This window comes from Lynx canadensis, chromosome D4 (genome assembly GCF_007474595.2).
Source record: "Lynx canadensis isolate LIC74 chromosome D4, mLynCan4.pri.v2, whole genome shotgun sequence".
In the NCBI taxonomy this organism is placed as follows: Eukaryota; Metazoa; Chordata; class Mammalia; order Carnivora; family Felidae; genus Lynx; species Lynx canadensis.
The window spans coordinates 72,483,357-72,627,535 of NC_044315.2; the positions used below are offsets into that span (position 1 = coordinate 72,483,357).

Below are 144,179 nucleotides of genomic sequence, written 5' to 3' on the forward strand. Positions count from 1 at the left end.
TTTTAATTTTTTTTTTTTCAACGTTTATTTATTTTTGGGACAGAGACAGACAGAGCATGAACGGGGGAGGGGCAGAGAGAGAGGGAGACACAGAATCGGAAACAGGCTCCAGGCTCTGAGCCATCAGCCCGGAGCCCGACGCGGGGCTCGAACTCACGGACCGCGAGATCGTGACCTGGCTGAAGTCGGACGCTTAACCGACTGCGCCACCCAGGCGCCCCTAAATTTTTTTTTTTAACGTTTATTTATTTTTGAGACAGAGAGAGACAGAGCATGAACGGGGGGAGGGGCAGAGAGAGAGGGAGACACAGAATCAGAAACAGGCTCCAGGCTCTGAGCCATCAGCCCAGAGCCTGACGCGGGGCTCGAACTCACGGACCGCGAGATCGTGACCTGGCTGAAGTCTGACGCTTAACCAACTGCGCCACCCAGGCGCCCCAAGAATTGACTATATTAGCACAGCCTTGCTAAATGGTGTTATGTATATCCATTGAACAGTCTTGATTTTTGTATTCTAAGGAAAAATGAGCAGTACACAATGATGCATGCACAGAAGCTTTTATTGCAAGACTGTTTATAACAGGGATGATGTTGAGACAAAATGTCCATCACAAATGAGAATGGTAAAATTAATTTCAGTATATTTATATAAAAGAAAACTATGTACCTCTTTTTAAAAAGTCAAGGTAAACCGTTAGTTGTAAGCTTGTAAAGATGTCTATGATATATTAAGTAAAACAAAAACAGGTTCCAAAACAATCTCCCCTATGATTTACAAATGATCAAAACCTATATAAAAATTTCAAAGTCTTAAAGGAAACATGCCAAACTGTTAATGATTATCTCTGAAGGATGGTATTAGAGGGAAATTTTCACATTCTCTAGATTGGTGTAGTCATCAGAAAGATAAAGACATTAAAATACAGCATTGAGGTTAATATCCAACAGTTACTAATAAAATAGTGACTAGTAATAATTCTTTGAGGAACAGAAGTTACCGCTACCGGTCCAATGGGGGAAGATTTGGTACATTGTCAGAGGAGCTGCCATACCCTCAAAATCCCAGGGACTTCCCCTGTTTAACCTGGACCAGGGTGAGCTGTCCTGTGGGTGAAGGAAATGGAAAGTTTCAAGAACCCTGACTGTTCCAAAGCCATTGAAAGCATCTGCATTGTGTTCTTGGCCTCTGACCATTAATTAGTAATTTTATATTTGACTGGAGAAGGCTAAATATCTTAAAAGGCAAATTGAAAAATCACAATGGTAAATTATAACACACTGAAACAGTGTTTTCCAAACAGTAGGTTATGATCCATTGGAGTCATCAACATAATTAAGTAAGTTATGATCTACTTAATATGATAGAATATAATAGATTCAATAAAATAGAAAATTGTGTTTACTGGATCTGGATGAAAATATCTTTCTTTATGTGGATGTGGCCAACAAACAGAATGTAATGCAGAATGTTACTGCATTACACACTTAAAAATATATATTCTTATGCAACATAGGGTTAGAAGAGTCCTTATTCAATAACTTAAGATTAAAGTTGTTCTCAGTGTCATGTCTTTTAGTATTTCAATTTAAGTATACATTTTCAACTTCCCATGTGTTTGAAAATTACTTCTTAATGTTGGTAAAAGTAATTAATTAGTAATTAACTTAAATAATAATATAAGATGAATTAGGATATCACATCCTGTTTATTTTTTATTAAAAAAATTTTTTTTTATGTTTATTTTTGAGACAGAGAGAGACAGAGCATGAGTGGGGGAGCAGCAGAGAGAGCGAGACACAGAATCCTTAGCAGGCTCCAGGCTCTGAGCTGTCAGCACAGAGCCCAACGCAGGGCTCAAACTCATGAACTGTGAGACTGTGATCTGAGCCGAAGTCGGATGCTTAACCAACTGAGCCACCCAGGAGCCCCTAGAATATCACATCCTGTTTTTTAATTATACAAAGTATTTTCTTTAAGGAATTTAAAATTTATACATCCTATTTCCCCTTTATGGGAGTCCTGTAGCTCTTCATGCTATTTTTGCCTTAATGAAAGTCAGATTATATTATACCATAATATTGTTAATAAATTAACATTTTGCTTTATAGAATTCTGATTTTTAAAAAAACAGTGCCATCTGGTGGTTCTTTCTCTTTGGGTATAAATCTCAAAGTGGAACTGCTCTTTTTTTTTTTTTTTTTTTTTTTAGAGAGAGAGTGAGAGAGCACAAGCAAGGGAGGGGCAGAGAGAGGGAGACAGAAAGAATCCCAAGCAGGCTCTGCACTGTTTGAACAGACCCCGATGTGGGGCTTGAACTCAGGAAGATCACGACCTGAGCTGAAACCAGGAACTGTGAGATCATAACCTGAGATGAAACCAAGAGTCTGATGCTTAACCCACTGAGCCACCCAGGTACCCAAAAAGTGTAACTGCTCTTTTGCATGTGGATATCCAGTAGGTGGTAACTTAAGGAGCTGCAAAACAGTTTCCCAAAGTGGTTTGTGCCTTTTCACATTCTCACCAACCATGTGTGAGAGTTCCACTTTATTTATTTATTTTTATTTGTTTATTTTGAGGGGGTGGGGGAGAGAGAGAGAATTCCAAGCGGGCTACACCCTATCAGTGCACAGCTGATGCAGGGCTCAAACTCCCAAACCGTGAGATCATGACCTGAGCTTAAGTCAGACGCTTAACCAACTGAGCCACCCAGGAGCCCAGAGAGTTCCATTTTCTCCACATCCTGGCTAACATTTGTTATTTTCCATATTTTCTATTATAGCTAGCCTAGTGTATGTAAAATGGAGTCTCAGTGTAGTTTGGATTTGCATTTCCCTAGTAATGATTGTTGTTGGACATCTTTTCATATGCTTGCTGACCACTAGCATATTTTTTTTGAAGAAATGTCTATTCAGATCCTTTGTTCACTTTTTAGTTGTGTTTTTCATGTTTTTGTTGCTGAGTTGTAAGAGTTCTTTATATATTCTGGTTACCAGACTTTATTGGATATATGAATTGAAAATATTTTCTCCCATTCCGCAGGTTGTCTTTTCACTTCCTTGAGTGGAGAGTAAGCTTTTCATCTAACAGTCCCTATCAACTCTTTTTGAAACACCTAATGTTTACAACATTCTAAACAACACACTGGCCACTCCTCATTCCTCCCACGCAGGCTGACCTTGTCTTTTTTGTCCTGCTGCATCTCGACAGTGACCAGCATGCACTAGATGCTGATATTTATTGAATAAAGAAATTCTTCTGTTGTCTCTAAGGACAATATCATAGATCGTCAATTCAAATACCTATAGGAGGCAGGCAAGAGATATACATGAATAGAGCCGTTTAGGGTTTGCAGTAAATGGTAGAGTACATACCCCATCTCCAAGCTAGTTTAACTAGTCCTCAGATAACAACCTCATCGCCCTGTTGTATCATTTCAAAATAAAATTTCTTCATGTCTCCCTAAAAATATGTTGGTCTTTAGTTCATTAGGGTAGCTAACTAATGTCCAAAGATACTACCAAAAGCAATACTGCAGTGCACCTGCTGTGATGAGCACTGGGAGTTGTATGGAAGTGTTGAATCACCATACTGTACACTTGAAGCTAATATTACATACACTGTATGTTAACTGGAATTTAAATTAAAACTTTATATGTAAAAAAAGGCAATACAAGATCCCAGAATTCACCTTCTTCCAGCACTGAGTTTGGATGTTCCTTCTACGAGACCAGAGCTAACTATGCATTCTTCCGCGAGACTCCTGCAGAGTTCTGACCCAGAAGCTGCTGCTCATCACAGGGCTATGTAGAGCTGGGTGAGGTCGGCAGGCTTTAGTCCAGATTCCATGGGAGAGTCTAAATGCGACGCTGGCCGGCTTCTGGCAGAAAAGTACCTGCCGAGGAAAACTGGTTCCTACTAGGGGAAATTCGACGGAGCGCAAGCAGCTGGACAGGCTCCCAGGTTCGGGTCATAGAGGGAGAGAAGAGGGAGAGCCAAGTACTCGCAGCTCAGTGTCTGCAGAGGAGAAGCCGCACCCTAGCCTTCAAGGTCCCTAGTGCACGACTCAAAACGGCCACCCCACCGGCGCAGGAACGAAGCGCTGCGCCTAGGAGGCCTTCACAGAGCCGGAAAAAGCGTGCGTAGCGGCTGACGCCGACGGGAGACCGATTGTCACCGCAGAGCCCCGCGAGTGAGGTGGGGTGGAGTTGCCTTTCCCGACGCTTGCGCAGAGAGCTAGTTTCCAGGGGCCAGGCCGGGGAAGGAGGAAACTAGCTCCGAGAGCCAGGAGGCCCACTGCGTGCGCAGGCGCACTCAGAGATCTGCGAGTGCTTGAAGGGCCCGTTCCCCGCAGGCCTCGGGGTGGGGCCTCGGGGGACTGGCGTAAATGAGGAGGGAAGGCCCGCCCCTCGCACGCCGCTCTCTGCCGCTGCTGCCATTGCTGTCGCCACCACTTTTGCCCTAGGAAAGTCATGTTACCCAACACCGGGTAAGGGGATGGGGGCGCCGCGGGAGGAGACCGGGTAAGGGGCGTGGTGCGCGGCTAGGCTGGAGTGGATGGCTGGGGTCCCTGGGGTGGGAGGGCGCTCCTTGGAGTGCTGGTCTGCGCTGGACGCGGTGTTCATGGAATCTGCGGTGACGAGCGTGAAAGTAACCCGGAGTTATGTACTTCGGGGTGGCAGCCACGTGCAAATCTCTCTCAAACGTAAAGGATCCAGAGTGGGTTACCCCACCACTCGCGGGGCGGGCCCTTCCGTGGGTTTCTCCGTGGCTTGTGAAGTCTTTCAAGTTCTAGGTGAAGGGTCACTGGAACGCTGCACCGCCAGTGAGTCTTCACTTTTCCTGAACGCTCAATTCTGGAATAATGAAATAATAATGGGGTGTTTAAAAAGTGATTTTCAAATGAGTAACAAATTAAACCAATCTTAAAGTATGGGTATCTTTTGGGGGGGGACGGTTCACTTAAGTTTTTTAAACATTGTAAAATACACATAGCAGTATCTACCATCTTAACCGTTTTTTTTTTAATTTTTTTTTTCAACGTTTATTTATTTTTGGGACAGAGACAGACAGAGTATGAACGGGGGAGGGGCAGAGAGAGAGGGAGACACAGAATCAGAAGCAGGCTCCAGGCTCCGAGCCATCAGCCCAGAGCCTGACGCGGGGCTCGAACTCACGGACCACGAGATCGTGACCTGGCTGAAGTCGGACGCTTAACCGACTGCGCCACCCAGGCGCCCCATTAACCGTTTTTTAAAAATGGTTATTTTTGAGAGAGAGAGAGAGAGAGAGAGAAAACGCAAGTGGGGGAGGGGCAGAGAGAGAGGGAGGCACCGAACATGAAACAGGCTCCAGGTTCGGAGCTGTTTGCACAAACCCCAAGGTGGGGTTTGGACTCACAAACTGTGAGATCATGACCCGAGCTGAAGTCGGAGGCTTAATGGACTGAGCCACGCAGCCACAATTTTAAGTGTGCAGTAGTGTTAGGTAGATTCACATTATCTGCAGCCAATCTCCAGAACTTTTTCAACTTGCAAAACAAACTCTATACCCATTAAAAACTCCTTCTTTCTCTCCAGACCCTGGCAACCACCATTCTGTTGTCTGTTTTTGTTAAGTGTAGGTGTCTTGAGCTGAGTGACATGTCTGTTTTGTAATTTGCTTGAAAGATACAGGCGCATGGCAAAAAGACTTAAACAGCTCTAATGGTTAAGGTAAAAAGTGTGTTTTCTCATCCTTAACATTCAGCCCCCCAGTTACTCTGGTTTGTTTCCAGAGATAGTCTATGCATTTATAAACATTTGCACACCACCTTAAACACACACACACACACACACACACACACACACACACCACTTTTAAAAATAGTAACAAACTCCCTTCTGGGCCTTGCCATTTTTACATACTATGTATTGGGACACACATTTCAGGTATGTATATGTGGATTTTTTCTTTTGGTAGTTAACACGGTATCCTATTGATGTACCATAATTTATTTACCCAGTCCCCTGTCATTGAATACCAGATCATTTCTAGGTTTTTGTTGCTGCATATTTGCTGCAATGATTATCCTTGTATCCACTGTTTGCACATATTTGAGTGTGTCTATATAATAAATTCCTGGAAGTGAAGTTCCTGAATGAAAAAGTATATGGCTGATATACTTTGATGGCTGATACCCTTAGCACTCCAAAGAAGTAAAAAGGATGAATGAAATTTTCTAATCCAACATGTTGGCAAACAACAAAATGTTTGATCATAAAAACCTAATTGAAAAAAAAAAATGGCACTTCGTTACAGTTAAATTTTGCATCACGAGCGAGGATGAGGATCTTTTTACCAATTTGACCCTCATAGGACATTTGGCAATATCTGGGAACATTTTGGTTGTCCTAATTGTGTATGCGTGGGGGTGCACGCTGTTGGATCTTTAGAGTCCTGGAATGCTGGTAAATATCCTGCAATGCACAGGATGGATAGCCCTGTACAACAAAGACTTAACCTTGTCCAAAATGTTAGCAGTGCAGATGAGAAATTCTGATTTAAAGCCACCTGTGTGTCTTTTCTTTTTCTGGCTTACACAGTTAGGTTTGTTTGTTTGTAGTTTTTATTATTTTTTTTAGTAATCTCTACACCCAACACGTGGCTCAAACTCACCACCATGAGATTGAGAATTGCAGGCTCTTCTGACTAAGCCAGCCAGGTGCCCCCACACTTAGGTTTTATTGATCTCTGAGAGTGCTATTTGAAAAAAAATTATCATATGTGGTACAAATATTTTTGGATTTTTTTCCACTGTGTCTTGATTTTGATTATACTATTTGTTTATCATGAAAAAACATGTTTTTACTAAGTCAGAGTTAATCTTTTAAGGCTTTGTGGTTTTGTGACAACCTATAAGGCCATCTTAAACTAGGATTTTCTTTTGAATTGGTAAGTATTCTTCTAGTATTTTTATTTGTATTACTTTCGTTTTTACTCAGATTTTTCATCCACCCGAGGTGAAATACTATTTTGCTTACTATTTTGACATAGGAAGTGGGTTAGAAAGTCCACTTCAGGGGCGCCTGGGTGTTTCAGTCGGTTGAGCGTCCAACTTCGGCTCAGGTCATGATCTCACAGTTTGTGAATTCGAGCCCCGCATCAGGCTCTGTGCTGACCGCTTGCTCAGAGCCTGGAGCCTGCTTCAGATTCTGTGTCTCCTTCTCTCTCTGCCCCTCCCCCGCTCACGCTTTGTCTCACTCTGTTTCTCAAAAATAAATCAATGTAAAAAAAAATTAAAAAAAAAAAAGTCCACTTCATTTTGGTTCGGATGGCTGGCTGCACAGTTGTATTAGTACCATTGACTGACTAATCTTTTTTTCTGTTAGAAACTCCACATCTATCATATATTGAATTCTTGTATGTATAAGGATCTGTTTCTAGATTTTCTATTTTATTACATTAATGTGTCTATTCATGCACTATTACCCAACTATTTTAATTACTCTAGTTTTATAAAATGTTTAAATATTTGGGAAGGGTGGTTTCTGTCTCATTTGAATTTTTTTCTTTTTTCAGAATTTTCCTGGTTATTCTTGGATGTTTATTTTTCTAAATGAACTTTAGAGTAACTTGTATAGTTTTTTTTTTAAGTTATTGTTTTTCTTTTTTTTTTTTTTTAATTTTTTTTTTCAACGTTTATTTATTTTTGGGACAGAGAGAGACAGAGCATGAACGGGGAGGGGCAGAGAGAGAGGGAGACACAGAATCGGAAACAGGCTCCAGGCTCTGAGCCATCAGCCCAGAGCCTGACGCGGGGCTCGAACTCCCAGACCGTGAGATCGTGACCTGGCTGAAGTCGGACGTTTAACCGACTGCGCCACCCAGGCGCCCCAGTTATTGTTTTTCTTTTTAAAAATTGTTAATAAAAATTTCATCACATTGACTCTGATTTTGAGATACCAGAGAAGTTTTGTAAACTGTGGTGTAGATTAATTCTACATTAGCAAGTTTTAGCCATTCACAAGTTTAGATTCAGTGTGAGGAGAAAAATGTCCTTTATCCTACTGGGAATCAGTCCAGCTAGACCAAAGGCAAAGGGATGGAGCTTTTAAAGCAACAGTTAAGACATTTTCATGTTAATACTTAGACTAAAAAAAATCACTTTAATAGTCTGTGCCCCTGCACTTGGGTGGGTCAGTTGGTTAAGCATCTGATTCTTGATTTCGGGTCAGATCGTGATCTTAGGTTTGTGAGTTCCAGCCCTGAGCCCTGCTTTGGGCTCCCTGCTGAGAGTGCAGAGCCTGCTTAGCATTCTCTTCCTCTAACCCTTTCTCTGCCCCTCCCCCACTAGCATGCACAAGCTCTCTCTCTCAAAAAAAAAAAAAAAAAAAAAGTCTATGGTGGGAGCCTGGGTGGCTCAGTCAGTTAAGCATCTGACTTTAGCTCAGGTGGTGATCTCACAGTTTGTGAGTTCAAGCCCCACATTGTGCTCTGTGCTGACAGCTCAGAGCCTGGAGCCTGCTTCGGATTCTGTGTCTCCCTTTCTTTCTGCCCCTCCCCCAGCTCATGCTCTCTCTCTCTCTCTCTCAAAAATAAATAAGCATTTAAAAAATTAAAAAAAAAAGTCTATGTATATGCTACCTTTTGTATAAAAAGGGAAAATTACACACACATACACACAATGTTTTTTTTTTTTTTTTTTTTTAATTTTTTTTTTTTTCAACATTTATTTATTTTCGGGACAGAGAGAGACAGAGCATGAACAGGGGAGGGGCAGAGAGAGAGGGAGACACAGAATCGGAAACAGGCTCCAGGCTCTGAGCCATCAGCCCAGAGCCCGACGCGGGGCTCGAACTCACGGACCGCGAGATCGTGACCTGGCTGAAGTCGGACGCTTAACCGACTGCGCCACCCAGGCGCCCCCACACAATGTGTTTTTATACATACATGTGTGTAGTTGCATATTTTGAAAAAAGAACTACGAGGATAAGAAGCCAGAAGTAATTGAAGCTGGTTACCTACAGGTAAGAGATTTGAGTGTACATATTTATAAGGTTGTAACTTTTAAACCATGTCTGTGTTTTACCACATCCTTCACTAAAGATGAGGGAAAATAAGCTGAAATGGAATGCAAACATTCACAAAGGAAGTTAACTATTTATCAAATTTATCCCAAATATGCAGAGAAAAAGAAATAATTTTTAACATAGTAATTTGTATACCTTGTGAGGGATTTGGTCTAACAAAAGAAAGAAATATAAAGAGAACTTGAACTTAGTAGATTATTGGAGGAGAGAGATATTAGTACAATAATTCAAGTACTGTTGTAACTTATAGTATATACCTTCCTCTAGTTGGTCTGCTTCCTTAAGAGAACAGATGAAGATCCTTACTCTCCCCCTTTGCCTTGGGCAAGAGTGTGTTACTGGGGTTTTTTTCATATCCCCTAAGCTGGCTCCTGGCGCTCTTGTCCTTTTTCTTGTAGAAAGCCATACCTGTGTCAGCATCCCATCCTTGTCTCCCAAAACTGTCAAGGTCTGGAATTTCTTTTTTCTTTTTTATACTTTTTTAAAGTTTATTTCTTTTGAGAGAGACAGAGTATGAGCAGGGGAGGGGCAAAGAGAGAGAAAGAGAGAGAATCCCAAGCAAGCTCCGCAGGATCAGTGCAGAGCCCGACGTGGGCCTAGATCCCACGAAACTGTGAGATGATGACCTGAGCTAAAATCAAGAGATGGATACTTTTTTTTTTTTTTTCAACGTTTATTTATTTTTGGGACAGAGAGAGACAGAGCATGAACAGGGGAGGGGCAGAGAGAGAGGGAGACACAGAATCGGAAACAGGCTCCAGGCTCTGAGCCATCAGCCCAGAGCCCGACGCGGGGCTCGAACTCACGGACCGCGAGATCGTGACCTGGCTGAAGTCGGACGCTTAACCGACTGCGCCACCCAGGCGCCCCAAGAGATGGATACTTTTAACTGACTGAGCCACCCAGGTGCCCCAAGGTCTGGGATTTCTGTTTATCACATTTAATGTATAAATTTTTTAATGTTTTTTAAAAAAAATTTTAATGTTTATTTGTTTTTGAGAGAGAGAAAGAGAGCACGAGTAGGGGAGGGTCGGAGAGGGAGACACAGAATCTGAAGCAGGCTCCAGGCTCCTTACTGTCAGCACAGAACCCAACCTGGGGCTCGAACCCACAAACTGCAAGATTATGACCTGAGCTGAAGTTGGATGCTTAACCGACTGAGCCACCCAGGCACCGCTAATGTTTTTTTAAATTTATTATTTTTGAGAAAGAGAGAGTGTGAGCAGGGGAGGAGCGGAGGAAGAAGGGGACAGAGGATCCAAAGCAGGCTCTGTGCTGACAGCAGAGAGCCAATGTGGGGGTTTGAACTCATGAATGGTGAAATGACCTGAGCCAAAGTCAGATGCTCAACCAGTCGAGCCACCCAGGTGCCACTTATTTTTTTTTTTTTTTTTAAATGAAATGTCATGGGTCTAGGGATTTTTATTTTTATTTATTTATTTATTTTTTCAACGTTTATTTATTTTTGGGACAGAGACAGACAGAGCATGAACGGGGGAGGGGCAGAGAGAGAGGGAGACACAGAATCCGAAACAGGCTCCAGGCTCTGAGCCATCAGCCCGGAGCCCGACGCGGGGCTCGAACTCACGGACCGCGAGATCGTGACCTGGCTGAAGTCGGACGCTTAACCGACTGCGCCACCCAGGCGCCCCCAGGTGCCACTTAATGTAGAAATTTTAACGTGTAAATAACTTAAAATCTCTAAAGTAAATAAAATTTTACCACTCCCTCAAACAGTGTAAGGATCTACAAAACTTAAACTCTAATCACTCTGTTTTAAACTTACGTTATTGTAACAATACATTTTAATTCTTTAACCATACAAGTATTATTTATTATTTATGTTATTACTAATTATTATAAATACATTAATTGATTTCTGTTCTTAATTTACCAGTGTTTTTGTGGGTTTTTTTTGTGTGTGTGTTTTCTTTGTTTTATTCTTTTTGGTTTTAATGTCTTCTTGCATTTCTGACCTTCCATCTGGGAACAGTTCTTCCAATAAATAAGGCATGAGGGGTGCCTGGATGGCTCAGTCAGTTAAGTGTCCGACTTTGGCTCAGGTTATGAACTCTCCTGAGTTCTAGCCCTGCATCGGGCTCTGGGCTGACAGTGCAGAGCCTGCTTGGATCCTCTGTCTCCCTTTATCTCTTCCCCCTTCCTCTGCTTGTGTGTGTGCTCTCCCTCTCCTCAAAAATGAGTAAGCATTTTTAAAAAATTTTTATTAGGGGCGCCTGGGTGGCTCGGTCGGTTGGGCGTCTGACTTCGGCTCAGGTCATGATCTCGCGGTCTGTGAGTTCAAGCCCCGCATCGTGCTCTGTGCTGACAGCTCAGAGCCTGGAGCCTGTTTCGGATTCTGTGTCTCCCTCTCTCTCTGACCTTACCCCGTTCATGCTCTGTCTCTCTCTGTCTCTCAATAATAAATGTTAAAAAAAATTTTTATTTATTTATTGAAACAATCACTTTAACTAAATTTAATTAATTTAATTAACTAAAAGAGTTAATCTTTTAAGGCTTTGTGGTTTTGTGACAACCTATAAGGCCATCTTAAACTAGGATTTTCTTTTGAATTGGTAAGTATTCTTCTAGTATTTTTATTTGTATTACTTTCGTTTTTACTCAGATTTTTAGGCTCCAGGCTCTGAGCTGTCAGCACAGAGCACGACGCAGACCTTGAACTCACAAACTGCAAGATCATGACCTGAGCCGAAGTTGGTCACTTAACCAACTGAGCCACTCAGGCGCCCCCAAAATGAGTAAACATTAAAAAAAGTAATAATAAGGCATGAAAAAGAAATAAAAGTCTCTGGATTGGAGAGAAAGAAACAATGCTGTCATTATTTGCAGTTGATATTATATAGAAAACCAAAAAGATATATAACTAAGTTATTAGATTTAATAAGAGTTTAACAAATTTTCAGGATACAAGTCAGTGAAAAAAATCACATATCTACATAAAGCAAAAACTGCAAGTAATACAGTACATTAGCAGTAAAAATCAGAAGTCCCAAATCTAAGATATGGGCTGTATACCACAGGACAAATAATCTATATTCTTGAGCAAATAAATGTCATAAATAAAATGGAAGGAGAGCTGTTACAGACTAAAAGAAACTTATAGCAACTAAATGCAGTGTGAGGTCCTTAGAAGATCCTGATTTGATCAAACCAACTGTAAAAAGACATTTTTGAGATAGTTATGGCTTTGAAAATGGATAAGTAGTAGATGATGGTGAGGAATTACTGTTAATTTTCTTAGTCGTGATAATGGGGGCACCTGGGTGGCTCAGTTAAGTGTCTGACTCTTGATTTCAGCTCAGGTCGTGATCTCACAGTCATGAGATCAAGCCCCGCATTGGGCTCCATGCTGGGTGTAGAACCTGCTTAAGATTCTCTTCCAAGGGGCGCCTGGATGGTTCAGTCAGTTAAACATCTGACTTCAGATCAGGTCATGATCTCATGGTTTGTGGGTTCGAGCCCCACGTCTGGATCTGTGCTGACAGCTCAGAGCTTGGAGCCTGCTTCGGATTCTGTGTCTCCCTCTCTTTTTCTGCCCCTCACCCACTCGCACTCTGTCTGTCTCAAAAAAATAGAAATGAAAAAATTATTAAAAAAAAAAGATTCTCTCTTCCTCTCCCCCTTTTTCTGGCATGTGAGTGTGTGTGCACTATATCTCTCAAAAAAATAAATATACAAATTTTCTTAGTCATAATGATATCACGTTAAAAGAGATACACTATAAAGCATTTATAGGTGAAATTATGACCTCTGAGATTTGCTTCCTGATAATCACTTTCAAAATTTTAATAATTGATGCATTGTTAAACATGAGATCTTACAGTATTTCTTTAAGACTTACTTGAAAATTTCATAATAAAAATTTTATAGTGGTCTTTAAGTGTTTTTGCCTGGATTGTTTATTAGTTGCAAGGGAAAGAATAGTAATTAATAATGGAGATATCTAGTAACACAATGATTGGATGATCAAAATTAATATTACCAGTAAGTATCGATAAGCATTGTGTGAAGTAGAGAACAATATCATGTTCATTGATTGGAGCACTCAGGGTCATCTAGTTCTTTCCAATTGAATTATAGGTTCAATAAAATTTCTTATCAAAATCCCAACTGATTTGCTTACACAGTTAGATAAGCTGATTCTAAAACAATTTGTAGGAAAGCAAAGATCCAAAGATAGCCAGGAAACTCTTGAGGAAGAACAAACTGAAAATATTTGCCTTATCAGTTATCAAGACCGATAAAGCTATTGCAATTAAGACAGTGCTGTCCGGGCACCTGGGTGGCTCAGTCCATTAAGCATCCTACTCTTGGTTGCAGCTCAGGCCATGATCTAACAGTTTGTGAGATTAAGCCCTTAGTCTGCCTCCATGCTGATAGTGGGAAGCCTACCTGGGATTCTCTCTCTCTGCCCCTCCCCTGCTTATGCTGTCCCTCCCTGCCTCTCTTTTGCTCTCTCAAAATAAATAAACATTTAAAAACAAAACAAAACACTGAGAGGGGGTGCCTGGGTGGCTCAGTCAGTTGAATGTCTTGATTTCAGCTTGATCCATGATCTCACAGTCCTGAGAGCAAGCCCTGCATAGAGCTCTGCACTGGGCATGGAGCCTGCTTGGGATTCTCTCTCTCCCTCTCTCTGTGCCCCTCCCCTGCTTGTGTGCTCTCTCTCAAAAATAAATAAACATTTAAAAACAATAGCAACAACAAAAATAAAGAAAAAATAAAACAACACCACAGTGAGGGGTGCATGGATGGCTCAGTTGGTTGAGCATTTGACTTGATTTTGGCTCAGATCATGTTCCCAGTGTCCTGGAATCAAGCCCTGTGTCAGGCTCCATGCTTCAGTTAAGTGGAGCCCACTTCAGAGTCTCTCTTTCTCCCTCTGCCCTTCTTCCCCACTCACATGTTCTCTTTCTCTAAAAATAAATAAGTAAATTAAATAAATAAATAAATAAATAAATAAATAAATAAAATAAATAAAAACACTGAGGTACCATTTCATGTCTACCAAATTGGCAGAAATTTTGAATGTCTGACATTAAGGCTTGGAAGATATGGGAACTTTTATGGGAACTTTCATACATTGCTGCATATATTGCTGCTAGTAGGAGTATTAACCTCTTTGGAAAGATGTTTAGCATTATTTGGGAAAGCTGAACTTCAATGTGGATTTCAGTTACCCATTGCTATATAACCAGTGACTCTAAAACATAATGGTTTAAAACAACAGTGATTTTTTTTTTTTTTTTTTTTTTTAATCCACAGTTCTTGGGTTAACTGGGTTCTTCTGTTCTCCATAGTATAAGTTGAGGTCATTTATTTGGTTGTATGTAGCTGAGTCCTTGGCTGGGCCTGAAACATCATAGATGGCCTCTCACCCTCCAGGATTTGGCCTGTCATCGTTTGGTAATCTGTCCCTCTGCATCATGGCATCTGGCTACCAAGAGAGAGACAGTGAAAGCTGCCAGCTATCTTACAATGTGGGGTTGGGAATCTCAGAATATCACTTCCATCATATTCTGTTGCTCAGAAAAAGCCATAAAGCTAATCCAGACTCAAAGGGAGGGAAAAAATACATTCCTCTTCTTTTTTTTTTTTTTTAAGTTTATTTATTTTGAGAGAAAGAGAGCACAAGCAGGGCAAGGGCTGAGACAGAGAGAGAGAGAATATCCCAAGCAGGCTCTGCACTGTCCTTGTGGAGCCTGATTTGAGTCTGGAACCCACAAACGGCAAGATTGTAACCTGATTAAGGGCCCACCCTACTCCAATATGACCTCATCTTTTTTTGTTTTTTTTAAGTTTACTTATTTTGAGATAGAACCAGTGGGGAAAGGGCGGGGGGGGGGGGAGACAGAGGATCCAAAGTGGGCTCTTCTGACAGCAGAGATCCTGATGCAGGGCTCAAACCCACAAACCATGAGATCATGACCTGAGCTGAGATGCTCAACCGACTGAGCCACCTAGATGCCCCCAATATGACCTCATCTTAACTAATTACATCTGCAACAATCCTGTTTCCAAATAAATTCACATTCTGGGGTACTAGAGGTTAGGACTTTAACATACACTTAGGTAGATACAATTCAATCCACAGCAGGGAGGTAATGTTTGGCTTCATTGAGGTTTAAAGGTAGTGTTCGCTATCATCAAATTGATCGTAGAACGTTCGGCTGTAAAAACTGTTTTTAGCTTTAGGACTATGCACAAACAGGTGGGGGGTTGGATTTGGCTCATGGCTTGGACACATTTATGTTGGTATTAGAAATCATAAAAAACAGGAATAAGTAATCCTATGTAAAGTAGTTGTTACTTTGTGGGGTAGGAAAGAAAGGAGGAGGATAGAATTAGAGGAGTAGACCAATGGCTTCTGGAGTATTGGTAATATTCTATCTCTTTCTTGCAATTCATATTATTTTGTTCTTTATATACATTAGTTTATGTGCTTTTTGTATGTTTGCTGTATTTCACTAAAAATAGTCACCACCTCTCTGTCTCTTCCCCTCTTCTCCACCCCGTTTTTCTTACCAAACTGGTTATTCATGATATTAAAACCCTTCCCATGTTCAAAACATGTTAACATTGTTAACAAACATGCTAATCTTTGGGTACTGTCCCCTTTTCTCTTTGTCATTGTCACTTCCACTGTATTCTCTTCATCCTTCTCCTTAGGCAAGCTTTTCATATGCATTTAGAAAATAAACAGGGGAGTGGTTTTCCTCCCTATTCCCTGACTTTATTTCCTTTTATTTATTTTATTTTATTAAAATTTTTTTCAGAGATAAAGAGAGAGAGCATGAGTGGGGGAGAGGGGCAGAGGGCAAGAGAGAGAATTTTAGGCAAGCTGCACGCTCAGCATGGAGCCGAATATGGGGCTTGATCCCACGACCTGTGGATCATGACTTGAGCTGAAATCAAGAGTCAGACACTCGTGTCGCCTCTGTGGCTCAGTCGGTTAGGCGTCTGACTTCAGCTTGGGTCTCGATCTCACAGTTCATGAGTTGGAGGCCCGCGTCGGGCTCTGTGCTGACAGCTCAGAGCCTGGAGCCTGCTACAAATTCTGTGTCTCTCTCTCTCTCTGCCCCTCCCTCACTTGTTCTCTTTCTCTCAAAAATAATAAACATTAAAAGATTAAAAAAAAAAAAAAAAGAGACACTCAACAGACTGAGCTACCTAGACACGCCCTACCTGATTTTATTTTAGATGTTTCCTTCCCGCCTAACACCTAAGTAAATAGAAAGTTTAAAGTTAAGACAGATGGGGGTGCCTGGGTGGCTCAACCAGTTAAGTGTCTGACTCTTGATTTTGGCTCAGATCATGATCTCACAGTTCATGAGATCGAGCTCTGCACTGACAGCACGGAGCCTGCTTGGGATTCTCTCACTCCCTCTCTCTCTCTCTGCCCCTCCCCCACTCGTGTTCACATGCACCCGCGCTCTCTCTCAAAATAAATAAACTTAACAAAAAAAAGTCATGGTAGATGAATGTAAAGATGAATGGGCACAGAGAACTTTCCTCAGTACAGTTGGGTCAGAGAATTTCCATCAGTACTCTGAGCTCTTTGCCAGTCTTTTAGGTTTGTTTGTTTAACTTTATTGAGATGTGATTCACCTACCACACAATTCATCCTTTTAAAGTATACTATTCAATGTTTTTTAGTAAATTAACAGACTTGTGCAACCAACACCACAATTTTTAAAACCTTTTTATCATCTTCAGAAGAGACCCCACACCCCTCAGCTCTCAACTCCCAACTACTCCTGCCCCCAGCCCTAGGCAACCACTGTCCTCATGTCTCAATAGATTTGCCTGTTCTGGACATTTCATATAAATGGAATCATACAATGTGTGGTCCTTTGTGACTAGCTTCTTTCACTTGCATAATATTCTCAAGGTTCACCTATTTAGCACGGATCAGTACTTACTTCCTTTTTACTGTTGAATTTATTCCACTGTATGGATATGCTGCAGTTTATCCATTCATCAGTTGATGGATATTTACATTGTTTCCACTCTGGCTATTAGGAGCAATGATGAGCATCCATTATACAATTATTTGCTTCCAGGTAATTTCCTTTTTTTTTTTTTTTTTAATGTTTATTTATTTATTTTGAGAGAGCATGAGTAGGAGAGGGGCAGAGAGAGAGGGAGAGAGAGAGAATGCTGTCAGTGCAGACCCTGATGCGGGGCTTGAAGTCACAAACCCTGAGATCATGACCTGAGCCAAAATTAAGAGTTGGATGCTTAACCCAGACACCCCCAGATAATTTCTTTTAAGTGGGTTTGTATTCATTGTAGAAAATTTGAAAAATCCTGAAAAATATAAAAATATGATAAAATTTGTTCATAATACCACCACTCAAAAATAAGCTTTGTTAACACTTTTTCTGTGGGGGAAAAATACATGTCTATATAGGTTAATAATTCCTTATTTCTTAAGATTTACTTGTATCTGAGCAGATTTTGATTGCCAAATCATATCAAGACTGGCCAAAAGCCGTTATAATATTATAGCAGTGGCAATATCACAGAATTATTAGCTATCAGGGAGGGAAGGAGGAAGGTTCAGAGAAAGTTTCAGAAGGGGAAACATACGTATGTGAAATATGCAGAAGTTCCTGTTACTAATAAGTAATTAAAACATTGAGCTTCTTATAAGGTCATATTTGTTCTGTTGTAGGAAGCTAGCAGGATGTACAGTTTTTATCACAGGTGCCAGCCGTGGCATTGGCAAAGCTATTGCGTTGAAAGCAGCAAAGGATGGAGCAAACATTGTCATTGCTGCGAAGACTACCCAAGAACACCCCAAACTCCCAGGCACAATCTATACTGCTGCTGAAGAAAGTGAGTGAATGTGACAGTGCCATTTCATGAAATGTCCTAACCATGGTTTCAATACATAGAGAATTTACTGGAGAGTTTAATTGTAGCTATTGGAAAGGTACCCTAAAAATCATTTTATCTGGTTAAAGAAGTATCTTGTCAGCTGAGGGCAGTGATTCAGAAACTTTTTTTCCCATCACTTTTGAGCGATGTGAGAGACTCCCATTAAAAATCATGTCTCTTGAGGGCAGTTGTTCTTGGATCTACGCAGAAAATGGGGGAGTGGAAATGGAGAGGTGGATGATGTCAGCACTTCGAGAAAGCTCTCCATGTTATTTATTCTCTGTGCCATTTGAAAGTCATTATCTTAATACTTTCAGTTCACAGTTATCAAGTGCTTATATTCAAGGCATTGTGCTAGACACAGTACCGGGAGGGAGGGCTTAAAATTCAACTTTGGTTAATATTGCTAGTTTTGTTAGTCATGTTTATAGCATTGTGGTTATGTTAGGGGAACATATATGAGTGAAATGATGCCTGAGATTTGTTTTAAAATACATACCAGCCAAAAACAAAACAGGATCGGGGGTAGAAAAATTAAACAACTCAAACACCTGGCAAAGCATTAATAATCATTAATAAGTGATAGATTCATGGTAGTTTATTATACTCTTCTTTGTGTTGTATATTTTTTGTGAAATTTTTCATAATAAAGGTTTTTTAAATTACCTTCCCTTTTTTTCTTTTTAATAGGATATTTTTTACTTGCCCCCCCTTTTTTTTAAGAGAGAGAGCGAGCAGGGGGAGGAGACAGAGAAGGAGAGAGAGAAACCCAAGCAGGCTCCTCACTGTCAGTTCAGAGGGGCTCTAAATCAGGAACCGTGAGTTCATGACCTGAGCCGAAATCAAGAGGCAGATGCTTAACCGACTGAGCCATACAGGCGCCCCCTTTTTTTTGTTTTTTAATAGAGTTGGCTTTTCTAATCTGAAGCTGGATACGGGTTAGTCAGTCTGTCCGACTGTAGGGTAGAATCACTAGTAGTTCTAAGACATATTTATTTATATTGATTTTCTGAAAATAGGATACTTATTTCTTTTGATTCATATCAGAATGGAAAGTTTAGTATTTGAATGCCTCAATGCTTTGTTTTTGTTTGTTTATTCTTTACAGTCGAAGCAGCTGGAGGAAAGGCCTTGCCATGTGCTGTTGATGTGAGAGATGAACAGCAAATCAATAATGCTGTGGAGAAAGCAGTGGAGCAATTTGGAGGTAGTGCCTTAATTCTGAAATAATTATTGACTACTGTAACAATAATTTAAATTAAAAAAATTTTTTTTAAATTTCTAAGTCATTGAAGGATCACCAGGTAGGAGTATTTGGTTATGTAGAAATGCAGCTTAAAACCATCTGATGACTTTTATTATTGCTAAAAATTATTTTGAATAATATAACAAATCTACCATTCAATATAAAGTTAGGCCCTTGACAATACATATGTCTAATCAATGAGCTTCCCAGATCCCGTCTTCTTGCTTCTCCTCAATTAATGTAGCCTATCATTTGATGACTCTTTGGTATTTATTGGATAAAGTGTAGATAACTTACTGACATTCAAGGTATTTCGCATTCTGATCTCAACAGACTTTTTTTGGTTCCATTTTTTTTTTTTTTTATACCCCTGTGTAAATGCTTTACTCCTGCCCAGATAGTTTATTTCCATATCCTTGCCTTAAGATTTTGTCTCTTTTTCTCTTCCTCTTCCTGAGGCTTCTCTAGTGCCCACCTCTCCATCTCCAATCCTGCCTGAAATGCTCCCTTCTCTATCTTTTGAAATCCCACCTTTCTGTGGTTAAATCTTACCTTCTTCCTGACCTTGCCGACTTATCAGAAGTGTATTTTTCTTTCTCTGAATTCCTAAATCATTCCTTTGATCCTTCTCTTGTACTGCTTTAGATCTTAGTGGGTTTTTTCCTCCTCAGTTAGTTTACAAACTCCTAGAAGGCAGGTGTTGGGGATTGAGCTAAGGCTTTGAAGGTATTATAGCAAGGCACCTGCCCATGTCCAAATCCTGCCCAAACCATTATCACTCTTCCCCGTCCCCCATAGTATTTCAGAGACTGTATGTATATGTGAAAGATAATTGACAACAAGGTAATTGAAACAAGATAATATTTTATTGTTAGCATGGCTTGTGCTTATAACCTTCGGTGCAGAGCACTGTGTTATAAAGGATCGGAACACAGCTTTGGCTCAAGTGGGGCCTCTATCTTTAAATCCAAAGTCTTAACCCCTACCTGGCAAAGTAATGTCAATGCCTATGTGAGAAGCAGAAAGAGAATGCAAAATTATTGGTTTTATTTATTTATTTCTTACTGATAGGGACACATGTGGAAGAGAAAGGAGAGGAAGCCACGTTCATGTGCAGGACCTTTTATCTAAAATAACTTCACCTGGTAGTAAAAGTAGCCAATTAGTGCTAATTAAGATTTGGCCTGATTAGCTTAAACATTCCTTTTTAGGGAAGAATTAAGGGAGAAAGTAGATAGTAGAAAGAGAAAGGGGGTAGACAGGAGCTTTTCCTTTCCCTATGTTCTTTTTTTTTTTTTTTTATGTATGTATGTATATAGAGTACACACGTGCTTGAGTGGAAGAGAAGCAAAGAGACAGGGAGAGAGAATCCCAAGCAGGCTCCATGCTTGTTAGCACAAGGCCCAACATACGTAAGGCTGGATTTCACAAACCACGAGATCATGACCGGAGCTGAGATCAAGAGCCGGACGCTTAACTGGCCACCCAGGTGCCCCTCCTATATTTAGTTCAGTGTTAGTTTTTTCTGTTGTGTCTGTCAACTGAGGGTGAGTTTATCCTTCCTGGAGAATGAGATCATCAGAATATCAGAGAGAGCCACCACCACCTTTGTCTAAGCCCTTCCTGTCTTTATTTCTGTCTTTCTCCTGGAAAATGTCAGCAATTCAGCTTTTGTCAGTATGGTCCCAAGAAATGTAGAGACATTAGGTCAAGATAGGACATTAAAGGTGCTTAAAAGCCATACTGTACAGGCCCAGAATTCACCCCCTGTTTGACTTCCATCTTGAATTCTAGCTGTGCGATCTATCCTGATTCACCAGAAAGACTTACACATTCTATAGTACATGACAGCATAGCACATTAATTTATGCCTGTCAAAAATGGGATGCACCTCCACTGGGCAGTATTGGGCTCCTACAGAGAAATTGAATTCTCACAAATTAATTTCTTCTTGCCACAGAGAATTTAAGGACCCACATTGAAATCTCTTCAATTTTCATACTCTGTTTTGTCCCAGCCAAAGAATTTTCACTCAGAAACATGGATGGTCTGGATTTCTTATTTAGCCATTATAGATTGTCTTCCATTGGTTCTGGGATCATTCCTTCAGCATCTTCAATGTTGGATTAATCCAGTTCTGCCAATCATATGATCTCCTTTTCCAGGACAGAGGAAATGAAAGGAGCAAAAGGAAATCTTGGCTTCTGTGTTTTCAGATGCCAGTTGATCCATACTATTGATCTGGCATTTGTATCCCTGAACTTAAACTCTGTTGGTAGAAATTTTCACTTAAGAGGATGTGTTTTCCATACCTTTGAGGAAGAAAAAAATCTCCCAGTATATTTTGTTACTTTTTATTGAGAGAGGCGTCTGAAACACTTTTATCTTTTTGATAAATTTATAGATTGGCAGTGGAGTTATCTGTTTTGAAGTCTTAAGTTTTCCTTCCTTCCTCCTTAGTATCCACTTTGATGTATTTAAATTTTTTTGCTTTCCTTTTAACTATCAGCTTCTGCTTTCCTGCCATAACAATGCACAATTAAGAGGGAACCCGGTTGGGCCACCTGGTTGGCTCAGTTGGTTAAGCATCTGACTTCGGCTCAGGTCATGATCTCGGGTGAGCTCCAGCCCCGTCTCAGGTGAACACGAGCCCCACTTCTCTCTTGCTCTCTACCCCTCATGGGATTCTCTCTCTCTCCTTCTCTCTCTCTTAAAAAAAAAAAAAAAAAAAAAAAAAAGAGGGAGCTCTGTTCAACCACTCAGCTGCTCTCTCATAATTATGGTGGATGCCATATTTATAAGAGATGACCTCTAAGATGCTCCTTCCCCCCCTCCCCGTGTTTTGTTTTGTTTTTTTTCACAAAGATCCCACGCCTTTAGTTTTTATTTGTTTGGTTTTAGTTGCATACTGTGGTTGCTACTATTGTGGCCTTCTGTTTTGGAATTCTGTAGGCCTGTGAATTCTGCCTGTTGGGAAGACTTTACCTTTTCCTGATATTTCTCTGTGCTGGAGAGTTGTCTTTAACAAAGTCCTGAGCAGTTGATAATGCTTTCAAACCTGTGCCCTCAGGGTTCTCTACCACAGGGTGCTCCCTAACACCTTGCTTTCCCTCACCTAGAATTGTCCAAGCCTTGAGTAAATTATGCTATTTCATAAACCACAGAAACATTCTTTCCTGCTACTTTTTTTCTTCTGCAGCTGGCGTATATATGCTGTTTGTGTATTATTTTTCACTGTTCCCTAATCCATTTTAATTTGGGCCTTTGGAATTTAGAAATTTTAACCTACATCTTGATTGGAGCCATTTTTTTTTCTTTAGCATTGGCAAGTCAAATACAGCTTACCACATCAGTATATTTTTGTTCCTCATTTCCTTTCTTTGCCTGTGGGCCCAGATGTTTGTTCTGCTAACATACTTGTCATTTGTTGTCACATAGTGAGAGAGATGAAGTCAATAAAGTCTGGATTTGCTTAAGGAATCTATTGACTGGTTAACCCCTGCTACCTTCATCTCTCTGAAGAGGGTAATTCTATGCAAGTGGTGTATATACTCCTCAGTCCAGTGTTTCACTCCGATGTACACTCATTTTGCTTTGCTCCCACCTGGCTGCTTCTTTAGTGAGTATCATCTTTCTTGCCTCTTAGGCCCTAGCCTTATATAGAATAGCCACTCCATGATTATCTTTGATGTGGTTGAGTAGCTCATAGCTTTGTGGAATGAGAAGCATGTCCTATATTTAAAAATTCTCTTCATAGGGGAATGCCTGGGTGGCTCAGTTGGTTAAGCTTCTGTCGGCTCAGGTCATGATCTCATGGTCCATGAGTTCAAGCCCCGTGTCAGGCTCTGCCCTTACAGCTCAGAGCCTGGAGCCTGCTTCGGATTCTGTGTCTCCCTTTCTCTCTGCCCCTTCCCTGTTCGTGCTCTCTCTCTCTCAAAAATAAACATTAAAGAAAAAATTAAGGGTGCCTGGGTGCCTCAGTTAAGCGTTCTACTTCAGTTCAAGTCATGATCTCCTGGTTCATGGGTTCGAGGCCCATGTTGGACTCTGTGCTGACAGCTCAGAGCCTGGAGCCTATTTCAGATTCTGTGTCTCCCTCTCTCACTGCCCCTCACCTGCTGGTGCTGTCTCTCTCTTTCTCTCTCAAAAAAAAAAATAAATAAAACATTAATAAAAAAAAAGAAAAAACTTTTTTTCACAGGTCTTTACTCCTTGTGAAGGCAGCCATCATTATGTTCCTTCTAGAAAGTCGGTAGTCACAGGGCCTGGTACTTGTCTCAGATATCCAGGTGATTTACTTGAGTTTGAGTTTTGTTATAATGAAGGTATAAAATGTAATGTAGTTGAGTCTAAAGTTATTCTAAGGACACATTTTAAGAAAACATTAGCAACACAAACTGTATACAAAAAGATGTAGAAATTGGGGAATGAGGATGTGATCAAAATGTTATAGTGTTACTATATATGAAGAAAGGGTGCTTAAGACAAAAATGTTTTAGTGAGTATAATAGACTTATTTAAGCCATTATCCACATACTGTGAGAGAGGAGCATAGGAAAGTTAAGAGGATAACAAATAATGTTTATTGCAACAGTATAACCCCAGCAGTAGAAGTTATGATATTCTATTTGATGGAATATTAAGTGCCCTTTAAAAAGAACTATGAATCATGTAGAAACAGAGAAGTGTTTAAGATACTTCTGTATTTTACCATTTTCATTTAACATTATTTAACTAAAACTTGTAATTAAACTTGTAAACAAAATATGTTACATATAGAGGAACTGGACAGAATATACATGAATAATTGTTATTCTAAATTAATTTTATTTTGTGTATGAATTACTAAAACAAATTTGATATACTTTGATGATTTACCTAGAATTGAAAATTCACTCTAGGTCTTTTTTCTTTTCCCAGTTCTCAAGACCAGGAAGGACCTCTTTTATTTAAGTGAGGGTCTTAGGAGGGAGGTCAGTGAGCTTGGAAGGAGGACAGGCCTTGGAAAGATGCTAGAGAGAAGGGAGAACTTTAAGGAAGTTAACCTAAGGTTCTTGGAGGCAAGGAGGGAAGACCAGGAGGTAAGAGAACAAATAAGAATGGAAGCTACAAATCACTGAGGACTAAGCCTTCTTACAGTTTCATGCGAAGCTCTGGCTATTGGCTATCTCCATTGTGCCGGTGAAAATACTTGGGTGTTTTAACACAGCTATTGAGTCTTGCATTGGCGTATTGGTCAGTCATATTATCTAAAAGAAGTATTTGTGAACCAACTTAGGGTTCAACTATATAGTGTAAATGTTATTTCTTTTTGTTACAAAGTTTAAATTGCATTAATAGGAAGTTGATTATTTGAAAACAGGAATTGATATTTTGGTGAATAATGCCAGTGCCATTAGCTTGACCAACACATTGGAAACGCCTATGAAGAGAGTGGATTTGATGATGAATGTCAACACCAGAGGCACCTATCTGACGTAAGTTAGAGTTGTTGGGGAGAACATTGCAATGTTTTCTCAGAGAACTAGTTGTAAACAGATTTGAACCAGATCAGCAATACAATTTAAAACCTAGTCACTTGTTACAAAGGCCTAAAAGTGCTCCAAGCTGGTAGATGGGATTTTAAACAGTTTTATTCAGAGCTCCTTTTCTCTGTGAATCTAATAAAGTCTAAAGTATAGCCCAAGCATTTTCAAACATTTGCATGAATAAATATATACATGCATACCAAGTCTTCTGATTATTCAAGCTAGCAATCACCTTTCCTTCCTCTGAAAAACCCGAGGTTTTAGTTATATAAGTAAGAAGAAGCCTGTTAAGACTCACATTTTTTTTCATTTTTATTAAATTTTTAATTTTAATTCCAGTATAGTTAACATAGAGTGTTATATTTATTAGCTTCAGGTGTCTGTGAATCACATTTTATGTAACAAAGGCTAATGCTATCTTGGGGATTATCAGGGGCAATACAAAATACAGAATGAAAGCAAATGTCGTGATCTGTTCTGGATGGGTCAGACAGCCCACTCTTGTTTGTTCCTTTTTTTTCTGTTTATTTTCCCTCAGGTTCTACCATTTTTTTTTCATGTGGACACGAGGATAGATCAATATAGAACTTGTTGGTCTGCCTTCTAGGTGTCTCATATGTATCTGCCTTACATGTACACACAAAATAGGTTGTTAGGACCTTGGGCTTTGGCGTTAGACTCCCTTGAGTAGGATTCAAGTCCTACTTCCCACCCTTTCTGATGTGCTATCTCATAACTTTGTGCAAGCAACTTCTTGCAGATTCTGTTTCCTCGTTTGTAAGACGGGGATGATAAAATCACAGGATTCGTTGTGAGGGTTGAACGTAAAGTTTGTTAATAGTCTTGAACTTTTCTCTCAGATGTGTTTTGTTGGGTATGCAAAACTAGGCCTTGACCATTTTAAAAAGTTTGTTTTTACTAGCTACTTTGCTAGTTCAGAATTTTATTAGTTGCCTATATGAAAAAGATTAGATTTACACAAAGATCCAGATTTCTGGCTTTTTATTGAAACATTAGAAAATGTGGCCACAGCATACTCATGTGGCAACCTTGAGCTGCTGTAGCTGAGTGACAGTATTAGCTGCCTCAGTAGATGGCATGAGTCTGCTGTCTTTTGGATGCTGAGGACAGGCTTAAAGGTTGCCATTTTTATTGTTGTACTTGCCTTGCTGTTTTTCTTAAAGAGGGAAATAAAATATTTCTCATACCCATGTGTCTGTCTAAAGTGGGAAAATGAGACATATGCCAGGAGGACCATATGTTGAAAAAAAATGCATTAGAGTTTACTACTTTGTGGATGCGGCGCATATTTCTGTAAATTCAATATGTAAGATATTATCTCTCTTGAATGGAAAGTGTAGTGAATCAAATCCTAGTAAGAACTATGGCAAAGATATAGAAGAGATTGTGGTGAAAAACTTAATGAACTAGAAAAAGGACTACCATTTCAATAGGATTTGTGTTTATTTTCAGCTAAAATAAGCATTGCAGCTCTGTGATGTAGTCATATGTTACATGAAGAAATTATCTGGGCATCAAAATCTTTTACAGATGGTAACTTTGTGAAAGAATTTTGATTAAATATAAACATTCATTTAAAAAGCATTTAGAAAGTATAATCTAACCAGGAATACTGTTGCTCAGCATGTTGAATTAAGGCTTAGAAGGAAACGATTTGTGAAAAGTTAAATCATTTGTGGCAGTTTCAATTGTAGACGATGAAGCCACAGATATAAATACTCCACTCACCAAATTTTATTTATTTAAGGGATCAAGAGAATTTTGAGGTGATTAAGATTTTTTTAGACTAGTATCCATGACATGAGCATGGAAATGACTTGTTAAGTGTTGAGAAACGTCTTAGGAAGTTTAATATAGATTTGTCAAAATTTTAGTAACCATAACTATAGATAACGCTATTGTGATGGTCATTGTTAACTTTAAGCCCGAATGGTCAGTGTTAATTTTAGACTTACTAATGTAGAAATGTTTCACAGAGATGCAGAAGATAATTTTGTTCATTGTATTATTCATTAGGAATTGCTTTTGCTAAAAAGTTTTTTTTTTATATATATATGAAATTTATTGACAAATTGGTTTCCATACAACACCCAGTGCTCATCCCAAAAGGTGCCCTCCTCAATACCCATCACCCACCCTCTCCTCCCTCCCACCCCCCATCAACCCTCAGTTTGTTCTCAGTTTTTAACAGTCTCTTATGCTTTGGCTCTCTCCCACTCTAACTTCTTTTTTTTTTTTTTCCCTTCCCCTCCCCCATGGGTTCCTGTTAAGTTTCTCAGGATCCACATAAGAGTGAACACATATGGTATCTGTCTTTCTCTGTATGGCTTATTTCACTTAGCATCACACTCTCCAGTTCCATCCACGTTGGTACAAAAGGCCATATTTCATTTTTTCTCGTTGCCTCATAGTATTCCATTGTGTATATAAACCACAATTTCTTTATCCATTCATCAGTTGATGGACATTTAGGCTCTTTCCATAATTTGGCTATTGTTGAGAGTGCTGCTATGAACATTGGGGTACAAGTGCCCCTATGCATCAGTACTCCTGTATCCCTTGGATAAATTCCTAGCAGTGCTATTGCTGGGTCATAGGGTAGGTTCTATTTTTAATTTTCTGAGGAACCTCCACACTGCTTTCCAGAGCGGCTGCACCAATTTGCATTCCCACCAACAGTGCAAGAGGGTTCCCGTTTCTCCACATCCTCTCCAGCATCTGTAGTCTCCTGATTTGTTCATTTTGGCCACTCTGACTGGCGTGAGGTGATACCTGAGTGTGGTTTTGATTTGTATTTCCCTGATAAGGAGCGACGCTGAACATCTTTTCATGTGCCTGTTGGCCATCCGGATGTCTTCTTTAGAGAAGTGTCTATTCATGTTTTCTGCCCATTTCTTCACTGGGTTATTTGTTTTTCGGGTGTGGAGTTTGGTGAGCTCTTTATAGATTTTGGATACTAGCCCTTTGTCCGATATGTCATTTGCGAATATCTTTTCCCATTCCGTTGGTTGCCTTTTAGTTTTGTTGGTTGTTTCCTTTGCTGTGCAGAAGCTTTTTATCTTCATAAGGTCCCAGTAATTCACACTTGCCTTTGGGGATGTGTCGAGTAAGAGATTGCTACGGCTGAGGTCAGAGAGGTCTTTTCCTGCTTTCTCCTCTAAGGTTTTGATGGTTTCCTGTCTCACATTCAGGTCCTTTATCCATTTTGAGTTTATTTTTGTGAATGGTGTGAGAAAGTGGTCTAGTTTCAACCTTCTGCATGTTGCTGTCCAGTTCTCCCAGCACCATTTGTTAAAGAGGCTGTCTTTTGGGGCGCCTGGGTGGCGCAGTCGGTTAAGCGTCCGACTTCAGCCAGGTCACGATCTCGCGGTCCGTGAGTTCGAGCCCCGCGTCAGGCTCTGTGCTGACTGCTCAGAGCCTGGAGCCTGTTTCCGATTCTGTGTCTCCCTCTCTCTCTGCCCCTCCCCCGTTCATGCTCTGTCTCTCTCTGTCCCAAAAATAAATAAACGTTGAAAAAAAAAAATTAAAAAAAAAAAAAAAGAGGCTGTCTTTTTTCCATTGGATGTTCTTTCCTGCTTTGTCAAAGATGAGTTGGCCATACGTTTGTGGGTCTAGTTCTGGGGTTTCTATTCTATTCCATTGGTCTATGTGTCTGTTTTTGTGCCAGCTAAAAAGTTAAAAATGGACTATGAGTTTTAAGAACCACATACACTTCCACAGTTTCAACCACACAGTTAGTTAGATGCTTTACTCATGTGAGCTACAAACATGATTGTCTGCTCTGTGATGAGATTATGTGGCAATGGTGTATTGTTGAAGACATTTTGGCTTTAATTTGAAAGAAATCAACTCTTTTTTTATTTAAACGTTTTTTAATGTTTATTTTCGAGAGAGACACACACACACAGAAAGAGACAGAGCATGAGTGGGGGAGGGGCAGAAAGCGAGGGAGACACAGAATCAGAAGCAGGCTCCAGGCTCGGAGCTGTCAGCACAGAGGCTGATGCAGGGCTTGAACTCATGAACTGTGAGATCATGTCCTGAGCCAAAGTTGGATGCTTAACCAACTGAGCCACCCAGGCATCCCAGAAATCAACTTTTTACCACCCATGATAAAATTCCCAACTCAATTCCTATAGAAAGATTGGATCAAAGACAGTTTTTTCAGTTGATATTATGACTTATGTAAACACAAATGTTTGATTGTCATTGATCATTCCTTGTGAAATTACGTCTTTGGAAAACATTTGGCGAGAGCAATCTGGCCCCTTTCCTATATACCATGGTCATTTTCTAAACATGAAAATGATGGCCTAAACTACATTCTTGCAATTGTAGGTTTGAAGGTTCAGTTCGAAAGAAAACAAAAAAACCACTGTTTTCAGACTATAAGATAGTGAACTAACCTTGTTCAGCTACCTTTTTCAATGAATACTACTTGGGTAGTTGAAGAACTACAAATGGAACGTGTAAGCCATATGGCACTAAGGTACTCAAAACTAAATATGAGTACATTGAAATAGCAGATCTACAAATATCTCAGGAATAGATACCCTAAAATATAAACCCTTTTTTAAAACAAAGATTCTATTCATTGTTGAAAGTTCCTCCATTTAGGAACAGCTGTTTTTTTATTTAATTTTTAATTTTTATTTTTGTTTTAAGTAGGCTCCATGCCCAGCATGGGGCTTGAACTCACAACCCTGAGTTCAAGGGTCACATTCTCTACTGACTGAGCCAGACAGATGCCCCTGGAACAGCTATTTTTAAAATAAAACTAAATAGTTTTCCAGTTAAAGGCATATTGCAATGCTGAATGAAAGACTTGACATTGGCCTTTGGACCAGAGAAAAGGTGTCAGGTTTTTGGCTCTATGGAAGGTGAAAAAGAGAAATTTGATAATGAAATATTTCCATTTTATTTTGTTTTATTTTTTATTTTGTGACACCCATTTATTCATGGAGGGAAGGTATAGATTGTTTTCTCAGGCAAGCCTGAGAATCATTGTGAGGGAGAGAGTGGGGGCAAGGCCCAAGGAACTCACCTGTTTGGAAGTTTCAGCAAGGATCTAAAAGTGTTTCCTGATCCCTGGCACGCAGGACCCTGTGGCCTGTGACTTGTGTTGTAAAGGTTTAGAGAAACAGGGTTGGAAGGCAGAGAGGGGATAGAAGGCAGACCCTTAATTTATATTTTTAAGTTTCGATGAAATATTTAACCTCAGGTGTTATATGTGTTGGTATCATGTTAAATGCTTATAGAAATTCAGTAATAAAGTTTAATTGTAGTATTTCTGAACGGTTGATTTTTCCTGTACCCAGCTTACTTTATTCATTTATTCAAATACCCTATAGGCATTTGAGCTCATAACCCTAATTAGGTAAAATAATTCGTGTAAGAGTGGTAAGTGCAGTGCCTAGCACACAGTAAGTTTTCAGTAAGCTTAACTATTTTATTAAGCTGAAATATTAGTACCTAAGCATGGCACTAATAGTTTTTAATATGTAAGATAGGGCTTATTACTGTTAAAACTGCAGCTCATTTAGGGTCAGTAATGCTGAGGGCCAGGTAGGCAAAGTGCAGGTGGAAAGGTTTTGTCTAATAGATCAAAGGAGAAGCTCTTGTGTATAATGTAAATGAAATGAGTTCTTTACTTTTTGAGTGTACAATGTGGTCATGGTCTTATTGCCTAGAATAGATTGGAGTTTTTTTCCTCCTGAGATTTTTGAGGTGCATCTTCACTGTTTTAATGAGTATTAGCTGTAATATTGTTTGCCCCTCCCCAACTCACCCACACAAAAGTAAAGCACCTTTGGAAAGGGAAAACAATGTGTATAAAAAAACCCTTTGGTGATATGGATTGTATTTGGTTTCTAGGCTTGAAAAGATGTAGGCTTGAAAACAGGTAATGAGAATGTTGTACATGTTCATAAAACTAACGAGAAGAATGAACTAATTCAAAATCCTAGAGATTATTGAATGTGATACAAAACTAAAAGCTATACAACTATTAATCTACATATAGTATGTTATAGCTTAATAAATTTAAAATATTGGATCTTTTTGAACATTTTTTAAAAAATATATAAAAACTAAATTTTGCTCCCAGAAGTATATTGCATTGCATATTGGTGCAAATTAAATTTGGGAATGTATTGGGAGTTTTGTTATTAAACTACACTTCCAGTGTAGCAGGAATACCACACCTACTAGGATGAAATAAGTTAGCATATGTAATAGTAATAATAGTTGTTTATTTCATGGTTAGTTATGCACTGTTTTTTTTTTATGTTTTTTAATATTTATTTTTGAGAGAGAGAGCGTGAGTGGGGGAAGGGCAGAGAGAGAGGCAGACACAGAACCCGAAGCAACTCCAGGCTCTGAGCTGTCAGCACAGAGCCTGACGGGGGGGCTCGAACTCACGAACTGTGAGATCATGACCTGAGCTGAAGTCGGATACTCAACCGATTGAACCACCCAGGCGCCCCTGTGCACTGTTTTAAGTACCTCATATTTATCATCTCGTTTTAATCCTTTGGTCAGTCTTCGATGGTAGTAGGTGTTACCAGCATTTACAAATGAACTGAGAGAATGTATTTTGCCTAAGATCACACAATGAAGAGACAGAAAGAGGGTATGAACCCAGGTCTGTCTGACTTGCGTACCATGTTCTCTACTACAGTGCTGCCTGTGCTGACTGGCAAATACATTAACTTACCGAAAAGTGTGTGTGTGTGTGTGTGTGTGTGTGTGTGTGTGTGCGCGCGCGCGTGTGTTGGGGAGGGAGAATTGGAAGGATGTAGTTGAGGGTAGCCTCAGTTGGATTTAAGGCTAATGTACCAGGGTTTTGATTATTTTCATCAAGCAGATCATGTTAGGCTAGTAAGCAAAACTTCAAAGATTGAAAATTACTGCTTTTCCTGTCTTTGTTCTAGAAAAGTGAAAACAAACAAAAAGTACGCTACATTACTGAGCAAGTTTAGTTGCTTTGTAGAAGTAGTTTAAAATATAATTTTAGGGACACCTGGGTAGCTCAATTGGTTAAGCATCCAGCTTCAGCACAGGTCATGATCTTGTGGTCCGTGGGTTCAAGCCCCACATTGGGCTCTGTGCTAACAGCTCAGAGCCTGGAGCCTGCTTCCGATTCTGTCTTCCTCTCTCTCTGTCCTTCCCCTGCTCACGTTCTGTCTCTCTCTCTCTTTCTGTCTTAAGAATAAATTTAAAAAAAAATTTTAATATATAATTTTAAAAAGTGGGTAAGTTGTTAGAAAGCTGTTGACTTGTGTTTTCTTTTGCTTTCAGATCTAAAGCATGTATTCCTTATTTGAAAAAGAGTAAAATTGCCCATATCCTCAATCTCAGTCCACCGCTGAACCTAAATCCATTGTGGTTCAAACAGCACTGTGGTAGGTGGTTGGTTGAGGGGATGGTTTGTTTGGTTAATTTGCTTTGTATTAAGTCAGTGTATCTATGATGTGATCAAAATTTGTACATGGCATTCAACATTAAAGTTTCTGTGCAATATTGGTAGCACTTTGGAAAGTAGATTCTTCATCTTTTATCTGTAATTTAAAACGTTGAGGTATAGTTTACATTCAATAAAATGCACAGATCTTAATGGCTCAGTTTGATGAGTTTTGACAAATGTGTATACACCTGCATAACCAATAGCCAAATTGGGATATGGATTTCCATCATTCCAGAAAGCTCCCTCCAGTCTCAGTAGGTGTGTTTTTTGTATATAACTTATTCTTCAATGAAGTTGGTTAAAAGCTATGAAGTACTTTCACTTTCACAGCAAATTAATGATTTGAGGTGTGTATGCTAACCTATAAGAATTATGTATAGGTGCTTCCTTTAATATAGTTGCATCAGATACTTAGTCCTTTTTTGTACATAATTTACTAAAATTTGGACAGGCAATTGGAATAGAAACTCCCAGTAAAACTGAAAGAAGTTCAGTTTTAATTGACTAGACTAAACAAATTTGCAACTTTTTGTTCTTGTTTCACTGGCAGTATAGCCATAGAAAGAAATTGGTTATACTCACAAATTAGTCCATTAATTAAATCCTATTCTTTGTGGTTTCTTTCAGCTTACACCATTGCTAAGTATGGTATGTCTATGTGTGTGCTTGGAATGGCAGAAGAATTTAAGGGTGAAATTGCAGTCAATGCATTATGGCCTAAAACAGGTATGTACTTAAAAAAATATATCCATTTAATTAGTTTTTCATTTATTGTCCTTAACAGTTTTGAGATGCATCTTGCGTGGGTAGGTTGAGGTGGCAAACAAGTTAAACTTTTTATTATACATACAAGGCTCTTTTCAGTCACCTTCTACCTTTGACTTGGACTACATGACTGACTTTAAAGCCAATTACTATGCTAGAGACATCGAACATTGGGACACTTGAAGAGTTTCATTAAAGAGAGGGGCACCCGGGTGGCTCAGTCAGTTCAGTGTCCCAACTCTTGATTTTGGCTCAGGTCATGATCCCAAGGTCATGGCTCAATCAGTAGAGCATGTGACTCTTGATCTCAGGGTTCTTTTTTTTTTTTTTTCAGGGTTCTAAGTTCAAGATCCACTTTAGTCATAGTTTACTTAAAAAAAAAAAAAGAAACTAAATGCAACAGCTACTTAGGAGATTGAACTATAGCATAAAAATGCTTTCTGGATCTACACAGAGATTGTGTTTTTTTTGTTTTTTTTTTTTTTTATTTATTTTTGGGACAGAGAGAGACAGAGCATGAACGGGGGAGGGGCAGAGAGAGAGGGAGACACAGAATTGGAAACAGGCTCCAGGCTCTGAGCCATCAGCCCAGAGCCCGACGCGGGGCTCGAACTCACGGACCGCGAGGTCGTGACCTGGCTGAAGTCGGACGCTTAACCGACTGCGCCACCCAGGCGCCCCCAGAGATTGTGTTTTGAATTAAAAAAAAAAAAAACTGTAGTTGAGGGATTGAGTGGTCATTGTTAACACCTGAATAAGTAGCTTGGCCGTTGAAGTGTAAGAGCTATCTCAAAATGCAGAGCAAAAACACTCTGAAGAAAAAGAAAATAGACTCACGGGACTTCCCATGTAAATATCAGGAGCCCCAGAAAGAGAAAACAAATAGAGGAAAAACAGTAATTTAACTAAAAATAGAAAATGGGTGCCTGGCTGGCTCAGTCAGAAGAGCATCTGACTCCTGATCTCAGGGTCATGAGTTCAAGCCCCATGTTGGGTATAGAGATTAAATAAATAAAATAAATAAATACATACATACATACATACAATTTAAAAAAAAGAAAAAGAAAACAATTCCCTTTAGCCAAAGACTTAAATGTGTCAGTTGAAAGGTTTACCAAGTGGGAGGCTGAATTTATGGGGTGGCGGGGGGGTGGTATAGACATCTGGGAGACATCTCTGAATTTCAAGGATAAAAAGAAAATCTTGCAAGCTTTCAGGCAAAATATGTTACTTACAAAGGAAAAAGATTGCATCAATACTAGAAGGCAGTGGAATAACATCGTGGATTACTGATAGGAAGGGACCCATTCAAGATAACATTTATTGACAAGGGGAAGATATAGGAGCATGCAAGGATATCACATTTGAGAAAAATCTAGAAGTGCTGTTAACCAAACAGCAAATCAGTCATAGTCAAGACTTTTCAACATAGAGGGAAATGGAGTGGAGAGGAAATAATGGCAAGCAAAAAACCCTGTAATGTGTATGGTTAAATGTAAATGAGATGTGATAGAATGACCAAGAATATGAAATACAGGGTATCAAATAAGAACTCTTGGTATAGAAGACATGCATAAGAGAAAACTTTAAGATTAGTCTCTGGGCAAAAGCACTAAACAGTCTTTTTAAAGCTTAGAAGTCGGGAAAGGACGAAATATGAAAGTAATTGAATTCTGAAGGGCTATATAAGCATTGGAAGATTGGGGACGGAAAAGTATTCCGACAGTCTCATCTTGTGGCAGCCACAATACTAGATGGTATGCTTTTTAAAAATTGTATTTTCTTTTTGGGGCTAGGGTATGGAAATGCTTTAGGATCTTAAAGTTACAGATAACTACCTACCTTTTCTTTTAATTAATTTTTAATTTTAATTCCAGTACAGTTACATAGTTATATTAGTTTCAGGTGTACAATATAGTGATTCAGCAATTCCATACATTACTCAGTGTTCATTACCATAAGTGTACTCTTAATCCCCTTCCCCTGTTTCACCTGTCTCCCCACCTACCTCATTTCTGGTGACCATTAGTTCTCCATAGTTAAGAGTCTGTTTCTTGGTTTGTCTCTTCTCTTTTCTTTCTCCTTTGCTCATTTGTTTTGTTTCTTAAATTCCACATATGAGTGAGATCTTGTGGTATTTGTCTTTTCTCTGACTGACTTATATCACTTTAGTTTTATACTCTCTAGCTCTATCCAGGTGTCTCAGGTACTTTCTCTGCAGTTGGTTTATTCACATCAGGATGTAAACAGGTTTCACATAGGGGCACCCAGGTGGCTCAGTCAGTTGAGTGTCCGACTCTTAATGTCAGCTCAGAACATGATCCCATGATTGTGGGACCAAGCCCTGCATCAGGCTCTGCACTGAGCGTGGAGCCTGTTTAAGATTCTTTTTCTCTCCCTTTCCCCCTCTTTCCCTCTCTCCCTTTCTCCTTTTGCCCCTCTCCCCCTCTTGCCCTTTCTCTCTAAAAAAAAAAAAAAAAAAGTTAACACATTACATTTGTGTTATAGTTTTCATTTATAGTAGTTACACTTAATTTTTTTTCCTTGTCACTGATTTCTTGAAAAACCAGGTCATTTATAGAATTTCCAAAATCCTGTATTTTCCTGATTCTTCCCACTGTGTCTTTTTTTTTTTTTTTTAATTTAATTTTGAGAGAGAGAGAGAACGCATGCGAGCACGTGAGCTGGGGAGGGGCAGAGGTGGGGGGGACAGAGGATCCCAAGCCAACTTTGCCCTGATAGCACAGGAGTCCAACGCGGGGCCTGAACCCATGAACCGTGAAATCATGACCTGAGCTGATGTCAGATGTTCAACCGACTGAACCACCTAGGTACCCCTCCCATTGTGTCTTTTAACATGTTTCTTTATTCTCTAAGGACCTTTATATTGTTTATTCCTATTCTTCTTCCTTCTGAAATTATTTTGTGTATTCATTTATTGCTCAACAAATACCTGTTGGACAGTTACCATGTGGCAGACCTTGTGCCAGGGTACTGTGCCTACTTCTTTGACCTTTCACCTAATAGATGACTAGTTTGGTAAGAGTTGACCATGAAAAGCACATTTAATCCAGCATTTTTGCAAAGTATTGCAGCCCTAGCGGTACTTTTGAACTGAATTGCCACATGTAACCTATGAAACATACCCAGAGTTCTAGCTTAAGGACAATTGGGAGATTTCTTTTTATCTTTATTCCCATCTGCTGAGTGAAGGGATTTCCTCAGCATCAAGAAGTAGTGGAAGGGCCAATGGCCTGTGATGTTGAAGCTCAGGAAATGGGGCTGTAGGTGAGAATGTATGGGGCCCGAGGACGTGTTGCTGATACAATTTCTAGGAAAATTTAGCTGTTGCAAGCACCTCTATAGTTACCACCTTGCTTTTCTTCTGAGGGCTCCAAGAATCAATTTTTTAAAATTCCTTTCTTCTGTTTGACCGAGATTCCTTTCTTCCCTGGCCCACTGTGGGATCGGAACCGTGTTTCGTTGCTTCTTAATTTCCCTGATGTATCTGAAGCAGATACAGTTCTCTTAAGATTTTTCTGGAGAGTGATATTCTTTGCAGTGAGGCAAAAGGTGAGAGTGAAAGAATGCTTCTATAGCATTTTTCAAACTGCATGTCAGGACTCATTGGTGAATCATGAAATCAATTTCGTGGTTTGTAAAATTGAGTTAGAAGGTAGCAGCCAGAATTTCATTGTTTTGTTTTACTTCTAATGGAATAAAAAATAAAATATTGCAGGTGTTAGTCGGTACTGTTTCATATTTGAATGAATATGTGTGTGAGTGTGTGTATATGTATGTGTTATGTATTACTAGTCATGTAGGTAAAAAGTGTTACTTATTGTGGATCACACTGAAGAACTTTAAAAGCTCACACTTTGTGGTGCTTTTCTTTTTCACCTTCTTTTCCTTCTCTCATCCTTTCTCAGCCTCCCCCCACTTCATTCGTTGCTGTTATTGGTAGATAGTGAGGGTCAGGCAGTTAATTAGAAAGGGGTCTCTCTGATAACAAAGTCCTAACATCGTATTTTCCCTTTTTTGTACCTCTATTATGTTACTTGTCATTTTCTATTCATTCATCTTCTGAACATTTGTATATGCCAGGTACAATTCTCTGCACTCTTTATTCGTTATGCATCTGAAGATGATTTATGAAGTGTCCACTTGTGTACGAGGCATTAAGGGGAATGAAGATGCCTGTGATAACAGGCCTTACTCTTGGAGTTTACTGTTTAGGGTACCATTGTCTGCACTTTGTTCTTCCCTTCACCCCTCCACTCTGCTCACCTTTAGGTCTTTGGAACCATGGGGTAACAAAGTTAGAAAAAGCCTAGTTTGACTCTAAGAATTTTAGATTTTATTTGTACAACAGATAATTTTTGGATACCCGTTATGTCCAAGCTCTGTTTGAGTTGTTTAAGACACATCAGAGAACAAAACAGACAAGAAGCTCTGTCCTTTTGGAGCTTGCAGTTTAATTGGGAGAGATACAATAGACAGTTAACATAAAGAAGAGTCAAGTATATAGCATGCTAGAAGGTGATAATGCTATGTAAAAAAATAGAACAAAGTAAGGGGGATTGGGAGTCTCAGATGTTGGGAGGGTAGATTGCAATTTTAAATAGAGTAGAAGGGTTTATATTTTTCAAGAAGGTGACGTTTGAGCATAGACTTGAAGAGGGTGCTGGAGTTAGCCCCAGGAATGTGTTAGCTACAGGGTACCTGAGAGAAGCATTGAAGGCAGAGGAAATAGCCAGGGGAAAGGTCCTAAGAGGTGAGAATGCCTGGCATGATGAAAGAGCAGAGAGAAGGCCAGTGTGGCCAGAGTGAGGGGAGAGCAGTCGAAAATGAGATCGTGTCCATAAGGAAATGGGGATCAGATGTTGTAGGTCCTTGCCAAGACTTGGGTTTTTACTCTGAGTGAAATGGGCAGCTTTTGCAGGGCTTTGAGTAGAGAGGGACCTGATCATACCTGAATTTTTTAAAGGATCTAAAGAATAGATTCTTGGGTAAAGGGAGAAACAGGGAGACCAGTTCAGAGACTACTGCAGTATACACGTTGGTAGCTGTGACTGGGGTGATAGCAGTAAAGGTGATGGAGAGTGGTCACATCCTGCTGTATTTTTTTATTTTTATTTTTTAATGTTTATTTATTTTTGAGAGAGAAACAGAGCATGATTGGGATATGGGCAGAGAGAGGGAGACACAGAATCTGAAGCAGGTTCCAGGCTCTGACGCAGGGCTCGAATTCACAAACCGTGAGATCATGACCTGAGCCGAAGTCGGATGCTCAACCCACTGAGCCATCCAGGTGCCCCTATTTTGAAGGTGGAACCAACAGACAGGGAAAGCTGCAGATGGGGCAGGTTAGGGAGCAAGGTTAGGAATTCATCTGGGGGCATTGTGCTCATGCATCCATATGGAGATGGTCAGTAGATGGTTGGATTTGTAAGTGTGGGTGTCAGGAGAGAGGTCCAGCAATTGGAGATAGCAATTTGTGGGCTATCAAATGTAAATGCTACATAAGAAGAGAAAGGACCATTAGCCATTGCAGCATTCAGAGATTAGGAAGGAGAAGAACCATATAGGAGAGAAAGGTAGGAAGAAAACGAAGGAGTGTGATATCCTGGAAGCCAATTGAAAAAAGTGTTTTAAGGGAAGAAGGGGAGAGATTCATTATGTTAAATGCTGCTAGCAGTTGTTATAAGATGGGGACCGACCACTGGATTTAGTAGTCTGTACATCTCCTTCACATCACTTAACAACATTTGTAATTAAACTCTTGATGTTATTTTAAAAATTTTTTAAATATTTATTTATTTATTTTTGAGAGAGAGAGGGAGAGCACACGCAGCAGAGGTGCAGAGAGAGGGAGACACAGAATCTGAACAGGCTCCAAGCTCTGAGCTGTCAGCACAGAACCCGATGTGGGGTTTGAACTCACAAACTGCAAGATCATGACCTGAGCCAAAGTCGGACAGTTAATCAACTGAGCCACCCAGGCACCCCTAAACTCTTGATTTTATAACTTAGTTGTTTAATGTCTTTCTTGCTAGAATGAAAGTTTCTAGAAGGTAGAGACAGAATCTGCTTTGCTCATTTTACTGTAGTCATGGTAAACATTCAGCAAATATTTGATGAGTTAATGAATGTACAGTATGATTACCTTCTGCCTAGCTCCAAACAGAATACTGCATGACAGAGAATGTGGAGGTCGCCACCAGGATTGGCAAGAGAAATCAGCTCACTGCCAACATCTTTGTTTTAGGTCTGAGATGTTCATTTTAGAAGTTTTACCAGACAACTTAGAACCATTAGTATTATTTTTTTTAGCCTAGACTTGATGGCACAGTAAGTTGAATTTACAGTCATGTACCTTGTGATATGTGGCATGATGGGATTGTGTACAGGATACTTTTGAAAGAGAGCAGGAGGGCCACGTAGCTCACGTTTAAAGGTCAGGAAAAGAGGTGTTCTAATAGAAGTAATCGATCGAAATAGGACCTCAGGGGGATGTTGGAATTAGCAAGAAGGAACATTGGGCAAGGCATTCCTAGCAGAGGGAACAACCAAGGCCATGGTATGGGAAAATACCGTGTGTTTGGTGGAACTGTCAAGGAATTTGATAATGGTGTATATGTGATAGGCTCTGAGCTTTTTATTTCCCACTGGACTTGGGCAGTTGTCTTGATTATTGGGTAGGTGTGAGGTGGTGGGGGGAGGAGCTTGAGCTAAGCCCCAGGTCTTGATTGCCAAATTTAGGGGCTTGAATTCTAACTTGTATTCAATAGAGAGCCACTTTAGAATTTGAGAAGCAGGAGAGCAGAGGGAAAATAGGAGCAGTAGAGTGATGTGGTTGCTGATGAGGTTTAAGAAGTTTAATTTGGCATCTGAATGTAGGATGGCTTGTAAGATTATGGAGAGAGGAGCCTGGAAAGCTAGTTAGGATGTTGCATTATTCATAACTGAGGCAATAAAAATGGATTCGAGAGGGTGTCCAGGCTCCTGGCTGTTTGTGAGGCCTCTATTTCAAAAACATGGTTTCTCTTCCTAGACTGTGTAGAGCAGCTCTCTACGCTTGCTGGAACCAGAAGTAATTTCCCAGCATTATTCCCTTCAAGGAAAAGGAGATTTATGACACTTAATGGAAGAGATACAGTGTAACATACATTGTCTACAATGTATGTGTCCTGGTCCACTCTTTGTCCTCTCTGGCTCAGTGTTTCTTCTCTGAACCGGCTACAATCCCCTTCTGGGTTTAGAACTTTTCACCCCACTGAATTCAACACATCCAGAGAAGGGATCAGAGAATAGCCCTGAGTGGTTGAACAACATGAGGATCTCAAGCCCCAACTAGGTCACCTTCAGAAGTTTGTCTTTTTACAAGACTTAGTTCATAGTTTCTGTTGAAGTGGAGGGTGGGGAAGGCAGGAGGGAGAAGAGCTGCCATTCAAAATGCCTGCTGCCTCTGACCTCTTGGCTGGTCAGAACAAGTGTGGTGGAAGAGGGAGGTCCACTTCGGGAAGGATTGCATGTGGGCTGGGGTGAGGAGTCTGGGCATCCAGCCACCGATCTTGGTACTGGCAGCCGAGTGGAAGATAACAGATGTATCATAGAGCAGCTGCAGGCCTCTGCCACCTGGACCACGCTACGTACAGGTGTGGTAACTCCCCTAACCACGGAGGTCAGGGTAATGAAGTGGCAGCTGGCCTCTCTGGTCCTAGAAACCGAAACTAGTTTCCTTGTTTTTTAAGGGGCTTGCTTACCAACTTGTTTAAATAGCAGTTTATATATATTTCATTGATTCTGAGATGCCCGTGTTTTCATATTTTTACATCTTTGATATCAGGCTGCTCTTACTATTAATCATGTACAGTAGGTTATTGGCAGGTGGTTTGTTTCTTAGCGGAACACTTTATAATCAGTGGTATCTTTGGTTCAGTGAGTACCCAAAGAATATGTGTGTGTGTGTGGTGGCTAGCAGGTGTTTCAGAGGTGAGACAAACTTTCTTTCCAGAGAAGGAGTCAAAGGCAATGCTGATATTTTAAGTCTGATACGTACTCTGTATGTTTATGTGAAAGGAAATCTTTGGTTGATACGAAGACTTGTTACTGTGTGTTTTAAATGGAGCATCAATTGGAAGCTATTAGATATTTTTTTAATTATTCCTTAATAATACTTAAGTTTTAGGCTCACCTTTAGGATTCTTGTAATCCAAGGCATATCAGCTTTCGTTAAAACTTGTGCTTTTTTTCTTTCCCAGGAATCATCAGTGAATTTCATTTGTTGTATCCTATTGTTAACCTATTTCTATTGTTGTCAGTTTTATGACCTATTAGGTTAGCCTACGACGTTGCAAAACCTTTGCTGAGAATAACTCTGGCTTATTTCCTGATTGTGAGTTTATGTGCCTTTGTATCTTCCTTAGAAAGATTACTGAAGTAAAGATAGGTTGCTTGGAGAAATCATTCATTGTTCTTATGTGGTGTGTGTGTCTATACATATGAACACACACACGTATACATCCATGACATACTCTTAATTAAAGCTTTTAAGAATTCTTATACCATTCATATAGTCTACATTGAGACTAGAGTATATACATATGCATATAGACTTAAGGTGCACCGTATTGAAAAAAATTATTTATTTTTACATTATCTCTGCACCCAACATGAGGCTTGAACTCATGACCTAAAGATCAAAAGTCGTGTGGTTTCCAGATAGAGCCAGCCAGACACCCCTATATTGAAATATTTTTATTTTTATTTTTTTCTTAAAAAAATTTTTTTTAATGTTTTTTATTTATTTTTGAGACAGAGAGAGACAGAGCATGAACAGGGGAGGGGCACAGAGAGAGGGAGACACAGAATCCGAAGCAGGCTCCAGGCTCTGAGCTGTCAGCACAGAGCCCGACCCGGGGCTCGAACCCACGAATCGCGAGATCATGACCTGAGCCAAAGTCAGACGCTTAACCGACTGAGCCACCCAGGCGCCCTGAAATATTTTTAGAAAAATTCTACAGTTTGGGGCACATGGGTGGCTCAGTTGGTTGAGCATCTGACTCTTGATTTTAGCTCAGGTCATGATCCCAGGGTCGTGGGATTGAGCCTCACATCGGGCTCTGCACTGAGCATGGAGCGTGCTTGGGATTCTTTCTCTTTCTCTCTCTCCCTCTCTCTCTCTCCCTCTGTCCCTCTACCCTGCTTGCACACACTCACTCTCTCTCTAAAAAAATAAAATTCTGTGGTTTATGGGAGTGAGAATAGTGTAAATCAAATCTAAGAATGTTGGTTTACAAAGTATGACCCTTTAGTCTCTTGATGGTTAAGATCCTGGCTCTGAAATCAAGCTGTCAGATGTTTGAACTCTAGCTCCTGTAATCTTTTAACTCCTCTGTGCATGAGTGCTCTCATCTGTAAAATGGGAATAACAGTACTGACCTCACAGAATTCATTCAGATAATGTATGTGAAGTCTGTAGCAGCATGCCCAGCATAGGCCACATTTAATAAATATTAGCTGTTATTTTTTATTAATGAAGTGTCACACCAAGAGCAAGACCAGAGCCCTTGAGCTATTGGTTAAGTAAAAAATTCTTCCTAGTAAGAAACCATACTTACAAGATAGGAACAGGATGTATTTCCTAACTCTGTGCTTTTGGAAATTCCCCAAGTTGATTGTGTTGTCTTAGTAGTAGAGGTGTATGCTAAAAGGTAATCACCACGAAGGTAGGAACTTTTGTCTATTTGATCAACCCATTTGTCCCCAATCCCTACAATAATGCCTGACTTATTGCTCGATAACTATATGTTGAATGAATGTAAAGGGGTCAGTGGCTATTAAAAGCTACAAAGTTTTTATCTTGTGGACTGACTTATGTAAGTCTTCCAGTGTGTATTGATTTAAAATAATGGTTCGGCAATGGTATGGAGAGAACCTTATCTGAATTACTAGAAACCCTGAAACCTAAAGTACATTTAAATAAACTGACTTTCATTGCTTTAAATATAAGCTAAGATAATGTAAGTAAATTGAGATAAGTTACTGTTCACAATTTTGACAATGTATAATTAATAGTGTACTATTAATGGTAGTTTCAAGTTACTTCATAAACACAGAATTTAAAAATTATATGCAGCTAAAATAGTAAAAATTGTATGCAAATTTAAAAAAATTTTTTAAATGTTTATTTATTTTTGAGAGAGAGAGAGTACACACGTGGGGGAGGTACAGAGAGAGAGAGGGAGACACAGAATCTGAAGCAGGCTTCAGGCTCTGAGCTGTCAGCCTGACAGTGGGGCTTGAACCCACGAACCATGAGATCACGACCTGAGCCAAAGTCTGACACTTAACCTGTTGAGCCACCCAGGTGCCTCCGTATGCAAATATTAATAGTAATTATTTCTGGCTAGGGGAATTATAGATAATTTTTAAATTCTTCCTTTTGCTTCTCTATTTTCTAGTATTTCCTGTATTAAAGGAAGTATCTGAACTTAAAAGGGACCACCAAAAATCCAACTAGTATTTATTGGGTGCTAATAATGCATTTGTCATTGTTTTAGCCACGAGGAATACCCTGTTGAATGACAGAAACAAAATCTCTGTTATTTTAATAGAGGGGCGAGATAATAAACTTAGGACAGGAGCTTCTTATTGTAGAGTCAGGAAACAGGCCCAGAGATGTTAAAGTGACTTGCCAAAAATCCTGACATAGTTGGCCTAAAAATCCCACTCACCTGACTTACTGCTCAGTGCTTTTTCTGTTATACCCTCCTGGCTTTCTCAACTTTCAGGAATCCTGTGCAAATTCTTGAGCATTCTAAATCAGAAGTCCAATTGAATTTTGCTGAGTCTCAGGAACCCATTCTATTGTATGAGGCAGCATTGTGAAGAGTAAGGAACATGTGTTTTCTACCTGGTTATGTCAGTAGAACATTTGGCAAATCCGTTAAGCTCTCCGGACCTTATTTTCATCATCTGAGAAGTAAAGAGATCAGCTGTCTGGTTTGTTACTTCCAGAGCCCCATTATTTGATCTGGAGTTCTCTGTGTGTGTATTTGCTCTCTCCACAGCCATCCACACCGCTGCTATGGACATGTTGGGAGGATCCGGTATTGAAAGCCAGTGTAGAAAAGTTGATATTATTGCAGATGCTGCCTATTCCATTTTTAAAAAGCCAAAAAGTTTTACAGGAAACTTTATTATTGATGAAAACATCTTAAGAGAAGAAGGAGTAAAAAATTTTGACGTCTATGCAATTAAACCAGGTAATGCTTACAGTTTTTTTTTTAATTTTTTTTAACATTTATTTATTTATTTATTTATTTATTTATTTATATATATATATATATATGAAATTTATTGACAAATTGGTTTCCATACAACACCCAGTGCTCATCCCAAAAGGTGCCCTCCTCAATACCCATCACCCACCCTCCCCTCCCTCCCACCCCCCATCAACCCTCAGTTTGTTCTCAGTTTTCAACAGTCTCTTATGCTTTGACTCTCTCCCACTCTAACCTCTTTTTTTTTTTTTCCTTGCCCTCCCCCATGGGTTCCTGTTAAGTTTCTCAGGATCCACATAAGAGTGAACACATATGGTATCTGTCTTTCTCTGTATGGCTTATTTCACTTAGCATTACACTCTCCAGTTCCATCCACGTTGCTACAAAAGGCCATATTTCATTTTTTCTCATTGCCACATAGTATTCCATTGTGTATATATACCACAATTTCTTTATCCATTCATCAGTTGATGGACATTTAGGCTCTTTCCATAATTTGGCTATTGTTGAGAGTGCTGCTATGAACATTGGGGTACAAGTGCCCCTATGCATCAGTACTCCTGTATCCCTTGGATAAATTCCTAGCAGTGCTATTGCTGGGTCATAGGGTAGGTCTATTTTTAATTTTCTGAGGAACCTCCACACTGCTTTCCAGAGCGGCTGCACCAATTTGCATTCCCACCAACAGTGCAAGAGGGTTCCCGTTTCTCCACATCCTCTCCAGCATCTATAGTCTCCTGATTGGTTCATTTTGGCCACTCTGACTGGCGTGAGGTGATACCTGAGTGTGGTTTTGATTTGTATTTCCCTGATAAGGAGCGACGCTGAACATCTTTTCATGTGCCTGTTGGCCATCCGGATGTCTTCTTTAGAGAAGTGTCTATTCATGTTTTCTGCCCATTTCTTCACTGGGTTATTTGTTTTTCGGGTGTGGAGTTTGGTGAGCTCTTTATAGATTTTAGATACTAGCCCTTTGTCCGATATGTCATTTGCAAATATCTTTTCCCATTCCGTTGGTTGCCTTTTAGTTTTGTTGGTTGTTTCCTTTGCTGTGCAGAAGCTTTTTATCTTCATAAGGTCCCAGTAATTCACTTTTGCTTTTAATTCCCTTGCCTTTGGGGATGTGTCGAGTAAGAGATTGCTACGGTTGAGGTCAGAGAGGTCTTTTCCTGCTTTCTCCTCTAAGGTTCTGATGGTTTCCTGTCTCACATTTAGGTCCTTTATCCATTTGGAGTTTATTTTTGTAAATGGTGTGAGAAAGTGGTCTAGTTTCAACCTTCTGCATGTTGCTGTCCAGTTCTCCCAGCACCATTTGTTAAAGAGGCTGTCTTTTTTCCATTGGATGTTCTTTCCTGCTTTGTCAAAGATTAGTTGGCCATATGTTTGTGGGTCTAGTTCTGGGGTTTCTATTCTATTCCATTGGTCTGTGTGTCTGTTTTTGTGCCAATACCATGCTGTCTTGATGATGACAGCTTTGTAGTAGAGGCTAGAGTCTGGGATTGTGATGCCTCCTGCTTTGGTCTTCTTCTTCAAAATTCCTTTGGCTATTCGGGGCCTTTTGTGGTTCCATATGAATTTTAGGATTGCTTGTTCTAATTTCGAGAAGAATGCTGGTGCAATTTTGATTGGGATTGCATTGAATGTGTAGATAGCTTTGGGTAGTATTGACATTTTGACAATATTTATTTTTCCAATCCATGAGCAGGGAATGTCTTTCCATTTCTTTAAATCTTCTTCAATTACCTTCATAAGCTTTCTATAGTTTTCAGCATACAGATCCTTTACATCTTTGGTTAGATTTATTCCTAGGTATTTTATGCTTCTTGGTGCAATTGTGAATGGGATCATTTTCTTTATTTGTCTTTCTGTTGCTTCATTGTTAGTGTATAAGAATGCAACTGATTTCTGTACATTGATTTTGTATCCTGCAACTTTGCTGAATTCATGTATCAGTTCTAGCAGACTTTTGGTGGAGTCTATCGGATTTTCCATGTATAATATCATGTCATCTGCAAAAAGCGAAAGCTTGACTTCATCTTTGCCAATTTTGATGCCTTTGATTTCCTTTTGTTGTCTGATTGCTGATGCTAGAACTTCCAGCACTATGTTAAACAACAGCGGTGAGAGTGGGCATCCCTGTCGTGTTCCTGATCTCAGGGAAAAAGCTCTCAGTTTTTCCCCGTTGAGGATGATGTTAGCTGTGGGCTTTTCATAAATGGCTTTTATGATCTTTAAGTATGTTCCTTCTATCCCGACTTTCTCAAGGGTTTTTATTAAGAAAGGGTGCTGGATTTTGTCAAAGGCCTTTTCTGCATCGATTGACAGGATCATATGGTTCTTCTCTTTTTTTTTGTTAATGTGATGGATCACGTTGATTGATTTGCGAATGTTGAACCAGCCCTGCATCCCAGGAATGAATCCCACTTGATCATGGTGAATAATTCTTTTTATATGCTGTTGAATTCGATTTGCTAGTATCTTATTGAGAATTTTTGCATCCATATTCATCAGGGATATTGGCCTGTAGTTCTCTTTTTTTACTGGGTCTCTGTCTGGTTTAGGAATCAAAGTAATACTGGATTCATAGAATGAGTCTGGAAGTTTTTCTTCCCTTTCTATTTCTTGGAATAGCTTGAGAAGGATAGGTATTATCTCTGCTTTAAATGTCTGGTAGAACTCCCCTGGGAAGCCATCTGGTCCTGGACTCTTATTTGTTGGGAGTTTTTTTTTTTTTTTTTTTTTAAATTTTTTTTTTTCAACGTTTATTTATTTTTGGGACAGAGAGAGACAGAGCATGAACGGGGGAGGGGCAGAGAGAGAGGGAGACACAGAATCGGAAGCAGGCTCCAGGCTCTGAGCCATCAGCCCAGAGCCTGACGCGGGGCTCGAACTCACGGACCGCGAGATCGTGACCTGGCTGAAGTCGGACGCTTAACCGACTGCGCCACCCAGGCGCCCCTGTTGGGAGATTTTTGATAACCGATTCAATTTCTTCACTGGTTATGGGTCTGTTCAAGCTTTCTATTTCCTCCTGATTGAGTTTTGGAAGAGTGTGGGTGTTCAGGAATTTGTCCATTTCTTCCAGGTTGTCCAATTTGTTGGCATATAATTTTTCATAGTATTCCCTGATAATTGTTTGTATCTCTGAGGGATTGGTTGTAATAATTCCATTTTCATTCATGATTTTATCTATTTGGGTCATCTCCCTTTTCTTTTTGAGAAGCCTGGCTAGAGGTTTGTCAATTTTGTTTATTTTTTCAAAAAACCAACTCTTGGTTTCGTTGATCTGCTCTACAGTGTTTTTAGATTCTATATTGTTTATTTCTGCTCTGATCTTTATTATTTCTCTTCTTCTGCTGGGTTTAGGCTGCCTTTGCTGTTCTGCTTCTATTTCCTTTAGGTGTGCTGTTAGATTTTGTATTTGGGATTTTTCTTGTTTCTTGAGATAGGCCTGGATTGCAATGTATTTTCCTCTCAGGACTGCCTTCGCTGCGTCCCAAAGCGTTTGGATTGTTGTATTTTCATTTTCGTTTGTTTCCATATATTTTTTGATTTCTTCTCTAATTGCCTGGTTGACCCACTCATTCGTTAGTAGGGTGTTCTTTAACCTCCATGCTTTTGGAGGTTTTCCAGACTTTTTCCTGTGGTTGATTTCAAGCTTCATAGCATTGTGGTCTGAAAGTATGCATGGTATAATTTCAATTCTTGTAAACTTATGAAGGGCTGTTTTGTGACCCAGTATATGATCTATCTTGGAGAATGTTCCATGTGCACTCGAGAAGAAAGTATATTCTGTTGCTTTGGGATGCAGAGTTCTAAATATATCTGTCAAGTCCATCTGATCCAATGTCTCATTCAGGGCCCTTGTTTCTTTATTGACCGTGTGTCTAGATGATCTATCCATTTCTGTAAGTGGGGTGTTAAAGTCCCCAGCAATTACCACATTCTTATCAATAAGGTTGTTTATGTTTATGAGTAATTGTTTTATATATTTGGGGGCTCCGGTATTCGGCGCATAGACATTTATAATTGTTAGCTCTTCCTGATGGATAGACCCTGTAACTATTATATAATGTCCTTCTTCATCTCTTGTTACAGCCTTTAATTTAAAGTCTAGTTTGTCTGATATAAGTATGGCTACTCCAGCTTTCTTTTGGCTTCCAGTAGCATGATAAATAGTTCTCCATCCCCTCACTCTGAATCTAAAGGTGTCCTCAGGTCTAAAATGAGTCTCTTGTAGACAGCAAATAGATGGGTCTTGTTTTTTTATCCATTCTGATACCCTATGTCTTTTGGTTGGCGCATTTAATCCATTTACATTCAGTGTTATTATAGAAAGATACGGGTTTAGAGTCATTGTGATGTCTGTATGTTTTATGCTTGTAGTGATGTCTCTGGTACTTTGTCTCACAGGGTCCCCCTTAGGATCTCTTGTAGGGCTGGTTTAGTGGTGACAAATTCCTTCAGTTTTTGTTTGTTTGGGAAGACCTTTATCTCTCCTTCTATTCTAAATGACAGACTTGCTGGATAAAGGATTCTCGGCTGCATATTTTTTCTGTCTAGCACCCTGAAAATCTCATGCCAATTCTTTCTGGCCTGCCAAGTTTCAAAAGAGAGATCAGTCATGAGTCTTATAGGTCTCCCTTTATATGTGAGGGCACGTTTACCCCTTGCTGCTTTCAGAATTTTCTCTTTATCCTTGTATTTTGCCAGTTTCACTATGATATGTCGTGCAGAAGATCGATTCAAGTTACGTCTGAAGGGAGTTCTCTGTGCCTCTTGGATTTCAATGCCTTTTTCCTTCCCCAGTTCAGGGAAGTTCTCAGCTATTATTTCTTCAAGTACCCCTTCAGCACCTTTCCCTCTCTCTTCCTCCTCTGGGATACCAATTATGCGTATATTATTTCTTTTTAGTGTATCACTTAGTTCTCTAATTTTCCCCTCATACTCCTGGATTTTTTTATCTCTCTTTTTCTCAGCTTCCTCTTTTTCCATAACTTTATCTTCTAGTTCACCTATTCTCTCCTCTGCCTCTTCCATCCGAGCCGTGGTGGTTTGCATTTTGTTTTGCATTTCATTTAAAGCGTTTTTCAGCTCCTCGTGACTGTTCCTTAGTCCCTTGATCTCTGTAGCAAGAGATTCTCTGCTGTCCTGTATACTGTTTTCCAGCCCAGCGATTGATTTTATGACTATTATTCTAAATTCACTTTCTGTTATATTATTTAAATCCTTTTTGATCAGCTCATTAGCTGTTGTTATTTCCTGGAGATTCTTCTGAGGGGAATTCTTCCGCTTGGTCATTTTGGATAGTCCCTGGTGTGGTGAGGACCTGCAGGGCACTTCCCCTGTGCTGTGGTGTATAACTGGAGTTGGTGGGCGGGGCCGCAGTCAGTCCTGATGTCTGCCCCCAGCCCACCGCTGGGACCACAGTCAGACTGGTGTGTGCCTCCTCTTCCCCTCTCCTAGGGGCGGGATTCACTGTGGGGTGGCGTGGCCCGTCTGGGCTACTTGCACACTGCCAGGCTTGTGATGCTGGGGATCTGGCGTATTAGCTGGGGTGGGAAGGCAAGGTGCACGGCGGCAGGGGGGGCAGGCTTAGCTCGCTTCTCCTTAGGTGATCCACTTCAGGAGGGGCCCTGTGGCAGCCGGAGGGAGTCAGATCCGCTGCCGGAGGTTTGGCTCCGCAGAAGCACAGAGTTGGGTGTTTGCGCGGAGCGAGCAATTTCCCTGGCCGGAACCAGTTCCCTTTGGGATTTTGGCTGGGGGATGGGCGGGGGAGATGGCGCTGGCGAGTGCCTTTGTTCCCCGCCAAACTGAGCTCTGTCGTCCGGGGGCTCCGCAGCTCACCCTCCCTTTGTCCTCCAGCCTTCCCGCTTTCCGAGCAGAGCTGTTAACTTATGACCTCCCAGACGCTAAGTCGTGCTTGCTGTCGGAACACAGTCCGTCAGGCCCCTCCGCTTTTGCAAGCCGGATTCGGGGGCTCTGCTTGGCTGGCGAGCCGCCCCTCCGCCCCAGCTCCCTCCCGCCAGTCCGTGGAGCGCGCACCGCCTCGCCGCCCTTCCTACCCTCTTCCGTGGGCCTCTTGTCTGCACTTGGGTCCGGTGACTCCGTTCTGCTAATCCTCTGGCGGTTTTCTGGGTTATTTAGGCAGGTGTAGGTGGAATCTAAGTGATCAGCAGGACGCGCGGTGAGCCCAGCGTCCTCCTACGCTGCCATCTTCCTGTCGACTCCAACATTTATTTATTTTTGAGACAGAGAGAGAGCATGAACAGGGGAGGGTCAGAGAGAGGGAGACACAGAATCCGAAACAGGCTCCAGGCTCCGAGCTGTCAGCACAGAGCCCGACGCGGGGCTCGAACCCACGGAGCACGAGATCATGACCTGAGGTGAAGTCAGCCACCCAACCGACTGAGCCACCCAGGCGCCCCTACAGTTTTTAAAAGTAGTGATGTCTGTTTCTGCATTTCCTGCAAGGAACACACCTCTGTTTTGTGTGCACGTTTGTGTCATTATAAAATTAATACGTTCTTTTAAAAGCCATCCTCCTGATGAAGGGTAGGACTTAAAAGAGAGAAAGGAAAAATAGAAGTGAGTTGAGGGCTTTTAAAATGATATGCAGATATGGAAGGTATATCAGCTATTAGCCATTTCCAAATCTTGAAAGAAACCAAAAATGAAAATTGGTTTTTAAAGTTGGCCTTAAAATCAGAGGAAAGACTTTGTTCAAGGACGTGGAAACAGATGATACAGGAGTGAGTTTTTTACAAAACCTTGGGTGGCTCAGTCAGTTAAGTGTCAGACTTGATTTTGGCTCAGGTCATGGTCTCGCAGTTAGTGGGATTGAGCCCCGTGTCAGGCTCTGCGCTGACCACGTGGAGCCTGCTTGGGATTCTGTCTCTCCCTCTCTCTGCCCTTCCCCTGTTCTCTCTCTCAAATGCTTAAAAAAAAAATATGGACTCTTTCCAAATATTTGTCTCTCTCTCTCTCTCTCTCTCTAAATTAAAAAAGATACAGAGGGAGAGAGAGGAAGACAGAATCCCAAGCAGGCTTTGCACTGCCAGCACGGACAAGGGCCTGAAACCCATAAACCGTGAGATCATGACTTGAGCTGAAGTCAGACACTTAATCAGCTGAGCTCCCCAGACTCCCCCAAATGTTTGTCTCTTAAGTGCAGTCTCTTAGAGTAACTCACTGATAGATGGTGAAGATGAGTAAACACAATCTGTCCTTGGTACAAGGGTATGATTTGAGAAGTTCTCAAGGCCCCCTTGTTCAAAGATCATTCTTTCCAAAATTGTAGATGCTGGTGGTGAAAATGAATTCTGACTGTATGTATAAAATATCATATATAAATTCCTAGCAGTGCTATTGCTGGGTCATAGGGTAGGTCTATTTTTAATTTTCTGAGGAACCTCCACACTGCTTTCCAGAGCAGCTGCACCAATTTGCATTCCCACCAACAGTGCAAGAGGGTTCCCGTTTCTCCACATCCTCTCCAGCATCTATAGTCTCCTGATTTGTTCATTTTGGCCACTCTGACTGGCGTGAGGTGATACCTGAGTGTGGTTTTGATTTGTATTTCCCTGATAAGGAGCGACGCTGAACATCTTTTCATGTGCCTGTTGGCCATCCGGATGTCTTCTTTAGAGAAGTGTCTATTCATGTTTTCTGCCCATTTCTTCACTGGGTTATTTGTTTTTCGGGTGTGGAGTTTGGTGAGCTCTTTATAGATTTTAGATACTAGCCCTTTGTCCGATATGTCATTTGCAAATATCTTTTCCCATTCCGTTGGTTGCCTTTTAGCACTGCTAGGAATTTATCCAAGGGATACAGGAGTACTGATGCATAGGGGCACTTGTACCCCAATGTTCATAGCAGCACTCTCAACAATAGCCAAATTATGGAAAGAGCCTAAATGTCCATCAACTGATGAATGGATAAAGAAATTGTGGTATATATACACAATGGAATACTACGTGGCAATGAGAAAAAATGAAATATGGCCTTTTGTAGCAACGTGGATGGAACTGGAGAGTGTAATGCTAAGTGAAATAAGCCATACAGAGAAAGACAGATACCATATGGTTTCACTCTTATGTGGATCCTGAGAAACTTAACAGGAACCCATGGGGGAGGGCAAGGAAAAAAAAAAAAAAAGATGTTAGAGTGGGAGAGAGCCAAAGCATAAGAGACTGTTAAAAACTGAGAACAAACTGAGGGTTGATGGGGGGTGGGAGGGAGGGGAGGGTGAGTGATGGGTATTGAGGAGGGCACCTTTTGGGATGAGCACTGGGTGTTGTATGGAAACCAATTTGTCAATAAATTTCATATATAAAAAAAAAAACTGGCTAAACAGAAAAAAAAATATCATATATATGTTTTGATGTTTTATTTACTTTTGAGAGTGAGAGTACAAGTTGGGGAGGGACAGAGAGAGGGGAACAGAAGATCTGAAGCAGTCTGTGCACTGAGAGCTGCAACCCCAATGTGGGGCTCAAACTCACAATCTCTGAGATCATAACCTGAGCTGATACTGAATGTTCAACCAACTGAGCCACCCAGGTACCCCTAAAACATAATATATGTTAAATAATAGACAATATAGGGGTGACTAGGTAGCTCAGTCAGTTAAGCAGCTGACTTCGGCTCAGGTCATGGTCTTGTGGTTTGTGAGTTCAAGCCCCATGTCGGGCTCTGTGCTGCCAGCTCGGAGCCTGGAGCCTGCTTCCGATTCTGTGTCTCCTCTCTCTGCCCCTCCCCCGCTTGTGCTCTCTCAAAACTGAATAAACATTAAAAAAATTTAAATAATAGACAACATAGCCATAAGCGAGGGGTCTATTTACTTGTGCTAAAGTGTATTTTAAATAGGGGCACCTGGGTGGCTCAGTCTGTTAAGTGTCTGACTTCGGCTCAGGTCACGATCTCACGACTCCTGAGTTCGAGCCCTGCGTCGGGCTCTCTGCTGACAGCTCAGAGCCTGGAGTCTGCTTTGGATTCTGTGTCCCTCTCTCGCCATGCCTCTCCCTCGCTCATGCTCTGTCTCTCTCTCTCTCTCTCTCAAGAATAAATAAAACATTAAAAGATAAAAATAAAGTGTATTTTAAATATTATTCAGTAGGTTGAGCTTCCACGTCATCCCTGTCTCTTCGGTTTGAACTGAATTAAATAACTCTTTACAGTTTAACAAAACCATTTTTTAAAGTTTATTTATTTAGTTTTAATTTTTAAAAACAATTTTTTTAATGTTTATTTGTTTTTGAGAGAGACAGAGAACACAAGTGTGGGAGAGGTGGGGGTGGGGGGAGACAGAGAATCTGAGGCGGGCTCTGCACCGAAAGCAGAGAGGCCAACGTGGGTCTCAAACTCACAAACTGCAAGATCATGACCTGAGCCAAAGTCTGATGCTTAACCAACTGAGCCACTCAGGCACCCCTATTTATTTATTTTGAGAGAGAGAGTACCTGTGAGCAGCAGAGGGGCAGAGAGGGAGAGACTCCCCAGTGGGCTCCATGCTGTTAGCACAGAGCCCAATGTGGGGCTAAATCTCACAAGATCATGACCTGAACCAAAATCAAGACACTTAACTGACTGAGCCCCCCAAGTACCCTTACAAGGCAGTTTTATATACATTATCTATTTAATCTTCACAGCAATCCTGTGAGAGAAGCAGTATTGTTTAGGGATTAAAAGCATGGAGTTTGAGAGGAGAAACCCAGGTTCAGATTCCAGTTCAGCTGCTCACTAGCTGTGTGACTTTAGGCATATCACCCACTTTCTCTGAGCTTCACTTATTTTACCTTATTGGTAAAATTAGGGGAATAATAGCTTCCATGCAGGATTTTTGTAAGAACTAAGTGCAATAATGTGTATAATGTGTGTGTCACAGTGCCTGACATATGATACAATTGTAGTATTCAGTAGTTAATATTTACAGTAGGAAAACAGGCTTAAAGAGCTTAGTCTTTGCCTAGTAGCAGTCAGCTAATAAGTGGCAGAACCTGAACCAGATTGAGGTGTCCTGGGTCCTGGTACAATGTAATTATCACTTTAGGTTTGAAAGGCACAGTGTCATTGTGCACACAAAAAAATTTTTTAATGTACTCTTTTTTTTAATGTTTAGTTTTGAGAGAGAGAGAGAGCAGGGGAAGGGGCAGAGAGAGAGAAAGACACAGAATCTAAAGCAGGCTCCAGGATCTGAGCTGTCAGCACAGAGCCTGACGTTGGGCTCAAACTCATGAACTGTGAGATCATGACCTGAGCCGAAGTCGTACGCTTAACCGACTGAGCCGCCCAGGCGCCCCACTTGATACGATTTTTAATCTTAAATTTAAAATTTTGTACACAATCGGGGCACCTGGGTGGCTCAGTCAATTAAGCTTCTGACTTCAGCTCGGGTCATGATCTCATGGTTTGTGATTTCAAGCCCCACATCGGGCTGTCTGCTGTCAGCACAGAGCCTGCTTCGGATCCTCTGTCCCCCTCTCTCTCTGTCCCTACCCAACTCACGCTCCCTTTCTCAAAAATAAATAAACATTAAAAAAAATCCTATCAAGTGTTGAGAGCTTAAGATGAATACGTACTGTGATAAGTATTAGGATATAATAAAGACCAATGCCTTCCTGACCTCCAGTTTTCTTAATCTTCTGAGAGGGAGAGACAGAGACAGAGATGGGAAACAAGTTTCTTAATAAGGAACCCCCTTTTCTCAGGGGGCTAGGTAAGAAACGAGTCCTGAGTACTTCGGAGGGATGTAGGACAGAAGGGTTGCATGGATAGATGAGAAGGGGGCAGAGCCTCCTGGGAGGGCAGCTAGGAGCTTAATGTAACAGGTGACTCTGTTTGGATCTTAGTGATGAAATTTGCCATTGGAGAGGAGGATAACTGGGTTATGGGAAAAGTATTTTAGCTTTGTGAAAGTCAAGTAGTTTAACAGTTCTCATGGGAGTCTTTTCCATTGCACAAGAATGATTATTACAATAAAAACAGATATAATGTTCATTAAACAGGTGTTAGGAGTCTTAATATATTTAAGTTGTCTTAGTAACCTGATTATTTTTGGGGTCATTTTTCAGGCCATCCTTTGTTACCAGATTTCTTCTTAGATGAACACCCAGATACAATTATCAAGAAAGTGGAATCACGTGGTAAGATGTAGACCATACTTTATGTAGGAAAATAAAGATACTAACTTACATATTTCTTTCAGAATATAAAATTGGACATTGCTGCCTTCTGCTTTTGGTCCATTGTAATTTAAACTAGACAGTAATATGTGGTCTTGTTAATTCAAGAAGGTTGTCTTTTCCTTCCACCAGTAAGAAGTTCTTAATATATGCTTTTCATTTGACTCAAAAAAAAATCATAAAAAGAAAACAGACCCTTTTTTAAGATTTTTATTTCTTTTCCTTGGCACTGTGTTTAGGTATTTCATGTTGATGTGTTATTTTATTTTGAGGAAAAATGTGTCACATCAAAGTATACCTAACAGCATTCTCAGAGTTTGTGCTGTGTGACTGCTTTATTGGAGAAATTCACTTCAAAGGAGATTTTGGTTTTACTTTATTTTGGTTTTATAATTCAGAAACAATAGCCTCCCTTAATTGGTCCAGAGTTTACGTTTTAGTTTTTGTGTTCTGGCATTGTGTCACTAGCTTACTGAAAGATTTCAGAAGAAACACTGTTTAACAAATACCCATGAGAAGAATTTCTCTCATGGTTTATTAACAAGAATGGCTGTGCTTCTCCTGGGCCCTTACCTTATTTTATCTCACAGACAGTGTGAATCTCCTAAGTGATCACAGATTCTTTAGATGGCTGCTAGAAAATTTAAGAACAAATTTCCTCTATACCTTTATAGCAAATTTATAGAATCTTATACCGCAGTGCATTTTAGTGCCACCTTTTTTCTGGCTTAATCTTTTCTACCTTTATCTTATCTTTGTCTAAATTTTTGGAGATAGTTTTAAAAATTACTTAATAAAAATGGCAACTTTTCATTTGTAGCGTGGAAAACTTGAAAACACATCTTATCAAAGTCTGAAAAGAGTCTAGGCTTAAGGCCAGGCAAGAGCAAAATCCTGATTTTTGTGCAGCACCGTAACATTGGATCTGAGCTTCTCTAAATTCCAAGTTTAAATAATAAGAACCACTTATCGATCATGTATATTCATTTTGTTTTTCAGCACATATTTATTGGGCACTACTGTGCATCAAACACTAAGCCAGGTGCTTTGTATGCATTGTCACAGTTAACACGAGCCTGCAAGACAAGTATTATTATCTTCATTTTACATCTGAGATCATGGCAGGTGGCGGAGCCAGGATTTAAATTTGTATTTCTCTGATTGCTAAGCCTGTAACTTTAACCAGTAAATTTAAATTGCTTTTCTAACTCCTGAATACTTAAAGTCCTTTAAATTAGCATATTTTCCCCCCAGTAATCCAACTTATTAATTTATAATGAGTTGCCATCTCATGGACTAGGCATACAGTTGCTATGATCAGCCCATTCTCTCCCTTGGGTCCTAATTACATAGGGAACAGAATCACGATCAGAAGGTTGTTTCATGACCGTGGAATCAGAACAAGGGAGGTTAGATGAGTAAAATGTAAGATAAATGTTTGCTGGCATCAAATTTCGATAGGAATGATTTTGCCTATGGGATCAGAATGTGTCACGTGCATTGACTACAATCCATATATCATCTCCACATGAGGGATGCCCTCAGCCTTGAGGTCACAATACTCAAATTCCTTTGGCTGAAGCTTTTCTTCCCCATATGCTGCTGGAGAGAGCGTTTGCTACTGTAGCTCTCTTTTTTTATTCCCTCTTCTTCCTTGTTCAGTCTACTGCAATTGTACTCAACATTTGCTGTAGATACCTTAATATATTCATATAGTCCAGTATATCTGGCTTAGAATCTAACATCTTTCAGGTGATTGGTTAGTCCCTATCCACATCCTCTCTCTCAGAGGTCAGTGTGTATCCCTTATTTCCCAAGGGGAGCAGCTCACCTTTCTATCAACGTTTGATTGTACCTTTTCTGGTTATTTGTGCTATGTATATTTGTTTTATATAGTGTATTTGTAATTATGAAGTATATTGTAGATTATGTTCATAATTTTAAGTGTTTTTTCTCATATTAAAAGCAATACTGTCATTTCTTCATTGATCTCCCTCCTCCCATTACAACACAGGGAACCCATAGTCTTTTTTGTCAGTTCAGTTTATTTTTGTTTTTTTTTTCTTTAGTTACACTTTTTATTGCTTCTGTTCCAGTTGCTCTGGATTCTCCTCAGAAACACTTATTCTTAGCCTGCTGTCCTCTTCCTTTCCCCTGTAGTTGTCACCATCTTTTATTATTTCTATCTTACTGTTCTTTCCTTCTGCATTCTGGGATACCTGCTCAAGTTTGTACTGTAAATTACCGATAAGACTTTAGATGGGGCACCTGGCTGGCTTGGTTGGTAGAGCATGCGACTCTTCATCTTGGGGTTGGAGTTCAAGCCCCACATTGGGCGTGGAGCCTACTTTAAAAAACAAAGACTTTTGGGGCACTTGAGTGGCTTAGTTCATTAAGCATCCAACTCAATATTGGCTCAGGTGATGATCTCACAGTTGTGAGATGGAGCCCCACATTGGGCTCTGTGCTGACAGTACAGAGCCTGCTTGGGATTCTCGCTCTCGCTCTCTGCCCCTCCCCTGCTTGCACGCACACTTGCACTCTCGCTCTCTCTCAAAATAAACAAACATTAAAAAAAAAAAGACTTTTGACACTTTCATCTCTGTTCCCTTTGGCCTGTAATGTTTATTTTAATTTTATTATGTTTCATTTCTCATGTTCCCTCTTTCCTTGTCCATTTTATTCCATTGTCTTTTCATTCCAGCCAGTTACATATGACTTTGTGCCCTCATTTCATATAGTTTTCATGTGGAGGAATTCTTGTGGGTTTCATAGTAAATTATTTTTAGAGGTAGATTTTTTTTCTCTTCAGAATAATTTTCCATTACCTTTGTGGTATGTTGTTTCTCATAGGCACCAGGTTATTTTTCCCCACTACTAATTTATCTTCATATTAGGAAATATCTCTAGAGCTAGTAGAGTCAAATGACAGGGATGTATAGATTGCTTCTGGCTTCATTCCTTGTCCTTCTGGTAGAATTGCGTTCTCAGAGCTATAGTTTCTGTTGTGGTACCTGGTAGGCACATAGCTAGTGCCTGTGTGCAAGGCTGACATGGGAACTTCTTTTACCTCCTACTGTCCCCTTCATGCCCTGCTCCCAAGGTTCTTCCCTCCCCATTTTTATCAGTATTGCTTTGGGGCGTGTACTTCCCAGGGTGCCTCACTACAAGGGCTCCCCCTACTGTCTGCTCCTCTGATATTTGGGAGCTACAAGCTTTGAAATTGGATTTGAAAGATGGAGGCGTTCTTAAAAGGCAGCATTGTAGAACAGAGGTACAGATCCTAGTCTTCTAGTTGAAACAAGCCCAGAGTCTGGTCCAGTGGTTTAAAAATATGAAAACCTGTCTTCTTTGTTTAGGTTAGTAGAGCTATTCTTTCTCTGAGATCTTTCATGAGGCAAAGCACAGGCAGTTCCGTGTTTCTTAGGCTGACTCTGTCTACCTTAGAGTTATTGAACATTTGTACCTAGATTCTGACAGTGATTGTTTGTGAGTCTAGGTGATGTTTAGTAATTTTTTTACATGTTTATGTAAGTATGGAGTTAGGGTATGATGGGGCTGCTAGTCATTATCTTTTTTTTATTTTTTTTAAGGTTTTATTTTTAAAGTAATCTCCACACCCAGCATGGGACTTGAACTCACGACCTTGATATGAAGAGTCGCATGCTCCACCAACTGAGCCAGCTGGTCACCCCTCTTTTTTTTTTTTTATTTAATTTATCTTTTTAATTTACATCCAAATTAGTTAGCACATAACACAACAATGATCAGGAGTAGATTCCTTAATGTCCCTTACCCATTTAGCCCATTCCCCCCTCCCACAACCCCTCCAGTAACCCTCTGTTTGTTCTCCATATTTAAGAGTCTCTTATGTTTTTGTCCCCCTCCCTGTTTTTATATTATTTTTGCTTTGCTTCCCTTAGGTTCATCTGTTTTGTATCTTAAAGTCCACATATGAGTGAAGTCATATGATTTTTATCTTTCTCTGACTAATTTCACTTAGCATAATACCCTCCAGTTCCATCCACGTAGTTGCAAATGGCAAGATTTCATTCTTTTTGATTGACGAGTAATACTCCATCGTATATGTATACCACATCTTCTTTATCCATTCATCCATCGATGGGCATTTGGGCTCTTTCCATACTTTGGCTTTTGTTGATAGTGCTGCTATAAACATGGGGGTGCATGTGTCCCTTCAAAACAGCATACCTGTATCCCTTGTATAAATACCTAATAGTACAATTGCTGGGTCATAAGGTAGTTCTATGTTTAATTTTTTGAGGAACCTCTATAGTGTTTTCCAGAGTGGCTGCACCAGTTTGCATTCCTACCAGCAATGCAAAAGAGATCCTCTCTATCTGCATCTTTGCCAACATCTATTGTTCCCTGAGTTGTTGATATTAACCATTCTTTTTTTTTTTTTTTAACGTTTATTTATTTTTGAGACAGAGAGAGACAGAGCATGAACAGGGGAGGGTCAGAGAGAGAGAGGGACACAGAATCTGAAACAGGCTCCAGGCTCTGAGCTGTCAGCCCAGAGCCCGACGCGGGGCTTGAACTCACGAACCGTGAGATCATGACCTGAGCCGAAGTCGGACGCTTAACCAACTGAGCCACCCCGGCACCCCTATATTAGCCATTCTGACAGGGGTGAGGTGGTATCTCATTGTGGTTGTGATTTGTATTTCCCTTATGATGAGCAATGTAGAGCATTTTTTCATGTCTTGGTTGGCCATCTGGATATCTTCTTTGGAGAAGTGTCTATTCATGTCTTTCGTTCATGTCTTCACTGGATTATTTGTTTTTTGGGTGTTGAGTTTGAGAAGTTCTTTATAGATTTTGGATCTTAACCCTTTATCTGATATGTCATTTGCAAATACCTTCTCCCATTCTGTCGGTTGCCTTTTAGTTTTGCTGATTGTTTCCTTTGCTGTACAGAAGCTTTTTATTTTGATGAGGTCCCAGTAGTTTGCTTTTGTTTCCCTTGCCTCTGGAGACGTGTTGAGTAAGAAGTTGCCGTGGCCAAGGTCAAAGAGGTTTTTGCCTGCTTTCTTCTTGAGGATTTTGATGGCTTCCTGTCTTACATTTATGTCTTTCATCCATTTTGAGTTTATTTTTGTGTATGGTGTAAGAAAGTGGTCCAGGTTCATGTCGCTGTCCAGTTTTCCCATCACCACTTGCTAAAGAGACTGTCTTTATTCCATTGGATATTTTTCCCTGCTTTGTCAAAGATTAGTTGGCCATACGTTTGTGAGACCATTTCTGGGTTCTCTATTCTGTACCATTGATCTGAGTATCTGTTTTTGCACCACCCTCTTTTTTTTTAAGTAACCAAAATGTTGTTTCTCATTAAAGCTTACATATTTGTAGTCTACTGATTGTATCTTTCAAATATATTACTGATTTGTTTTTTGTCTCCTGAAGTTTTATTCTCATGTGCAAAGTCATCATGCCATGTCTAAATAGTCCAGATGATCAAATTATGCAATTTATCACTTGGCAAATGTCTTTTGGGGCTACACTAAAGTTTTTGCTACAGTCTGCCACCACAGGCTTCTGGGGGACTTGCCATATCTTCTTTCTTTTAAATTTTTTTTTTTTTACATTTATTTATTTTTGAGAAACAGTGAGACAAAGCGTGAGCGGGAAGGGGCAGAGAGAGAAGGAGACACAGAATCTGAAGCAGGCACCAGGCTCTGAGCGTCAGCACAGAGCCCGACACGGGGCTCGAACCCATGAACTGTGAGATCCTGACCTGAGCTGAAGTCGTATGCTTAACCGACTGAGCCACCCAGGCACCCCTATCTTCTTTCTTGACCTAGGTGATGATGACACAGTATATCCACTTATTGATAAGTTTTAAAAAATTATTGAAGTATAGTTGACACAGAATATTACATTTGTTTCCTAGTGATTCCACAGGTCTGTATCTTATGCTGTGCGTATCACAAGTGTAGCTACCATCTGTTACCATACAACGTTACTATAATACCACTGACTGTATTTCCTGTGCCATACCTTTTATCCCCATGACTTACTCATTCCATAACTGAAAGCCTATGCCTCTTACTCCCCTTCACCCCTTTTTACACATCCCCCAACCCCTCTGGTAACTTTTTGAGCTATATACTTACGATCATTATTCATGCATGTTATCCATGAATAAAAAGCAAGGGCAAGGCAGTCGGAGTTGTTTGCCATGGGTGTAGGCCATAAAGAGGTGCACTCTCTAATGAATTTAAAACTAGCAAGAAACTAAAAGTTTATTTAAAAGTGTGTATCTTTGCTCCATTGGATCTTGAGGATTTCATCTTTAATATCTGTTTGGATTTTAACTTGTAAGAAGAGAAGGATTTTCTTGTTTATTTGTTTGGGTGTTTTTGTCTCTGGAATCATTATAGTGGAGGGTAATCTATATCCAGCAAATTTGGGATACTTTTATATTGCTTCTGTTGTACTATGGAGTATTTTTGTGCTGCCAATTATATTTCATTTAATAACCTTTGGTGAGTTATATGGCTCGGTGTAATTTGAGTCGGGAAGTAGATGGAGAGTTCATTTTTAGCCTAGAGCACAGATTGGCCTTGGAATTAATTTAATTAATGAATTGTTTTCACCTGTTTCTGGGGGCAACTGCTAAACTGCCCACAAATGATTCCAGAAGGAAAAATAAAGGAATAGAAGTTGGTTTTGGAGGACAGCTTCATGCTATGGCAATTGAACAGTCCTATGGACTGCACATCTACTGGCTCGTTATACGCTGAATGGTTACGGCCAATGGGTTACATGGATACAAGTTTAAAAACACTATAACCTCCATTCCCCTGGCCTTATATTTCTAGGCAGGGGGGGCTTTCATGAGGCTTGTAGTCTGATCTCCATCTTTATCCAATGGGGGGGACCAGTCTGATGAAACTGGAAGAGGAACTAATTTTGTGTGGTTTAGACTCTTGTGAAGGTTCTTTCTGTCTGAGCAGGTTGTCCCCAGTTTTCACATGACCTATACTTTTAGAGGCATTTCTAAGCCCTGATGGGAGGAGGCAAGTTCAATCCAGGGGTGAAGGAACTAAGTCAAATTTAGAAGCAAAGTTACTAGGAAGTTCACTTGGCTGTTAATTCAAGCTACAATCTCCAGTTCAGCTCTGCTGTTTACATGGTTGATGTTCTGATCTCCATGGTACTTACTCTAGTGTCTTTTCTCATTTGGTTTTAGAACTCGGAGCGGATGATAAAGGAGTGATTATTACTCCTAAAACTCCCAAAAGTTTGTTTAGGTCCCTTAAAAAAAAACCAAAAAAACAAAAAACACTATTGTTTAGTAATGGTTTGTTTTTTTTTTTCAACGTCATCTGAGAGTCAGCCTTTTACCTGGAGAGTATAAACCAACTGATGTGTAACTGATGTATTTGGATATTATTTCATCAGGTTGACTTAACACTTTGTCACCAAATATATTTAAAGTCATTTTGGTCAAACAGGTCTAATTGGTGGCAAGTCTCTTTTGCTAATTAATTAATTCTGTGTGGGGCCTTACACTGCCTAGGCTTTAAAGACATTTATATCAATAATGTTTTATAGGTGCTGTTCCGGAACTCAAAGAAGAGAAGCCACAGCCACCACCAAAACCACGTTCTGGAGCTGTGGAAGAAACATTTAGAATTGTTAAGGACTCTCTCACTGATGACGTCGTTCAAGCCACTCAAGCAATCTATCAGTTTGAACTCTCAGGTAAAAATCGTATCTAGTAATTTGGCACTTTTGTGAAACAAAGTAGGGTATGTCCCTTGGCAGAAAATCAGCCTCCAGTAGTAATCACCTTGATAGTTGGCTGTATCCAGAACCCTTAACCCTAGAATGTAGACATTCAAGAATAGCAGGGTGCCTGGGTGGCTCAGTTGGTTAAGCGTCTGCCTTTGGCAAACCGTGAGTTCGAGCTCCGAGTCAGTCTCTGTGCTGCCACCTCAGAGCCTGGAGCCTGCTTCAGATTCTGTGTCTCCCTCTCTCTCTGCCCCTCCCCAACTGTACTCTTTCTCTCTCTCTCTCAAAAATAAATAAACATAAAATTTCATTACCTATACTGTCAGTGTTAAATACATTTTTGGCATATGTAATTGAGAGAAAATCCTGTTTAGGAGGGCATGTGGATCATGACAGGCAGTATAATACAGTAATTTATCATTAGCTGTAGCACCTTACCATTCTTATCTTTGGAATTATTTAGGTCAGTCTACATGTAGTCAGTTTTTTCAAACTTCTCAGTAGTTTTCTTCTCAACATAGTATTAACACATTAATGATAGTTTTGAGAACTAGCTACTTTAGTCCCATTGAATGCAAACTTTGACATTATCAGTTCTTTTATCCTTTGCCTCCCCTGTTTCATCTCTTCTTCCTTTTTACCCTTTAGAACCCATGGGCCATTGCTTTAATCACTCTCTTGCCTGTATCCTAAATTTCCTGAACTTTTTGTGCTTATGTCACCATCTGTCAAAAGCCTAATCCTGGATGAATCACGTTATGTGACTGCCCCACAGTTGCACCCAGGCTGCCAAGTCCTCCTGGAGAAATGGAAAAAACCCATCACACCACCCAGTGGATCTGTACCAGTAGAAATTCATCACTGGGGCACCTGGGTGGCTCAGTCAGTTAAGCATCTGACTCTTGATTTCAGCTCAGGTCATGATGTTACGGATGATGAGATCAAGCCCCTCATCAGGCTCTGCACTGTCAGAGCTTGGATTCTCTCTTTCCCTGTCTCTGTTCCCCTCCCCTACACGTGTGGGCTCTCTGTCTCTCCCTCAAAATTAATAAACATATAAAAGAAAAAGTTCTTTAAAAAAAAAGTAAAGAAATTCATCATTGCCCTTCTTCAGCTGGGGTCTAAGCAGTGCCTGAGAATTCTCTATTTCTGTAGTCAAGCTTACTGCCTCCTTTTTCACAGTAATTATTTTATTTTATTTTATTTTTATTTTATTTTTTTCTAACTTTTTAAAATACAATTTATTGTCAAGTTGGCTAACATACAGTGTATACAGTGTGCTGTTGGTGTTGGGGGTAGATTCCCGTGATTCATCACTTACATACAACACCCAGTGCTCATCCCAACAAGTGCCCTCCTCGGTGCCCATCACCCATTTTCCTCTCTCCCCTGCTCTGCTGCCATCAACCCTGTTTGTTCTCTTTATTTAAGAGTTTCTTATGGTTTGCTTCTCTCCCTCTCTGTAACTTTTTTTCCCTTCCCTTCCCCCATGGTCTTCTCTTAAAGTTTCTCCAGTTCCACATAGGAGTGAAAACATGGTATCTGTCTTTCTTTGGCTGACTTACTTCATTTAGCATAATACTCTCCAGTTCCATCCACGTTGCTGCAAATGGCATCACTTCATTCTTTCTCATTGCCAAGTAATATTCCATTGTATATGTAAACCACATCTTCTTTATCCATTGATAGATCCATCCAGTTGATAGATATATAGGCTTTTTCCATAATTTTGGCTATTGTTGAAAGCGCTACAGTAATTATTTTTAGCCTTCTCAGTGTTCCACAAATCTCCCAGCTCTCCCTTCACCACATCCCTGCCAGTGTCAGCAGATAATCCCACCTCCTCTTTCACAGAGATAATAGAAACTTGCAGACAAATTGCTTCAGCTTCCTGCCATCTGATATCAAATCAGCCATTATGAGCATCATTCTTTCTTCCTTCCCAGTAGAACAGAGTTCATCTCTAGATTCATGCATCTCAAGCTTTTATGTTCATATTGATCACCTGGGATCATGTTAACATGCAGAATCTGATTTAGCCTGTCTCCAGCGGAGTCTGAATTCTGCATTTCTTTTCTTCTTTTTTTTAATGTTTATTTATGAGAGGGAGAGAGTGTGCACAAGTGGGGGAAAGGGAGAGAGAGAGGGAGACACAGAATCTGAAGCAGGCTCTGAGCTGTCAGCACAGAGCCTGATACGGGGCTCGAACCCATGGACCGCGAGATCATGACCTGAGCCGAAGTCGGATGCTTAACCACTGAGCCATGTAGGCACCCCCACAGATCACACTTTGAGTAGCAAAGCTGTAGATCCCATGTCCTGTGGCCTCCTTAGGGACATTGTGCTGGTAATTATGCCCTCTCTCTGACCTGCTCATCCTACAGCCTACTCTCTGGTGGTATTTTAACATTCTCAAAGTCCATACCATCTTCAAATCAAAACACAACCCCCAGCCCCACTTCTGCCTCCACCATTCTTTGCCCTTTTAAGAGCCAAACATATTTCCATGTGCACTTCACTCTGCTCTGGTATATTTCTCCATTCCATTGAATTTGCTGTCACCAAAGTCCTCAGTGACTTCTATATCGTCAGTGGGCCTTTGTCATTCTTACCTTGTCACCACTCTACAGCATCTGAAACTGTTGACCACTCTTTCCTTCTGGAAATACTCCCTTCCTTGACTTCACTGATAGCCCCTTTCCTCGCTTCCTTCCTCTGTCTGTAATCATCGTTGTCAGTTACAGACTTGCCCTAGAAAACCTCAGTCACTCAAATGGCTTCAATGACCATAGGAAATGATTACTCAGGGGAGCCTGGGTGGCTCAGTCGGTTGGGCGTCTGACTTCGGCTCAGGTCATGATCTCACAGCTTGTGAGTTCGAGCCCCGCATCGGGCTCGGTGCTGGCAGCTTGGAGCTTGGAGCCTGCTTCAGATTCTGTGTCTCCCCCCCCCTCTGCCCCTCCCCCATACTCACTCACTCTCTCTGTCTCTCTCTCTCTCTCTCTCTCTCAAAAAATAAACATTAAAAAAAAAAAGAGGAAATGATTATTTATGTATCTATATTTCTAGGCTAGTCAGTCTTCATTTGACATTTTCCCTTGGCTGTCACAAAAATGCCTCAACAATCTGAAAATGCCTAAAACAGCACACCATTCCCAACACCTGCCTCAGACACTACCTATTCAATCTGTTTTTCTTCAGTAGTCGTCTCTCAGTAAAAAATACACCAGTTTTACCCAGTATCCTGAGCCAAAAATGAGCAAATCATTTTTATGCACTCTCCATACCTTTCCTCATCATATTCATTTACCCAGTCTTGTGTTTCTTATTTGAAATTCTCAAATAAGCCTACTTTCCCATATTCCCTTTGTCACAGTTCTGGTCCAGGCATACATCCTCAAGTTCCCAAACTACCCCAACACCATCCTAACTTGCCTTTTGCATCCTCTTTCATCCCTCTCCGGTATATTCTCTGCACTGCTTTTAGGGTGATTTATTGAAAATACCAGCCTTATGTCATTCTCCTTCCGTAGCCTATCCCTTTAGGGTGAAGTCAGTAAATCTTTTACATGGCTCACTGCCCCCCCTGCATCTGGACCACTTCATGAGCTCATCTGATGCCACTCTTCATTCTCTTTCTGCCTTCAGTCCCAGTATACGTTTTTCAGTTCCTCATCTAGCTAATTCTTACCTCTTACTCATTTTAAAGTGTTTACTTATTTACTTTGAGAGAGAGAAAGCATAACCAGGTGGAGGGGTGGAGAGAGAGGGAGAGAGAGAATCCCAAGCAGGCTCCACACTCAGCATGGAGCCTGACACAGGACTCGATCTCATGAACTGTGAGATCATGACCTGAGTGGATGCTTGACTGAGCCACCTAGGCACCCGCTTACCTGACTTTTAAATCTCACCTTCTGCTGGTCTTGCCTGACTCCACATTAACCTTCCACTTCTTCTTGTGTAAGAACCATGTTACTGCGGAGTATTCAGAGCCTAGCCTAGTGCCTGGCATGTGAGTACTTAATGGATATTTGCTGAATTTGATAAAGGCCTGAGGGTTTTAACCTGGAAAAGAGCGTTTATTTTAACTGTAGCAGTTATTAAGTTTAAGAAGAACAGGGCTACTTTGGCATTTATTTCTACATCTTTATATTTTGTGTAGGTGAAGATGGTGGAACATGGTTTCTTGATCTTAAAAGCAAAGGTGGGAACGTTGGATATGGAGAGCCCTCTCATCAGGCAGATGTGGTGATGAGTATGTCTACTGATGATTTTGTAAAAATGTTTTCAGGTGAGTTTTCAATTTTATGAATTTACTGAGTGTTTAAGGAGACTTTAGTTCCAACTTGATTCCTTTCCAAATAATCAAGACTTGTTTTTGTAGCTGCAGACCCTTAGCAACTATTGATGTTGAAGAGCACGTAGTCTGCAGAAGGTGATTCTTACTGTTTGGTACCTACTCTTACGACTAACCTCTCCTGCCCCTTCTACTTCAGCCAACAAGTGGGAAGTAGAAGTCAGAATTTCCTTTTTTCATGTCTGAGAAGCCCAAAGATAATATTAGGAACAGAGACGTAGTTCAAGAGGACTTGTAGGTGGGCTTTATTTGTACTAGTTGAACTAAGAAACCCTTTCCGAGAACACCTGGGACACCAAAGGTGCTGCACTCAGCTGCAGCCCATTTGTTGAGAGTAAGGTCATATTTCAATCTTGCCGTGACTGTAATAGGAAACAGTGGCCCTCTCCCATGGCCCCATGAGCCTGCTTTCTGTGGCATCCCTAGCCAGGAGAATCTTCTTCGTAGTTTTCTACTCTGCTCGTGTACCTCTTAACTGTGCCAGAAAACTTTAAGGGTATTTTTTCAATTTTCTACTCTTAGAACGCTACTCCAAACAGTAATTATCACATGTATTTTTTAGAAACAACACTTTAAACCGTTACAACATTCTAATCAAAAAGATTCACTTAATGATCTATAAGTGTTATTCATTCTTTGCTCTGTTTTAATCTTCATAAATTGAAGATCACAGTGCATACTCCGTGCCTTCTAGGTCTTGCTTTCCATCTCCAATCCAGGGTGCTGATGGCCTACATACTTTATGAGCCAATCTGTATGTGTTACTAATGGTTGAGGTCCCTTCAACTTTTCCTTTTTTTTTTTTTTTTTTTTACAGTAGTAGTAAATATCCATGGTACAAAAATCAGAAAATACACTTAAGAAAAAGCAAAATAAAAATACTTCTTTATCACACTACTAAGAAATGACCATCAGTTGATTTTGATTTAGAGTCATATATATTTCTGTGAGTGAGTATATAAATACTCACACATGGGTCCCCTGGGTGGCTCAGTTCGTTAAGCATCCAACTTCAGCTCAGGTCATGATGTCTCGGTTCGTGGGTTCAAGCCCTGCATCTGGCTCTGTGCTGACAGGTCAGAGCCTGAAGCATGCGTCACATTCTGTGTCTCTCTCTGCCTTCCCCCCCGCTTTGCACTTGCTGTCTCTCACTCTCTCAAAAATAAATAAATAAACATTTTTAAAAAATTGTGTTTTTCGGGGTGCCTGGCTGGCTCAGTCGGTTGAGCATCTGACTTTGGCTCAGGTCATGATCTCACAGCTCGTGAGTTAGAGCCCCGTGTTGGGTTCTGTGCTGACAGCTCAGAGCCTGGAGCCTGCTTCGGATTCTGTGTCTTCCTCTCTCTCTGCCCCTAACCCACTTGCATTCTGTCTCTGTCTCTCTCAAAAATAAATAAACATTTAAAGAAAAATTGTGTTTTTCAAAAATAAAAAATAAATACACATATGTGCTTATAAAAACAGGATTATAGCATTACTACTGTTTGGTAATATTTTTCACTAATATAACATCTTTCAGTGTTAATGAATAGTTATGACTTTAGTCATTTTCTTTTATTTATTTTTATTTTTTTAAATATTTATTTTTGAGAGAGAGTGCGAGTGGGGGAGGGGCAGAGAGAGAGGGAGATACAGAATCTGAATCAGACTCCAGGCTCTGAGATGTCAGCACAGAGCCTGCCATGGTGCTCGAACTGACAAACCGTGAGATCATGACCTGAGCCGAAGTCGGATGCTTAACCAACTGAGCCACCCAGGCACCCCTCTCTTTAGTCATTTTCTTTTTTTTTTTTTTTTTTTTTTAATTTTTTTTTTCAACGTTTATTTATTTTTGGGACAGAGAGAGACAGAGCATGAACGGGGGAGGGGCAGAGAGAGAGAGGGAGACACAGAATCGGAAACAGGCTCCAGGCTCTGAGCCATGAGCCCAGAGCCTGACGCGGGGCTCGAACTCACGGACCGCGAGATCGTGACCTGGCTGAAGTCGGACGCTTAACCGACTGCGCCACCCAGGCGCCCCTCTTTAGTCATTTTCAATAGTGTTTTTAGTGTTTTAGTATTCCAACAGCTATTTCCTTATAAAGCTTAAAGTGCTTTGTACATACTAGATGATCAGTAAATGTTGGCAAATTTGCACCTTATAAATAAGTAATATTTTGAACTTAAAGATTATTTAAAAATTTACTATTGGGGCCCCTGGGTGGCTCAGTCAGTTGGGCGTCCGACTTCGGCTCAGGTCATGATCTCACAGTCCATGAGTTCCAGCCCCGCATCGGGCTCTGGGCTGACAGCTCAGAGCCTGGAGCCTGTTTCGGATTCTGTGTCTCCCTCTCTCTCTGACCCTCCTCCATTCATGCTCTGTCTCTCTCTGTTTCAAAAATAAATAAATGTTAAAAAAAATTAAAAAAAATTTACTGTCGATTTCTAAATTTAAATAACAATAATTATATGCATTATATGCATTGTATGGTTACTATGAGATGAACAATACTCCGAAAAATGCTTTGAGATAAAATATTTTCTCCATTTTATAAAAATGGAGACTGAGGCATTGATGAATTAAATAATAAACCCAGGGGCGCCTGGGTGGCGCAGTCGGTTAAGCGTCCGACTTCAGCCAGGTCACGATCTCGCGGTCCGTGAGTTCGAGCCCCGCGTCAGGCTCTGGGCTGATGGCTCAGAGCCTGGAGCCTGTTTCCGATTCTGTGTCTCCCTCTCTCTCTGCCCCTCCCCCGTTCATGCTCTGTTTCTCTCTGTCCCAAAAATAAATAAACGTTGAAAAAAAAAAATTAAAAAAAAAAATAAATAAACCCAAAGTCACATAGTGAGGAAATGTTGAAGCCGAAATTTGAATCCAGGCTAACTCTTTACTCATGCTCTTTTAATCATCATATTACTCTGCCTTCCAAAGGTGAAAGAGTCAGGTGGCGACTTTAATTTACATTTTATTTATGTATCATAAACCTGTAATAATGGGCTTTCCGTTTATCTTTCTGTGAATGTGTCTTTGGATTGACTAGGGAAGATCAGTCAGATAAATACGTTAAAAAAAAAAGTATTCTTACAAGGTTTCTTTTATAGCAACAGTGAGTTTGCTTCTGCTTCTTATGTCCTTTCATTCCTACTCTATCCCATCTGCTTTCCTTTGGGCACAATTTAGACCTTATATCTTTGGTTTTTTAAGTTTATTTATTTATATATTTATTTTGAGGTGGGGGGAACAACAGGGGAGGGGCAGAGAGAGACAGACAGAGGATCCAAAGTGGGCTCTGTGTGACAGCAGAGAGCTGGAGGAGGGGCTTGAACTTGTGAACTGTGAGATCATGACCTGAGTTGAAGTTGGATGCTTAACCCACTGAGCCACCCAGGTGCCCCAGCCCTTATATCTTAATATGGTTTCTCTTTTAAGAAACCATAGCCATTCCTGACCTAATTTATATAGCAGATACATTATAAATATAAAAACTTTAAGCAACTAGTGATTTTTAAGCAACTAATCAAAATCTCTCCTTTTGGCCAGTAGAGGCCACTGTATGGTAAAACATTATAATAGAAAGGAAATAAATTGTACAAGATTACCTGATTAATATATGGGAAGAGAGATTCTATATAGGATATTGTGCTTACTAGCAATTTTTTAAAAGTTATTTTTATAAACAGTATTATTGAAATATAATTTATATATCATTAAGTCCACCCAGTATGAGTGTAGTACGTAGTTTTTAGTAGATTCATAGAGCTGTACAACCATCACTAACAATCCAGTTTGAGAACATTTTTATCACCCCAGAAAATTCTCTCATGTCTCTTTGTAGTCAGTCCCCATTTTTACTCCCAGCTAGCCAACCACTGATTTGCTTTCTGTCTCTACAGATTTGCTGTTTCTAGATATTAAATGAAATCAAACAGTATATATAGCTTTTTGTATCTGGCTTATTTCACTTACCATAAGGCTTTTGAGATTCATCCATTCATGTCATAGTATTTATCAATAGTTCAGTTCCTTTTTATTGCTGAATAACATTCTGCTGTATGACTGTACTACATATTATTTGTCTGCTCACCAGCTGGTGGACATTTGGGTTACTTCAAGTTTTTGCCTTTTGTGAATAATGCTGCTCCAAATATTGTCATACATGTATTTGGGTGGATATATATTTTCGTTTCTCTTAGATAGATTCCTAAGAGTGGAACTGTTAAAGTTTCTGTATATAAAACTTTTTCAAAAACTACCAGACTGTTTGCTAAAGTAGCTGCACCAATTTTACATCCTCATTAGCAATGTGTGAAGGCTCCAGTTTCTCCAAATCCTCACCAATACTTACTAGTGGCTTTTTTTTCTTTTACAGCTTTATTGAGGTATACTTGACAAAGACTATTTAAGGTATAAAACAGGATGATTTTTTATATATACACACACACACACACACATTGTTAAGTTACTATAATCAAGCTAATTAACACATTGATCATCTTACATGGTTAACTTCCTTGTGTGTGTAGTGAGAACACTTAAGATCTACTCTTAGTGGGGTGCCAGGGTGGCTTAGTTGGTTAAGCATCCAACTCTTTTTTTTCTTTTTTTTTTTTAATATGAAATTTCTTGTCAGATTGGTTTCCATACAACACCCAGTGCTCATCCCAACAGGTAAGCATCCAACTCTTGATCTTAGCTCAGGTCTTGATCTCAGGGTCGTGAGTTCAAGCCCTGCATTGGGCTCACACTGGGTGTGAAGCCTACTTAAAAAAAAAAAAAGATCTACTCTTAGATCTACTCTTAGCAAATTTCACATATACAATGCAGTTTTATTAACTGTAGTCATCATGCTCTACATTGGATCCCCAGGAATTATTCATCTTGTAACTGAAAGTTTGTACTCTTTGACCAACATCTCTCTATTTCTCTTACTCCCAACCCCTGCCAACCACCATTTTATTCTCTGCTTCTGGGTTCCACATATAAGTGAGATCCGTATTTGTCTTTCTATGTTTAGGTTTATCTGTGTTGTTACACATGGCCCTGTCTTTGGTACTATAGCCATTCTAGTAAGTGTGTGGTGGTACATCTTTGTGACTTTAATTTGTATTTTCTTAATGTTGAGCATCTTTCCATCTGCTTAATGGATATATACATTTGATGAACTTTTGCAGGGGCGCCTGGGTGGCTCAGTTGGTTAAGTGTCTGACTTTGGCTCAGGTCATGATCTCACGGTCCGTGAGTTTGAGCCCCACGTCGGGCTCTGTGCTGACAGCTCAGAGCCTGGAGCCTGCTTCAGATTCTGTGTCTCCCTCTCTCTGACCCTCCCCCATTCATGCTCTGTCTCTCTCTGTCTCAAAAATAAATAAAAATTAAAAAAACAAAACTTTTGCTCGTCTTTGAATTGACTTATCATTTTATTGTTAGATTGTTAAAATTTTTTTATAAATTCTAGATGCATGTGATTTGCCAATATTTTCTCTCAGTCTGAGTTTTCTTTTCATTTTCTTAATGGTGTCTTTTGAATTAAAAAAGTTTGTTAGTTTTGATAAAGTCTAATCCATCATTTCTTTCTTTTACGGTTCATGCTTTTTTTTCAAAGTATTTCATTCTTCTTTATGCTGTTGTGAATGGAATTATTGTCTTTAATTTTATTTTTGAATGATCTGTTCCTACTGTACATAAATATAATTAATTTTGTGTATTAATTTTATATCCTGTGAAAAACCAGTGCAGCCATTTAGCCCTGGGATTTTTTGTGGGAAAATTTTAAATTATTAATTCAATTTATTGTTTTATATATAACAATAGCTTTTATTTTTTAATAGCTTTATTGAGGAATAATGCACATACTGTGCAATTCATCCATTTAGAGTGTACAGTTAAATAGTTTTTAGCATAGTCACAGATATTTGCAACCATCACCACAGTTACTTTCAGAACATTTTCATCACCTCAAAAAGAAACCCCATACCCATTAGCTGTTAACCCCATATCCCCATCTACCTACCTTCACTCCTAAGCAACCACTAATCTACTTTTTGTCTCTATAGATTTCTAATCCGAACTTTCATATGAACAGAATAGTATAATGTTGATTTGCTTGTGACTGGCTTCTTTCAGCATGTTTTTCCTTTTAGCATGTGTTCGAGTTTAATTTAAAAAGAATTTTTTTTAATGTTTATTTATTTTTGAGAGAGACAGAGTGCAAGTCAGGGAGGGGCAGAGAGAGAGGGAGACACAGAATCCAAAACAGACTCCAGGCTCCAAGCTGTCGGCACAGAGCCCGACACAGGGCTCGAACTCACAAACCGTGAGATCATGACCTGAGCTGAAGTTGGATGCTTAACCGACTGAGCCACACAGGTGCCCCTCAAATTTCATTCTTGATGTAGCACGTATCAGTACTTTCTCTTTTCTTTAGTGGAGATGAAATTCATTTGACATACAGTTAACCATTTTAAAGTGTACAGTTCAGTGGCATTTAATTTAGTGAATACACAATGCTGTGCAACCAGCATTTCCCTTCAGTTTCAAAGCTTATTCATCACCCCAGAAGAACACTCCATACCATTTTTTTTGTTTGTTTTATTTATTTTTATTTATTTTTTATTTTTTATTTTTTTTCAATATATGAAATTTATTGTCAAATTGGTTTCCATACAACACCCAGTGCACTCCATACCATTTAAGTAACACTTTTCATTCCAGCCTTCTCCATCCCCTAGCGACCACTAATAATGCTTTCTCTCTTGCTCTCTATGGATTTGCCTATTCTGGATAGTTCACATAAGTGTGATCACGCAACAGGTAACCTTTGTGTGTAGCTTCTTTTACTTAGCATAATGTTTTCAAGGTTCATCTAAGTTGTAGCTTATATCAATACTTCATTGCTTTTTATGACTGAATAGTATTCCATCATAGAGATACGCCATAACTAGTTTATCCTTTCACTGTTAACAGACGTTTGGGTTGTTTCTACTGTTTGGCTGTTGTGAGTAATGCTGCTATAAACATATGTGTCCAAGTGTCTGAGTGGACTTACGTTTTCATTTCTCTTGTATTGCTGGGTCATGTGGTAATTCTATGTTTAACTCTCTGAAGAACTGCCAAACTGTTTTCCACAGCAGCTGTACCATTTACATTCCTACTAGCAGTGTTATGAAGGCTTCTGTTTCTTTGCATTCTTGCCCTTACCAGCACTTGTTGTTTTTGTTTTTGTTTTAATAGCCATCCTGGTGGGTGTGAAGTGATACCACGTTGTGGTTTTGATTTGCAGTTTCCTAATGACTAATGATGTTCAGCATTTTTTCATGTGCTTATTGGTTATATGTTCATCTTCCTTGAAGAAATGTCTCTTCAGGTCCTTTGCACATTTTAATTGGGTGTCTTTTTTTTTTTTTTTAGTTGGTTTTTATTATTATTTTTTTCCATCCTAGAGAGAGAGAGAACACAAGTGGGGGAGAGGGGTAGGGGGAGAGAGAAAGAGAACCTAAACGGGCTCCATGCTCAGCACAGAGCCTGATGTGGGACTCGATCCCATGACCCGGGGATCATGACCTGGGCCGAAATCAAGAGTCAGACATTCAACCCACTGAGCCACCCAGGCACCCCCCCCCTTTTTTTTTTTTTACTGTGTTTTAAGGATTCTTTATATATTCCAGGGGTACCTGGGTGGCTCATTCGGTTCAGCATCTGACTCTTGATTTTGGCTCAGGTCATAATCTCGTGGTTTGTGAGTTTGAGCCCTCATCAGGCTCTGCACTGACAGCATGGAGTCTGCTTGGGATTCTCTGTCTCTTTCTCTCTCTCTCTCCCCCCTGCTCAAGTGCTCTTTCACTCTGTCTCTCTCTCTGTCTCTCAAAATAAACATTAAAAAAAAGCAACAACAAAAAAAGACCTTCTCTATTAAACATAAGTATTCTCTGTACATTCCAGGTATAAAGAAGATATTGTTTTTGAAATACATTATTTGCATATATGTTCTCCCAATTTTGGGGAGTTATCTTTTCACTTTTTTTTTTAATGTTTATTTATTTTTGAGAGAGAGAGAGAGTATGAGCAGAGGATGGGCAGAGAGTGGGAGACAGAGAATCCCAAGCAGGCTCCATGCTGTCAGCACAGAGCCCAACACAGGGCCCAAACATAAAAACTGTGAGATCATGACTTGAGCTGAAACCATACGTTAGTCACTTAAATGCCTGAGGCCTGAGCCACGCAAGCATCCCTGAGGGTTTTTAGATTTAGCTCTCATATTTAAGCCTCCAATCCATTTTTTTAAATGTTTTATTCATTTGAGAGAGAGAGACAGACAGAACGCGAGCGGGGTAGGGGCAGAGAAACAGGGAGACACAGAATCCGAAGCAGGCTCCAGCTGTCAGGACTGAGCCTGAGGCGGGGCTTGAATTCACAGACCACGATATTGTGACCTGAGCCAAAGTAGGACGCTTAACCGACTGAGCCATGTAGGCTCCCCAAGGCCTCCAATCCATTTTGAATTAATATTTATGTATGGTGTGAAGTAGGAGCCCAACTTCATTTGCTTACGTGTGGATATCCAGTTTTCCCAGCACCATTTGTTAAATGGACTATTCTTTTCCCATTGAATGGTCTTGGCAACCTTGTTAAAGATTAGTTGACCATAGATATAAGGGTAAAATTAATACAGAATTACCATATGGGGTGCCTGGGTGGCTCAGTTGGTAGAGCGTCTGACTTCAGTTCAGGTCATGATCTCACGGTTGTGAGTTCCAGCCCCACGTTGCACTCTGTGCTGACAGCTCAGAACCTGGAGCCTGCTTCGGATTCTGTGTCTTCCTCTCTCTCTGTCCCTCCTCTCAAAACTCACGCTCTGTCTCTCTCTCTCAAAAATAAATAAACATTAAAAAAAAAAACTAAGAATTACCATATGACCCAGCATTTCCACGCCTATATTCAAAAGAAAGTAGACTGTCAAATATGTGTATACTCATGTTCATATCAGCTCTATTCACAGTAGCCAAAAGTTGGAAACTACCCAGATGTCCATTAACAGATGAATGGATAAACAAATATTATTCAGCCATAAAAAGAAATGAAGTACTGATTCATTGTAGAATGTGGATGAACCTTGAAAACTTAAATAAGTGAAAGAAGCCAGACACAAAAGATCACATATTACACGAATCCTTTTATATAATACACTGGAATAGGTAAATCCATGGAGACAGAAAGCTGATTGGTGGTTGCCAGGGCCGAGAAGGAAGGGGAACTGTGAATGCATAATGGATGTAGGTTTCCTTTTGGGGTGATAGAAATGTTCTGGGACTAGATAGAGGTGGTGGTTGTACAACACTGTGACTGTACTTAAATGCTGAATTGTTCACTTTATTTTTTTCTTTTTTTAATTTAAATTTCTGTTAAACATACAGTGCAATATTGGTTTCAGGAATAGAATTCAGTGATTCATCACTTACATAAAACACCCAGTGTTTGTCACAAGTGCCCTGCTTAGTACCCATCACCCATCTAGCCCATCTCCCACCCACCTCCCTTGAATTGTTCACTTTAAAAGGATTAATTTTGGGGTGCTTAGATGGCTCAGTTGGTTACTTGGCTGACTTCAGCTCAGATCATTATCTCGCTGTCCAGGAGTTTGAGCCCCGCAATGGGCTCTGTGCTGACAGCTTGGAGCCTGGAGCCGGCTTCTGATTCTGTGTCCCTCTTTCTCTTTGCCTCTCCCCCACTCACACTCTGTCTCTCTCTCTCTCTCAAAAATAAATAAACATTAAAAATTTTTTAAAAATAATAAAAGGGTTAATTTTATATCCTCTGAATTTCACCTCAGTTTTTAAAAGTATATATTTTTATTTTTTTAATTAAAAAATGTTTAATTAAAAAAAAAATTAACATGGGGCTTGAACTCATGACCCCAAGATCGAAAAGTTGCATGCTCCACCAACTGAGACAGGTGCCCCAAAGTGTATGTGTATTTTTTTTTTGAGAGAGAGAGAGACCATGTGAGAGTGGGGGAGAGGCAGAGAGAGAGGGAAAGAGAGGATCTGAAGCAGACTTTTTGCTGACAGCAGCAAGCCTGACATGGGGCTTGCCCAGGAACCTCGAGATCATGACCTGAGCCGAAGTTAGATGCTTAACCGACTAAGCCACCCAGGTGCCTCCAAAGTATATATTTTCAAAAAGTTTTCTTTGGCCTTTCCCCCTTTTTCTCCACAGAGGTGATCTCCTTCAGGTATTTTTAGTATTTCTTTCATTATCTAACTCCACATTTTTCAATGCGATCACATTTCTCAATGTTAGATGTATACTTAATGCTGTTTTGTTTAGATTCAGTAAAGACTGGCAGGTGGGATTTAAGTTCTCTTTATAGCACCTTGATTTTGCTTTACCTCCCCCTCTCCCATCCTCCCAATTAATTATATCACCATTTTTGCTTAAGTCAATAGTCTGTGTTTGTTGAAATAATTATGATTCTGATGTAGCTTCCTGCTGAGTCAAATAGTATACTATTATTATGTTTCCTCGCAGAACTTTTCTTTTTCCTGGACATAATAATTGCCCTATTTTTCCCCATTAGAATAGGTGTAAAGAAACTGAGCAAAATCTTCCTATGCTCTCTTCCCACAACCTTTTGATACACTTTTCCACTGTGTCAGTTGTGTCGGATTACCTGTCAGTCTACTTTTTTCCTGGAGCCCTTTGTCTTGTTATAATAGACAGATAGGCTCATTAAGCCTGCCACGCAGCTGTGATCCTAGAAATTTTTAACTCTCTCCAGCACTGAACCTCTTTTTTCCCGTGTCTCATGTTTTTTCTTGGCTTACATCCTCTTGGTGGCTGGCACACATTCTCCAGTAGCTTCACGAGAAAGGATAAGAAGAGGTAGTATTTTGTGAGTGTCTAAAACTACTTATATCCCACCAACACATTGTTTGGCTGGGTAGAGATTTCTGGGTTGAAATTCATTTTTCTTCAGAATTGTGAAGCCATTGCTCCATCTTCTAAGATTACCATTGAGAATTTGGTACTATTGTTGTTCTTAATCTTTTGCATCTACCCCCTCTTCTTTCTAAAAGCTTTGGAATCAGAATGCTCTCTTTCTCTGTAGTGGTTTGAAATTTCACAATGATGCAGGGTCATGTGGTCTTTTTTCTTTTTCTTTTTCTTTTTTTTTTTTTTTTCATTTTCCTGGGTATTTGGTGGGCCCCTGGGAATGTGTCTTATCTCTTTGATCTCTCAGTTCTCACTTTCTGGAGAAAACATTTGATCTTTCATCATCTCTTTCTTCGGTTGCACATCTCTTTGTATAACCTTTTTATTTTTTGGGAAATTGATTCACTTTCCTATTTTGAACTATTTTCTTTTTTTATATAGTAAGGAGAAACTTAATTTGGAAAGACTGTTTTTGGGGGTGGTGCATGGAGAGAGACTTTTGCAATGGGAGGGGGATGGTTGCAATAGAGAGTTGACTTCTGTGACCAGAGATCTGCAAGTGCCTCTTTCCTATTGTACTTTAGTATTATCTGTCAACTTTTTAATTTCCAGGCATTCACCTTTGTTGTCATTGTTTGTTTTTTTTTTTTAATTTCATTAATTTATTTTTTCTTTTCAAATTTTAATTTGAATTCTAGTTAGTTAACATACAGTGCAGTATTGGTTTCAGGAGTAGAATTCAGGAGTGATTCGTCACTCACATACAACACCCAGTGCTCATCCAACAAGTGCCCTTCTTAATGCCCATTACCAGTCTACCCCATCCCCTCCCCACCTCCCTCCATCAACGTCAGTTTGTTCTCTATCATTAAGAGTCTCTTATGGTTTGTTTCCCTCTCTTTTATTTTCCCCCCTTCTCATATGTTCACCTGTTTTGCTTCTTAAATTCCAGTCATTGTTTCTTCTCTTACCGTTCCCTTCCTACTCACTCAATCCCATTTTGTTCGCCTTCTGCTGCTGCTTCTCTCCCTTCCTTCTCATTTTCCTCCCCTACCCCTTTAAGTTGCTTCCTCTTTTTTTCCCTCTTTCCTGTGCTTTGTTCTTCCCCCTTTCTCTAACATTCTGTTCTTAATACATTGTTGTTATGTCTTCTCTTAACAATAAGGACATGAATTATAGAATTTTTTATTTTTCATTTACTTTGTTTGAGTTTTCTTCAGTGCCTCACTTTGTTTCCTCCAGATGGCTTTTACCTGTGTGTTTTGTTGTCTCCACTTGATGTCCATTCTTTTTTATTTAATTGTTTTTAATGTTTATTTATTTTTGAGAGAGAGAGATTAGACAGTGTGAGCTGGGGAGGGTCAGAGAGAGGGAGACACAGAATCCAAAGCAGGCTCCAGGCTCTGAGCGTCAGCACAGACCGTGAGATCATGACCTGAGCCGAAGTTGGACACCCAACTGACTGAGCCACCCAGACGCTCCTTTTTTTTTTTTTTAAATGTTTATTCATTTTTGAGAGAGAGAGAGAGAGAGAGAGCATGAGTGGGGGAGGGGCAGAGAGAGAGGGAGACACAGAATCTGAAGCAGGCTCCAGGCTCTGAGCTGTCAGCACAGAGCCTGATGCGGGGCTTGAACTCACAAGCCGTGAGATCATGACCTGAGTTGAAGTCGGATGCTCAACCAACTGAGCCACCCAGGTGCCCCTTTAATTTTTTTTTAATGATGTCTATTCATCTTTGTAGGCAAGTCTCCATAAAGCTGGTTGGAAGCTGCGTATGTGTGAGTAGGGCTTGAGGACTAGTAGGTTCCACTGGAGGGTGACAGAACAGGGAGCCAATTTTTTAGCTGAAGGGCACCTAGATGTCAGTGATTGTAGGTTTCCAGAGAGCTGTTCTGTTCATTTATTTATTTATTTATTTATTTATTTTTTAACGGTGTTTTGTTTTGTTTTGTTTTGTTTTTGAGACAGGGAGAGACAGAGCATGAACAGGGGAGGGTCAGAGAGAGGGAGACACAGAATCTGAAAGAGGCTCCAGGCTCTGAGCTGTCAGCACAGAGCCCAATGCGGGGCTCGAACTCACGGACCGCGAGATCATAACCTGAGCCGAAGTCGGCCGCTTAACTGACTGAGCCACCCAGGCGCCCCTGTTCTGTTCCTTTAAAGAACAAAGATCGGGGCGCCTCGGTGGCTCAGTCAGTTAAGCGTCTGACTTCAGGCTCAAGTCATGATCTCACAGTTTGTGAGTTCGAGCCGCACATTGGGCTCTCTGCTGTCAGCACAGAGCCTGCTTCGGATCCTCTGTCCTCCTCCCTTTTCCCTTCCCCTGCTTGAGCTCTCTCAAAAATAAATAAACATTAAAAAAAAACCCAGATTTTCCAGTATCCTCAATGTAAATAAAAATTACCCTTTATTTACTTATTTGTAAATGTTGGTATTTTAACATCACATTTCCATAGAAGGTTGCACGGCTCAGTTTATTCATTAAAGTAAAAGAATTAGACTTGATTCTTTCTATCCCTAAGCAATCTATAATATTGTGTTACAACCCCTACATAGAATAATTTAAAGGTGTTTTGGTATGCCTGTGGCTCTGTCAGTCGAGCATCTGACTCTTGATTTTGGCCAAAATCATGGGTCCCAGGGTTGTGGGATCTAGTGCCACATCAGGCTCTGCCCTGAGCATGGAGCCTGCTTAAGATTCTCTCTCTCCCTCTCTCCCCCTCTCCCCCTCTCCCTGTCTCCCCCTCTCCCTGTCTCCCCCTCTCTCCCCCTCTCCCCCTCACCCTCTCTCCTCCTCTCCCCCTCACCCTCTCTCACCCTCTCCCTCTCTCCCCCTCTCCCCCTCTCCCTGTCTCCCCCTCTCTCCCTCTCTCCCCCTCTCCCCCTCTCCCTGTCTCCCCCTCTCTCCCTCTCTCCCCCTCTCCCCCTCTCCCTGTCCCTCTTCCCCTGCCCTCCCTTCCTCCCTCTGACCCTCTTCCCAGCTTGTGCGTCCATGCTCTCTCTAAAATAAATATGTTTTCTAATTTTTAAAAAGAAGAATTTAAAGGTATTTAATATCTCAATATATATAAATACATCAACCCACACAAAGATCCTGTCTGTGTGTGGCCCAGTAGAAGTTTACTAATGTACCAGACATATATTGTGTCTGCTGGAGATGTGATCTATATATAAATTGGCATGCTATAGGTCAGAAAACTATAAATGAGAATCAGAAACACCTGGCTATGAATTACAATACCATTATATACATGCTATGTGACATTGGGGGAGTCAAAATCCTCTCAGAGCCTCAGTTTCCTCATTAACTCCACTATGTGCCAGACCCTGTACTAACACTGGAATAAGAGTAGCAAATAAAAAGTTTACTCCCTCTGTGGAGCTTCAGTTTATTTTATGTTATTATTAACTACAATTCCATTTTAATACTCAGGTTTTACATCCTGGCATTTCTGTGGTTAAAATATTGCTAACACTTTTGTTGTCCCTACCCTATATTTTTAAGGATAATTTCTTAAGAATATCATATGCATTTACAACATTTGATTTTTTTTTAATATAAACCTGAAATGCTAAAGTTTAATGAACTAGTAGATTGGAAAATCAACTAAAGTAGGTAGATTTGTTTACTATAATTCATCTGAGGGCGATGTACCTTTAATGTACTGTAACTTGTATATAAATATTGCATCTTCAGCTTTTTGATATAATCTTTTGCTGATTGTTGTTTTTACATTATCTCTCATACTATAATATATTTTTAACATCTAAGCCTAGGAATTGGGATTCCCAAGGTACTGATAAAAAAAATTATGGAATAGAAATTTGTGTGCTTCTGAGATTTATAGAACTCAAGGAGATTCTTTTTATAATGTGTGTTCTTGAAGTGGTATATCCCTAAGGGCACTAATGGATGCTTTTCCTTCTCTCATTTTCTCATTTTAGGGAAACTAAAACCAACAATGGCATTCATGTCAGGGAAATTGAAGATTAAAGGAAACATGGCCCTAGCAATCAAATTGGAGAAGTTAATGAATCAGATGAATGCCAGGCTGTGAAGGAAAAGGGAAAAAAATTGTTGGCTGCCAAGCTTAAAAAGTAAAAGGGCTCAACAGTTAAAAATCTGTCTGTTTTCTTCTCTGTCATGTTATAAGGATATGCATGTTTGTTCTGGAAAAAATAGAATTTCTGTATCCGTAAGACTTGAAATTGTAATTAAAACAGCTAGCTAACATAAGTTTCATTACATGGAATTCTAAGACAGTCTGCCTTTTGTATTTAGTGAGTTTTGCCCTCTGAGCTCTATATTTCATTCACTATTTTCTAGGAAAGTTATTATGAGCAACTAATCAGGTCCCAGCAGTAAAATTAGCTCTTTTCAACACTTTTTCCCTTATAAAAGGAGACTAATCTCTTTTAAACTTTTCAGTTTTGGATTGTATACTAATGAAATCTGAATGATATTTTAGATTTTTATATACTTTTTTTGAAGCAGATCATCTACAGTGCATTTTCACAGAAATCACATGAACTACTTAATAATACTATTTGTGAAGACTAATGAAACAAAAAGTTTTTCGTTTTAACTAGATTTCTAGGTATGTTACCTATAGTAAAATATTATTAATGTAATTCAAGTAATTATAGTATGTATTTTCTTTTTAAAGTATGTAATAATGTCCTAAAATAAAATAATTTCTCCCCAGAAGTATGCATTTGGTCACAGCATTTTACAGTGAACATTAGGGATGCCTTGCTGACTCAGTCTGAGGAGGACGTGACTCTTGATCTTGGGATCATGAGTTCGAACCCCACATTGGGTGTAGAAATTACTTAAAAATAAATAAAAGCTTTTAAAATGAGAACATTAGAATAGTTGGTTGTTACGGGCTGAACTGCATGCTCCAAACTCATTTGTTGACTTCCTAACCCCAGTACCTCAGAATGTGACTGTACTTGGAGATAAGGCCTTTGAAGAAGTGATTAAGTCAGAATGAGACTTTTAGGGTGGGCTCTAATTCAGTCTGACTGGGTTCCTTATAAGAAGAGGAAATTTGGAGATAAAAGACCAGGGACGTACACACAAAGTAATGACCATGTGAGGAACAGCAAAAAGGCAGTCATCTGTAAACCAAGGAGAGAAGCCTCAGAAGAAGCCGTTCTACCAAGACTCCTGCTCTCCAGAACTGTAAGATTTCTGTTGGTTTAGCCACCTGGTCTGTGGTATTTTGTTGTCGTAGCCCTAGCAAACTAATATAATGACTTGTTTTTCTTTTTTTAAAAAGCTAAGGATAAAAAAAAAAAAAAGAACCCTTTCCTTTCATTTCATATGTTAAAAATTCTTGCTCAGAGATGCCTGGGTGGCTCAACTGATTAAGCGTCTGACTCTTGGTCTCAGCTCAGGTCATGATCTCATGGTTTGTGAGTTCAAGCCCCGCATCTGGCTCTGTGCTGACAGCACAGAGCCTGCCTGGGATTCTCTCTCTCTCTCCCTTTCTTTCTCTCCTCCACTTGGGCTCTTTCTCTCTCTCTCAAAATAAGTAAACTTAAAAAAAAAAAACTTGCTTGGTGTAATTCTTTTACTTCTCATTTTACATTCTCTAATATTACTGAGCTTAATTCTGGCATTCCATAGAACCATAATATTAAAAAGCATTTATCTGTATAGTACAAATGAGGAAACCTGATCAGAGATGGGAATAGACTAGCCCAAAGCCAAAATTAACAGTCCCTATCCAATGAAAACCTCCCAGGATATTATCGTTGAATAGAACCTGAAGACTGCCTCCTCATTCAGGAAGCCCAGATGGATTGCCTTTGGGGTGGCAGCCTCACAACTGCCTTTACATCTGCCAGTCATTTCTAGCTACATGAAGATCCTGGTCAGATGTTGCCAGCAGACTCGTTTTCTGCTGAAGTTTATTAATTTTTTTTAATGTTCATTTTGAGGGAGAGAGAGAGACAATGTGAGTGGGGGAGGGGCAGAGAGCGAGAAGGAGACAGAGTCTGAAGCAGGGTCCAGGCTCTGAGCTGTCTGCACAGAGCCTGATGCAGGGCTGGAACCGAGAGATTATGACCTGAGCTGAAGTCAGAGGCTTAACCGATTGAGCCACTCAGGCGCCCCTTTACTGAAGCTTATTAAAGACTTCTCTTTTCTGTGCCTTCTCCTAAGTGTCTCAAAGCTTTGGGAAAATAAAAAGTAGAAAATCTTGTGAGACAAGAATTCTGGGTTCTGATCACTCAAACATGAACTTGCTTACTGAGGCTTTAGAACATTAGGAAAAAGTATTTTCACAAGGGCCCTGGTATTCACATCTCTAATTGAGGAAGTTGGGTTAGGTCATCTGCAGCCCCTTTGTGCTCATTATCACTAAGAAGTTCTGAGCCATCTGCAGTATTGTGTCAGAAACAAAGGTGACCACACCTAGATTCCTGAAGCCTTCTGCCACATCCACCAGATGCCTTGATGAATTCACCTGTTACCTTTTTTTGGATCTTACCCATCAGCTGCATTGAAGTTGTGGAACCTCCCATAAGTTTTGAATGGCCATGTTGTGTGTTGTCCAGCAACCAGTTGAACCCTATTTCTGAAATTAAAAGGTATGGAGGGAAATCAAGGTCACTGGGCTTGTGAGTGATCGAGTGAAGTTATTTAGACATTTTGAAGATGGTTTGTTGCTAGTAATCCTATATTTCAACAAATCCTCTTATAAAGAGCCTCTTAAGCAGAAGGAAAAATGTCTTTTTTTTCCTCTGCCTATCAAGTTCTCAGTTGGAGCCTTGTAAATTAGATTAACAAAAGATAGCTTAAGAGAAAAAGAAAGAGAAGTGTGTTAACATGTACATTACACAATTTGACAATAAATTATATTTTTAAAAAAGTGCATTACAAATATACGTGGGAGTATTCAGACATGAGTAACTCAAAGGGGTGGTTAGAACTTGAGCTTATATAACATCTTAACAAAAGAAAATACATTTTTAGAGAAATAATACCAAAAAAAATGAGTTTCTAGGGTGGCAAATTGTGCAAAAGAAAATACATGGTAGCAAGCTTAGTTTTATAAGAAATTGCCAAGGGGTGCATGGGTGGCATCCGACTTTTGATTTTGGCTCAACTAATGATCTCACAGACAGTTGGTGAGTTTGAGCTCTGAGTTGGGTTCTGAGCTAACAGTGCAGAGCCTGCTTGGGATTCTCTCCCTCTCTCTCTGCCTCTCTCTCTCTCAAAAAATAAATAAACTTAAAAAAAAGAAAAGAAACTGCCAAACTGTTTTCCAAAGTGGCTGTACCATTTTGCATTCCCACTGGCAATGAATTAGCGTTCCTGTTTTCTACATCCTCTTCAGTATTTGGTATGGTCAGTGTTGTGGATTTTGGCCATTCTTTTTTTTTTTTTTTTAATTTTTTTTTTTAACGTTTATTTATTTTTGAGACAGAGACAGAGCATGAATAGGGGAGGGGCAGAGAGAGAGGGAGACACAGAATCCGAAACAGGCTCCAGGCTCTGAGCTATCAGCACAGACCCCGACGCGGGGCTTGAACTCACGGACCTCGAGATCATGACCTGAGCCAAAGTCGGACCAGCCACCCCGGATTTTGGCCATTCTAACAGGTGTGTAATGGTATCTCATTTTAGTTTGCAATGCTGAACATCTTTTCACATGCTTCCTTGCCTCTCTATCTTCTTTAATAAGGTGTCTATTAAGGTCTTTGGCCCATTTTTAAATTGAGTTGTTTTCTTATTGTTGCAATTTAAGAGTACTTTGTGTATTTTGGAAAACAGACCTTTATCAGCTGTCTTTTGCAAATATTTTCTCCCAGTCTGTAACTTGTTTTCTTATTCTTTGGACATTGCCTTTTGCAGAGCAGAAGTTTTTTTTTATTTTAATGAAGTCCAGCTTAGCAATCATTTCTTTCATGGATTATGCCTTTGGTGCTGTACCTAAAAAGTCATTGCCATTCACAAGGCCATCTCAGTTTTCTCCTCTGTTATTTTGTAGGAGTTTTATAGTTTTGCATTTTACATTTAGATCTGTGATCCATTTTGAGTTAATTTTTGTGAAAGGTATAAAGTCTTTGTTTAGATTTGTTTTATTTTGCATATGGATATCCAGTTCCAGCACCACTTTTTGAAAAGATTGTCTTCTCCTTTGTCAAAGATCAGTGGACTGTACATATGTGGGCCTATTTCTAGGCTCTCTATTCTTTTCCACTGATCTATTTGTTTATTCTTTCATCAATACCACACTGTTTGGTTACTGTAGCTTTATAGTAAGTCTTGGAGTCAGGTAGTGAGACTCCTCCAACTTTGTTCTCCTTCAATATTGAGTTGGCAATTCTGGGTCTTTTGCTTCTTCATATAAACTTTGCAATCAGGATCACCTGTCTGGCTTAGTTGGTGGAACATGCCAGTCTTGATCTCGGGGTCATAAGTTCAAGCCCCATATTGGGTATAGAGCTTACTTAAAAGAAAAATTAGAAAAAAAACAAAACAAAAGTAAAAGTATTTCTCAATTAAAAAAAAAAAAAAAACAACACTTGAGAATCAATTTGTACAGATGCTGGGTGGCTCTGTCAGTTAAGCTTCCGGGTCATGATCTCGTGGTTTGTGCGTTCAAGCCCCATGTCAGGCTCTGTGCTGACAGCTCAGAGCCTGGAGCCTGCTTCAGATTCTGTCTCCCTCTCTCTCTGCCTCTCCCTCACTCATGCTCTGTCTCTCTCAAAAATAAACATTAAAAAAAAAATTTAAAAAAAAAGCAAAAGTAAAAGTATTTCTCAATTAAAAAAACACGTTAGAATCAATTTGTTGATAGCCACAGAATAATTTGCTGGGATTTTGATTGGAATTGCACTGAATCCATATATTAGTTTAGGGCAAACTAACATCTTGACAATATTGAGTCTTCCTATCCATGAATATGGAACACCTCTTCATTTATTAAGTTGTTCTATGGTATCTTTCATTAAAGTTTTATAGGTGTCCTCATATAGATCTTGTTGGATTTTGTTAGAGTTGTACCTAACTAAGTATTTTGCAGGATGCTAATATAAGTGGTAATGTGTTTTAAATTTTAAATTTCAGTACTTCCTTAGTGGTATATAGGAAAGTGATTGACTTTTGTATATTAACCTTGTATCCTACAACTTTACTATAATCATTATTATTTCCAGGAGGGATTTTTTAGCCAATTTTTTCAGATTTTCTACGTAGACAATTATGTCATCTGTGAACATAGATCGTTTTTATTTCTTTCTTCTTAATCTCAATACCTTTTATTTCCTTTTTTGATGTTATTGCATTAGCTAGAACTTCCAGTATCATGTTGAAAAGCATTAATGAGAAGGGACATCCTTTTGCCTTATTCATGATCTTAGAAAGTTTCTAGTTTCTCACCATTTAAGTATGTTAGCTATAGGTTTTTTGTAGATATTCCTTATCAAGTTGAGCAAGTTCCCTCTGTTCCTAGTTTACTAAAAGATTTTATCATGAGTATGTGTTAGATTTTGTCAATTGCTTTTTCTCCATGTATTGATATGATCTTCTTTAGCCTGTTGATGCCGTAGCTTACATTAATTGATTTTCAAATATTGAACCAGCCTTGCATACCTGAGATAAATCCCACATGGTTGTTTCCATATGAATGTTCATGTCTCCCCTCTTCCCCCGTTTCATGTGGTGAAACCCTAACCCACAAGATGATGGTATCAGGAAGTAGGGCCTTTGGGAGGTGATTAGGTCATGAGGGTAAGGCCCTCATGATTGGTATTAGTGCCCTTATAAAATAGAACCAAGAGAGCTAGTTAATCCCTTCCACCATGTGAGGACATGGCAAGAAGTTCCCGTCTATGAACCAGAAATTGAACCCTTACCATATACCGAATCTGTGTGTGCCTAGCCTCCAGAACTATGCAAAATAAATTTTTAGTGTTTAAAAAACTACCCAGTCTCTGGCACAGAGGGTCCCTGACTTAATGATTGTTTAACTTACAATTTTTCAACTTTATAATGGTGTGAAAGCGGTGGACATTCAGTAGAAACCACACTTCAAATTGGCATTTTATTCTTTTCCTGGGCTAATGATACCTGGCAAATACTCTCATGATGCTGGGCAGTGGCAGTTAGCTGCAGTTCCCAGTCAGCCACGCGATCACAAGGGTGAACAACCTATACACTTACAAACCGTTCTGTACTGCACAACCTTTCTATTTTTCATTTTCAGTATAGTATTCAATAAACTGCATGACAACATATTATACAATGGGCTTTGTGCTAGACGATTTTGCCCAACTGTAGGCTAATGTAAATGTTCTGAGCATGTTTAACGTAGGCTAGGTTAAGCTAGGATGTTTGGTAGGTTATCTGTATTCAATGCATTTTTAACTTAACAATATTTTCAATTTACGGTGGGTTTATTGGTACAACCCCGTGGTAAGTTGAGGAAGATCTGTACTTTGTTATGGCAGCCTGAGCAGGCTATGAGAGTCATGGAACATAGTTCATTTTATATATTGTTGGGTTCAATTTACTACTGTTTTGTTGAGGATTTTTGTTTCTATGTTCATGAGATAGTGGCCTTTAGTTTTCTTATAATGTCTTTGTCTGGTTTTGGTATTAGGGTAATGTTGGCTTCATGGAATGAATTAGGAGTATTTTCTCTGTTTCTTTCTTCTGAAAGGGACTATAGATAATTGGTATAATGTCTTCATTAAATGTTTTTCAGAATTCACTAGTGAATACTTCTTGACCTGGTGCTTTAGGTTTTGGAAGGTTATTAATTACTGTCTTGCTTTCTTTCCCATTCATTCTGTATATCTTTGTTCTTCTATTTTCTAGTTCTTCTGTCTTCCATTTCATTCTGTCTTCCATGTAATGCAAGAATATCACAAGATATTTCCTTTACCCATTCCCATCCTTTGTGTTATTTTTGTTATATATTTTATTTCCTGTATGTTATAAGCTCCACAGTATATCATTTAATAGTTCTGTTAAACAAGTAAATTATCTTTTTAAAAATTAAAAGATGAGAAATGTCAGGGCACCTGGGTGGTTCAGTCGGTTAGGCATCCGACTTCAACTCAGGTCATGATCTCATGGTTCATGAGTCAAGCCCCATGTCGGGCTCTATGCTGACAGCTTGGAGCCTGAACCCTGCTTCGGATTCTGTGTCTCCTTCTTTCTCTGCCCCTTCCCCATTCACACTCTGTCTCTCTCTGTCTCAAATATAAATAAAAATTTTTAAAAAATGAGAAATGCCTTTTAAATTTATCCATATGTTTACTATTTGCACTGTATATATATATCCATCACTAACTATCCAAAAATAAACATATCCAAAAGTTTCCTTCTGCCCCCTTGTAGTCATTTTTGCTCATCTTCCACACCATTCCTTGCCACTATTGACCTTCTTTCTATCACTAGATTCATTTGCATTTCCTTGGAATTTATATAAATGGAATTATACAATATATACTCTATCATTCTGGCTTTCAATCTGCATAATTATTTTGAGATTTATTCATGTTCCTCCATATATCAATAGTTCATTCCTTTTTTATTATTGCTGAGTAGTATTGCTGAGTATCCATTATATGGATATACCAAATTCGTTTATCCATTCACTTGTTGACAGACATTCAGGTTGTTTCTAGCTTTTGGCTATTACAAATAAAGCTGCTATGAACATTTATGTACAAGCCCTTGTTTTCTCTTGGGTATGGAATGGCTGGATCATATGGTAAGTGTATATTTAACTTAAGAAATTTCCAGGGCTCATTTGCAACTACGTGGATGGAACTAGAGGGTATTATGCTAAGTGAAATTAGAGAAAGACAAATATCATATGACTGGAATGAGGAATTTAAGATACAAAACAAATGAACATAAGGGAAGGGAAGCAAAAATGATATAAAAGCAGGAAGGGGGACAAAACATAAGAGACTCTTAAATATGGAGAACAACAGAGGGTTACGGAGGGGTTTGTGTGTGTGGGGCGGTGGGCTAAATGGGGAAGGGGCATTAAGGAATCTACTCCTGAAATCATTGTTGCACTATATGCTAACTAACTTGGATGTAAATTAAAAATTAATTAATTAATTAATTTTAAAAAATTGCTGGGGCGCCTGGGGTAGCTCAGTAGATGTAAGCATTCTGGCTTAAGCTCAGGTCATGATCTCATGGTTTGTGGGTTCGAGCCCCCACATTGGGCTCTGTGCTGACAGCTCAGAGCCTGGAGCCTGCTTCGATTCTATGTCTCCCTCTCTGCCTCTCTCTCTCTCTCTCTCTCAAAATTAAACATTAAAAAAATTTTAAAAAAATTGCTAAATTTGTTTCCAAAGTGGTTGTACCATTTTACATTCCATTAGCAATGTATAGAGTTTCATCTCTCCACATTCTCATCAACACTTGATACGTTCAGTCTTTTAAATTTTATCCATTCTAGTATGTAGTGGTATCTCATTGTATTTTAATTTTCATATCCGTGATGACGTTAAGCATCTTTCCATGTGCTTATTTGACATTGTATACCTTCTTGGTGAAGTGTCTGCTCAGACCTTTCATCCATATTTTATTACATTGTTTTCTTATTGAATTATGGTAGTTCTTTATATATTCAAGATACAAGTCTTTTCAGATATTTGCAAATATTTTCTCCCTTTCAACGGCTTATTTTTTTCATTTTCTTACCAGTTATATACATACATTTTTAATATTGATGGAGTTTTAATTTATCCAATTTTTTTTAATGAATCATGATGATGCTTTTGGTGTCATAATTAAATCTTGGCTTAGCTGAAAACTCTGGAAGTTTTATAGTTTTAAGTATTGCATTTAAGTCTATGATACAAATCAAGTTAATTTTTGTACATGTTGAAAGGTGTAGACCATTTTTCTAACTAGGGATATTCAATTATTCCAGCATCATTTATTGAAAAACAGCAGATTTTAAAAACAGCTTAAGAGGAACTTCTGGGTTGATGAACACATGGAGAGTGACACATCTAGAGAAGGCAATGAAGCCTCACACCCTTTCCCCACACCTTCCATATCTTCCATCTGGCTGTTCCTGAGTTACTAGTAACTAGTAATCTAAAACAGGTTAATTAAAAATAAAAAGAATCTAATAGAACTTTGAAATGTATAATATAACCTATTAAAACTTTGCAATAATATAACTTGAGGGTTTCATTATTGTAGGGTTAATGCAAAACATTGTTTAAACACACACAAAAATGCATGACAGTAAAGTTAGTGAAACTTAAAAGTATACACAGTTGACCATATATTTATCCAAGAAAGGACCAAATCACTTCCCAGCTATTCCCTACCCCTCTAGGAGATAAGAACTTTAATTCTCCCCAGTTTGAGAATAGGAACTGGGCAGAGGATGGGAGCCAGTATCAAGTGGCATTATATCTGAATTTGAAATATGGTAGGGTGTTTTATGGCAGTTTACTAATTTTCATGTTTGCTGTGTCCAATCTGCTGTTAAACCTATCTATTGGATTTAGAATTTTAGTTAGTACAGGTTTTGGTTCTGGAAAAATTTTTTTGGTACTATCTTCTTTTTTTTTTTAAATGTTTATTTATTTTTGAAAGACAGAGTGAGCAAGCGAGTGGGGGAGAGTCAAAGGGGGGGACAGAGTATCCAAAGCAGGCTCTGTGCTGACAGGAGCAAGCCCAATGGTGGGGCTCAAACCCACGAATTGTGAGATCATGACCTGAGCCAAAGCCAGATGCTCAACCAACTGAGCCACACAGGCGCTCCACCTTTTTTTTTTTTTTTTTTTTAATGTTTACTTATTTTAGAGAGAGAGCATGAGCAGGGAAGGGACAGAAAGAGAGGGAGACAGAGGATCCAAAGTGGGCTCTATGCTTACAGCAGCGAGCCTGATGCGGGGCTTGAACTCATGAACCATGAGAGATCATGACCTGAGCCGAAGTCGGACACTCAACCAACTGAGCCATCCAGGCACGCAGTACTTCTTGTAACAGCTTTTTTGAGGTATAATTCACATGCCATATAATTCACCCATATAAAGTGTATAATCTAGTGGTTTTCATATGTTCACAGTTGTGAAACCATCATCAGCATCAAGTTTAGAAAATTTTTCATCACCCCAGAAAGAAACCCTTTATTTTTTAGCAGTTACCCCATTTTCCCCCCAAAGCCTCTCAGGCCTAGACAACCACTAATCTACTTTTTGTCTCTAGACTTGCCTATCTGGACATTTCATATAAATAGAACCATAGAATATATGGTCTCTTGTGACTGGCTTTCTTCACACAGCATGTTTTCAAGGTTGATCCAAATTGTAGCATGTACAGTACTTCATTCCTTTTATTGGCTGAATAATACTCCATTGTATGAACGCACCATTTTTTACTTATCCACTCAGCAGTTGATGAACATTTGGGTTGTTTCTGCTTTTTGGTCATTATGAATAATATTGCTATGAACATTCATGTACAAGTTTTGTGTGCATGTTTTCATTTCTCTGGGGTATATACCTAGGAGAAGAATTGCTGAGTCATACAGTAGCTTTGTTTTACCTTTTGAAGAAATGCCAGTCTGTTATCCAAAGCATCTGCACCATTTTAACAATATCACTAGCAGTGTATGAGGGTTTCAGTTTTCCACATCCTTACCGACACTTGTTATTGTCTATCTTTTTCATTATAACCATCTTGGTGTGTAGTGATATCATTGTGGTTCTGATTTGTGTCTCCCTGATGGCTCTATTTCATTCTTTTTTAAAGGTTCTAGCTCTCTAGTGAAATTCTCCATTTTGTTATTGATGTTCTTGAACATATTAAACTACAGTATCTGGATCATGTGTACATCTAATTCTAAAGTCCTTTTTTTTTTTTAAGAGAGCACAAGTGGGGTAGAGGGGCAGAGGGAGAGAGAGAGAGAGAAAGAGAGAGAGAGAGAGAGAGAGAGAGAGAGAGAGAGAGTATCCCATGCAGGCTCCATGCTCAGTGTGGAGCCTAATGTGGGACTCGATCCCCCCATCCTAGGATCATGACCTGAGCTGAAATCAAGAGTTGGATGCTCAACTGGTTGAGCCATGAAAGCACCCCTGTTTCTAAAGTCTTTTTTTCTTCTTCTTGGCTTTTGTGCAGTTTTTTCTTGGTGTATTTGGTGATTGTTGATAGAATGTTAGATATTGTATATGAAATATTAAGATTCTTCAAAGAAGATTTTTTTCTTGCAGGCACATAGAACATGGAAAGATCATCTTGACCCACCTAGTCATTTAAATAGTTCAGGCTGTTTCAGGCATTGTTAGTGCTATTTCTGATATGATTTTACTCTTAGGGTATAGTTCTTCAAGGGTCTCAACTGCAAGTTTGAGGTTTCACTGGGACCCTTCCTTCCTGTTTAATTCTCTCTAACACTATACGACAGTCAAGTGTTGTTGCCAAGATTTTTTTTTTGTGGGGGGGAACTCAGCAGTTTCATGGCTTCTTGCCTGTTGCGTGCACAAAGCAAATGACATATAGAGTGATTGACTCCTTTTGCCATGATTGCCTTTTCTCTGGGATCTTGGCCTCTTAAGTCCTAGCTGCTTTGATAGACTTGACCTCCAAATTTTGTATCCATAGCCCAATCAGACTGTTGAAAATTCTAGGATGCTCCTCACTGGTTTCTATACTCCTAGGCACAAATCAACAATGCCCTAAGAAGGAAAAGTGATTGAGAATATAGGATTCACTTCAATGTGTTTCCCTTCTTGCTGAGCTCTGGGACTCTCAAGCCTTGGTTGCCTAGGTTGCTCTACAATAGCTTTAAACAGTTTTTGTTGTTGTTTTAATGTTTTAAATACAGATTTTACAGTCCTTAGTGGGAGAAGTACTTTGTTCAACAAAGTATCCCACCATAGCTGAAAGCCTGCATCATTGAAGAAATTCATCATGATGGAAATATCCTTTAAATGGGACTGCATTCTTTTTGTTTATTTATTTATTTTGAGAGAGACAGAGCTCAAGTGGGGGAGAAGCAGAGAGAGCGAGGGAGAGAGAGAATCCCAAGCAGGCTCTGTGCTATCAGCACAGATGCGGGGCTTGAACTCACAAACCGTGAGATTATGACCTGAGCCAAAATCAAGAGTCAGATGCTTAACCAACCGAGCCACCCAGGCACCCCAGGGATTGCATTTTTAAAAAGTTATTTGTAATAAAGCCAAAACAAAAACATGTAATATAAAGTTTATCCTGTTAACCACCTTTAAGTTTGCAGTTCAGTAGTGTTAACTATATTCACATTGTTGTGTCACAGATCTCTAGAACTTTTTCATTCTGCTAAACTGGAACTCTATTCTCATGGAACAACTCCCCATGTTCCTCTCCCCCAGTGCCTGGCACCAGCCATAATACTGTACTTTGTTTCCATGATTTTGGCAACTCTAGGTATTTCACATAAGTGGAATCATGCAGTATCCCAATAGTCCTTTTGTGACTAGTTTACTTCACAAGAATGTGAAGTATTTCACATTTTCCTAGAATATTTTCAAGGTTCATTCCTGTTGTAGCATTTGACAGGATTTCTTTCTTAAAATTTAAGACTTAAGTCTGAATAAGATTCTATTGTATGTATATGCCACATTTTGTTTATTTATTCATCCAACTGTGGACATTTGGGCAACTTTCACCTCTTGGCCATTGTGAATATGCTGCAGTGACAACGGGTGTGCAAATAACTCTTCAAGTTTCTGCTTTAATTGCTAGACATATACCCAGAGGTGGGATTTCTGGCTCATAATTTTATTCTTTTTGTGGAGACTCCATACTGTTTTCTATAGTGGTTACACCATTTACATTTCCATCAGTAGTGCACAGGGTTCCAATTTCTCCACAGGATAACATATTTGAAATATGTGGCAAGTAACTGTTTGTTTTTTAGACAGACATTATTTTGTCAAAAATGTTCACATGGATTTTTTTTAATTAGCCTATGCCAGGAGGAGTCCTGATGTTGACAGAGCAAGGTGTTAAGAATCCTTTGTTTAGAAGTTAGTCTCTTTCTCTGCCTCATATTCTTCTCTCCCCTCACATACCCCAAGCGTAAAAGGGACTAAGGTGTCCTTTGTCACTGGGGTGAGGCAAGGATGTGAGCACCACATAGCTAATAAGATATGCTTTAAATGTTATTTATTACCACTATTATTTTTTGGAGATACTTAATGCTATAAGTAGAAAGGGAGTTAAGAGCATGGTGCCAAACTATCTGGGATGAATCTGGGTTCCTCCAGCTACCATCTGATCCTGGGCAGATGTCTTAATTTCTCTGTGCCTCCGTTTCTTCATCCGTAAACTGGTAATGCTAACAACATTCACTGCATAGAGTTCTTCGGATTAAACAAATTAGTATTCTCTAAGCACTTAGTGTTAACCCCGGACACATATTAAGTGCTATAAAAGTGTGTGCTAGATAAAATAAAGGTGGAAGGTGCCAGCCCTACCTCTGTTGTACCAAGCTGTCTAGGTGATACTATTGTATGCCTCCCTGGTTCTAGTGTGTTTTAGGTGTTAAGTTGCCCCTCTCTCTCTATGGGATGGATGCGAGTGTGGTAATTGGATTGGTAACTTCTACTAGGCTGTGGTGACTGTGGGTTAGATGTGTCAGCAGAAGGTGTTCCTGGACGTGCCTGGGTGTGGAGGGGACTCTACTCGGTGCGTTAAAACAGGTGTTACACACCAGACGAACGGAGCAGGTTCTTGCAAGGTCTGCTCCTTGGGTTTAGGTGGAGCTGCATGGTGCTCCAAGGAGCAGTGGGGACCGCGGCAGGACGGAGAGCTGCCCACTTCAGAGCGTAGCGGGGATAGTGGGTTTCACACCTGTCTGGGTGCAGAGACCCGAACCCGTGCGCGCCGGTGTGTGGTAGGAGGGTCGGTCCACACCCCCTCCGGGCAGCAACGACCGCGAGCTCGGAGCGCTTCGTAGGAGGTGTCGTTACACACTTCCTGTAGGTCTCGCGGACCACGGCGCGTTTCCGGTGCCGGCTGGAGCCCGGGGTCCGAGCCCCCGCCCCGTTCGCCGGCCCCGCCCCGCCCGCGCCCCGCCCCCAGCCCGCCGCGCTCCGAGCCGGGCGCGCGGAGCCCGGGGCGCACGGAGCGGCGCGCGCCGGTCGGGAGAGCCAGGCTGGCGCCCCCGCCCCCCGCTCCGCGCCTCCGTCCGCCCGGCGCCTTCCCCGCTTTTCTTGCCGCCGCTCCCCGGCCCTCTGGCCGCTTTCCCTCCCTCCCCTCGGTCCCGCCCCGTCCAGCCCGGGCTGCCCGGCTCCCGCAGGCCCCCCCCCCCGCCGCCCGCGTTCCTATGGACAGACGCACAGACACCTGCAGGTGGGTGAGAGCCCGCGCGCGGGGCGGGGACGAGCGCGCCGACGCTGCGACCTGGGCCGGGGAGCCCCTTTGTGTGGGGGGCGGCCGCGCTGGGGTCCGGGCTGTCTCCCCTTCGGCCGCCAAGCAGTGACCCGGCTGAACCCTCTTTTGTCTTCTCGGGGGGGGGGGGCGGGGTGGGAAGGCCGAGAGTCAGGGCAGCGACCCGGGCGGCCAGCCGTCGCCGGGCTTGGGGGCGCGACGGGTGAGACCCCAGGCGGCCGAGCGGGCTCCGGGAGCGAGCTTCGGCGGCCGAGGCTCTGGTCAGCCTTCGCGGGGCCGGCGCGGCGCCCGGCATCTCCTGTCGCCGCCGCGGGCGCGCTGCGTGGGTCTGGCTCGCCTGCTCCTGCTCTTGGGTCTGTTTGGAGGTGGGAAGGAGGGCGGGAAGGAGAAAGAAAAGATCTGCCCTCTTAGTTTCCAAGTGTTGAGATGGTTGTGGAGAGAGGGAGAGAGGTGGTTCGGGTCTTTGCCCGACTTGTTTCCCTCGCGAGAGGCACGCTGAGGTGCGTGTGGGGCGTGTGTGGAGGAACGTGCATCGCTTCGGTCCCTTATTTATTGTTTCTAACGGAGGAGGGCTTTCTCCGAAGCGCTCTTCCGCCCCCTCCCCCATCCGAGGCTGCGCGCAGTGATTTGTGTTTGTTATCAAATACATCGACAAATGTATTCCCTGGGTGCAAGGAGGCTGGGTTGACCAGAATCAAACCCAGATCAGAGAAGGTTTCTGGTTTTCAGGTGGTTCCTCTTCTGTTTCTTAAGATTAGGTTGGGACTTTCAGGCAAATCAAAGATGAACATGGCTGTGATTTTTTAGGAATTTTTGGATATCTCTCCATATTTTAAAGTTTGATGGTAAAGTTTTGCTATTTCCCAGACTCCTTAGGATTAGCCTGACCGAATCTTCTACCTATTAAGTAAACAGTTAACAAGCGACTCAGATAGTGATAGCTTCCACAGTGGAGGTTAAGTTGGAGTGCAGTAAACATCTAGTTTTCCGTTCAGGCTAAAACCTTTATTTTTGCTGGTTTAAAATATGAGATCTTCCACAGCGTATGGGGAGAACGTGAATGTTAGAACTGATTTTTCTCCCTGTGATTGTTCTTTCCCTCTTTTATTCTATGTTTTTATGTATTCTCTCTTTACAAAACCTAACGATTGGGTTGCACTGGTGGATATAATTTTTTGAAAAGTACCGTGGGTGATATTTCCGGTTTATGTTATTTATCTGAGTTTCTTATGAAGAGTTGTTATATATTTGTAGATACCCAAATTGTAAGTGAAGTTGAATAAGTACCCAGAAACTTAATATTGCACATTCAGATTTTTAATGCAGGTACAGATTTATATCTTTATATTAATCTCAATTTACTCACTTCTGGAGACTTTTCTTTTTTCTTTTTGTCTATTGTTTGGAATCCATGTTGACATTTAAATCTGACTTATCAAGGAGATTAAAAGAATAGTTTTGGGTACACTCAGTTATATATACAGCTATATGTAGAAAACAGAGGCTTTCCTTGAAAAACGTAGTGGTGCAAAATATTTAAATTTTCATCAAATGAGATATAGAAAGCAATGTGCTTGTACAGACGCAATGTGCTTTCATCAGAAAGCAGAGCACACTTAAAAAAAAAAAAGGTTTTCTTTTTACATTTATTTATTTTTGAGAGACAGAGTGAGACAAAGTGAGAGTGGGGGAGGGGCAGAGAGAGAGAGGGAGACACAGAATCCGAAGCAGGCTCCAGGCTCTGAGCTGTCAGCACAGAGCCTGACGCGGGGCTCGAACCCACAAACCGAGAGATCATGACCTGAGCCGAAGTCGGACGCTCAACTGACTGAGCCACCCGGGTGCCCCAGCAGTGCACAGTTTTAATGCAGTTTTAATTAGGCAAACTGATTTTTGTCCTTATGAAGAGGAGACCATTTTAGTATGCCAAAAAGAGTGTTCTTCTAGGAGAAAAATTTATCCTAGATTCTTGCCCTAGTTACATTAACAGATTAATATTATTGCATGCCTAATTTTATGTATACCTGGAGTGTACATTTTTGTACACTTAAAACCTAGAAGAGGCTACTTCTAACATTTGTCTCACCAGCCCCTTTGAATTGATCAAATTATATTCCTGCTTTGACTTCCTGTCTAGATTAGCTAAACCAAATTAGGCTGCATAGAGCTCAGTGCAAGGCACTAGTAAGCTCTTGAGCAGGGTTCTTCTTTTTCAATAAGGATGGCCTAAAGAGCATGGGTATTGAAATTTGTTCGGGCTTATTGTCCTAATTTACTTTTTTTGTTGTTGTTGTTTTTTTTTTTTTTTTTTTTTATTGTCCTAATTTGTATTAGGAATGGGATGGAATTCGAAAACACTCCCAGAGTTTCAGCTATTAGATTACACACTCTTTATCAGTTCTTAGAAATTTCAAAAAAAGAAAATAACAACTTGAATTGCTTGTTTATGTATTTATTTATAGGACTGGCAATTGGAGGGATAAGGTTTAACAAAGAGTCAGCGTGTAAATTAAACATTAAGAGTGTGTGGCCTGTTTTGAGAATTGCTTGGCAACTTGTAGTTATGCCTAACAGTTTTCTGGGATTGGCAGTGTAGTGTCTTTACGTGGGCTGGCTAAAAGATAACACTTAGTTTTTTTTGCTTTGTTTTTATTTTTGGCTCTGATATGTGGATATTTTTTGGTTTTTGTATAATTAGCGGTAACATTTTAGTGTAATCAGAAGCAGTGCAGAGAACCTTACATATTTTCAATTGATTTCTCTTCTGGTATGTCGGTGTTTAGGAAGGCATATAAATTATTTTTTAGTCTTCATGGTTGAAATTTTTTTCAGCTACTAAATGTTACTTCCAGAAATTTTGAATTTTTATGTAAAGTTGGGTTTTAAATATACTTGAGCAATATAAACTGACACTTACCAGTTTCTTTTTTTTTTTTAAACAACACTAAGCTGTCCAGTTAAATTTGATAGGCTTGAAAATCTATAGACTTTTCCTGCTTGTTAGTTACCAGCGTGTTACCATTAAAGGAAACCCAAAATGGCCACTTGAGATTACTTGGAACCCTCAAAGGACTAGTATTATCATTAGTAATAACCAAATGGAAGCTGAAAAGTAGCAATTTTATTCTTTATAATAGACCTGTGACTTTCAGATCCTTCTTTTTCATGAAGTTTTTTGTAGCCTGGCGTGGAAGCAGGTCTTGACTGTTAGAAGTGTGGACAGTGACCTCTCATTCCAGCCTTTATCGTCCTGCATTGTTTAAGAACGGCACAAACTCGTGCTGCTCTTGGAAAATGCGGAATTCATTCTTGGATTAATATTCTGCTACCAGATGTACGAGGCTGGCTCTGAAGAAGCTTTTTCTTTTAAATACTGTCAAAAATAGAGAAGCTGAAGATTGGAGAGAAGCCATTTATTTTGAACAGTTTATTTTTTGACAGTTTGTGTTTGTAAAGAAACCTGCTCATAATATTTACTTAAGAGAGCTACATAGTTGCCTGAGGAAGCCCCACAGGTTTCTTTTTTCCTTTAAAAAAGTTTCCATAGAGCTTAACTCTTATGTGATACTTCTTGACTTTGCTTTTGATTAGTTGATTTATGGACTTTATTTACCAGCATGATTGGAGAATTCTTTTGCTATACAGAAATTGCACTCTGCCTGTGCTCTGATCTGTTTCCTAGGTAACAAATGTACTGCATAGATTCCATAATGAGGACTGTGGTTGGCTAGTTACAGTGTAAATTCTGTTGTTTGGTAAAGCTTAGTCTCAAATTCAAATAAAGGTCAAGAAACCAAAAGTACTCAAGATGCAGATTTTTGAATTTTATTTTGTATTCAATGTCAACAAAGTTTAATATGCTTTTCTGGAGAAAGGCAAATTATGCAGCAGTATTCAAGTGTATTTTGTAAAGTCTTGAAACAGTTAGTTGGAGAGCCTTTTCACTATTCTATATTGGTAATACCAATGGCTTTAGTGACAAGATGTATTTCAAAACTTTGTCACACTTTAATATAGATAGCAAAGTGTTGTTGTCTAGGACATCTGTAATTGGTTCTTTTGTACTGAAAGAAAAGCTAACTTGTGCAATTTCATGTGAAATACAACTTTTAAAAACTTTAAGAAGGCATTAAAACATTTAAGAAACTTTTAAAAACATTAAAAGTCTTGTTGTAAAATGATGCATTTGACTCTAGCTATTTCCCCTCTGATCTGCCTGAACTTTGGCCCCCTCAGCACCTGGGAGCAAGTCTCTTTTAGGTAGCTACAAATTGGAAAATAGCTTTCCCCTTTACCTTACTGTCCTCTCAAAATCTATGGCCTGTATAGTTTTAGATACAGGGCAAGAAATAATATAGGTTCAATTATTAGTGATTATTACTTGTTTAAAAAAAAACTTGCAATGAACCATAATTTCATTAATACTCACTGAAACTATCTTTTCATTTGATGCTTGCAACTGTTTTTGTTTGTTGATCGTCAGGGATTCTGTTAGCAAAAAAAATTTTTTAAGTTATTTATTTATTTATTTATTTATTACATTTATTTATTTTTGAGAGACAGAGAGAGTCAGAGTACAAGTGGGGGAGGGGCAGAGAGAGAAGGAGACACAGAATCTGAAGCAGGCTCCAGGCTCTGAGCTGTCTTACAGAGCCTGATGCGGGGTTTGAACCCACAAACCATGAGATCGTGACCTGAGCTGAAGTCGGATGCCCAACTGACTGAGCCACCCAGGCGCCCCAAGTTATTTATTTATTTTGAGAGAGAGTGGGAACGAGTGCAAGTGGGAGAGGGGAAGAGAGAGAGGGAGAGAGAATCCTAAGCAGGTTCTGTGCTGTCAGCATAGAGCCTGACATGGGGCTCGATCCCAAGAACTGTGAGATCATGACCTGAGCTGAAATCAAGAGTTGGTGCTTAACCGACTGAGCCACCCAGGTGCCCCTGAAAATTTTTTAAAGTTAATCTGAGGAGCACTTGGCTGGCTCAGTGGGTAGAGGATGCAGCTTGGGGTCGCGAGTTTGAGCCCCATGTTGGGTGTAGAGCTTACTTTAAAAAAAGTTAATTTGAATTCTAAAGAATTATCCAAAGTTGCTGCCATTACTTTCTCTTGCTTGGCAGGATTGTTTATGTATTATTTACTTACTTTTTTAGTTGATTTCAGGAATAAGACGTATCTTATTTGGGTGTTCCTTCTTCTTGATTTTCCTTAGAACTGACACTACTTGAAACGTTTCCGGGCTTTTCAAGTTGCAAATATTGTGTCCATTATGTTTTCTCTTGAATGTTCACTATTTAAAGTTTTTTTTTTTGGATTATTATTATTTTTCTTTTCTTTTCTTTTTTTTAACGTTTTATTTATTTTTGAGACAGAGAGAGACAGAGCATGAACGGGGGAGGGGCAGAGAGAGAGGGAGACACAGAATCGAAAACAGGCTCCAGGCTCTGAGCCATCAGCCCAGAGCCTGACGCGGGGCTCGAACTCCCGGACCGCGAGATCGTGACCTGGCTGAAGTCGGACGCTTAACTGAGCCACCCAGGCACCCCTATTTTTCTTTACAATATTTTTAAGTAGGCTCCACGCCCAATGTGGGGCTCAAACTCACAACCCCGAGATCAAGAGTCTTGTGCTCCAGGGGTGCCTGGGTGGCTCAGTTGGTTAAGCATCCGACTTCGGCTGAGGTCATGATCTCAGGGTTCCTGAATTTGAGTCTCACATGGGGCTGTCCGCTGTCAACGCGGAGCTGGCTTTGGATCCTCTGTCCCCTTCTCTCTCTGCCCTTCCCTCTCCCTCCCTCCCTCCCTCTCTCCCTCTCTCCCTCTCTCTCTGTCTCTCTCTCTCTCTCAAAAATAAACATTAAAAAAAAAGAGCTGTGTGCCCCTATTTAAACATTTTTTAATTGGGGTGCCTGGATGACTCAGTTGATTGAGCATCTGAGTCTTGGTTTCCATTCAGATCATGATCTCACGGGTTTATGGGTTTGTGGGTTCGAGCCCCACATTGGGCTCTGTGCAGACTTTGTGGAGCCTACTTGGGATTCTCTCTCTGCCCTTCTCCCCTCATGCATTCTCTCTCTCTTTCAAAATAAATAAATAAACATTAAAAAAAATTTAGATGTTTGTTTATTTTTGAGAGAAAGAGCATGAGCAGGGGAGGGGCACACACACAGAATTCAAAGCAGGTTCCAGGCTCTGAGCTGTCAGCACAGAGCCTCACCTGGGGCTCAGACCCATGAACTGTGAGATCATGATCTGAGCTGAAGTGGGACACTTGACCAACTGGGCCACCCAGGTGCCCCCCCCCCCCAAAAAAATCATTGTGTTATTTAAGGCATAGTCACCACATATCAAAAGCTCTGCTGTTCTGAGACTTCATACTTCTGGGACAGAGTTAATAGTATTTGTGAACTCCTATCTAGCCAGAACTACTTCCTCTTCCTCGCCAGTATTAGTTAACAAGGTCTGCCATAACAAAGTATGACAAACTGGGTGGTTTAGACAACAAAATTTTCTTACGCTTCTGGAGGCTAGAAGTCCCAGATCAAGATGTTGGCAGAGTTGGGTTCTTCTAAGGATTCTCCTTGGCTTTCGATGGCAGTCTTCCTCAGATATTTTCACTATGTGCCTGTCTGTGTCCTCCTATATTCCTCTTTTTATAGGACATCAAGTCGTCACCTTAGAACTCACCCAAATGACCTTATTACCTCTTTAAAGGCCCTGTCTCCAAATATTGTCTCATTTTGAAGTCCTGGGTGTTAGAACTTAAGTATATGAATTTGGCAGGGGCAGGGGGTGAACAATTCAGCTCATAATACAGCCCATTCCTCCACTCATTGCCTTTCATGCATACCTACTTCACTCCATATGTGTGATATAATCAAGTCCCTAGACTACTTGGTTCCTGCTTCCCAAGATTTCTCAGTTCTGTTTGCCCCATACAGATCACATAGTACTCTGTCACCTTTGCCTATCATTGGTCTTGGTTCTACAGTTAAATATATTCAATGCACAACACAAGTCCTTATGCTAAGGCTTCTGTAATCATCATTTGATAGTTTAAAGCTCTTTGAACCCTCATAAATGCCTCATGTGAATAATGTGTCCTGTCTTTCATGGTTAAAACTGTTTGTGGCTTTTATAGTTGAAGGTCAGGGGCGCCTGGGTGGCGCAGTCGGTTGAGCGTCCGACTTCAGCCGGGTCACGATCTCGCGGTCCGGGAGTTCGAGCCCCGCGTCGGGCTCTGGGCTGATGGCTCAGAGCCTAGAGCCTGTTTCCGATTCTGTGTCTCCCTCTCTCTGCCCCTCCCCCATTCATGCTCTGTCTCTCTCTGTCCCAAAAATAAATAAATGTTGAAAAAAAATTAAAAAAAAAAAAGGTCAGTTTTGCTGAATATAAGTACTTGGCTCACATTTTCTTTCCTCGGGTTTCTTAAATATGTTACTCTCTGGTAGGGTTTGGCAAACCTTTTCTGTAAAAGGCCAAATGGTAATTATTTTAGGCTTTGTGGAACATAAGTCACTGTCAAAATTACATAACTTTGCCACTGTAGTGCAAAAGCAGCCATATAGAGTATGTAAATGAGCAAGCATGACTGTGTTTAGAGAAACTTTATTTACAGAACCTGACAGTGGGCTGGATTTGGTACCCAAGCCATAGTTTGCTGAGCCCTATTCTATTGTATTCTGGTAAAAAGTGTTGTTGTCAGAGTCTAATACCTGTGATTTTTTTTAAAGTGAATTTAACTTTTTCTTAGATGCCCAAAGGACTTTTAATCTTTAAAAACCGATACTTTTACTAGAATATGTATTTTTAAAGGTTTATTTATTTTGAGGGAGAGACAGAGAGAGCATGAGCAGGGGAGGGGTAGAAAGAGAGGGAGAGAGAGAATCCTAAGCAGGCTTTGTGCTATCAGCGCAGATCTTCATGATCTGAGCCAAAATCAAGAGTTGAACACTTAACCAATTGAGCCACCCAGATGCCCCTAGAATATGTATTAAGTGTTGGCTGTTCTCATAAATATTTTCATCAGTGATAGATTTTAGTATTTAACGTTTCATTGCTTTCATTTTCTTTTTGGGGTCTCCTGTTACATGTATGTTGGATCTTCATTGCTTGTCTTTTATATCTACATCTTTCCTCAAATTCTTTTTATCTTATTTTTAAAGTTTGCTTTATTTTTGTATTTTTCCTTTTTATCCTTTATTAAGCAGTATCCCTGGTATCTGTCCTTTAAGTCTAGTGTTCCTCCAGTTTTGTCTTCCTTTCTGAATTTTTTTTCTTTCTTATTCTGTCCAGAATTTTGTCATTGCTTTCGTAAATGCTCTTGTTATGTCTACATTCTCTCTCTCTTTTCTTTTTTTTTAGGTTTTCTATTTCTGATTTATTCTTTATAGCTCCTGTCAGTTTCTTAGTTTCTTTTAATTAATATTAAGATATTATGTGACAGTTCTTATCTACTTTATGGCCATATTTTTCTGATGTGCCTTCATTGGTTAATGCATTATTTGGTTCTTTTTGTCTTTTTATCACAGTACTTCACATAGGATTAGATTGCATTCTTTTCTCTTGTTCATGTTTAATTTAGATGGATTCACCTGTACTTTAGGAGAAGGTTTCTGTGATGGAGGTGGAAGTAGGCCAAGATAGTTTATTTTTATTATTATTATTATTATTATTATTAATTTCTAAATATTTTATTTATTTTAGAGAGAGTGTGTGTGTGTACACATGCTCACAAGTGGGACAGGGGCAGAGAGGGAGAAGGAGTCAGAGGATCCGAAGCAGGCTCCACACTGACAGCAGAGAACCTGATGTGGGTCATGAACTGTGAGCTCATGACCTGAGCTGAAATCAAGAGTCTGACATTTAACTGACTGAGCCACCCAGGTGCCCCTGAGTTTTACATTTTATAGTTAAGTCTGATCTGTTTTGTGTTAATTTAAAAAAATTTTCTTAATGTTTATTTATTATTTTTGAGAGAGAGACAGAGTGTGAGTGGGGGAGGAGTAGAGAGAGGAAGACACAGAATCCAACGCAGGCTCCAGGCTCTGAGTTGTCAGCACGGAGCCCGAGGCAGGGCTCAAACGCCATGAATCGTGAGATCATGACCTGAGCTGAAGTTGGACATTTAATCTACTGAGCCACTCAGGCACCCCAGTGTTAATTTTTATTTAAGGTGTGAAGTTTAGGTTGAAGTTCATTTTTTTGCCTGTGAATGTCCAGTTGCTCCTGCACCATTTGTTGAGAAAGCTGTTCTTCCTCCATTGAATTGCTTTTGCATCTTTGTAAAAAAGCAGTTGAGCATACGGATGGGTCTGTCTCTTGGTCTATTCCATCTGTTTTTGTGAATAGATTTGAGGAGAATCCAGAACTAAGCCTTTGCTACTGTTTAACTTGCTTAGAACTCCTTGTTCATTCTTTTCTCCCCCCTTGTTCATTCTTACGTATGATTTTTTTTGTTATTATCGTGGAAAACTTTTTGTTCCTGTTGGTCAAAGGGGACAAATATTAGGTTAAAAAAGGTTAAGATATACACTAATTTGATTAATAGTTTTTTGAGTTTGTTTGCTTTATAATATAGTGATAAGCTGACATAGATTTGTTTCAGAGAATTCAATTCTTTTGTAAATTACTTGGGTTGTTAACATTTTCCTGACAATTGTGGTTCAATAATAATAAGTATACTTTGGCATCTTGAGAAAACAGAGCTCCACATTAATGAATTTTTGTATAACTAAAGTTTATTTCTTGTACAAAACTTAAGATTTTAATTATTTTTAGGGAAAATGTTTCTCATCTGTGGTTAAATTTAAATAAAGGGTGGCAATTCAGTTACTTATGGAAATCTGCCAAGAATCCTTTTCTGGCATTTGGATGAACACAAGCAGATAAAGAAATTTGTTTCTGTCCCCAGAAAATTCTCTTCAGCTTTCTGGCTCTGAAGTTTTGCAACTTTAGACAGGTTTCTTACAACAAATGCAAGGAAGATTCCATCCACCTGACTGACAAATTGATCAAATTTATGGATTTACCAAAACCTTGTTTAAACAGTCTTTGAATATTTCTGTGAAATTTTAGCTGAAGGTATTCCCATTCTACCTTCAGAGCAGCATTTTAAGGAATGTTCTGGGTTTTTTTGTTTGTTTTTAGGAATGTTCTGTTTTTGAAAGCAAAGATTATATGATGGCGTAGTCTTTTTGTAAATATTTTCTTTCTAATATATTTCATGCAAATGTGTATATTCAATGAAAAGTGTATATTTTTGTAAATAATATTCTACCAATGAATATATTTTGTTAAATATATTTAGTATTTGTGAATATATTCTTAATATGCAGTACTCAAATTGTTTTTTGGCCAACTGGCTGGTTTACTTCTGACAGACAAAAGTCTTACCGCAAATTATATTTCCTGTATATTTAGCATTTCTCTGATCATGTGTTTATACACTGATAAGGTATAAAACTCTGCACTTTTGCGGTACCTGGGTGGCTCAGTTGGTTAAGTGTCTGACTTCTTCTTGGCTCAGGTCATGATCTCACAGTTTGTGAGTTTGAGCCCTGTGCCAGGCTCTGTGCTGACAGCATGGAGCCGGCTTGGGATTCTCTCTCTCTTTTCTCTCTCTGCCAGGTTCTCTCTCAAAGTAAATAAATAAACTTAAAAAATCTACACTTTCCATTAATAAAGTAATTGCCTCAAATCTTTAGTTTTTTTTTTTAATGTATATTTATTTTTTGAGAGAGTGAGTGAGCACACGTGTGAATGCAGGAGGGGCACAGAGAGAGAGAGATACAGAATCTGAAACAGGCACCAGGCTCCTTGCTGTCAGCACAGAGCCCAATGTGGGATTCAAACCCACGAAGCATGAGATCATGACCTGAGCCAAAGTCGGATGCTTGACCAACTGAGCCACCCAGGCATCCCTTTTTATTCTTTTTAAAGTAAACTCTAACCTCCCCCCCCCCCAATATGGGGCTCAAATTCATGACCCTGAGATCAAGAGTTGTATGCTCTACCATCTGAGCCAGCCAGGCACCCATAGGGTTTTTCTCATTATAACTTATTTTTAGAGTCAAAATTCATCCTGTAGATTTGCCTTAATACCTTTTTAGTTGATGCCTTCCTGTTAGTCATTCAAATAGTTATTTTATTTGTCTTTCTAAGAGCATACTATTAGTCTGAGAAGTAGGGATATCCTTATACATTATGTAGTAAGAAACAATATTTTTGTTTAAAATGAAAGAATGTAGTTCTATATAATAGTTTTGGGTTTTTTTTTGAGAAAAGATTACATAGGTGAAAAGGTCCGTCAGTTTGGCTATGTGAAAACTTAAACTTTTAAAAAGTTTGCTTTTGGGGTGTCAGGGTGACTTGGTTGAAGCGTCGCACTCTTTTGTTTTGTTTTTTTTTTTTACAAGCATGATAATGTTTATTTTTATTTTTTTTCAAGGAAGTAATCTCTTTAATTTTTTTTCCAATATATGAAATCTATTGTCAAATTGGTTTCCATACAACACCCAGTGCTACTCTTTTTTTTTTCTTTTTTAATATTTAATTTTGAGAGAGACAGAGTGCGAGTGGGGGGGAGGGGCAGGGAGAGAAGGGAAGACATTATCAGAGCAGGCTCCAGGCTCTGAGCTGTTAGTGCAGAGCCCGATGCGGGGCTCAGACTCACAGACCGTGAGATCATGACCTAAGCCAAAGTCAAAAAACGTCCCACTCTTGATTTCGGCTCAGGTCATGATCTCATGGTCACTTATGTAAGATTGAGCCTTGCGCAGGCTCGGTGTTGAGTGTGGAGACTGAGATTGTCTCTCTCCCTCTCCCCTTGTCCCTCCCCTTTGTGTGTGTGTGCGCGCATGCCTGAACTCACTGTGCTCTCCCTCTCAAAACACACACACACATAAACACACAAATAAAAAGTTTGTTTTTAAAAAGATAATGCAATTAAAAAGAAAGGCAATAGTTTGTAGAAAATGTAGCAATATGATAGGGAGTTGAGGTCTTCATGGCACTGTATTATTTTTATGATTTACAAAAGAATTAATAAAACTTCAAGGACAATTAGGTTAAATGAGCAAGAAAAATGTTCAGCCTCACTGATAATTAAGCAAAAATAATATAGCAATCCATTTTCTTTTAATTTGCTTTCTTAATTCCAGTATAATTAACATACAGTTTCAGGTGTACACTAGTTCAGCAATTCTGTATGTTACTCAGTGCTCATCACCAAAAGTGTGCTCTTAATCCCCTTTATCTATCTCAGCCATCCCCCCACCTACCTCCCCTCTGGTAGCCACCAGTTCTCTATATATGAGAGTCTGCTTTTTTGTTTGTTTGTCTCTCTTTTTCTGTGTTCCTTTGTTTTGTTTCTTAATCATTTGCTTTTTAAAAAATCAGCAAAAGGGGCGCCTGGGTGGCGCAGTCGGTTAAGTGTCCGACTTCAGCCAGGTCACGATCTCACGGTCCGTGGGTTCGAGCCCCGCGTCGGGCTCTGGGCTGATGGCTCAGAGCCTGGAGCCTGTTTCCGATTCTGTGTCTCCCTCTCTCTCTGCCCCTCCCCCGTTCATGCTCTGTCTCTCTCTGTCCCAAAAATAAATAAACGTTGAAAAAAAAAATAAAAAAAAAAATCAAAAAATATAAAATGAGATAATGCCCATTGCTGGTGGGGGGAAAAGAAGGGAGGAAGTTATTCTCATATCTTGCCGATGTGTATATAGAATTATTTATTTGTTCTTTTAAACTTTTTTTTAAAGGAAATTTCCCTTTTTTTAATTTTAATTTTTTTTAAAATTTATTTATCTAGAGAGAGAGCAAGAGAGAGAGAAAGCATGAGTTGGGGGTGGAGGGAGGGAGGAAAGGAGAGAGAGAGAGAGAATCCAGAGCAGGTTCTGTACTTCCAGTGTGGAGCCAGATGCAGGACTCAAACCCATGACTAGTAGATCATGACCCAAGCCAAAATCAAGAGTTAGCTGCTTAACCGACTGAGCCACCCAGGTGCCCCTGTTCTTTTAAACTTTGAAGGTGTAGGGGAGGTAAAACTTGGTTCTACCCTGCTCAATTCTGTGGCAGGGCCCGAGTAATAAACATGGTAAGAGAAAAACATACAGATGTTACTTAATATTAAACATTTTTCAGGGGCCGCCTGGGTGGCCTAGTCGATTAAGCATATGACTTCAGCTCAGGTCATGATCTCGCAGTTTCTGAGTTCGAGCCCTGCGACGGGCTCTGTGCTGACACCTCAGAGCCTGGAGCTTGCTTCAAGTTTCGTTTCTCTCTCTCTCTGCCTTTCCCTTGCTCATGCTCTGTCTCTCTGTCTCGCAAAACTAAATAAACAGTAAAAAAAATTTTTTTAAATGTTTATTTGTTTTTAGAGAAAGAGAGAGAGAGAACTTGGGAGCAGAGGAGGGACCAGAGAGAGAGGGAAAGAGAAAGAATCCCAAGCAGGCTCCACACTGCCAGCACAGAGCCCAACGCAGGGCTTGAACTCACAAACTATGAGATCATGACCTGCATGAAAATCAAGAGTCGGAAGCTCAACCTACTGAGCCACCCAGGGGCCCTGAGATGTTATTTAATATTTTTATGTGCACACAGGGTCTTCATAAGGGAAATTAAGACCTGAAGAAATGGGTTGAACTGAGAGTTTATATAGTTTGTTTTTTTTTTAGTGTTTATTTATTTTTGAGAGAGAGAATGTCAGCGTGTGCAAGTGCAAGTGTGTGCACATGGGGGAGGGGCAGAGAGAGAGGGAGACAGAGAATCCGAAACAGTCTTGACACTGTCAGCACAAAGTGGGGCTCGAACTCACAAACTATGAGTTTATGACCTGAGCTGAAGTTGGATGCTCACCTGACTGAGCCACCCAGGCACCTCAGAAAGTTTATATAAGTTTTAAACGAAGAATCAATAAATTTGATGGGAAGTGACTAGGCAAAGGAGTTTCAGCTAGAGGCCATAAATTGTGAAACAGTGACTAGAAAATATATGGGAGAGACTAATGGAAGGTAAGGGTTATTTTAGTAGGTTTGGTTGTACAGATCCATTTTGGCATCATCTCCCAGTCTCTAGTGCTAAGAATGTTCTTCTCTTCTGGTATAAAGAGGGCATCTTTCTCATGGGAAATTTTATGATCTGCTTTTGGGTAGAAAGAGAGAGGTCAGAGAGACTTTCCTGAATTTTCTATTTCTCAAGTGTTTTCAGCCCAAAATAATATGCCAAAGTGACATATTTTGGGGTGGCATGTTCTGAACCCCTTCAAAATATAATGTGTACCAATAATGAACATATTGAGTATACAGTTGAATTTTAACAAATTGTATAAATGTGACTAGCACTCATATCACTAAGCAGGACTTTATCAGCACCCTAGAGGAACCCCTTGTACTGCTTTCTGTATCTAACATAGTCTTTTTGAAGGAAAATAAGTATCCTGACTGATTGCTGAGTCAGGGTATATATGCTCAGCTTTAATAGATACTGCCAGTTTTCCAAAGTAATTGTATCAATTTATACTGCCATCAGCAGTGTGTTAGTGTCCCAGTGGCTCCACTTCTTCATGATTATCCTTTTGAAAAGCATTTTGACAGAATGTATCAGGAGACATAAATATATCTATCGCCAATTATCTAGTAATTCTACTAATTGAAAAGATGGAAAAAGATACATGCACAAAAACATTCCGTGAAGCAGAGATCAAAGACCATAGGCTAAATCTGGCCAGCTATAGCCCACATCCAGTTTCAACCATTTGTTTTTTGTGGCTACTTTTGTGCTATAATGGAAGAGTTTAGTTGTAGAAACCTCGCAAAACAAAATATTTACTATCTGACCCTCTCCAGAAAAAGCTTGCTGACCCCTGCATCAGAGCATTATTTAGAGTAGTGAAAGATTAGCAATAACCAGTATATCCATCAGTTGGGGAATTACAAGATAAATCCTGGTGTAAGCACTTGATGGAGTAGGATGTAGTCATTTAAAATGATGACAGAGGGGCACCTGAGTGGCTCAGTTGGTTAAGTGGCCAACTTCAGCTCAGGTCATGATCTCACAGTCTGTGGGTTCAAGCCCCATGCCAGGCTTCATGCTGACAGCACAGAGTCTGGAGCTGCTTTGGATTGTGTGTCTTTCTCTCTGCCCCTCCCCCACTCACACTCTGTGTCTTTCTCTCTCAAAAATGAATAGACGTTAAAAATTGTTTTAAGGGGCGCCTGGGTGGCGCAGTCGGTTAAGCGTCCGACTTCAGCCAGGTCACGATCTTGCGGTCCGTGAGTTCGAGCCCCGCGTCGGGCTCTGGGCTGATGGCTCGGAGCCTGGAGCCTGTTTCCGATTCTGTGTCTCCCTCTCTCTCTGCCCCTCCCCCGTTCAGCTCTGTCTCTCTCTGTCCCAAAAATAAATAAATGTTGAAAAAAAAATTAAAAAAAAATTGTTTTAAATAGTAAAATGATGATAGAGATTATTAATCCAGCAAATATTTATTGGGCATTTGCTATGTGTTAGCTACTTTTCTAGGTGCTGGCAAATCAGTAAAGACAAAAATTCCTGCCCACATAAAACTTTAATTTTAGTGGAGGAGATAGAAAATAAATGAGATAAATATCTAAAATAATATGTATGACATAAGTGCTAAGATGGAAAAAAAAGGGAAGGGAGATAAATATTTTAGGGTGAGGGCTTGATATTTTAGATTGCCTTCTTTCTCTGAGAAAATGACTTTTGAGTAAGGACTTAAAATAAGTGAAAGGGCTTGATATACAGGGAGTTGGAGGAAGAGCATTTGAGGCAGAGGGAAAATCAAGCATAAAGGAGCAAAGTTGGAAATGTGCTTGATGTGTTCTGAGAACGACAGTAAGATGAAGGGCTGCAGTAGAGTGAAGGAAGGGGAGAAGAGTAGCAAGGGATGAGGTTGGACAGGTAATGGGGGTGAGGGTGGCAGTGATGATGCATCATGGTCAACCTCGTATAATTTAGCTATCTTTTATAATAAAATGCGTATTTTGAAACTTGAAGGATTTTGCATACTTTAGTAGTCAATTACTTCTAGTTGATTGTAGCCTGCCAGTGGACAGCACTGTCTTAAATCATCTTAGGAGTTGCTGGTTTTTTAATGATTAATTTTTCAGTGTTTGAACCAGAAGGAACTGTGGAGACCCCTTTATTTTTTGTTTTATGGGTAAAGGAAATGATCTGAAGAAGTGAAGGAACTCAGGCTTTCAGTTTTTTTCCATACGTGTTTGTATGTTCCATCACTGTTTAATCTGAGGTTATTCTGTATTTTAGTGATTTTTGTCATTAATAACTTATCTAATCTTTAACATAAAAAAAAATCCTTTTTAAAATAATGAAATTTAAATCTGTGTTGTCCAGATTTTCTCAGTGCCAAAACCCCTGTAGCCAATATGGTGTTAATAATGAATTCTTTTGGCTAGCACCCTGGTTGAGACCATATATATAGAAGGACTCAGACTACCTGGGTTTGTTTCTGGCTCTTATTAGTACTTAACCTCCCATTTATAAAATGATTTGGTACTAACTATGTACCTCATAGGGTTGTTGTGAGGATTAAGTGAATTCATGTGGGTAGAATGCCAGGCAACTAGGCCAAATTATTATGGAGGCTTAAATATCAGGAAGGGAAAGTATTTGAGCCTTAGATACCAGAGAAATTTGAGTTCGACAAGTACTTGGATTGTGTTATTGAAAGTTTGTATGTGTTTCTCTACTTTGACTTAATAGGTAACAAATAGCAATTTATTAACATTTTAATTAACATCAGCTTAATTAGCATAGTGAGTTCAAATCATGTGCTGTGTAGCACTTATATTATAAACCCTTCACAGCTATCAAATTTTGGGGGGAAGAATACTTATTTTAACTTCAGTAGGAGAAATACTGTGACTTAGGTGAGTGGCCTGAGTGAGTGGGTCACATGACTAAACACAGCACAGGATGAATGATAAAAGGCCACTGGCTGGCCTGAAAGCTATTGGCACAGTGTCCAGCCAGCTCTAGGAAAGATTGCTTGTTTACTGGAGCATGCAAGAGCTTTGCTTTGTGCGTATATAGGTCAGGGCAGTAAAGAACTCTGCATACACAGGGCAGTAAAGAACTCTGCATAGACAGACACAAATTGGTGAAAGGGAATCAAGTAGAGAGTGATGAGGATGTAACCCTGTCCTCTGAAGCATGCCACCAAAATTCTAGTATTTGAGTGCCCCTAATCTCAGAGAGGCTGAGCACCAATGAACTCAAATAATGGATATAGTTAAGAATTAACACTTTTTTTTTTAGTTTTTCTAGAAAATGACTTTCAAAATGTATTATAAAGCTTGCTAAAATTTGAAGTATGAAAAAAAAAAAACCCAGAATTTAACTTACAGAGTACTTTGACAATTTATGAAAAAAAAAAGTTAGATATATTTTTCTTAGTGGTATTTAATTTAGTGAAGGATGATTTTATATACATACTGTGTCCATACTATATTTTGTGTTTGTGACTATTTGGGGGTTGCATAAAATTCTATTACTTTTTAGTGGGAAAAATCTGAAATCTTTTTGCACTGTTGATTTTGTTTTCTTCAGTGCTAAGTCTTCAGGAGTTTTACTTGCTCAAGCTGCTGCTTTTTTTCTTTTTAACATAGCTGGATAAATGCAGATATAGTCAGCAGTGTTTCTGCCTTCCTTGCAGAATCATAGGTTATAACTTAGGGTTTCTGTGGGCACATTAATTCTGAATAGAACCTAGGGATTGTGCTTAACTAGAAATGTGGTGGTTTTGGTAGTGAGTTCCTAACAGAACTCAGGTACTTATATGCTCAGTAGGACATTGCTGTTGTAGCTGTTGTGGTATTTAATTGAACCTGAAGGTCGCTTGGAGCTTTCCTAGTCCATTATATTAAACTGAGAAAGTTTTTAAAAATGCAATTCAGTATTTATGATTTAGTTAATAGTTAAGCTAAGGACTTTTAGAAGTATTTGGAGGTGGGAGGAAAGAAGCCATACATTTACAAAGACTTTCATGAAACATAAAATTGTGACACTGAATTAGCCTTTTTTTTCCCAGCCCTCTGCTGTTACCCTAGGCTCTGGTCCAAAGAGGTAGCATATGACTCACACTCCCCCTAACACCCTTGTTGTTGGGTTCGTTATTCTTTTCAGGGTTGAGTTGGTGTATCGAATGCACAGAATACTCAGGAAGGATGTACGGAATCTCTCTTCAGATTGTAAGAAATGACTATGATTGAATATTTTAGTTTGAGTCTTTTGAGTAGGACTTTCTGTTTTGTGTGATAAATATACTGCATTAGCAGCAGGGGAACTAAATTTCTATTGACTAGGATATCAGTCAAAGTTTATATTCCTGTAAGATCAAGTATGACTCTGAGATACTGTATGTTTTAGCTTGACTTGGTAATTCTTAATCTTTTTGTGGGTCTTTGACCCCTTTGAGAATTGGATAAAAAATTTGGATTCTCTTCTCAGAAAATGTACATCTGCATATATAGCATACAATTCTGTATACATTTTAGGAAAAAATTAGATCTTTCTGACACATTATGCTAACAACCTCTATTCTGTGTATTTATACTTTAGCATGTGACTTTCTTCTGTCTTCATAAGAATGGAAACCTTAAAGGTTTGAGATAAGAATTAGGAGAGTGAACTTATGGACTTCCAGGGAAAATTTACGTTTTTGAAGGAGGGGATACTATGGTATTTTTCCATCAGAAATCCATTTAGACTGTTGTTTCTGATAAATGTATGAGTAGTGCATCTGGTTAAATCATTCTTCTGCACTGTAGGTTATGAAAAAATAGTGTCTCACTACTGGTACATTCACAAAGGCAGTCTAGCAAGGAAAAATTTAAAAGCTTAAATTCTCATTCTCATTTCTGTGAGAATAAAGAGGGTGAATTCATTATGTCAAGCATTACAAATAAGCATGTATTAAAGCGGCTACATATGATGATGGCACATTGTTGGAACACCCCATGAAAGATAATTTGCATGGAAGATGATTATTCAATAGGGCTTTAATTTACAAGAAACATTCCACAATTTAATTGAGCCCTTTTTGCACACACTGCTTCGCTTCAATAGATTGCATTTGCTCCCTGCATATGTACAATGCCATGAGGGTGGTTAAAATCTGATTCAGTCTAGCTGGAAGGTGAAACAACAGCTGAAAGTCATGTCATAAAAATATACATTATTAAACATTTGAGAATTGTTTTTGAAATCAGTTTTCTGTTGGCTGATGTGTACCATAAAGCTGATTGTCTAATTTTCTTTTTTCTAATAAGATTTGTATAAGATTATTTGGCCCTGCTGGCCACTAGTTAAACTATATGGTTCAATTTAAAAATTATTCACTTTTATAGGCTAGTCACCTATATTGTACTTTTGCATACATATGAGCATACATAGCCTGCATTTATAGTTATTATAGAAAGAAAATTATTTTGTGTAAAAAAGACACTAAAATAAACATTTCAAGAAATAGCTGACTTATAATTAAAATGCCTAGAAAGATAATACAGTAGTCCTCCCTTATCCCGTGGGGGGATATATTTCAAAACTGCCAGTGGATGCCTGAAATTGCAGATAGTATCAAACTGTGTGTGTGTGTGTGTGTGTGTGTGTGTGTGTGTGTGTATACCAATTATAAAGTTCAGTTTATGAATTAGACACAGTAAGAGATTGACAACAATAATAAAATAGAACAATTAGAACATTATACGTAATAAAAGTTATGTGAATGTGGTTTCTCTCAAAATATCTTATTGTGTTGCATTCACTGTTGTGATGATTGAGATGATAAAATGTCTAACTTATGAGGTGAAGTGATGTGAATGACACAGTGTTAGGCTGCTGTTGACCTTCTGACACTATATCAGGAGGATCATCTGCTTCAAGACCACAGTTGACAGTGGGTAACTGAAGGCAGAACCTCAGATAAGGGGGACTACTATACATGGTGTTAAAAAAAAAAAGAAGTAATGTAGCTATGTCTAATGTCTTCTCTGTTAGCAGAATAGTATATGGATAACTTTATTATAGAGAAGAGGTTTTGTGTGAGCCTGAACTGACTGACTCCTTGTAGATGTTCCATTTTTGAGCATTTAAAATAAGCATCGTTGTGAGAAGCCAGGCCCATTCTTAGTGGGGAAACACTAAAAACATATGGATGTAGTAAAGGTATGTCCACATGAGGAAAACACTGAAGGCCTTCAGGTTAAGTCAGAATGTCTGTTAAGATAAGGATGTCTGTTATCACCATTGTTTTGCAAATCCTAAGATAGGCAAGAAAAATGGATATAGATATTGGAAAGGAAACCATATAATTATCACCATTTGTAGGAATAGTGATGGGATAGAGGAAAAGAATATTTAAAAAAAAATTTTTTTTAACCTTTATTCATTTTTGAGAGTGAGAGAGACAGAGCATGAGTGGGGGGAGGGGCAGAGAGAGAGGGAGACACAGAATCAGAAGCAGGCTCCAGGCTCTGAGCTGTCAGCACAGGGCCCGATGCGGGGCTCAAACTCACGGACTGCGAGATCATGACCTGAGCCGAAGTTGGACGCTCAGCCGACTGAGCCACCCAGGCGTCCCAAGGAAAAGAATATTTTTGAGAATAAGATGAAAGTTTAAATTGGAGGGAAGGGAGATTGAAACATTTTCTGTTGGTCCTCCAAGTTTTTGGTGAATGAAGGCTTTCTGCAGAAAATGGTGGGGGGGGGGGTTGGGGTAGGGGGGCGCTGAGAGGGAAATTGAGCAACTAAGAAGAACGAGAAGAAAGAATTTAGAGTAGCTGTGATGAAAAAGTATGTGGTGTACCTCTAAGGGTTCAACTGAGGGTGAATCGTATGAAGACACTGTGGAGTCATTCAACAAAGGTTGGTGCCTGTGAGTCAGGGTGATTTCTGAATTCTCTGAGCATAAGCAGTTGATTACCTGTGTGGGCACCTTGATAACCACCTGAGGTGGTAAAGAAGTAGTTCATCTTCTTCCACACAGTTTTGCTTCTGAGATCTGATGTTTGACTCCATGAGACCCTGAAGTTAGAGATCCTACAGGATCAATTATAAGTAAGGTAAGGGAAAAAGGAAGGATGAAATTATTTGGAGAAGAAGCCTGTGTTATTTATTTATTTTTTAATAAAGCTGTTTTTATTATTTAGTTATTTGATAGAGCATCCACTTGTGTGAGTGGGGGAGGGGCAGGAGGAGAGGGAAAGGGAGACTCTTAAGCTCCTACATGGAGCTCTACATGGGTCTTGATCTTAAAACTGTGAGATCATGACCTGAGCTGAAATCAAGAGTCGGACCCCTGACTGAACCAGCCAGGAGCACGAGCCTGTGTTATTTTTGTAGTGGGGAAATCTGTTAGTAGAGGTCTCTGATTATGTTCAAAAAGGTCTAGATGAAGTTCCTACTTCCTAGGGTTATTGTGGAGATTAACTAAATTAGATGTGATGGTATAAACTGTTTCCTACAGTGCTCTGCATTATAGTAACCTCTTAGTAGATACCTGGTTTAAAAACAAATGTAAAAATCCTGTGCCCCATGAGCCCATTCTTTCCAGATATTTAAGCAGTCTTGTCTCCCATGCATCCTTTCAATATTCACCATCCTTAAACTTTTTCTTTGCACTGGTCCTAGCCCCTGGTCCTTCATTCTTGTCTTTGCATACTGAGAAACCTGTGCTTGAGCCTGCCTGCTACTTCTTGTTCCCATTTCCTTTCTTTCATAGCCAGATTCTTAAATAAATGGATTATGGTGCTATCTTTTCTCTTATCACTAACTCTCTTTAATCTTAGGGAATTTGGCTGTCTCTGCCCCTTCTACTCAAAGTCTCCACAAAATTAGACCTACCTAATAGACAAACACCTAAGAAAATGATCAGGTGATAATAAGTGCTGTGAAGAAAAATAATTCAAGATAGGGGGGCTTGGGAGTGCCAGACACATGTTGGGGTGGGGGTTTATAAGGTGGTCTGGGAAGGTATCTTTATTAAGAGGGCACTAAAGCAGATTTAAGGAGCAAATCATAGAGATATCTGGGGAGAAAAACATTCTAAGCAGTCAATGCACAGTCCCTGTAGTGGGGGCAAGGTTGATGCATTTGAGGAAGAGCAAGGAGGGTTTTGCAGATGGAACAGAGTGACAGACAAGGGGATGATGTCAGAGAAGTAAGTAGATGCACACTGGGAGCATGTGAAAGTTATCTTCTGATTGCTTATGTTTCCTCAGTGAGAGTAAGGATGGAGCAGAAGGAAGTGGAGATTTGAAGAGCTGTTCAATTAGGACAGTAGAGAGAGAATAGATTTGAGCAAAGTGTATCCCTGGGCCAGCAGCACCAATATCATCTGGGAATGTGTTAGAAATGCAAATTCTTGGGTCTCATCCCAGACCTACTGAATCAGAAACTCTGGAGGTGAGGACAGTCAATGTATGTTTTAACAAGCCTTCTGGGATATTATGCACAAAAAAGTTTGAGAGCCATCGGACTAAAGAGATAAGTACAAATTAGTACATAGCCATGAGGACCCACTTGAGTTTAGTGATCTTAAGTTTAATGTGAAAATAGTCATTAGGTTATGTTGAAGAAAGAAAGGGACGAGGGAATTGAGTGTGTACAAGGTATTGTTTTAAATGATATACCACAAAATCTAAGTTGCATAAAGAAATAAGGGAGGATGGATCATTGGGACAGCGAAAACATGGTAGGATTGACTTTGAGTCCCAATGAGTCAAAGAATTGGTCAGTGAAAGAAATTCTGATACAGATCTCTGATTAACTCTAAATTACAAGTATTTTCCCTTCAGTCAGGTGTCTCCAAAAACTAGTATTTCCTGACTTTAGAATTGTATGTCAGAGCAAGTAATTTTGAGTCAAAAGTTTTGAGTTCATGGGAATGCAAGCTGGTACAGCCACTTTGGAAAATAGTATGGAGGTTCCTCAAAAAACTAAAAATAGAACTACCCTACGACCCAGCAATTGCACTACTAGGCATTTATCCAAGGGTACAGGTGTGCTGTTTCGAAGGGACACATGCACCCCCATGTTTATAGCAGCACTATCAACGATAGCCAAAGTATGGAAAGGGCCCAAATGTCCATCAATGGATGAATGGGTAAAGAAGACATGGTATATTTATACAATGGAGTATCACTTGGCAATCAAAAAGAATGAAATCTTGCCATTTGCAACTATGTGGATGGAACTGGAGGGTATTATGCTTAGTGAAATTAGAGAAAGACAAAAATCATATGACTTCTCATGTGAGGACTTTAAGAGACAAAACAGATGAACATAAGGGAAGGGAAACAAAAACAGCATAAAAACAGGGAGGGGGACAAAACAGAGGAGACTCATAAATATGGAGAACAAACAGGGTTACTGGAGGGGTTGTGGGAGGGGAGATGGGCTAAATGGGTAAGGGGCACTAAGGAATCTACTCCTGAAATCATTGTTTCACTATATGCTAACTAATTTGGATGTAAATTAAAAAAAAAAAAAATAAAACAAGTTTAAAAAAGTTTTGAGTTCAGGTCCTGCCTTTTTTCTTTTTCTAATATGAAATTTATTGTCAAATTGGTTTCCATACAACACCCAGTGCTCATTCCAACAGGTGCCCTCCTCAATGCCCATCACCCACTTTCCCCTCCCACCCATCTGCCATCAACTCTCAGTTTATTCTCAATTTTAAGAGTCTCTTATGGTTTGGCTCCCTCCCTCTCTAACTTTTTTTTTTTCCCATGGTCTTCTGTTAAGTTTCTCAGGATCCACATAAGAGTGAAAACATATAGTATCTGTCTTTCTCTGTGTGACTTACTTCACTTAGCATAACACTCTCCAGTTCCATCCACGTTGCTACAAAAGGCCCTATTTCATTCTTTGTCACTGCCAAGTATAGGTCCTGCCTTTGTTAGTTGGCCTTGGGTAAGTTACTTAACTTTTCTAAATCAATTTCAATATTTGTACAATAGAACTAAAAGTACCTAATAGCTTAGTCTCACAGTTGTTTACGATATGAAATGAGAGACAAGCATATGAAAATATTTTATAAAATTACTCCTAATAATAAAGTCACATCTTCTAGTAATAAAGTCACATCTCCTAATCATTACCCTCCACTGTTTTCCACACTGCCCTCCTCCTCTTCTATATCCTGAATTTTGTTTATGTAGTACAAATAATTTCGCCTATGTCTGTTAAAAAGATATGAATCTTGTAGAAAAGTAAGAAAAAGTATTGATGACTCTTATTGCTTGCCTTGTAATAAAACGTTGTCTTAAAAATACCCAAGGGTACAGGTGTGCTGTTTCAAAGGGACACATGTACCCCCATGTTTACAGCAGCATTATCAACAATAGCCAAAGTATGGAAAGAGTTCTGCTTCTGGCCAAGCTAGAGTAACTGGGAGCAGATTTATCACCCCACCTGTATTATTAGTCAGAATTCTGCAGAGAAACAGAACCAATTGGATGTGTTTGTTTACATATTTTTTATAAGGAATTGGGTCGCTTAATTATGGAAGCTGAGAACTCCCAAATTCTGCAGTCTGCAAGTTAAAGACCCTATAGAGCCAATGATGTAGTTCCAGTCCAAGTCTGAAGGCCTGAGAACCAGGAAAGCTGATGGTATACTTTCCATCTGAAAGCCTGAAGTCTCAAGACCCAAGAAGAGCCAGTGTTTTTTTTTAGAGTCTGAATGCAGGAAAAGACTGATTATTCAGTTCATTTGTCAAGCAGGAAGAGTTTCTTCTTACTCAGCCTTTTTGTTTTATTAAGGTCTTCAATTGATTGGATAAGGTCACTCACATTAAGGGGTGCAATCTGCTTTATGTAGTCTACTGATTCAAATGTTAACGTCATCCAGAAATGCCCTCACAGACTCAACATACCAACATAATGTTAATCAAATGTCTGGGTACCCTGTGACCTGTCAAGTTGATACATAAAACTATCACTCCACCTGAAACAATTAAGAAACCAGACAAAATATATTAAACAGTGATTTTTAAAACATTGGATATCAGGCATTGACATACAAGTGATTTCTGAGAGATGAGAAACAAGTAAGGTGAACCCCATGACTGCTTCAGCTTACTACCTGGAAAGGATTTCTAGGCTGTGGTGCAAGGAGGGGGAACTCAAGTGGAGACTGCCAGTTTCACTGAGTTGAAAAGGTAGGGATAGAAGTCTGAGGAGGCCAAGGTGACTAGAGTTCACAGAATTCACAGGAAGAGGTAAAACTATCTCTATTCACGGATAACCTAATCATATATATAGAAAAACCCAAGGAATCCAGTAGAGATAATAAATGATTTCAGCAAAGTTGCAAGGTACAAAAATCAACACACACAAGTCACTTGTATTTCTGTACATATTCAGGAAACAATCCAAAAAGGAAATTAAGATGGCAATTCCATTTATAATAGCATCTAAGAGAATAAAATACCTAAGAATAAACTTAACCAAGGCAATGAAATACTTGTACACTGAAAATTTTAAAACAATGCTGAGGGGTGTCTAGGTGGCTTAGTCGGTTAAGCGTCTGACTTTGGCTCAGGACATGATCTCACAGTTCGTGAGTTCGAGTCCCGCATCAGGCTCTTTGGTGACAGCTTAGAGCCTAGAGCCTGCTCCAGATTCTGTGTCTCCCTCTCTGCCCCTTCCCCACTCACACTCTGTCTCTCTCTTTTTCCAAAATAAACAAACATAAAAAAAATTAAAAAACAACGGTGCTGAAAGAAATTAAAGAGGACCTAAGTAAATGGAAATATAGCTTGTGTTCATGGATAGGAAGACTTAATATTGTTAATATGTCAATATTCCCCTGAGCTATTCTTTTTTTTTTTTTTAATTTTTTTTTTCAACGTTTATTTATTTTTGGGACAGAGAGAGACAGAGCATGAATGGGGGAGGGGCAGAGAGAGAGGGAGACACAGAATCTGAAACAAGCTCCAGGCTCTGAGCCATCAGCCCAGAGCCCGACGCGGGGCTCGAACTCCCGGACCGCGAGATCGTGACCTGGCTGAAGTCGGACGCTTAACCGACTGCGCCACCCAGGCGCCCCTCCCCTGAGCTATTCTTATCAAAATTCCAATAGCCTTTTTTTTACAGAAATTAAACAGCTGATACCTAAATTCATTTGGAATTGCGAAAGATCTTGAACAGCTAAAACAATTTTGAAAAAGAACAATTGGTAGGTGCCTCGGTGGCTCAGTTGATTAAGTGCCTGACTTCAGCTCAGGTCATGATCTCATGGTTTAGGAGTTAGAGCTCTGTGTTGAGCTCTGTGCTGACAGCTCGGAGCCTGGAACCTGATTTGGTTTCTGTGTCTCCCTCTCTCTCTGCCCCTCCCCCACTCACACTCTGCACCTCTCTTTCGAAAATAAATAAACATTAAAAATTTTTGAAATTGGAGGACTCATACTTCCTGATTTCAAAACTTACTACAAAGCTATTATAATCAAAACAGTGTGGTATTAGCATAAGGATAGAAGTATAGACCAGTGGAATACAATTAACAGTCTAGAAATATATCCTTATATATAGGGCTGATTGATTTTCTTTTTTTTATTATTTTTTTAAATGTTTATTTATTTTTGAGAGAGGGAGAGAGACAGAGTGTGAGTGGGGGAGGGGCAGAGAGAGCGAGGAAGACACAGAATCCAAAGCAGGCTCCAGGCTCTGAGCTGTCAGTAGAGCCTGACATGGGGCTTGGGCCCACAAGCTGTGAGATCATGACCTGAGCCGAAGTCAGATGCTTAACTGACTGAGCCATCCAGGAGCCCCAGGGCTGATTGATTTTCGACAAGGGTGCCAAGTCCATTCAATGGGAAAAGAAGTTTCTTCAGCAGGTGGTGCTGGGACAATTATATTTCCACACACAAAAGAATGAAGTTGGATCCCTACTTCATACCATAAGGTAAGGTATGGTAGGAAATTTAACTTAAATAGGAAATAGGAAAATTAACTTAAAATGAATCAGTAACAACACCTTGTAAGACCTAAAATCATAAAAATCTTAGAGTAAAATAAATGACTGCTAAAGAAAGCATATGAAATACTATTCTTTGCTGTTTTTAGTGTATGATTTCTCTGTTGATTGCTCTATGAAACATCATGTGGCTTTTACTAAGTATGCTATTATTATAATGAGTTTTTTTTTTTAAGTTTGTTTATTCTGAAAGAGACTGCATGCATGTGAGTGCATGCAGAGAGAGGGAAAGAAGAAATCCCAAGCACGTTCTGTGCTGAGCCAAAATTTTGAGCCAAAATTAACAGTCGGATGTCTAACCAACTGAGCCACTTAGGTGCCTCGCTAATGTGAGATTTAACACAAATGAGATACTCCTTTATGATGTCTAAACTTGTATGCATAGCATACTATATACTGTTCAGGATCCATTTGGAAATTTCGTAATCTAGTTTTTGTGTGTTGATTACTACCAGGACATCACATGTTCTGGTGTTTAAATATAACTTCACAGTAGCAAAATCTGTTTCAAACTCGAATACAGATGACTTTCAGGCTTTTAGGGGTTGGTTGTTTTAAATTATTCTTATGACTCTGAACAAAAGTTTGCCTTCCTCAGTACCTGGTACATAGGTACTCAGTGATTATTTATTGAGTGAGCAAATATTATGTAAAGTGTGATTATCATGAAAATTAATTCCAAATCCTTCAGTTCTTTGAGGCCTTTCCAGCAGATACATACTATTTTTACAAGTCAATTATCGTAAGAAATGCTGGTGTACCTTTTGGAGTTCAAAGACATTTTCGTACCATCTTGTTTCTGATGAAACAATTGGATCCCATTGGATTATGCTCATGTAATTGTTGGATTATTAAAACATTTAATTTTTATTTTAGTAAGTGCTAATATAAATACATTACCTGTGTCTTGTTCCTAATTATATTACATTGCAGGAAGTGGACAAGTATAATAGAAGAAAGGTGTTTCAGTTCCTTCAGTGATATGTCATCTTAATTAAGATCAAGGATTTCTTAAGTTTGTGTGTTTGGGAAAATGACAAAGTGAAAATAGTTTTTTTGCGATTTACAAAATCTCACCAATTTACAAAATTGGTTATCTAGAAAGCAGCAAATTAAATTGCTTTTATATTTTTAAAACATGGTAGGAAATAGAAAAGACAGGTAGATAAAATACTATGTCTATATTACTTCCAAGGAAATTTAATTCAGCAATGGCTGAATTGTCTTCAGCAATGGCTTTGAGTAGAAGTACTATCTTCAGTTGTAGATAAAATAATGCATGCGGTATAGTCTCAGGTAACTAGAGACAGAATGAAATTGATATTTTGCATTAGTTGTGCATTATTTATCATGTCTGATAAAGCAACAGCATATGCCTGATGCTTTTACCACCATCTACATGATACTCTATGCTCCGAGTGAGTGGGTATATTAATCCTAGATTAACTTTTTTACAGTAAGTTGTGGACTTCCTTTGTAAATTAACATCCATAAACTTAAAACTACAGTTAGGAGAATGATAGAGGATGTAGAAACACAGATAAGAAAGAAAACTGAAGGAACAGAGAAATGAACAGGTTATTGAAACTGTGAGAAATATATCAATTCTCTTTTTTACTGTAACTGTTCATTATAGTGATTCTAAGGGAAGAAATCCAGATCATCAAGAAAATACTGAATACAAGTAAATGTTAATGTTTATTTTCCAATAAGTACAAAGTCAAACTATAAAGATTAAAAATGGACACTGGAAACACGAAGGTCCTGAGGTTTTCTTCTAGGAATCCTTTCTAGACCATCTATGGTTTGGATCAGACAAGCATATGTTGCTGTTTTTTGGTTTGTTTTTTTTTTCAACATTCTGCCCCTAGCACCTGTCATGCAGTAGTTGGAGTTGAGATGTGCCCAATAAATAATGTCTACATTTGATCTTTTTTTCCCCCTCATGTTTTGACTTGCTTCAGTTGCCATCTCCTCCTTCATCTTTTTTTTTTTTTTTGGTTTTATTAATTTCTCCTTTACCTGTAAGCCCTTAATTCTAGTTTCTTTTATCATGTTTCAAGCTTGTTGAGTTTAATATTTAGTTAGCTTATTTTTCAATTTTGAGTTTTTTTTCTAATAAAAGCATGTAAGGCAATTCATCTTCCTGGGTCCATTGCTTTGCCTGTTCTCCTTAGATTTTAATGTGTGTTATTCTCAGTGTTTTATATTTCTGAATAGTGTGTCTTATTTAAAATAGTGTTTAAAATTTTTTTTAATGTTTATTTATTTTTGAGAGAGAGAGAGAGAAAGACTGAGTGCAAGCGGGTGAGGGGCAAAGAGAAAAGGAGACACAGAATCCAAAACAGGCTCCAGGCTCTGAGCTGTCAGCACCGAGCCCGATGCGGGGCTCGAACTCACAGACTGTGAGATCATGACCTGAGCCAAAGTTGGACGCTTAACTGACTGAGCCACTCAGGTGCCCCTAATATAGTATTTTAAAGATTTCTTCTTCTTTTGATTATTATGCTAATTTTCAATTTTATTGCATTTTGGTCATAAATAAGGCTTTTCGCACTTTAGAATTTTGAGATTTGTTTTGACATATTGCATGATAATTTTTGAGAAAGGTTTTATTGGCATTGGAAAAGAATGTATATTCTCTGTTTGAAAAAAAATACATCTATTCAGGTCTAATTGTATTTTTCTTATTTTTTTTATGTCTGCTTGAAATCTTTGTTCATATTTTTCATATCACTGGAATATGTTTTTTATTCTTTTTTCCTCCAGTAAAAGTGCATTGGGCTGATTATGGCCTTAACTTCCCTAAATGAGTATGCCTTTATTTTTGTCCACCCACTTGAATGATCATTGCTGGGCATGATTTTGTTTGGTTTTATCTGGTTTTATTTTATTTATTTTTTTTAACGTTTATTATTTTTGAGAGAGTGTGTGTGCACGAGCAAGCAGGGGAGGGGCAGAGAGAGAGGGAGACAGAGGATTTGAAGTGGACTCTGTGCTGACAGCAGAGAGCCCAATGTGGGGCTCGAACTCACTCAGATCATGACCTGTGCTGAAGTCGGTGCTTAACTAAGTCACCCAGGAGGCCCAGAATCCTGATTTTGAATAGTTTTTCCCCAAGAAACTATAGACCATCTTTATTGTTCTCTAGTATTTCATGTTGTAGATAAGGTATCATATTTTGATTTAGTACTTTATCCCCAGTACTACTTTCCAACCACAGCTACTCAAGTCTTAACCCTGTTCTGTTTAGTATTTCTACCATCTCGAAGTAGCTCTGGTCCTACTTTCATTTTATCTGAGTCACATTTGATATCTATCCAGTCTCTGTTTTCATACACCTATCTCAGCTCCTAAGACCTTTCAAAAGGCCGGGATTCCCTACTCTTTGGTTCCATACCACAGAAATGATAAGCTTGCCATGTGCAGGCCTTCTCATTGCGTACTTTGACCTAGAACCCTGGCCCTTGTTGATCCATTTGTGATCAGCTTCCTTATCTCCCCTTGGCATATCTACTTTTCTGTGGCTTTCTTCCTTGGGTATAGCCATAGAGCTTATCCCCCTTAACCAGCCCCTAGTCTGAAGCTGGGTAAAATGAATGTACTGCTTCAGAAGGACTTGGCTCAGCCTCTGGTGGGTCCTTGGAATAGCTGCCCGAAGTACCAGTACAGGAACTTATTGTGTAGATCTAACATTAGTCATCTGTCTTTTGATCACATTAGATGGACTGGAAATTTGAATTCATGTGGCTCAGACTGCTTTTAGAGTTGAGTGGATGGTAGGGGTATCCACAAATTAACAGTTTTGGGTGGCCTGACTTAGCAAGATACAGGGCTGTGTGAGGACAGCTGGGTAATATGTTTTCTACCCATAGCATGGTCACCTACCATCAAAACCAGCTATCATCACAGCCACCCATCAGAAACGGATTTCTTTTTTGTACTTATGACTTCTAATTTGAGAAGTGACATAAGAATGAGACTCTAAGGGTGGAGGGTAGTCCTGTAAGATGTTGAGACTTTTCCAATACATGCATAATTAGATGTGTTGATTTTAAAGAATCAACCAGTAGATGTGTCATTTTAGAAGCTTGTCTTGGATTACATGAAATTTAAGCCATTTATCAGATCTGGTCTCTGGCCTGCAATTTCCTCACCTTGTTTTGTGCTTTTGAAAGTCCTGGGGAAGATAGTTTGGAATTTCTTTGTGAAATATTTTTTCTAAAGGTAATTAAAAGTGAGCCCTTGCACAGATCTTTCTGGAAGGTGTATATATGAGTACATGCTCTAGTATCTTTTTAGTATAGGTTCTATAACCTATACACTTGTGTGGAACTGTCCCTAGTATTAACAGGCACTGATGCGGAGGGCTGGAGTGCCAGTTGGAGAGGGGCAAGGGCACTGGCTGGCTGTAGAGTGTGTTCTGAGATGCCATAATTAATGAGTAGACGGGGTCAGTAAATCTGCAAATGAGCAGAGGTGAGGTGAGGGGATAGAGCTGAACTGATCTGGATGACGAGTGTAGTACTATAAAAAATAATAGCTACCATTTATTAAGGACAGACTATGTGAGCTAGGGCGAGTGCTGAATGTACAGCAAAACCTGAGGGGCAGTTGGCTGGACTGGACGGTGGCAGTCATGCAGAGAGAAGTTTCTTAAATAACCCTTTTGCTGGATGTGATGTCAGTCTTTTACATATGTTATCTTGCTACAGCTATACAACTAAGGTATTGTGACTGTTATTTCCATCTTATAAATGTGAAAATTGAGTCTCAGAGGTTACATAAATTGTTCAAAGTTATACAGCTAGTAATTGCTGGAGCCAAGATTTGAGTCATGTCTGTCTGGTGCCAGACCTTGTGCATAGTGTATCGAACCACTGTGTACAGCAGATAAGCCCCACGAGGTGATACTTATCTGTAAATTTTCTTGAATTCTATTAAAAAAAAAAAAGTTTAGAAGTTTGCCCAACTATGTCTTAACAGACAGATTTAACAGGAACTTTGACCTGACTGGAAATTTGCAAGTAGCTCTTTGGTTTAAGATTTGAGGATTGAATGAGAGGTAGTGTAGTAGGTTCATTCAGCATACATCCAACGGTAAATCTGTGTGTTGCCAGATGGTTGCACTGGAGCCCACGTCACACATATGATGCTGTTTCAAGAGAGTTGGCTTCTTTCAAAGGCCAGTTGTTCCATGTTTACAGACTGCTAACAAATGGGATTAGGAAAGTAGTGTGGGTGGTTTAGCAGAACCATAGAAAACTCAGTGTATATGACCTAAGCATGGTTAATGAAGTTGTTAATATTTCTCTCTATATTAAAAGAAATGCTAAAGCAAAACTCAAGATGGAGATACAGTGATAAAGTTGGCTCTGATTTATTTGTTTTTAAATTTTTTAACATTTATTCATTTTTGAGAGACAGAGACAGAGCGAGAGGGGGCGGGGCAGAGAGAGAGGGAGACACAGAATCCAAAGCAGGCTCCAGGCTCCGAGCTATCACCATAGAGCCCAACTCGGGGCTTGAACCCACGAACCGTGAGATCATGACCTGAGCCGAAGTCAGACGCTCAACCGACTGAGCCACCCAGGTGCCCCTATTTGTTTTTTTAAATATAATTTATTGTCAAATTGGCTTACATACAACATCCAGTGCTCATCCCAGCAAGTGCCCTCCTCAATGCCTATCACCCAGTTTCCCCTCTCCCCCACCCCCATCAACCCTCAGTTTGTCCTCTGTATTTAAGAATCTCTTAAGGGTTTGCCTCCCTCCCTCTCTGTTTGTAACTATTTTTCCCCCTCCCTTCCCCCATGGTCTTCTGTTAAGTTTCTCAAGATCCACATATGAGTGAAAACATATGATATCTGTCTTTCTCTGATTTATTTCACTTAGCATAATACCCTCTAGTTCCATCCAACTTGCTGCAAATGGCATGATTTTATTCTTTTTTATTGCCAAGTAGTATTCCATTGTGTATATAAACCACATCTTCTTGGGGCACCTGGGTGGCTCAGTCGGTTAAGCGTCCGACTTTGACTCAGGTCATGATCTCACGGTTCGTGAGTTGGAGCCCCGCGTCGGGCTCTGTGCTTTTGCCTCAGAGCCTGGAGCCTGCTTCGGATTCTGTGTCTCCCTCTCTCTCTGCCCCTCCCCTGCTCATGCTCTGTCTCTCTGTGTCTCTAAAAAATAAATAAATGTTAAAAAAAATTTAAACCACATCTTCTTTATCCATTCATCAGTTGATGGACATTTAGGCTCTTTCCACAATTTGGCTATTGTTGAAAGCACTGCTATAAACTTGGGTTACATATGCCCCTTTGCATCAGCACTCCTGTATCCCTCTAGTAAATTCCTAGCAGTGCTATTGCTGGGTCATAGAGTAGTTCTATTTTTAATTTTTAGAGGAACCTCCAGACCGTTTTCCAGAGCGGCGGCACCAGTTTGCATTACCACCAACAGTGCAAGACGGTTCCCCTTTCTCCATATCCTCACCAGCATCTATAGTTTCCTGATTTGTTCATTTTAAGTTGGCTCTGATTTAGATGGCTTTGCTTTTATTCTGGGACCTCATGGGTGAATAGGCATTGTTTATGTAGGGAGTTGTGTTCCTAGAAGTCACTATATACATCAAATATGCCTCAAGTGGTGAGTGTGCATAATATGCAAACCCCATATAGATTTAAGGCAGGAAACTTGAGTAAGATTTCATGATTGAGGAGCACCCCATCTTATTTCTCCTTTTGATTTCAGCTCTTTTTTTCAGTGTTAATCGATCATTTCCCAACCACATTACCACATACCCAAAGCCAACAAGATGCCACTGGTGGCACTGATGTTCATGCTGAGGGATTAACATGGTCTGAAGGACAGAATTGTTCATGGTGGAAATTTGAGGAGGGGTCTGTAAAATGTGGATGGATCCAAGACACAACTAACGACATGTGTAAACTCAGAAAACCAAAGCATGGGCAGTAGAACTGGACTCCAGGAATTGCCCCTTTTTTGTATGCTCACAACCACTTACAAATTCTTGGCTTTTGTGTGTCTCATACTTGAAGGGGGTCCAGTTTAGTGACCAGTTGCAATTTGTGCCACACCTTGGAATATAAGGAAAGAATGTAACTGAGAGAATTTTTCCCCTCCGTCAGTGGTATTTAGTACATTCATGTTGTTGTGCTATCATCACCACTGTCCATTCCTCAGAGACCTATTTTATGATGTTGTTAGAAAAGTGAGAATCTTTAATTCGTAAAGATGTGAAGGTAGCGAGTGCTGTCCAAAAGAACTTTAGGCAATGATGGAAATGTTTTCTTTCTGCGCTTCCCACTGTGGTAGCATTAGCCACATGTGGCTGTTGAGCACTTGGAATGTGGCTAGTAAGGAACTGAAATTTTAATTATATTTAATTTTAATTCTTTTAAGTTTAAATAGCCACTGTAGAATAGAATTAGTAAGTCTTTAATGACTCTCTGCTGCCCTGGCATCTTGGGGTTGTTGCTGGATAGCGTTTTGCTGCCTACAAAGGAGTCAGAGTTTGCTGTCTATGGTAAACTAGAATTGCATTTTCTCACAGGAATAATAATAAAAATTCTAGTTGGCTGTGGTGTGCAACAATATTAGTTCTGTTTCTGGTTAGCAGAGAGGGTTAAATGAGATTTTGGTGGGTGGCCTGAGAACTTAATTATAATTTGTATAGCACTGCTTTTGTGATAAAATCCTCATTTGCTTTCTAAACTAATTGATTTACCATTTTTGGTCTCCTTGTGGAGACTTGTCACGTGTTTTATTTCCCAGAATCCCCTTCACAGCAGATTATAGCACATACTATGTAAGGCTCACTACATGTTGATTCTGTAACTGGTATGCCGGAGATCATTTCATCAGTGAAGGTATTTGGGTGTGTGTTCTATATACTGAATAATCAGAGAACATTTTACTGGGCTGGCTATGAGTTGACATTGACACATTTCCTTTTCTACTTTGCTGTCTGATTTCCCATCAGTCATCCTTTGCCCATCCTCTCAGGTCCATAAACACTAGAAATACATTCTTTCCTGAAATCCACAGCACTTGACCTCCCTATAAGCATACAAATCTTGAGAAAATTAGCATATCCTATGGTTTTCATTTATTCATAATAGCATGTTCCCAGTAATGGTGAAGTAGACTGATTCTGGGGACCACCAGTGAGTGGTCTGTTCATTGCCTGAATTATTTGGCTGTTCCTAATGATGCCATTACTCCTGCCTTATTGGTGTTTATTGTTGCAATTATTCATATATAAAAGTAATTTTGCCTAGTACCTATTATATGAAGGAGAATTTATTACATATTTCTTTTTTATGTAATTTTCTAGTCCTCACAGAATTGCACAATTTTATTTCCTGTGAATGAGAGAAGCCACATTGTGTCCTTGATTATTGTTGCTGTTTTGTAAACTTACTACATTACATAACCAAAATAGGAACAAATAGACCCTAAACTTAGTGAGTCTAGATGAGCATAGAAGAGAAGGAATAGGACAAAGGGATTCAGGAGCTATCATTACGGACCTTGGGAGTGGGAGAAATTGGGAGGCTTCTTTTAAGTTTTTTATTTTGGTGTGTCCCCATCAGTGAATTCTCCCAGTGCTATCCTAATCATTGGCTGTCAGTGGTCTTGGTGTCCATATTTATCTGAATTGTTCTACAGGGTTTAAAGAAAGGAATCTTGTACATCTCTGAGAGGTGCTAAATGGATTGAAGTTACTGCTGCTTTACATAAGGAAGCCTATATAGTGTTTGTGATGAACTCATTCAGGCACTAGTATGTTTATGTACTTGTTTTTTTCATCTCAGCTTTTAAATAGTATTGACTCGGCCTTAAGACACTTTTCTACTTCAGCATCTTTATACTTAGTGTTGTCTTTGCCTAACATTTTTTTCCCCACTCCACTTTACATGACTTGCTCCTTCCTGTTTCTCCATCCTCAACTTAAAAATCACTTTTTCAGGGGTATCTACATGGCTCAGTCTGTTGAACATCTGACTTTGGTTCAGGTCATGATCTCGTGGTTCTCATGTTCAAGCCTGACATCAAGCTCTCTGCTTTCAGCACAGAGCCCACTTCAGATCCACTGTACCCCCCCTTCTCTGCCCCTCCCCGGCTTGTTCGTTTTCTCTCTCTCTCTCTCTCTCTCTCTCTCAAAAATAAACATTTAAAAAAATCACCTTTTCAGAAAGGCCTTCTCTGACCATTCTCATTAGATCTTCTATAATTGTCATAGCAGTTTGTTTAAATTCTTTTCAGCATTTATCACATCTGTGATTATTTAGCATGTCTTTTTTTATCTTAAGTTCTCCTCTGATTGACCTTCTGGTTTATATATTCACCTACCTATTGGGTACTCATTTATTCGCAATCATTTATTGAATGTCTATTGTGTGCTGGATGCTGAGAGGACAGACAGTCCTGGCCTCTGCCCTATCCTTGTGGTTTTACAGACTATAAAGCAAATAATGGTAATCAAATATAATTGATCTTCATTATTCGTGGATTCTCTATTTGTGAAACTACCTGTTCACTAAAATTAATTTGTAACTGCAAAATCAGTACTTGCAGTACTTTTGTAGTCATTTGCAGACATGTACAGAGCAGCAAAAAAATTGAATTGATGCACATGTTCCCAGCTGAGGTTGAACAAGGCAATGCTCTGCTTCTATTTTGGTTCTCATACTATAAACAAGTGTCCTTTTCATGCTCAGTGTGATGCCACACTTTTTGTATTTTTGTGCTTTTTGATGGTGATTTCAATGTTTAAAATGACCCTCTAGTGTAGTGTTAATGTGCTTTCTAATGTTCCTGAACACAAGAAGGCTGTAATTTGTCTTATGGAGAAAGTACTTATTACATAAGTTTTGTTCAGACATGAGTTATAGGGCTGTTGGCCATGAGCTCACTGTTAATGAATCAACATATACAGTAATGAATAATTACTTGAATAATTAATGAATAGGTATCTTTAAACAGAAACACAAATAAAACAGGATTATATGTTGACCAGTTGGCAAAAATTTTATGACCAATGGCTCAGAGGAACCCTATATTTCCTCTAGGAATTTCAGCATTTAGTATTTGCAGTGACTTTACAGAACGTAGTTACTACAGATAACAAGAATCAGCTGTACTTGCAAAGTATCTTAAATGCAAAGAAAGAACAAATAGGATGTTATGATGGAGAATAACTAGCAATGGTAAGACAGAGACTTCCCTTATTTGGAGCCTCTTGGGAAGTAACATTTAAGTTGACATCTGTGGAACAAATAGGAAGAAGAATATTTCAGGCATAAATGGTGCTAGAACAGGAAGGAGCTTGATATTTTTAAGGAATTGAAAGAAAGGCATTGTAGCTGGAGGAAGGTAACACAGAATGAAGTTGGAGAAGAAAGCAAGAATTTGATTATGATGCCCTTTGGAGAGTACACTAAGGACTTTAGTTTTGGAATATGCAGTGGGAAGACCTATGGAAGGTTTTAAGGGGTGTGTGTGTGTGAGATGACCTGCTTTATCTTTTACAAAGATAATTCTGCCTGTTGTAGGGGAATGGGTTGAACAGGGCAAAGGCTGAAGTAGAGAAATGAGTTAAGAGCATGGTGATCCATATTTAATAATTGCCCAATCTGCCTATATTAGCTCCTAAATTGTTCTCAGTTCTGTTCTCTCACTGTCGCAGGCCACCATCCTTGCCTGTTGTACTCTCACAACTTCACAGCAATCACTCAGCCTACACCCTGCTCCACTGCCTCCAGAGAGATGCGATCTATTGAAGTCACTCCCCCACTCCATCAACTCCCTAGACCTCTAGATAGTTTGACACCTCCTTGCCTTTCAAGCACTGTCCATCACTATGCTTTGCCTGGCATCCAGTGCCCCATAGACAGAAATGTTCTCTATCTCTCCTTGTGTCAGTTGTTTTGGGCTTGCTTGACTTTCTTTGCCTGGGAATCCTTCACCACTTACCATCTCATGCAAGATGAGGTGCTTCTGGTGTGTACTTTCATGATAATCCAAAGCAATTGTGAATTTCATGTTTTGTTTTTAAATCTCCAACATACTCTTTTGTGAATGGAATCATAGAAATAAAACTGGTGTCTTAAAACCAATATATCCATTTACTCATTTCAAAAACATTTATTGATTACCTAAATGTGTTCTAATAGTGGAGTACAGAGTAGTGAACAAAACAAAGTCTCTGTCTGCTGCTGTCTTGGAACTTAGATGTGTGTATGATCTATCAGTACCTATATATCCATTTGAAACATTTTGTAGATACTTTTAATTCTAGAATAGTTTTAGATTTACGGAAATCCTGTATTACTAACTTAACATTAGTATGGTAAATGTGTTATAACTAATTAATCAATATTGATATATTACTATTAAGTAAAGTCCATACTTTTTTCAGATTTCCTTTGTTTTTACCTAATGTCCTTTTTCTGTCCAGGATCTCATTCATGATACCACATAACATTTAATCACCATGCCTTCTTAGGCTCCTCTGAGCTGTGACAGTTTTCAGGGTTTACTTGTTTTGGTGACCATGACAGTTTTAAGGAGTATTGATATATTCTGTAGAATGGAAATGTCCCTCAATATGGGTTTGTCTGATATTTTTCTCATGATTAAGTGAGGATTGTGGGTTCTTGCGAAGAAGATCACAGAGGTAAAGTGCCATTCTCATCATATCAATGGTACATGTTATCAACATGAATTATTGCTATTGATGCCTTGATCACTTGACTGAGGTAATGTTTGTCAGGTTCTTGCACTGTAAAGTCCTCCCCCTCACTGCCACATATGTTACTTTTTGGAAGGAAGTTACTATGTGCAGCCCACTTAAGTGATGGGGAGTTATGCTCCATCTTCTTGGGAAGGAATTCTTCTGTACAATAGATTTGTCTCTTCTCTCCCAGTTATCTAGTCAATCATTTATTTATTTTATAGTTTGGCTTATAATCCAGTACTACTTTATTGATTGCCCAAACTGTATTTGGGCATTGAGAACTCATTGAGTTGGCTCCTGTGTCCCTTCGGCATGCTCCCATTGGTTTGTGTTTTGAATGCTTCCTTATTTTCTAGTACTATAAGGATATTCAAGTATGTATTTTTGAAAATTTAAATAATTTCCCCTCAGCGATTTTATATAGAATTTGAAAATAATTTTATGTACTTATATGAACTCAAGACTATTAAACAGATAAATCTTCAATCGTTAGTGTTTTTGTTTTTTTGTGATGGTCTGTATAGTTACTTTTAATCGGTAAAATATGAGTATGAATTTTCTCAGAATGTATTGTATTTCTCAGAGTAAATACTGTGTAAATACTTCTTAGAATAATATTGTGACCAGTTTATACTTTTAAATTATCAGGTATAACTTCCATTTTGCTAATCATATTAGAAAAATTTTATATTTCTCTAGCTTTCAGAGATATTTACAGTTGCCAGTAGCTGAGCACATATTATGCAGGAAGTGTTTCAGTGATTATATATGCTGAGTGGTAAGATTGCTTAGTCTAAAAAAAGGACTTCATAATATTTGGCTTTTGGTTGTAATTACCAGTCATGCTCGCCAGAAATTAAGTTTAGCTCTTAGGAGCCCAAAATTCTTTGTATGTTTATCTGTAACTAAATATTTCAGAGACTGTTATGAAACTGTCAGTAATTCCATTATATATTGTATATTCAGCTTATTCTTGCGTTATAGCTGATGGAATAACATATAGCAAGTGATTGTATAGCAACATGGGAAATGCTTAATATAAATAGTAATAGTTTGATTATAACTTTGTTTTAAAGGAAACTAACTGACCATACATACAAACAACCATTTGGAAAATACCAAAATATTAATAGTGAATGTCTTACTAGGTGGTGTGACCCGGCTTTCCTATTATTTTTCAATTTTAGAAAATGGCATGTGTTACTTATTTAATGAGGCAATGAGGGCATTTTTTAAATTTAGGAAAAAGCGTATTTTGCAAGGATTTTTATCAGGTGCTAATTTGTTTGTTCCATTTTAGATATTGAAAGTTAAAAAGACTTTAAAAAAAATACTCTGTAACTCAGGCTGGTTTTCTCCACTGGTGAGCCAGTTCTTTTTGTATAATAACACTTTACAGTTTACAGGTTTTTTTTTTTTTTTTTATGAAATTTATTGACAAATTGGTTTCCATACAACACCCAGTGCTCATCCCAAAAGGTGCCCTCCTCAGTACCCATCACCCACCCTCCCCTCCCTCCCACCCCCCATCAACCCTCAGTTTGTTCTCAGTTTTTAACACTCTCTTATGCTTTGGCTCTCTCCCACTCTAACCTCTTTTTTTTTTTTCCTTCCCCTCCCCCATGGGTTCCTGTTAAGTTTCTCAGGATCCACATAAGAGTGAAACCATATGGTATCTGTCTTTCTCTGTATGGCTTATTTCACTTAGCATTACACTCTCCAGTTCCATCCACGTTGCTACAAAGGGCCATATTTCATTTTTTCTCATTGCCACATAGTACTCCATTGTGTATATAAACCACAATTTCTTTATCCATTCATCAGTTGATGGACATTTAGGCTCTTTCCATAATTTGGCTATTGTTGAGAGTGCTGCTATGAACATTGGGGTACAAGTGCCCCTATGCATCAGTACTCCTGTATCCCTTGGATAAATTCCTAGCAGTGCTATTGCTGGGTCATAGGGTAGGTCTATTTTTAATTTTCTGAGGAACCTCCACACTGCTTTCCAGAGCGGCTGCACCAATTTGCATTCCCACCAACAGTGCAAGAGGGTTCCCGTTTCTCCACATCCTCTCCAGCATCTATAGTCTCCTGATTTGTTCATTTTGGCCACTCTGACTGGCGTGAGGTGATACCTGAGTGTGGTTTTGATTTGTATTTCCCTGATAAGGAGCGACGCTGAACATCTTTTCATGTGCCTGTTGGCCATCTGGATGTCTTCTTTAGAGAAGTGTCTATTCATGTTTTCTGCCCATTTCTTCACTGGGTTATTTGTTTTTCGGGTGTGGAGTTTGGTGAGCAGTTTACAGGTTTTTAAGTACATCTTATTTCATTAAAAAAAATCTATATCAGATGGATTTTACTTCAATTATACACAGAAATGGGCCACAGTATAAAGTTTAATGCTCAATGTTGATATATTGAAACCATGACTTGGTTAATGTCGCTCAACTGGACAGATTTGGGAGACCCAGGGCCCTAAATGCTGCCCATTGAAGCCTCAGCTTTGCTGTTGCCGCTGCTGCTACTGCTGCCAGACAGACCACATTTTGAGGGACAGCCTCACATTCCTCTCATTGGAGACTAGTGGCCTCAATAGATACCTTGGGGAACCTCTTTGGATTAAAAATACCTAGCATTATTGAGCTGCTTTTAATTTTTTAAACTTCTGATGGTGAGGAGGAGGTGAATTGAGGCTTGGAAGTTGTAGTCTTTCGCAGGCTGCTATCTCTGGGTGGCCTCAGGATGGGTCATAGATAGAAGATTATAGTTTATAAAAGATACATTCCAGTCTTAGAAATTATGCCAGATTTGCCACAATTAAAGGCAGATGCATTTTAAATCTTTTCGTAAAGCCTTTTCTTTTTAACTTAGTATTTATAGATATATTCAAAGAGAATGTAATTTTTGTCCTTAAGCCAGGAAAATTCCTTTTCTTTTTTTTTCTCCTAATATGACCCTGGTCTCTAATAGCCAGTGCTCGATCTCTTGTTCTTTCTGTTGCTGGGAAATAACACAATATATAAGAGAGTAGGGACTGGAGTGGTCATTTCCTTGGTTGCCTCCTGGGGGTCGGGGGTGGTAGTCTGTTTTAAGTTTCTGATGTAACAGTGGTGAGATTACCACAGCATTTGGTAGCTCAGCCCTGGAATTAGGACTGCAGTATCAAAAACTGGGCTTGTGTTCTAGTAGCCTGGTTTCATGATGTTAGTGGGATTAGTTATTCCAGTCTGTCCGTGTGCTACTGTGCATGGCATAAGGTTGCCCTGTGCTTTGATAAGCAAGTGTGCCTTTCACTAGAATGCCCATGAATTTTTCATAATGAGATTCATGTGTACACTAAAATGATAATCAAGAACTGTGCAGAATAGTAGCATCTCTTTTCTTAATAATGGCCCTCAAAGTTGCCCTTTAGAAATCATTGCAACAAAATTTGGCTATTCACAAAACTGTTTCAATATTGAAAAATCACTATCATAAAAAAAACCCTACTGTTAACATTTGGTCATATTTGCTTTACCCATTTTTTAAAATATTTTATTTATTTTTAAAATGTTTATTTATTTATTTATTTTGAGAGAGAGAGAGAGAATGAGCAGAGGAGGGGCAGAGAGAGAAGGAGAGAGAATCCCAAGCAGACTCCACACTCAGCCCAGAGCCAGACGCAGGGCTTGATCTCATGACTACAAGATCACAACCATGAGATCACAACCTGGGCTGATATCAAGAGTCAGTCGCTCAGCTGACTGAACCACCAATCTCTATACCCAATGTGGGGCTCGAATTTATAGCTCAGAGATCAAAACTCAGTTCTTACTGATTGAGCCAGCCAGATGCCCCTGCTTTATGCATATTTTTGGGTGTATACGTATGTTTACATGTGAAATCATGTATGTATACACATACACACTTTTTTACTGAATCATTTGAAAGTAAGTTGCAGATGTGATGCATCATGGATTTCTAAGTGCAATTTGTCTAAATAGAACCTGTATTGCGTTGCTACTACTTCCTTCCACTCTAGTCACCCTTTCCCCACATTAGCATCCCCTATCTGGGTAACCCATATTGATACCATAGTATGTGTCCTTCCATATTTATTCCATGTTCCTATAATTACATACATGCATATATTCATATATACGGTTTTGTCACTGTCTTACAAAAATGAAATCATGTACACACTTTTCTGCATGTTTCTTTCCTTACTCATATATGGCATAGGGAACTCTTAAAGTCAATTGATGTAGCTGTAATTAATTTCTTATTTTTAATAACAGTTTTAGGATGTATTTCACATACCTTAAATATACATGTTTAAACTGTACAATTCAGTGGTTTTTAGTGTATTTACAGAATTGTGCAACCTGATCACCCACAGTCAGTTCAAGAAAATTTCAAAATCCTAAAAAGAAACCTAGCATCTATTAGCATTTACTCCCAAATCCTCCCCCTCCACCGACCTTCTCCCAGTCCTAAGCAACCAGTGATCTGCCTTCTGTCTCTAGAGATTTGCCTGTTGTACCCATTTCATGTAAATGTAATGTGTGGGCCTTTATCACTTAACTATTTCAATTAGGATACTGGGTTGTTGTTTTTTTTTAATGTTTATTTATTTTTGAGAGAGAGCGAGAGACATAGCGTGAGCAGGGGAAGGGGCAGAGAGAGAGGGAGACAAAATCTGAAGCAGGCTCCAGGCTCTGAGCTGTTAGCACAGAGCCCGACATGGGGCTCAAACCCACGAAGTGTGAGATCATGACCTGACCCAAAGTTGGACTCTTTTTTTTTTTTCATGTTTATTTATTTTTGAGAAAGAGAGAGAGACAGTGTGAGCGGGGGGAGGAGCAGAGAGAGAGGGAGACACAGAATTCAAAGCGGGCTCCGGGCTTCAAGCTGTCAGCACAGTCTGACATGGGGTTCGAACTCATGAACCTTGAGATCGTGACTGAGCCACCCAGATGCCTCACGATACTGTTTTTAAGGCCCATTCATGTTATAACTTTTGCTGTGTTACATGAATGTTTTACGATAACCAGGTATAAAGAAAAAACAATATTTAAAGGTTGTACTCTAATGTTTTATGATATTAATAATAATTGATTGTGTGAGGGTTCTATGGGTGATCACTTTATTAGTCTGTCAACTTTTTTATTTAAATTTTTTTTTTCAACGTTTATTTATTTTTGGGACAGAGAGAGACAGAGCATGAATGGAGGAGGGGCAGAGAGAGAGGGAGACACAGAATCGGAAACAGGCTCCAGGCTCTGAGCCATCAGCCCAGAGCCTGATGCGGGGCTCGAACTCCCGGACCGCGAGATCTTGACCTGGCTGAAGTCGGACGCTTAACCGACTGCGCCACCCAGGCGCCCCTGTCAACTTTTATCTATGTTTGACAATAATAAGAAATTTAGAAAAAAAGCTCCACTAGAATGTTTTCTTTCTATGATGACATTTTTGTAATATTTACATATTAATATGTTAAAATAATGCTTAAAGAGAAATTCCTTAAACATCCCAAAATTATGAAATTATTTTTCTAGTTCTTTTGTTTTTTGTTTAAATTTCTAAGCTAATTAGAATTTTGTATTCTCTGTTTATTAATTCCATTAAAAAATTTATTATTCTTGGGGTGGGTGGGTGGCTCAGTCGGTTAAGCGTCTGACTTTGGCTCAGGTCATGATCTCACAGCTTGTGAGTTCAAGCCCCATATCGGGCATTATGCTGACAACTCAGAGCCTGGAAACTGCTTCGGATTCTGTGTCTCCCTCTCTCTCTCTGCCCCTTCCCCGCTTGCACTCTGTCTCTCTCTGCCTCTCAAAAACAAACATTAAAAAAAATATATGTTGAAAAACAATTCTAAAAGGTGGAATGGAAATTATACCTGAAGGTAGATTGTAATAATTGGCTGATAGGGCTGCCAGAAGTTTTAACATTGATTTAGTCTTGTATATGTTCCAAATCAATGAGTTTGAGTAAAATAAGAAAAACATAGATGTTACAGAGCCTGTGAGAGCTGAGAAATACTGGGACACCACTGGCACATGTCCAAATGAGTTTCACAGGGTAAATCCTGGGGCCAATATGTACTTGGTTGGAGATAAAAACCCTTCTAGAAGGCAGGATGCCAGTTCATCGATAAAAACAAATTTATTCTTAGCACTGTTTTAAGGAACGTTCGTTTTGTCAAAGGTCAGAATTATCGGATGGGTTTGTTGTGTTGTGAATATACTCTTCTTGAATATATGCAATGAATGTGATTGTAGTCTTATGAATATATTCTTAATGAATCTGTTGATATTCATTAAGTTTTAAACTGAACTCAAAATTTTCCAGTATAGGTTAAAAGTACAGGCCATGAATATGAATATATGCTGATGAAAATATGAATATAGTCTTAGTGAATATATTGATATTCATTAAATTTTAAACCATCTTCAAAAATACCCCAATATGGTCAAGAACATAGCTCATGAATGTGAATATAAACTTATGAAATGTTCATGAATATATTGATATTCATTAATTTTAAACTACATTAAAACGTTTTCCCAATAGGGCAAAGAAGAATATATTCATGAATATATTTATAAGGAGGATATATTCATGAATATAATCATAAAGAATATATTCACATCTATTGAATATATTCATGAAGAATATGTTTATAAGAAAACTAAACCACTCTACAACTCTTTGCTTTTTGCAAATTAAATAGTTCTTAAAATGCTATGAAGCAAATTCTAAAATTTCACTGAAATATTGAAAAAGTGAGAGTATAAATTTGATATATTCAGTGAATTGATCTATTTATGAATTGACTGCTAGTGAATGGTTTTGGCAAATTAATTTAGAGCCCTCTGTCTCAACATGAGATGGACCATTATTTATTACAGCATCTATTCTGGGAAAACCAAGACAAGAAAGAGAGGGTATTGAAAACAGCTGGGCTATCTGTGTACTCAGAGATTGATTGATGACACTAAAGAAATGATGGTACCTCTTACAAGGGAGGCCTTCAAACCCTACATAACTTCTAAGGAGCAAAGTAGTCAGGCAGATGAATTTAATATGCTGGGCAGGGAGTGTAGCCAGACACTGTTATTTTAACTTTCTGTTTATTTCTCTTGGGTTCACATTCATGAAACTGTACAGTTTAGTAATAAAGAATAGGTTTCTAGGGTTGGACTACTTACAAGACTTTGAGTCTTTTTTTTTTAATTGAAGTATAATTTACATACAGTAAAATGCACACATCTTAAGTGTATAGAGTGATAAATTCTTACATATGTATACAATTACTTAAATGCAATCAACATAAAATGTGGGACACTTCCCTCACCCTAGAAAGTTTCCTTGTGCCCCTTTCTAGTCGATTTTTACCGTGTACAGATAACCACTATGCTGGCTCTTGTCATTATAGATTGTTTTGCCTGTCCTTAAAATTCATATACATGGGGGAGAAAATTCATATACGTGGAATATACAGTAAGTATTCTGATGTGCCTTGCTTCTTTCACTGAGCATATTTCTGAAGTTTATTCGTTATAGTGGTGTGTATCAGTAGTATATTATTTTTTATTGCTGTCCATTTTTATAAATATACAACAAATTTTCAACCCAATTTTTATTTGGGGCTGTTTCCAGTTTCAGACTATTAGGAATAAGACTACTAGTTGTATGCTTGTGCTTTTATACTCATTTCTCAACATTTTTTTTAATGAAAGGATTATCAAATATAGTGTATTAAATACCTAGTATGTATTAAATAGCATATCTACTTTGCTTTGAGACACATATACTGGTTAAAATGAAAGTTTCAGGGGTGCCTGGGTGGCTCAGTCGGTCTGACTCTTGATTTCAGTTCAGGTTTTGATCTCAGGGTTGTGAATTCAAGCCCCACGTTGGGCTCCGTGCTAGGTGTGGAGCCCATTTAAAAAAAATAATAAAATGAAAGTTTTAGCAACAAAATACAAAATAATTATGAATATAACTGAAAGGACTATCATCCTAGTATTTATTAACAGATCTTAGTTTAGATATGGACTGGAGAAGTTGGAATGGGTTGTTTCAGAATGGGCTTTACAGGCCACTTAGGGGTCGGGATCTTTTTTTCTTAGTGAAGTGTCATATACTTATGTTAGGTGCTTTACCATACCTTCTCATTTAACATTCACAGTAACATTAACAAGTGGGTGCCACTTACATTAGGTTGCAAACACATCTAGGTAGTACCTGTCAGGCACAACTCTTTCTTTTGCTATAGGATAATTTAATATGTTTTATGTTTTCAAACCTGGAGCTAATGATACTCTGCAGTTTAGTATTTTCTTTTGTTGAATTGGTAGTATTTGGGGGCTGAGGAGTTTGGCCTCATTACCATCTGCAAATTGAGAGAGTTAAACTCAAAATGGAGGGACACTGGGAAACACATGGCTTGCATTTTGAGTTTCTTACTTCATTTTCATGATTTGGTAGTTCATAAAGGAATGCTGAGACTTCGGACAGTTTGCTACTCTGAGATCTCATAAATCAA

At 39.5% G+C, this 144,179-nt stretch overlaps 1 protein-coding gene across 2 annotated transcripts; it reads left to right on the plus strand.

Moving 5' to 3' along the window:
* The first annotated feature begins 4,278 nt into the window (after positions 1-4,278).
* On the plus strand, positions 4,279-83,057 carry HSDL2 (hydroxysteroid dehydrogenase like 2). 2 transcript variants are annotated; one of them, XM_030293406.1, is made up of 11 exons: positions 4,279-4,521; positions 17,765-17,928; positions 19,079-19,177; positions 24,579-24,693; positions 32,065-32,168; positions 32,858-32,956; positions 44,071-44,265; positions 55,356-55,427; positions 63,048-63,197; positions 67,390-67,518; positions 82,437-83,057. In XM_030293406.1, exons 1-11 carry the CDS (start codon positions 4,496-4,498, stop codon positions 82,547-82,549), a joined length of 1,266 nt encoding a protein of 421 aa, XP_030149266.1. In that variant the 5' UTR covers positions 4,279-4,495; the 3' UTR covers positions 82,550-83,057. The 2 variants fall into 2 exon arrangements, with proteins under 2 accessions (XP_030149266.1, XP_030149265.1); XM_030293405.1 differs by having other exon boundaries at positions 4,362-4,487.
* The last annotated feature ends 61,122 nt before the right edge of the window (positions 83,058-144,179 follow it).

Bases quoted from the DNA above. Each gene is read 5' to 3' on its own strand.
- HSDL2 (XM_030293406.1), top strand. From the start codon at position 4,496: ATGGGGGCGCCGCGGGAGGAGACCGG. The intron at 32,169-32,857 runs GTAGGTGGTTGG...GGTTTCTTTCAG, and splicing joins GTGGTTCAAACAGCACTGTG to CTTACACCATTGCTAAGTAT. The intron at 44,266-55,355 runs GTAATGCTTACA...GTCATTTTTCAG, and splicing joins CGTCTATGCAATTAAACCAG to GCCATCCTTTGTTACCAGAT.